General features: G+C 46.6%; 1 protein-coding gene and 2 long non-coding RNA genes across 11 annotated transcripts; 1 reads left to right on the forward strand and 2 right to left on the reverse strand.

The window, feature by feature from the left end:
- Nucleotides 1-13,708: 13,708 nt before the first annotated feature.
- On the reverse strand, nt 13,709-16,339 carry LOC306662374. Of its 3 annotated transcripts, none has more exons than XR_013764099.1 (3): nt 16,225-16,339; nt 14,368-14,477; nt 13,709-14,277 (listed from the first exon to the last, which is right to left on the reverse strand). It is a non-coding gene; the product is annotated as an uncharacterized lncRNA (long non-coding RNA). The 3 variants fall into 3 exon arrangements; XR_013764100.1 differs by lacking the exon at nt 16,225-16,339 and adding an exon at nt 14,579-14,702 and having other exon boundaries at nt 14,380-14,477; XR_013764101.1 differs by lacking the exon at nt 16,225-16,339 and adding an exon at nt 14,579-14,702.
- IQSEC3 (IQ motif and Sec7 domain ArfGEF 3) lies at nt 16,042-121,643 on the forward strand. Of its 7 annotated transcripts, none has more exons than XM_079141971.1 (15): nt 16,168-16,727; nt 48,593-48,676; nt 70,647-70,920; nt 83,318-84,441; nt 86,631-86,792; nt 100,989-101,111; nt 101,575-101,741; nt 105,874-106,013; nt 107,559-107,684; nt 109,867-109,966; nt 110,196-110,357; nt 112,557-112,649; nt 114,575-114,624; nt 114,712-114,791; nt 118,037-118,172. In XM_079141971.1, exons 1-14 carry the CDS (start codon nt 16,183-16,185, stop codon nt 114,784-114,786), a joined length of 3,225 nt encoding a protein of 1,074 aa, XP_078998097.1. In that variant the 5' UTR covers nt 16,168-16,182; the 3' UTR covers nt 114,787-114,791; nt 118,037-118,172. The 7 variants fall into 7 exon arrangements, with proteins under 7 accessions (XP_078998101.1, XP_078998097.1, XP_078998098.1 ...); XM_079141972.1 differs by having other exon boundaries at nt 118,054-118,102; XM_079141975.1 differs by lacking the exon at nt 114,712-114,791 and having other exon boundaries at nt 16,042-16,727; nt 118,037-121,643.
- LOC306662375 lies at nt 35,754-39,203 on the reverse strand. The gene is made up of 3 exons (XR_013764102.1): nt 39,014-39,203; nt 36,560-36,717; nt 35,754-36,310 (listed from the first exon to the last, which is right to left on the reverse strand). It is a non-coding gene; the product is annotated as an uncharacterized lncRNA (long non-coding RNA).
- Nucleotides 121,644-127,265: the final 5,622 nt, after the last annotated feature.

Genomic DNA, 127,265 nt, shown 5'->3' on the forward strand with positions numbered 1-127,265 from the left:
TACCTTACTTAATTGCACATACAGCATGTAACACCTGGTAGCCTGCACTCTTAAGACGTGGCCTAAGTGTGAATTAAGCTTCTCAGCTCACTGGCTTCATCCACCTCCAACCCTGCTCTGTGAGACCTGCAGCTCCACTTCATTAGCACACAGCCTCTGGGACCCATTCTGGAGAGGATGGGGGAAGAGCAGCTCAGCTAAGGCCTACCCCACAGGGTGCTCAACTCCCAGTCCACTGTTCAACACACGTAGAAAGATCTCTGAGAATCACAAAGACCAAGAGTTAGGAGACCTCAGCACAAGATCTGGCTTTACTACACACATGCCACTGTGTGACTTTAAACAAGTGTTGCCCACTCTCTGGGCTTCATTTTCTAATTTGTCAGATGGAGAAAAATTGAACTAGATAAATTGCCTAAAAGCAAGTTTCCTCAGAACCTGAATTTATGTCTCAGGAATTGCACTGATTCAGGGAGGGGAACCTGCCCAACTTCAGTCAGCAGTGATAATAATACTGATAGCAATTTAGAACACAGGTGCAGCGCACTCCTTGCTCCAGGCTGTCTTATATTCCTTGTGTACATGAACTCACCCAGTAGTCACAGCACTCCTGGAGATAAGTTTTAACTATGCCCATTTTCAGAAGAGGAAACAGGTGCTGGATGGTCACACACCTAGTAAATGACGGAGCAGGAATTTGAACTCTTGTAGTCTGATTGTAGAGTACATTTAATTTAAGTATGCTGGTCCCTTTTATTTACCTACTTACCTATCCATCTGCTACCAACCCTTCTATTCATTTATCCAGCCATTCATCCATCTGTCTGAGTTTCACGTAAGAGTTTATTTGATAAAGGGATTCTCTAGAAAGAATTATTTTTAAAAATTGAAAACTACTGAATATTGCCATTCAAACTAGAAAAGTCCTTGGGGGTGGGGTGCTGCTACTGCTTCCCACTTCCTGGGTCATTCTTAGAGCAGTTTCCATGGGTGGGGGTGAGGAAGCGTTGGTGGCAATCAGAATAAGAGAATATTTTAAAACAACTTGTCAAATATGACAACCCACAGCTTGTGTGTGTAGACAGATGCTATATGAGAAAGCTCAGGCAGTTGCGATCTTCCTTCCTTCTCCCTTTCCTCCTTCTTGCCTCCTCTTTTCAACCCAGGAAGGTAGAGCTAGAGGGGTTTTAAAAATGATTTGTATAATGAGATTTCAGAGGGCTAAACTGGGACCAGTGAGTGACAGATGAAGGAAGGCTGATTACAGCTCAATGTGAGGAAAACCTACCTGGCTATTTTGTCATCCTAAGGTTGAACAATCACCTTGTGATGCAGGTACCCGTTTTGTCCTGGGATATTTTAGACAGAGTCTGCCGAACAGGGAAGATGTGCTGGGTGGAAGGGTGTACCAAAGTGGGCGAGCTCCCTCCTCCTTCTTTCTCCTAGATCCTGTAATTCCATGCATATTCCCAGATTCCACCATAGGATTCTTAGGGCCAGAGAAGCACAGACCTTGGTTCTAATTCATGCAGTTAGGGGAGGTTAGATAGTAACCAGGGTCCTCCATCCTATAGCTCCAGCTTGAAATTTTCTCAAGTATACTCAAGTGCACCCCACAGAACCCCCTCAAAGCTAGTATCAAGGAGGGAGGAAATTTCTTTGCATGCTTTCCGTTTTTTTTTTTTTTTTTTTTTGGTACCAGGGATTGAACCTCGGGATGCTTAACCACTCAGTCACATTCCAGTTATTTTATTTGTTCTTTTTAGATATCCATGACAGTAGAGTGTGTTTTGATGTATTATACATACATGGAGTATAACTTATTCTAATTAGGACCCCATTCTTGTACATGATATGGAGTTTCACTGCTGGTGTATTCATATATGAATATAAGAAAGTTATGTCTGATTCATTGTACTATCTTATTGTATTTTATTTAGAGGCAGGGTCTCATTGAGTTGCTTAGGGCCTTGCTAAGTGGTTGAGGCTGACTTTGAACTCACAATTCTCTTGTCTTAGCCTCTTGAGCCATTGGGATTACAGGCATCCAGCTTCTTTCTATGCTTTTCTGACTGCAGGGCTTGCTGGGTTGTTCAATGTGCCTGTCATGGGGGGTTTCTAACCTTCTCCAAATTTGACACAGGACCCTTATTGGATAGGGGTGCAATGAAGGAGGGGTGTTCCCACCTACAGCTGGACCTGAATGTTCTGAGTTTATTTCCCAAATCATCAACTTACCACTTTCCTGTTCATATAGAACATTCACAGATGTGGGTTCAGAGGATACCAACACTGTTCCATTTCACAGATGAGGACCAGGAAGCTCAGAGACAGTAAGGGACCCATCCTGGTACCTTGACCAAAGGAATAAACTCTGTCTTCTGACACTAGGAAAACCTTCATCTCTGCTATGAAACACTGAATATTGCACATCTGCTCTCTGCTCCCACAGTGAAACCATGATACTATTGCAAAGGTGAAGAAACCCAGACTCAGAGAGGTTGAATAACTTCCTCAAGATCATGTTGCTAGGAAGGGAGAGTTGTCTTGAGGGTTCAAACCCATGTCTGCCTTTCCCAGAACTCATATTATTTTCAATGATTCAATTCTATTCTTAAATCCAGAGAATCCCCAAGGAAATGCCATCCTGGGAAAAGGGACATGAGGGCCAGAGAAATTGGTGTACTTCCAAACAGCTCAGAAGCTGTCAGGAATGGCTTCATCCACCAAGCAGGTGAGTGAGGCAAGCAGGCCTTCCTGAGTACAAAGTGCAGGTGCAGCATGGCCTCGGGGACTCCCTCCAAGGGCAATGCTATAAACTATGTCTCCTCAACTGACATTGGCTATATAAGATGCAGAAAACCTTGCTCCCTAGGCTGCACTTAAGAGAAGCCCTGACTGAGAAAGCCAAGGGCAGCCTGGTCTGAGTGGGATTTCTGGCTTTGCTATTTACTTGCTTCAGGTAAGTCACTTTGTTTATGTGTATCTCTGTTCCCTTCTCTGTAAGTTGTGGTTAATAAAAATATTCCACAGGGTTTTGGTGCGGATAAAGAAGGTTACATGTCTGAAAGTATTTTGTACATAGTACACCACTACCTACTCAGTAATAAAGGTAATCTCCATGGGGCAGGTGCTCTGTGTTAGACATTATTCTGAGTGCTTCACAAGATTGACATCATTTGATCACACATACAATTAATTGTAGGTTCACTGCTATTCCTCCACCCCAAGTGTTCTCTCTGTGTCAGTAGGTTTTCCATTACTGTAATAAATACCTCAGATTGTCAGATTATAAAGAGGAAAGGTATATTTTTACTTAGTTTTGGAGATTTCAAACCATAGTCGATGAGCTTTGTTGGTTTGGGCGTGATGAGGCAGCACATCATGGCAGGAGTGTGTGACAGAGGAAGCTGCTTACCTCATGGCACCTGAGACGTGAAAGAGAGAGGATGTTTTTAGTCAGCTTTTTCACTGTTGTGACTAAAAGACCAGACCAGAACAATTATAGAGAAGGAAGAGTTAATTTGAGGGTTCATAGTTTCAAAGGTCTCAGTCCATACATAGCCAGCTCTGTTCTTCAGGGCTTGATGAGGTAGAACAACATGGTGGAAGGGTGTGGCAGAGGGAAGAAGCTCACAGGATGATCAGAAAGCAGATAGAGAAAGAGATCGCCACTTGCCAGATACAAATATATACTCCAAAGCAATGCCCCCAATACTCCATGTACTCCAGCCACACCCACCTGCCTCCAGTTACCACTCAATTAATCCCATCAGTGCATAAGTCACTGATTGGATTAGACTCTCACAACCCAATCATTTCCCCCTCTGAACCCTCTCTCATTGTCTCACATGTGAGCTTCTGAGGGACACCCCACATCCAAACCATAACATTCAGACCCCAGCCCCAAAAACTCACATTCATCTGGCAATGCAAAACACATTTAGTCCATTCTCAAGTGTTCGCATAGTCTCAACGATTCCATGATTGCTCAAAGTTCAAGTCCAAAGTCTTCTCTGAGGCACAAGGAAATCTTGTATTGTGAGCTCCTGTAAAATTAAAAGCAATTTATAAGTATCCAGTATATAAAAGTACAGAGTAAACATTTTCATTCACAAAAATAGGGGCATAGGAAAAAGGTATGGGACCAAAGTAAGACCAAAATCCAGCGGGGCCAACATGTCATGTAGTTCTGTGGTCAGCATGTGAAGTACATGGCATCATGATGTTCTCTCCAGAGGGCTTGTGTAGCTCTGTCCCTGTGGTCTTATTGGTTGCAACCCTAGTGGCCTTTCTGTTGGCTTGTCTCTGCTCAATTCCTGCAGCTTTCCTAGGACAATGTCCCACATTTCTGGCATTTCTTAATCTTGGGGGTCTCCACTGAAACTTTGGCTTCCTCCTCACCTCTCCATACTTTGCCCTCTCCGGGGGTGCCCACAAGGACTCTGACCCTGCTGCACTTTGCCTGGCCTCCCAGGCTTTCATCTGAAATCTTGGTGGAAGCCCCTTAACTCTAACATTCTGCAGTCTTGCAGAACCAGCACCATGAGATTGATGGCAAGGTCTGAGGCCATCTGGAAGAGTAGCCAAGCCTCCAGGGACCCTGGTTGCAGCAGCCTCTGAGTGGTTGGGTAGCTGAGCATGTTGAAAAACTTCCTAGGTCTCCTGTGCAAGACAGGTGCCCTGCTGGTCTCTTATCAAGATAATTTTTGCTTTTACTTCCTTGAGTCTGAAATGAGTATGGTCTTGCCAGCTCCTGAGATGCCCTCAGGACTTCTTTCTTATAATCTCTGGGCAAAGTCTAGCATTTCTCTAGTGGCAGTAATGTCTTTAACTACTATAACTTCCTTAGCCTCAGTTTTACTCCTGCCTTTCAAATTCAAGTTTTTCAAAACTTTTTGCTCTGCTTTCTGCTCCTGAATATCACAATAAACTTGGCTAAAAGCCACCAGCAATATCCATGACACTTACTGAATTCTATGATGCCTAGAAATTTCTTCCTCCAGTTTAAGAAGTCCATTGCTTTTAAAATCAGCCTCACAGAAAGTCTCAGGACACAGAGAAAATGAAAACAACTTCTTAGCCAGTACATAACACAAATGGCCTCTACTCCAAATTCCAAGAATCCTCCTTTTCTAAGTACTCTTGAGCCCTGTCCTCACTGTCCAGAGTCCTATTGGTATCTGGTCTTCTGAGCTCCCAACAGATTCCATCATTAAGCTCTGCTTACAAGAATTTAAAGCATTTCCAGTTTGCTCTGCTACATATCTCAAAATTCCTCCAAACAACTCCAAAGCTCCAATACCTTCTGAAACACATGGTCAGGTTAGTCACAGCAATGACCCCACTTCTTGGTCCCAATTTCTGCTTTAGTCAGCTTTTTCATTGCTGTGGCTAAAGGACCGACCAGAACAACTGTAGAGCAGGACGTTTATTTGAGGGTTCATGGTTTCAGAGGTCTCAATCCATAGACAGCAGTCTCTATTCCTCAGGACTCAAGGTGAGGCCAAACATCATGGTGGAAGAGTGGAGGGAAGAAGCTCACGTGATGATCGGGAAGCAGACAGAGAGAATCCATTTGCCAGATACAAAATGTTGAGAAAGTCACTCACCCTTTCTGAGCTCCACCCCCAATGCCCCACCTACCTGCCTTCAGTTACCTAATTCAATTAATCTTCAGTTACCTAATTCAATTAATCACCAGTAGGTGATTAATTCACTGATTGGGTTAAGGCTTTCGTAACCCAATCATTTCTTCTCTGAAGCTTCTTGCATTGTCTTACACATGAGCTTTTGGGGGACATCTCACATCCAAACCATAACAGAGAATGAGGAGGGCCTAGGGTCTCAGTATGCCCTTCAAGGACACCTCCCCAGAGACTTAAACTTCTTCCACTAGGCCCTACCTGCCTCCCAATAGCATCACAGGCTGGGGACCAAGCCTTTAACATGCGGACCTTGCAGGCCATCTCAGATCCAAACTGTAACTCCATATTAGACGTACTGATACGGAGGGAAAAATGGGCCAGGGGTTCCAACGAAAACTTGGGTTCCAGTCTTAGTTCTACTTTTACTGACTTTATAGCTTTGAGAAAGTCACTCACCCTCTCTGAGCCTCATTTGCTACTTTTGAAAGACAGGAATGATAACAGTACATGCCTTGTTTGCTGTTCACTAAGAATCAAATAAAATGCATATGCATGATTGTACTTAACATGCATTATTTGTTTATCCTTACAATAATCTATGATGTGAATTCAGTTATTACCTCCATTCTAGTGAAAGAAACCAAGACTCAGAGATATTTAAAACCATAAAGTGAAATTCAAATGCTGGCTAGGGTTATCATCACTGTTATTATATACCAATAATGCAAAAACCCATGAAAACAGATCCAAAAGACCACAAGGAGAGATCATGTAAGCTTTATTTTCCTGTGGGTTAGTAGTCTGATTTATTTCAAGTTTGCAATAAAATGTATAAGAAATGTTTGTGATCCAGATGTTCTGGCTGTGTGATTGTGGTAGTAATGGGGTAGGGTGGGAGTTAATTTCTGTTCTTCCCGGAGGCAAAGTTCTGGAAGAAATGATCCTTGAACACCCTGTCTAGGCATGCAGGATTCATTGAATCATCTGGGGGTAGATGATGTCACTGTCTCTTCCCCAGCCCTAACTGCCCAACCAGAGCACTGTTCAACCTGAGCCAGGTGGAAATCCATGGGCCTTCTGTGCCAAAGTGAGAGCATTTCTCTTCAGGGTTATTCAACTTGTGGACAGGGCAGGTCACATAGGTAAGAAGTGGGAGAGGAAAGGTGCTGAATTAGTACCCTGGACCACAAGAGCCAAACACCTTGCTATTCCTGCAAATGGTCTTTAGGTATCAAAGCCCTCATCAATATCCTTTCTGCTCCATCAAATTTTTTAGAATTATGATTTTAAAAGCATATATATCACAGCTAAGAGGAAGCCTGAGCTTGGTCCACAATCTGAATTTTGAAACATTTTATTGTCAATTATATATACAAGTAGAGAAGGCACATTATGTAATATACATCTGCATGTATATGTAATATGGACATGTGTTTGTAAACCCACACATATATATGCATATACACATATATGCACATGCACACAATTTAACCAAATATCTTACCATGTCATTCTAAAAGTGAGACATCCCAGTTCACTGAAGTAAAGTGCCATTTTTAATGGCTGCATTCTTCCCCACAACTAATCACCATCATTTACTGTCCTCTTTCTTCTCCTTCCAACCACTACCTTATTCATTCATTATTTGAACACCTATTGTGCTGAAGGCCTTAGACTTAGTGCAGGTTTAAGTATTGAGTGGATACCCAGATTTATAAGCCACTATTTCTTTCTCTCAAGGAGTTTCAAGCCTAGAAGGAGAATAATATACAACAAAGAGAGTGGTGAATGCCAGAAAGGCATACAAAAAAGGTGCTATGAGAGTCAATGAAAAAAGGGAAAAAGGAAGCTACTCATGGCCTAAGTGCCATTGATGCAGAGCCTTGGTGGGACTGAAATTGCCCCTTAATGAGATATGCAGGGATTTGGGCTGAGAAAGAGCACTTTAGACAGTGGGAAACAATAGAAAGACAGAAAGGGGGTCAGGAGCCATGGCCATTTCTGTAATTCCAGTGACTCAGGAGGCTGAGGCAGGAAGATTGCAAATTGGAGACAAGCCTCAGCAACTTGGTGACACCCTGTCTCAAAATAAAGGGTTGGCAATGTGGTTCAATGGTAGAGTACTAGCCTAATATTATATGTGTGAGGCCCTGGGTTCAATCCCCAATATAAAAAGAAATGGGAAAAGGACAGAAAGTATGGTTGCATGTGGAAAGGGGTAAGTGATCCAATTTGGCTGGAACCTATTATTCATTAGGAGAGAAGTGAGAAATAAGCTGTAAAGGAGACTGGAACACAGTGCAGAGAATGGCAGAAACAGACAGTGCACTGAGGAGCCAGTCTCATAGGTTGGTTCAGGGAGGGGAGTTTCAAGTTCATCCCAAGGTCTGTTCTTGCAGGGTTTACCAGTTCTCACCATGATCAGGGGATGAGCCCATGTAACTGAAGGGATCTGAAGTCTGTAGTTCTACACCCACAAATCCCACCTACCAGCTCTCCTGCCTTGGGAAAGCCATGACTTCTTTAGACCTCGATTTTTTGTTCTGAGCAATGGTAGAGTACTTACCTAACATGGGTTGATCCACAGTGCCTCAAAAAAATGCCCTAAGAAAGAAATAATAATCTCCCTCTTGGCTTCCTGGAAAGTGAGGTCTGAATAATAATGAACATGAAGGTGTCTCATACACTTGAAATGCTGTACAAATATATGGAATTACTTTTATTGCCCTCCAGTCCAGGAGTTCTTCACATTTAGGATGCATCAGAATCATCAGGGGAGCTTGGTAAACATGTAAGTTTGGGCTTCTGGTTATGAAAAATTGGTCAGAAGCCAAAGATTGAGTCTGTACTTGCCTTACTACTATCAACAACTAGAAATTATTATATTCCAACATACATATATATAAGTAAAAACCAATTTTCAGACTAGCAGCACAGAACTATGATTTCAGAAAAGGCAAACAAATTAGGTTAGCCCTTCAATCACCTCGGTTTTCTGCCTTGAGAAACCTCCAAGAATGCAGTGCAGGGAGGAACCATAGCAGAGCATGGTAGCCTCTCTGAGTTGAGGACATGAGTGGAGTTTGGAGAGGCTGAGATGGCTGCAATTTAGAGAGAAGAGGGAATTATGAAATGAAAGATACCCAGCAATCTGCTGAAAGCTCTCCTTGAATCTGTTGCTGAGCATTAAGCTGCATATGTACAGGATGAAACTCTACAAGGCTGAGCAAGTAACTATTGGGGGGTGGTCATAAACTGAACAATTGTCAAGGCTCACACAAGCTGGAAAAAATTAGAGTGAAGATCAAAGTGAAGAGACCTGAATGGGATTCAATGAGATGGTGGAATGATTACACTTTAGCAGTGGAGATAAATTAGTCCTGGAGTAGTAATTACCATAGATATGACCCACAAATTCTTAAAAACAAGACTTGAAGGGATCAAGGTGACCCACAAGTGACATAACTACCCACAAGAACAAAGACCAACACTCTTAAAGGGAAAAAAGAACAAAATTTGGTGCTTGGTAGTCACAGTCAAAATGTCCAGTATAGAATAAAAAATTACTAGACATGTAAAGAAGCAGGAAAATGAATCCCCAAATTAGGAGAAACATAAACATAACAAAAAGAGAATTGCATTACATAAAAATAATAATAAATGGAGCTTTGAGTGTGAAGCTATTCCAACTGAATAAAGCACAAAGGGAAAAAAGACTGAAAAAAATTAGAGACCTGTGGAACAATATTAACCTGGTTAGATAATTTGTTTCTTTAAACTGACTTTAAAAATACCTGCCTTATGTATCTGCTATTAATCACATTCAGTAATTTTTTTCCAGATATTATATTCCTAGAGGTTAAAAAGTCTTAGGAGTTTCACTTAGCTCTTTTTGTTCTCTTTCATTTCTCCCCTCATTATCCTTAAACATATTTAGGATAGCTGTTTTAAAATCTTGCCTAATTCCACCTCTCAATCATTTCAAATTCTATTTCTATTGATTATTTTTCTCCTTGTTTTGCATCACAACAGGGATAAGAATGATCAAAGACTTCTTGCCAGAAAATGCAAACCAGAAGACATTGGAACAATATTTATAAGTGCTGAAAGAAAATAAAAGTCAACCTAGAATTAACTATCCATAGAAAAGAAACTTCAACAATGAAGGAGAAATAAAAAAAACTTTTCTTCAAAGTTATAATAATGGAGGGAATAAATGAAATGAATTGAAATAAAGTATTGTAGTTTTTTTCATTACAATAAATTTTCATTACAAAAAATTACTGAATGTGATTAATAGCAGATACATAAGGCAGATATTTTTAAAGTCAGTTTAAAGAAACAAATTATCTAACCAGGTTAATATTGTTCCACAGGTCTCTAATTTTTTTCAGTCTTTTTTCCCTCTGTGCTTTATTCAGTTTGAATAGTTTCACACTCAAAGCTCCATTTATTATTATTTTTATGTAATAAAAATGTGAAATATATGTGAAATATTATATTATTTGAAAGTAGACAGTAAGGAGTTTATAACAAATATTGTAAACCCAAGATCACCACCAAATGAATAAATGAACAGGGAGTGTCAATAAGCCAAGAGTGGAAATGAAATGGAATACCAGAAAAGTAATGTAAAAGAAATCAAGAAAAGGTGAAAAAGAACAATACCTAAATGTGACGAATAATAAAATAGCAAGAAGATAGATTTAAACCCAATCATATGGATAATTAAATTAAGTGGAAATGAGTTAAATGGTTGAATTAAAACATAGATTATTGGACTGGGTTAAAGAAAAGTCAGACTCAACTACATATAATCTACAACACTTAGGTTAAAAGTAAAAGAATGGAAAAAGATATATTGGCATATTGCTAAAAGGTATATTGCTATACTGGTTTTCTATGGTTGCCATTAACAAATTATCATAAGCCTCATAGCTTATGCAATAAAAATTTATTATCTTATAGTTCTATATGTTAGAATTCTAACGCAGGCCTCAGTAGGCTAAAATCAAGGCCCAGGAAACTCCGCATTCCTTTCCGGGACCACTAGAGGACAATCAGTTACTTTGTCTTTGCCACCCACATTCCTTGACTCATGGCCCCTTCCTCCATCTTCAAACAAACAATGGTGAGCCTAGTCTTTCTCACATTACACTGCTCTAACTAATCCTTCTTTCATAGTCACATCTTTCTGTGACCACTGTGGGAAGAGGTTCTTTGCCTCTAAGATATCATGTGATTAGATTAGCTCCCCTGCCCTGAATTATCCAGGACAATCTTGCTATCTCAAGGTCCTTCATTTTAATGACTTTACCAGAGTCCCTTTAGCCATGTAAGGCAACATATGCACAAGTTCCTGGGGTTAGGCTATAGACATTTTGGGGGGCCATTATTTTGCAAACATTAATGGGAAAACTAGGTATCAGACAATTGCCCATGGATCAGTCATCAAAATATACCATGTTTTGGACCATATAAAAGTTTCAATACATTTAAAAGATTGAAATCAATAAGCATGTTCTCTGACCACAAAGGAATTGAATTGGAAATCAATAATAGAAAGACTTGGAAGAAAACAACACACTTTTAAATAACAAGGGAAATTCCAAAAGATTTTGGGAAAAAAAAATTTAAATAAAACATGTCAGCTGTAGCAAAAGCAGTGTTTGGGGGGACTTTAGAGATTTAAGTACTTAAATAAGGAAATAAAGGTCTAAAATCAATAATCTAAGTTTCTACCTTAGGCTAGTGATAGAGGAGCAAATACAAAAACAAAAGTAGGCAGAAGAAAAGAAATAATAAAGGTAAGAATAAAAAATCAATGAAATAGAACACAGACAAACAACAGAAAAAATCAATGGTACTAAAAACTGGTATACTATGAAAAACTTTGAAAATATCATCAAATGGATAAATCTCTCGCTAGATTGATTTAAGAAAAAGAATACAAAAATTACCACAATCAGGAATGAAAAAGGAACATTACATAGGCTACAGATTTTAAAAAGCTAACAGGAAATATTATGAACAACTTCATGCCAACAAGATTGACAGCTCAGAAAATGGATATATTTCTTGAGAGACACTGAACAAGTTTCTTTTTGCTGTTGAAATAAATTACCATAAACACTTAAAACAACACAATCAACTTATTATTTTACCACTCCATGAGTTAAAGACCAAAGTGGACTTTATCTGGCTAAAATCAAGGGATTATCAGGATTCTATTCCTTCTGGAGGCTCAGGAGGAGAATCTGTTTTCCTCCCTATTCCAAATTCCACAGGCAACCTGCATTCCTTGGCTTTTGACTCCCAGGGAGCCATCACATCACTCTGATCTCTGCTTTTGTCACATCTTTTCTCTGATTCTGATGCCCCTGTATCCCTCTTATGAAGGCACTTGTGATTACATTGGGTTCACTTAGATGATCCAGGATAATCTTAACATTTCAAGATCCTTAATGACATATTTGAAGTCCCTTTGCCATGTAAAGTTACACATTACAGGTTTTGGGGGTTAAGAAATGAGCAACTTTGGGAGGTTATTCTGCCTACCAGAGATGCAAATTATCAAAATAGATACTCAAAGAAATGAAATATCTGAATAGGCTTATACTCAATAAAGAATTGATATTTGTAGGTGAAAATCTTCCCACCAAGAAACTTATAGGCTGAGACGATTTCAGACTTTAGTCTGTCTAATATTTATGAAAGAAACAAACATTGATTATTCATATCAAACAGAAAAATTACCCCAAAATTATATTACATTCCTAAACATAAAAACAAAAGCTATAAAATTTCCAAAAGAAAACATAGAAGGACATGTTTATAACTTTGACATAGGCAAGAATTTTTGATAGGACACTAAAAACATGAACAATAAAAGAAAAAATTAGAAGAAAAAGTGTTTCATTAAAATTAAAGCCTTTGCTCCTCAAAACATGTTAATAAAAAAACAAACCACTGACTGACAGAAAATTTGCAATACATATGTCTGTCAAAGACTGCTTTCCAGGATATATAAAGAATCCTTACAACTCAATAAGAAAATAAATAATACAACAGAAACAGTTGACAAAGGAGGTATATGTAAGCTGCTAAGTACACAAGAAGATGCTCAGCAGGGTTAGTTAGCAGGAAAATACTTATTAAAACTACATTGAAATTGATATAACTATGTATGCACTCAAACTGATTTAAAAAGGAGGAAAATACCTAATGTTAGCAAGGATGAGGAGAAGTTGAACTTCGTATAGTGCTGGTAAGAATAAAAAATAGTACAACCACTGTGAAAAACAACTTGGCAGTTTCTTAGTAAAGTAGAAATATACTTTCATATAATCCACCAATTGCGATTTTAGGTTTTTACTCTTCAAAAAATATGTGAAACATATGAAAACATGCATACACACAAAGACCTGTCCTTTAATGATCATAGCAGCTTTATTAAAAAAAAAAAAAAAAAACAGAAGTAGAAATTGGTAACAATCAATATTCTTATCAGCAGGTGAAGAGATAAAGAAATTGTGGTATATGTACTGTGAACGTTACTCAGAAATAAAAAGAACAAACTAGTGATATTTGTAACAGAATGGATGAGCCTCAAAAACATTATGTTGAACAAAAAGAAAGACACGCTGGCTGGGGGTGTAGCTCAGAGGTAGAGTGCTTGCCTAGCATGCAGGACGCTCTGGGTTCCATCCCCAACAAGGAAGGAAAGAAGGAAGGAAGGAAGGACGGGCAAACGAGTCAGATGTGGTGGCACGTGCCTGTAATCCCAGGGACTGGGGAGGCTGAGGCAGGAGGATTGCAAGTTCAAAGCCAGCCTCAGCAACTTAGTGAAGCTCTAAGCAGATTAGTGAAACCCTGCCTCAAAATAAAATGTAAAAATGGCTGGGAGGCAGTTCAGTGTTTACCTGCCCCTGGGTTCAAACCCGGTACCAAAAAAGAAAAAGAAAAAAAAAAAAAAAAAAAAAAAGAAAAGGAAAAAAAAAGGGAGAGAAAGAGGGAGGGAGGAAAGATATACGTACTTATTGTATAATTTCCAATAATATTAAATTTTACAACAAACTAATATGCATTGACAGGAAGCAGGTCAGTGGTTAACTGGGGCGAGAGAAATTGACTGCAAAAGAGATTATTTTTTGCAACGATGGCATTTTTATTGTAGTGATGATTACATGGGTGTATTATTTGTCAAAATTCATTGAACTGTGTGCTCAAAATGAAAGCATATTAGTGTGTATAGATTATGCCTCAATAAAGTTGATTTTTAAAAATAAAAGAAAAAATTTTAAAAAACAAAAACATTTGGGTCCCATTCCTAGTGATTCCAATACAGCAGAATTGATATGGGGCTCAGCTGTCTGCATTTTAAATAAGCCCCATCAATAATTATGCTCCACTTATAAAAATAGTACTGGTCTTTCCAAGCACCCAATTCTTGGACAACCAATCAACTAGGCAAGCAAAGAAAAATCAGAAGAAAAGTGTTTCTTGTGGCCTTGTTCCATCTCCAAACTTCATTCTTTAGTCGGAATATCCTCCTGGGTACTCTGATCTCCAACTGTTGCCTCAGCTGTGGATACACTTGAATCATTCATTCTTTACAGAACAATATTTGCTAGGAAAATAAATGGAAGAAAAGCAAAATAAAAACTCATTATAAATGCAGAGTAACCAATTTATTTGCAGAGAACAAATTCCTTCTCACAAGGTCATTCACCAGGTGCGCTTGGCTGATGCAGTTCACTGGGTACGTGATATCCATAAATATACTTATCCTGGGGGAACACCACTTGGACAGGGAGTCTGATGGGCCACCTGTGTGGAGAATGAAATAGCAGAACAACAAATACACTAAAAGCACCCATAGTCCTGCTTCCTCCTCATCCCACTTCCAGAAAAGAGGAAAGAGTAATTACCCTGCCAAATTAGATGAAACCAAGGGTCTATTTTCATTCGTTGGTGTTCTTCTGCTACCTGGCATATCTTCCTCATCTTCTGTTTCCCTGCTCTGCCAACCTGTTGAAATCCTTTCTGTCCTCATGGCCTGGTTTGAATACCACTTCCATCAGTATTTATCAGATTCCCCATAGTCAGAGGAACTCTCTCCCCTCTGAACTCCTGTAGCACTTGACTTGAAGAATTCTTGCAAAAATCTTAAACTTTACTTATCTCTGTACACTCCATACATATTGTATTAGATTGTGATATGCTTGATTGTAGAAACTATAACCTCTGACCTAGGCTAACTGTAGCCTGCAAAGATCCTAGTACATTCCTTTGCACTTAGTGGGTGTTTTACATGCAATTATTGTAGAAATGAATGAATGATTTGATCCATGCTGATTCATTTCTATGAGTTTTTGCTCATGCTGTTCTCCCTTCCTGGAAAGCCCTTCCCACCTCAACTATTACTTCCTCCAAGAAAACTTCCAGATCCCTAGATTGTTGGCTTCTACAGCACCCTGGGCATATCTCCATTTAACCACTTACCACCACCACATGTCGAAATTAATTATTACCTGTTTCACCTATTCATAAGCCAGATATTCCATCCTTATCTTACTACCACCTACCCCAGTGTTTGTTAATAGCATGCACTTCCTAAAATTTGAACAGAATGATCTATTCAGAAGTTTCTGGAAACATTAGCCCATGCCAGGGAGGGGCTACTTTATTTAGTTTGTGTTCCTATTAGACTGGTCAAAACTGCTGGAAAGTCTCACTCCCAGAGAAAATCCAGCACGACCTTCTGGCCCGTAGTTTCTACATAGCTGAATGAAACAGCAGGTCCACATGTTTTTCTGGGAACCCTTAAGTCCCATGATCCTGCGTTCGAGGGAATTCCCAGAAGAATAGATTGTGGTGTACAAAAGAGGTGAGCGTGGCCTCTCCCCGCAAGGTCTTTAAGAAGGGGCCCCAGTCTCTGGGGTGACTGGACACAGGAAAAAGAATTTCGGGACCCATTAGAGTTCCAAGCCTTCCTCTCCTTTAGTGTATTTCTTGTACCTATGCCCTTGTCCTCTCTTTTCTGCTTCCTCGTTCTCCCAGCCTCTTCCTTTTCCTATTTCCTTAACTGTTTCTTTTACCGGTCAAGCTGCACTGTCCCAGTACCGCTGCTTGTGTTTCGCTCGCTTTCTCTTCCTCGCCAGTCGTATTTACCTCATCCATCTCTAGTCCCCTTCATTTGTTCCGCTTCCTTACCCCTGCCCCGACCCCTGGGGTCACACGCACATTCTCTCACTCGCCTTTCTTCTCTCCTCTCTGCCCTGCGGGAAGCAGAGCCTCCTCACAAGCCGAGATGTGGGAGGGTGGGTGGGACCTGGCGCCGCGGTCCCGCCCCTTGGTGCGTGTGTGAATGTCTGTGTGGCGGTGACGCTGCACCGGCAGCAGGCAGGGGAGGGAGGCCGGGCCCGCCTGAGAGGGAGGCGAGCCGACCGCTGGGGCTGCTCGGCTCCTGCGCGCCCTCGCGCTCTCCGCCGCCTGCCGAGGCGCTGCCAGGGCGCAGGCGGCGGCGGGCGGCATGGAGAGCCTGCTGGAGAATCCGGTACGCGCCGTGCTGTACCTCAAGGAACTCACGGCCATCGTGCAGAACCAGCAGAGTCTCATCCACACCCAGCGCCAGCGCATCGACGAGCTGGAGAGGCGTTTGGACGAGCTAAGCGCCGAGAACCGCAGCCTGTGGGAGCACCAGCAGCTGCTGCAAGCACAGCCTCCGCCTGGGCTCGTCCCCCCATCGTCAGCCCTGCTGCCGGCTCCCTCGGCCACCGCTCCCACCGCGGCCCAAGAGCCGCTCCAGGACCACGGACAGCTCCCATCCGCCGCGCCACAGTCCGCGCCCGAGCAGCCACAGCTTCAGCACCACGGACAGCTAGTGGTGCAGCCCCAGCCGGGCCCCAGCAGTAGGGCTCACTCACCCCAATCACCCCACCAGCACCCGGTGACACTTGGGGCCGTCGCTGACAAGGAGAAGGAGCGTCCCCCGAGTTGTTGCGCTGCCGCCGGAGCCCTCCTTCAGCACAAATCCCCCGCCGCCCTCGGCAAGGGCGTCCTGAGCAGGAGACCCGAGTGAGTGGGGAAGAGATGGGGACTGTTGGGAGGAGAAGCAAGTGGGTGTGAGGAGACAAGGGAGAAATCGGATGCACGCAAGAGTCTAAAGGACTAGGGTTATGTGAAGTGAAGGAGTGAGAAGATGCCTTGGGTTAGAAGCATGTCAAGGAGATTTGGGGGAAAGAAGGGAAGGATATCAGTGTTTGAGGTTTTGTGGATATTGGAGCAAGAAGGTTATTTAGACTATCTTTGGGGGCAAAGAAGCAAAGAAATGGATTTTAAGTGACTGGAATATTGGGAACTGGCAGGGTTTAAAGGGTTCAAAATTGGGAGGATGTTGTGATGAAGATTAAACTGAAGAAAAGAGAACCATTGAAGGATTTAAGTTAGGGAAAAAACTGGGAGTTCAAGTAGAAAAATTATTTAAACTGAGTGAAATATAAAAAGACAAAAGGCTTGATCAAGAGGTTTGTTAAGAGCTTTAGAAGGGATGGGTCAGATAGTGTATCATTGGAGTACAGAGGAATTCAGGAGGTAGAGGTAAAGCTGAAAGGCAGGAGTGATGTGAAAAGACAGGGGATCTGGAGACAGGGGAAGATAAAAGGTGGGAGAAAGCATTTCCCAGAGGAGTGAGATGGCTCTTTAACTGATGCAGTGGGAGTCAAAGCCAGGAGTGGCTCATTTAGGGAAGCTTACTCTGCTCTGGTCTGAGTGGCCACCTTTCTTCTGAATCCCTGCAGAGGGAAAGAGTGCAAGGAAACAACTCATCAAGCCCATGGAGGACTCTGTTATAGCTTGAGGATTCAGTCTGGTTATAGCTTTTTCCTCTGACTCAAGGAGGATATCTGTGCAAAGTGGTTGGCAGTTGTGGAAGGGGAACAATGATGAGGGAGACAGCTGGCAAAGAGTTGTTATTTGGATGTAATGCTGCATCTTTAAATCTGTTTTGACTAGTGATTGTGAACCTTATTTCCCCTGGTTATTTGCTGATAACTGGAATCTCACATTGGTACCAAGAGAAATGTTAACCACCTCCAGCGATTCAAGGATCTCAAGCTTTTTTCACTCATGAGATCCATGAACTAGGAATGTGGGAAGAAAAGATGAAGGAGAGCTAAAATATCTTCTCCTCTGTATCAGGAAGTCTGTGATCATGTCAGCTCCCCCTCTCTGATTAAACAGGTGATGAAAGAACTGCATGAGCAGCCCTGGGGAAATCAGTACCTGGTCAGCACCTGGCTCTGATGATGATTATACTACAGGAATGGAAGGAATGGGGTGGGGGGAGGCAGAAGGAGGGCTAGGAATCTTAGCCTCATTCAGTCTCAAGTGTGCTTTATGTCTGGAGGATACTTGTGAAAATTCACTGTATTCCTTAAAAACTCATTTTTATCCCCAGCATCCCCCCATCTGCTGCAAAGTTAGAGGAGGTGGGTGAGGACATGTTAGTTCAGAAGGTATGTTTGATCAGAATCATGGGATCTAAGGGGTAAAGATCTAGAATGATTTGGCTTGGCAGATCTGAAATATTTGATTTAAGCCTCAAGAAAATAACAACTTTCTTTTTCAATCCCCTCAATGGCCCACTTGTCCTCTCAGTTTTACAGCTTTTCTTTCTTATCTGACATAAAAAGCAGAAAGTCAGTTTTTCCTCAATTCCCATGGTTCAGCAAAAGGCAAAATTTTCCCAAAATATTATATGGATTTTTTCTCAAATACAGGGAAATGAACTATTTCATTCCATTCCATCTCCTTGGAGGCACCAAGCTTCCTGATAATTGTGATTCTTCACCTGATTTCTCTCTTCATGACATTTGGGGTCTCCCTTCTCTCCCATTACACCCCCACTTTCTTTTCGTCTCTTCAGGGGACTGTGTGAGCAGGAAGCATTGATGACATATCTTTTTCTTGCATAAAGACTTTTCTGGGGCCCTCACAGTGGTTCAGAAAGCTTACACCTTATGTCCAGATGCTCCTGCTTGGAATCCATGGACTTAGAATTCACCTGGATTCTTATCCAGCCTCACATGTCAATACCATGTGATATCCTTATCTAGCCTTCTCCCTTGCCCTGCTTTTGCTTCTCTAAAGAGAGCAGAACAAAAATAAGAAAAAATTAGCCTGATGGAGGAGAGTGGAAGTTGTTGGAAATCTTTCACTTAGATAGTGCCAGACACTAAGAGGTTAATAATGCCAGTAGCTCCTTACTTTCTCCAGAGCCTCAAGCGTTCCCCCTGCTCCTGAGGCCTGGACACCCAAAGACATAGAGAGTAGGGACATACCTGCATCACCTCTTCCCTGCAACTCTCTTCCCCTAGATGGAAGCATTCACATCTTTGCTGGTGGGATGACTTTTGGACCACCTGTTTCTTTTCCCATCATTTTGCCTAACATCAACCCAAGTTTCCCATTGAACCTTGGGAAGGAATCACCATTGCTGACTATGTGTTTGGCCTCAACCTGTTCTCTACCCATGGTACCCATTCTGGATGTTTGTCCTCCACACACACCTCTCTAGAGTACAGGGCTAGATGGAGCCAGCAGGTAGGGAGATATCTCCATGGATAGGGTAAGGTAGGAAGAAGAGCAGAACCAGAAGCCTTCTGGCGGCTACTTCTCCAGAGAGCTCCCTGATGAATCAGTTCTCTACAAGCATGCTGAAGCAGGAGAAAGAGATCATAAAGAGGGCTTTGGATCATATTCTGCCATAAATATTTTCTCATTCCTCTCTGCCTCATTATATAGCAAGAATGTGTCCCCACTAAGGTGACTGAAGAGAGGATGAGGGTTTCTGTGTTAGATGTATTGTTTCACCACACAGTTTGTCTCTTATTCCCTTAACTCCTCTTCCTGAACAATTTCAGGAGAGACAGGAGCCCTGGAAAACCTGGGACTACAAAATAATGGATCATTTAATTGCCACCTGATCTGCATTACCATGTGACCTGGCTTCTCTCCCTCCTTTATCTGAGGGACATACAAAGGAGGTGGCCTTGGAGGTCAGGCTAAGGAAGAAATGATGTGGAGGTGGGTCGGCACAGAAATATTATGGAAGAAAAACCCTCAGGGGATTAAAATTCTTTCTCTGCATGCTTCTCGACTCTTGCTAAGCTCTGGCCCCCACTGCTTATGCTTCTTAATGAAAGCAGCAAACATAGCTTCCTCCTCTTTGTTTTTTCAATCAAGGCTCACAGCATCTTTGGAATTGATTATTATCCCTTTCCTGGCTGGAGCCAGGTCTTAGCCTGACCTGGCAAAGTCCCCTTGCCATGGAAGCACATGACCCTATCTGAAGTTGCTGGCTTCAGTGTGACAACAGCTTCTCTGAGCACATTTGCCCACCTACTCACTCATGCATTTAGAGTGTGGATACCAGTGCTTGCCTGTGTCTACACACCCATAGGCAGATGATTACTGGAAGTTAGGTAAGATTCTTGTATTATACTTCAAATTCATCTTTTACTCCAAGCTCCCTATGTCAATGTGGCTGCAAAGTCTGAATGGCTTAGTAGTTCCTGTCTTCTCTCTTTCTTCCTCCTTTGTCTTCCTTTTATACTCTTCATCTCCTTTCCTCTTTTCCCTCTCTTCTGTTTTTCCTCCTTATTCTTTCCCTCTTTCTTTCCTTTCCCTTGAATGCTTTCCCTCTCCTTTGCTTCTTTCTATCCGTCACTTTCACTTAAGCTACACAGAGTAGTCTCTTTCCTCTCTGCATTTATTCTTTAATCATGAAATAAATCTTTTTTTTTTTTTTTTTTTTTTTTTTTTTGATGCTGGGAATGTCACCTGGGGCCTGTGCAAGCTAGGAAAGTGCTCTATCACTGAGATACACCCCCATCCCTGCATGAAATAAATCTTGAGTCGTCTTTGGAGCTCCTTGGTCTAAGGCTGGCTGGAGGCTGGGGATGGCTAGAAGATCTCTAGCTTCTAGCTAGATATGGTTTTTAGCCTGAGTTGTCTAAGACACTTATAGCAGCTGTTTCTGCTATTATTGAGTTAGGTTTGTCTGCTTGAAGATGGCAGTTCCTGTCTGGTCCACCCTGGAAGCTATTAAAAAGTGTGAAGGTTTATCAGTCAGCCAAGTAAATGTATCAAGCATCCGGTCTATTCAAAACCCTGCACTCTGTGCTGTAGAAATATAGGAAAGAAGCAAGTGGTCCTTGCTGAACCCACATGAGACACATATCTGGAAATATTTAAACAAGTGTAAGCATATTTCAGTGATCTGAAGCTACCCTCTATCAGAATAGCACAGGGTAAAAATGATGTGTATACAACTCAGGTTCAGAGACAGAGAGGTTTTCTTGATTGGAGTTAAGGGTTCATGTTAGGAAACAGTAAAAGTCAAGGATAACTAGAAAGGAAACAGCCCAGATGATTCAATTCCCAGAGATACCTGCATTGCATGTAGATATTATTCCGTCCTCTGATGGTACAGTTCCCCTCCTCTAGTACCTTCCTGACCAGGAAAGTCTCAGCACACAGGGAATCTATCTTGTGTCTAGAAGGCCTGAGGAGCATCATACGGTCAAGCCTCACCAATCCTTTCTTGTATTCTCCTATCCCCACCAGGAAGAGGACTCCTATCAAATAAGTTGGAAAATGGGGCCAAGATGAAGGCTTATTGAGAGGAGGGATTGTCTTTCTTTTTGTTCATACCTGGAAGCTGGTGCAGAGTGGATGCTTGTAAAGATGTGCTGTCCTCTATCTTTCCAAGGGCCTGGACTGCTGTTCTTACCTTCCCTTCATCTGAAAAGAACACAATTTTAGAAAAACAGGTCATTTCTTTGCCCCTGGGAAACCCCTGTGCCTTTCTCCGCTCCATCTTTCTTCTTTGACTCCCGTGGGCCCTTCCCAGACCCCCAAGTCAACCCCACAGGGCCTTAGGAAGGCATGCTGGCACATTTTCCCCTTGGCCCAAAATCAAGAGAGAGGAATAGCAATTGGTCCTGCTGCAAACAGCTAGGCCAGGGTCTGGAAAGGGGCTCAACTCTTGAATTTAAATCCCATGTAAAGATTTTTAGACTAACTGTTCTTCTTGGGGAGCCCAAAGATTTTTTTTCCCAGTAGGGTTCAAACACACTCTTGGCAGCTCCGGACACAGGGTAGCAGCAGTTTAATAGGGGACACTCTCATTTTGCACCTGGCAGATGCCCAAGTGTGAGGCCATCTGGCAGGGTTTCCAAACTTTGGGCCTTTGCAGCAACTTCTTCCTCTGCTTCTGGAAAAGCAGGATGGGCAGGTTCTCACAGAACTGGCAAACGGTTTCTTGTTTCCATGGAGGAAAGGGATGGTCATCTTCATTTCAGGTGATGAAAGCATTAATCAAAAGAAAGGGAATCAGGAGTAAGGTGAGGGAGGAGCTGGACTTTTTGACTGAAAGGAAATTCTGGAAATCATAGAATCACAGAACTTTCAAGATCTAGGTAGCCAAGAACATTAGCTTTGGGGCAATGTTCTTACCTGGGTAAGAATTCCGTTTTATCATCTACCTGCTGTGAGACCTGCTGTTCATTATTTCCTTTCTTTGAGCCTGTTTTTTCTCATAAAATGAAAAATAATATCTACTTCACAGGATTGTTTTAAAGCTTAAATAATATCACTTTTTTGGCATTGTTCTTGTACACAAGTAAGTGCTCAATACATGGCAGTAGTTTGACATATAAAGCAGGGTCTAGTGAAGACAGGAGGCTCATCTGACAGCAGAGCAGCAATAGAGTAGAATCCACATTCAGGATTCTTTCTATTCTGCCAGGTCACCTTTTCACACGTGTCCCTTTCTCACTTATTCTTCTGTCTCTGCACAATGGGCACCCAAACTAATTCAGGGACATGAATGCTGAGATTATCTTGAAAAGCAGCCAGGAAGGACAAATCCACCACCCCTTAGTGATCCATACTGAGGTCTCACATCTTCATAGCTGGGAAAGGATTCTTTTAAGCCCAACTGAAATATTTTCTGTTGCATTTTAAGGTTATTTCTTCTTCTCTTAAGAACACCAAACATATCTGAGTTTTTACTAATGCCATATAGTGATATGAGGGACGTCTACCCTGTTTCCTAAATTGGGAAACTAGTCTCCCTTAAGAAAAGGTATACTGACCTGTCAAGGACAAAAGTGAGGAGTGAGGGGAATGGAATCTGAACCCGGAAAGCATCTCCCACTTCCACAAAAGGAAAGCTGAATCCCTTTCTCCAAATTGTTCCGTTCTAAGGGATTAAAAGTAGAGTTGCTTTTTGCAGCATTTGAGGTCAGAAAGTGGAGAGAAAAGCAGGGAGGAGCAGAGGAAAGAAGCCTGATGTGCTGTGGGTGCTTTGAATGGTAGTGAGGGGGCTGGAGGATTCTACTTTGTTTGGTCAGGCCTGAAGAGTAAGAGTGTTCTCTTAAAGACTTTTCTTAGATGAGATGCATTCTAGGGAGAAAAAGAAAAAAATGGGCTTCAAAAATCCCCCCCCCCCCATGATGGTTGTGAGTATAAGACCACTATGCAAAAACTATTAAGAATATGTGTATGTGTGCCTGCGGGTGCCTGCGGGTGCCTGCGTGTGTGTGCGCGCGCGCATTGGGCCTGGGTAAGATGGGGGATGGGCTGTTTTGCTGTTGCTCTTTGCTTGCAACATCTAATCTGGGAAGGTTATGTAACAGATGATGTGCTGAGTGGTACCTATCCTCCCCCACGGGCCGGCTGCTGTGGACAGAGGGCATGCACACAGCCTGTCCAAGTCCCTGCCCTGACAAGGTCCTAGGACATGTGCTGGCATCAGAACATTCCCTCTACGCCACAGATGCAGAGACTGAGAACTTTAGGGGCTGGATCAGAGTTCCCCGGCCCTTCTGGGGAGTCAAGCAAATGTCAGACCTAGATGGATCCTTAAGGCCACCTGATCCAAACTTCTCATTCAGCAAGTGAGAGAGATGGGGGTGGGGGGGGGGAGGCTTGCAAAGGCAGTGACTGGTGCTTCTAAACTTGTTAGTGGCAGGAATTAGGTTTAGAACTCAGATTTTAACACTTTACCTAGTTCTCTTGGCCTTACCCAAAGACAGACCAGAAGAGCTAGTCAAGGCTCTTCCATGGGTGTGCAGGACCAAACTTACAGCTAGTAATGGGACTTCGGGGGACCCCAAGGAGGTTCCTCTGCCTTCCAGAATTTTCTCACCTGTGCCAACAATTCCACAATCAGAAATTGACTTTGAGTAATTCAAGTTATCTCCTTGCATAAAATGCAAATTCTCCTAGGACAGGAGGGAAAAAAAAAACACAAAAAACATTTAGCCCTATCAGTATTTCACATTTCAGCATGAAAGCAAGTATTTGGGGCATTTCCCAGGGCAAGGCTTGGTGAGAGAGGAGGATACATGGCAGTACTGGTTGACTACAGGCCAAGCCAGGAAGCTCATAAGGAGCTGAAGGGCTCATGAGGGAGGCTATTGAGCCTCTAAATGTATCTTATTTTCACTAAATTTTGCAAAGAGTTGGAATTGCCTTGGCAAGGAAGGGGAAGTGACACAGGGGCATTGCATACTGACTGGTTGTTATTTGGGCTGTACAAGGATACTTCTCCAAAGAGCTTTGTTCATGTCTAAAGTCACAAGAAAAGGAGTAAATAAAGAGGCATCATGGTGCTCTTTTGCTTCTTTCTAGGGTCTTTACATAATGTTTGGGATAGCAAAATGTCCCATGACTCTCTGGGGTTTGCTATGGGACAGGAAGTTTTGGCAGGAAGGGCTGGGCAGGTGGGTAGGGGTTGGTGTCCACAAGCCTGAAGAGAATGGGAGATGAGAGCCAACTCAAGACCTAACTGCTTGATAAATACTAATTGAATAAATAAACTCATAATTGTGTGGGGGCCCAGGCAGGTTTGTGAATTATGGAGTGGAGGGAGAGAAGGGTATGGTATCAGGGTTGAGAAAGAGCTCTGCTATAGGAATCTTCACCAGGAAACAGGTTTGCACTTGAGCTCACAGCACAGCTCCTTTCGTGTGTGGAACTTAGAGGTTCAGCTGTTCAGGTTGGTAGGGAAATGAGGGGGATGGTGGATGGGGGGACTGCCTATCCCTGCTAATGACATACACCCCAATCCTACACGTGAGCAAGAGAGTCCTCCTTTCCCCCTGTCCCAGTCTCTGAGTAGTCCCCTGGCCTAGAAAGTGCATTAAGAACAAAGCTAATGTTTTATCTTAATAACACACACACAAACACACACACACACAGCCTGTCAGAGGTTGGACAAGCAATGGACAATGGGTCTATGAGGATGGGAGGGAAAGGAGGCCTGAATTACAGCCTTGTTTCTGGAGGAAAGAAATGGGCTGGGGTGTGGGTCACTGGTAGAGCACTTGCCTAGCATGTGCAAAGCCGTGAATCAATCCTCAGCACTGACAGAGAGACAGAGAGAGACAGAGACAGACAGAGACAGAAGACAAAGAGCAAGGTGGATTCTGGTCACGATGATTCAGCCTGGGAGACAGAAACAGCCAGCACCCAGGGTGCAGGCCTCTCTGTCACGCCAGTACCAGCCTTGTTCAGGGACATGTCAGGATCTTGAAGGGAGGCAGTGGGTATGTGTATGTATGGATGTTTGTGACTGAGAGGATGTGGTGTGCATGTTGCTGACTTGGGCTGGGGTGTTGGATGACAACACACCCCATACCACAGGCTGTGTAGGCCTACAAGCAAAGATCAGCATAGCTTTATCTTTCTGTCCTCCAATGACGCATAGTCTGGTCACACTGTCAGGACTCCAGGTGCCTTCTCTGCATGACATGTTTCATCTCTCTTAGCTAGCCAGTTCCTCCTGGGTCTCCTCCCTATAAAATGGGGTGAGTCTATTGTCCACACCTATCCTGCTACCAGTACCCCACTCTGTCTGAACCCCCAGACCAGGATCCAGAGGAATGAGCCTCTAGGCAGAAGGCTACCTAGGAGGATTGGCAGTGCAGCTGGTGTGGTTTGGATTTTCTAAGGAGGCGTAGTGTTTGGAAGCTTAGGTACACTGCAGCACGAAGCACAAAAATCTGCAAAGTGGTTTTCTATGGCCAGGGTCTACTGCCAATGATGTCTCAAGGCTTTGGACATACCAGGTCAAATCAGCATTCTACCTACCTTCAATCAGGAATTCACTCTCTTATCTCAGGCAGAGAGGCAAGGGAATTCCACAATTTTTTTTCCTTGAGGAATGATTTTCCTATCTACCACAATTTTCATTCAATGTGTCAATTTAACATAATGATTAGTTTTAAAACAACAGAAACAAAAAATCTGAAAAGCGGTGGGGAATTTCTTGGTTGGGCCTAGTTTCAGTATTTCCTATGCATAGCTTCATATTTAGAGGCCCTGGATGCTTCCAAACTGGCACTTTGTGCACCTTTGACATTCTGGATGCTTCTTACTAAAGCCCATCAGGGAAGACCAAACGGATTTCCAGAGCAAGTAGAGGCTATCTTTTCAAGCAGCTGGACTTTGACCCAGAAGCCAAGACTCTGGTTCTCATGCTTTCGCCCTCCCTGATAGACCCCCAAGTAAACCTCTCCTCTGCGCAAGGGGGACAATCATTTTCCTTTCCCTTATCCCTCTACCGCCAAGTCTGTGGTAAAGCACAGATTTTGGGGGTTGACGCAGCGGAAAAGGCCTGGTTCCCAAGTGAAAAATGCCTTCTACATGACAAAAACCATAGGAAGGAAGCCCAGGATGGGAGACTGAAGGAGACTCTGACTTCGCTCTCCCTTTCAGAAAAAAACTGTGGTAGACCCCCGTGCGCCCTTCAGCAGGATGAGGTGAATTCTGCAGAGGATTCCAGCTCTCAAGCACCCCGGAAATTTCCACTGGACTCCCTCTGGTCATTAAGCGTAAAACCCAGCAGCAGCAGGAGGAGAGCGCTCAGGATCTAACCTGTTTCCTTCCTTCCCCAACCTGTCAGGGACCTCGCTCCCGCTGGTCCCCTCCGCAGCCTCGCTTGCCCCAGTCTCTGGGCAAGCCTGGGGAAAGCCCTTCCTCCTCCGGCCGCGCTCCTGGGGGCTGCTGGCTGGGGAGGGAGCGCCGAGTCAGGATCACGGTGTGTGGGCGGCTGGCGAGTTGCTGACAAGCAGGATGGGATCTCCCGGCCCACGCGCCCCCTCCCCGCTCTGTGTTCCGCAATCCCTCGCGGGGGCGGGAACGGGGGCGGGCACCCCCGGCACGGGAAAGCCGCGCGCCTCCGCCGCCCCGCGCGCCCCCGCTGCTGAGTCACGCGCTCGGGAAGTGCCGTCCCCTACCAGGCGCAGCACCTGTGCGCTCCGGCCGCCGCCCGCTTCCCGGGCGCGGCGCCGCGCACTCTCCCGCTGCCCCAGCATCCCGCCCAACCCCCCGCGCGGCTCCAGCGTCTGGCTGTGTCTCGTCACCTTCCCCCACCCCCGCGGCCCTCTCCTGCTCAGCCCCGAGTGCACGCGCCGCCGGCCGCCCACGGCGTCTGGGAGCGTCCCCTCCCGGCGCGCCGCCTCCGCTCACCACCCCAGGCTCCTGTGGGGAGATAAGCGGGTGTCAGTGCCGCGTCACCGCCTGCCCTGGCGCTTGGGGCTGAACACTGGACACGCTTCTTGCCCGGCCTCCCTAGGCCTCAGCCCACGCTGGTGTGAGTGGTTTCCCTTTGGAGAAAAAGGGGAAATTAAGGTGGGAGAGGCCAAGGAAGTCAGGGATGAGGAAAGTATCACCGAGTTCAGCTTTTCAGCATCCACCTCTTCTGGTCTTCTTGTACCCAGCAAGCTTCTCTGCTATAGAATTGCAGCCCTTTTGTCATTGTTATGTTTTGTAGACTCGCAGTTGTAGGATTCCAAAGGATCTTTGGCCCGCCTGTGATGGACAGGAAGTGTTGCACTGGGTTGGAATCTTAACTAATTCTGTGATCTATGAGCAGGGATAGCTTCGGTTTTCTGTCTGTAAATGGGATCCAGGAATAGTACCCACCTTGTGGGATTGGTGTGAACATTCAGAAGGAACGCCAATGAAGCATCAAGCAAGTCATGTGCATAGTGAGGGTTAAAAGTAAGGTACTTGCTGTGATTTGAGAACCGTTTCAATGGCAAGGACTCGCCAGAAAGGCGATTTTTTTTTTTTTTTTTTTTAAATGGTGCTGAAGAGGTTGGAGACCCCAGAGCCTCAGGCATCTAGGCAATCACTCTCTACCGTTGAGTCACACCCCCAGCCTCAAAGTAACTTTTGAAGATAGAGTTCTTGTTCCCCACTCCATAGGGCTCAGAACAGGACTCCCTCTTAGGTTTGACAGCCCTTCAAATATCTGAATAGTCATCCTTCCCTCCCTTGCCCTCCTGCCCACCTTCCCGCCCTTGCCATCTTCACTCAGATGAGCACACCCAGTCCAGCATTCCTGCTCCGTATGGCTTGGTGGGTGGCTCTGCCTCAACTCAGTGACAGCTCTCTCAGAGCACAGTGCCACCAGCAAGTTGGTAGCCCAAGGGGAATGACCAGATCAGCCTGGACAGGGACAGGGAAGCACTGCCTCAGCCCCAGCTCCATCCTGTAGGTTCTGGGCCCTGCCTAGCTTGCCTTGCTGACTGGGAACTGCTGGCTCTCTCAGTCGGGGTCACAGGGGACCTATCCAATACCTATCCAATGTGATGTCAGTTGCCATTTGCTGGGACTTTTCACACAGCCCTGTTGTTTTGCATTTCCCCAATCTGATTGTGTTCTTTTTTCAAATTGGATTCACTCTTTTCAAATAGATAACATATGAACATAGATTTAAAAGATGCAGGACTTTACAATGAAAAGTGTCTTGTCTAATCCTGTTATCTAAGTGCTCCAGCAAGCACTATTGGCAATTTTTAATATTTCTTTCCAGGGGTTTTTGATGCACAGTCAAGCAACGTGTGTGTGTGTGTGTGTGTGTGTGTGTGTGTTTACACAAATGGTAGTATATTATCTGCTGTTCTGCACTTGAATTCCCCCCCCCATAATAATGGAATGATCCCTCCATATTCAGTATAAAAAGAGCTGCCTCATTCTTTTTAATAGCTGCAAAGTATTCCACTGCATGGTTGTGAATCTATGTTCTTCCTGCTGGGAATTTTGGAAGGCAAGCTCTGGGTATCCTTCCTCTGTGTAACCATTCAGGGTGGGCTTTTCTGAGAGTCAAGGGCTTGGGGGATAGGCAGATATTGAGGGGCTCCTTTGGAGATTGTTCCTCCAGTTGCTAAAATGCTGTAGACATGGGTAAATTGCAATAGAAATGAGATTCAGATACTGAAAAAAGTCTGACCGTGCTTTTGTTTCCTGGTGCTCCCTTTGTGGTCCGCAGGCTTCAGGTTAGGGAAGCCCTCAAGATGTTATAATCTTGTTCACAACAAGCTGAAAGCAAATCCTAAAACCCCACCTCCTTCAGGGAGTCTTCCTGAATTGATCTGAGAAATAAGATGATGTCTTGCAAAAGGTGGTTTTCCTCTCTGCATATATGTATGTGTGTGTGTGTGTGTGTGTGTGTGTGTATGTATATATATATATTTTTTATGGCGTATGCATTCTTTCATTCACTTAATAAATATTTATTGAGTTTCTACTGTGCCGGTTACATCTCCAGGCACTGGGGTACAGCAGTGAACGAAAATCTCCTGAATCCTTTCAAGAAGTTTGTGGACCAAAACATAAACAAAATAATGAGAATTTATAATGTATCTGATGGGATAAATGCTCTGGAACAGAAAAGGGGGCCTGGGAGTAGAGGAAATTGTGATTTTAAACAGGATACCCTGGAAAGGCCACACTGGGAAGATTAATACTAGAGCAAAGGTCTGGAGAAGAAGGGAGTTTTTCCATGTCTGGGGAGAAACCTCCTGGCAGAGGGAACAGCCAGCACAAAGGCCAAAGTGGGAACTAGTTTGGTCGTTCCAGTTCCCAGGAGTGCAGAGAGAGTAACCTCAGGTGAAAGCTGAGACGGGTATAGGGTGTAGGGAAGAGGAAAGGGTGCAGGAGTGGAGCAGATCTTCTAAGACATTCTCAACTAGGATTTCCAAATCCACCATGCTGTGTATGGAAATGTGGGGACATTTTAGACATCACAATGGCTGATAGACCTTGGTTGAAGGCCAGGAGTTGCTCTACTAGCATTTAGTGACGATGGGCCCATGTCAACTTTACTATAGAGGCACCGGACAGTTTCCTAATGAAGAAGTTTTCCTGCCAATTTTTGATTGCCAATGTTTCTTGTTAAGGGCCATTGGTTGTCCACTTGAAAATGTGTGACTTCTACACTTGAGGAAATTACAGGAACCATTGCGATAATTTTGAGCAGAGGATGCTTAAAAGGAACTTCGAACACTGGATTGAGAATAGACTGGAGAAAGAAAGAAAAGAGAGGGTGGGGGTTCAGGCAGAAGGTTGGCACAAAATCCAGGTAGGAAATGGTTAGTAGCTCAGACCAGGATAGTAGCAGTGGAAGTGGTGATAAGCCATCCAGACAACTGTATTTCCTGAGAGATTAATGTGTGTATGAAAGACAGAAAATGAGGATGAGTCCAAGGTTTGAGCCAAAGTCACTAGAAGAATGAGATGGGGAACTCTTGGGTGTTGATATTTAGGAGGTCAAGTTCAAGATGCCCATTAGACATTCAAGTGGAAATGTCAAATGGCATTTGGGATGGCTGGGCATATAAATCTGGGTTGGTTTTTAATCTTTAAGACTGCACAACACTACAGAGGAGTGAGAAAAAAAGACTAAAGAGAACCAGAGGCAGAGTCCTGGAGCACACCAGTGCTGGGAGATGGGGATGGTGGCGGAAAAGGGGCGACCAAAGGGCAAAGAGAAAAACTTGGAGAGCAGAGGGGTTTCCAGGAGGCAGCGGTGAACCTTAGAGTCAAACACTGCTGACGTGTGGAGTAGCAAGAGGAATTGTTCATTGTCTTCAGCAACATTCAGGCAATTGGAGACTTGAAGAGCAGAATTTTGTCAGAGCATTGGGGTGGAAGCTTGATTAGTATGGTTTAAAGAGAGAATGGGAAGGAAGATTAAGAGACAAATTAATTAAATGTAATGTGTGGACCTTGATTAGCTCCTAATTCAAATGAAGCAACCGGAAGAAGACATTTTCAAGGCAATTGGGGAAATCTGAAGAGAGACAAGACATTAACTGAGATTAGAGAATTGCTGTTAGGAAGGTATGAGAATGATACTGTTATTATATCTTCTTAAAATTCTTACTTGTTACAGATACATTCCAGGCGAAATTATATTATTTCTGGTGTTTGTTTTAAACTACTGTAGCAAAAAAAGTTGGGAGGTAGAAGATCAGCAAAGTTTCCCTAGTAATTAGTATAAAAGTTTTCTCAGATATGTGGAAGCTACTCTAAAATAAGGAGGGGGAAAAGAGAGAGAAAGAAAAAGGGAGGGAGAAAGGGAAAGCATGGGGGAAGCTCCATCAAAAATGAAGGAAGACTGGTGGGTCAGATGAAGGGGACTGAGGGAGAAGAGAAGGGATAAAGGAAGAACAGGAATGAATCGAATCTAACTTTTCTATGTGCATACATGAATATATCACAGTGAATCTTACCACCATGTATATCCACAAGACACCAACAAAAAAAGAAAAAAAAATCTAAAAGTGAATAGCAGAAATATCAATAGAGGAAAGGGAACAGGGAAAGGAAAGCAGGAAGGGGAAATACTTGAAACTGAATGATATTTATATTTCACGCTTTTTAAATTATGTCAAAACAAATCCTGTTGTATGTCTAACCAAAAAGAAACAATAAAAAAGTTTTAAAAGTATAAGAAATTGCAGTATTGAGAGGAATTGTAGAAAGTAGGTATAGAAAACTCTTTGATGAGTTTTACTATGAATGAGGGTTGTAAATGAGGTAATAACTGAAGTGGAAAGTGGTTCAAGATGAAGGATTGTTCTTTAAGATGGAAGAAAGAATAGCACATTTGCTTCTGCAGTACATCAGCCAACACCATGTATTGACTCTTCCACCACAGGAAAGACTCTATTCTGAGCCCTGCAGGGAAATCTAGAAAGACTCCCATATAAGTGAATCATTTAACTACTTTAAGTACAGAGAAAATACAACTATGTGCTTATAATGGGTTAGGCACTGTGTTAAGTGTTTCACAAAGTTTTTTCTCAATATGTCCTAAAAAAACTTTATTAGCTAAGCTCTATCCTACATTCAAAGTCACTTGTCCCATTCAAATTCAGGCTGTATGGATCTAGCAGTTGGTGCTTTTGGCCTCTCTTCTCCCTTGCCTTCCTGCAGATGACTGCAGTTGCGTGCATCCAGATTCTCCAGGGGAGTTTTTTCCAAATGCACTTATCCTGGCCTCTGCCCTGGGGACTGTCACTCAGCAGGGGGCCGGGGAAGAGGACAACCAAGTGTGCTTTAAATGAAGCTCTCAGGGGATTCAGATGCAGCTCCCTGCTTAAAAACCATAAGGATAGATCAGCCTGAACACATTCATTTATCAACACATACACAGACATTCACACCACTGCTATATGCAATTAGACTAGCTGGAGCTGAAGGGAAATTTTGAAATATGATGCACTGCTGTACAGGAGGGAGGAGAGGAGAGAGAGGGAGCTGAGTATTATTGTTATTTAGGGATGGAAATTTTTATTTAGGCTCCTCAAGGGCAGTAGTCATGACGCACATACTCATTTAGCAAGTATTATTGAGCACCTACTGCATTCCAGCACTGCTATCCACACAGGGGATTCACTGTAAGCAAATCAGACAAAGACCTTGCTATCATAGAGCTCTGATTCAAGAGAAGACAGACACTAAACAAGTAAATTTGCACATATGTAATCCATATTCACAAGGATTGAAAGAAAAGGAAGGGGATGACCCAAAGGAGAGTTTTTTTTTAATTGTTGTCATTGTTTAGGCAGTGTTAAGGATGGAACCCAGGTCCTCACTCATGCTAGGCCAGCAACACCCCAGTCCAGGAGGGTTGTTTTGATAGGCAGAACCTCACTTAGGAGATGATACTGGTGCAGAGAGATTAAATAAAACAGGCAGTGGAGAACAAAGGCTAAGAGCACTGACTGCCAGAACCACACTGCCTGGGTTTGAACTGGAATAAGCATCCTTTTCCATGAGGAAAGCATTCCATGAAAGGGCTCTGGGCTGGAAGAAAAGCACGTGTCAAAGAATCCAAGAAGGAAAGGGTGGCCAGAGGGTAGCAAGAGATGGAGACAGCAAGAGACGGGGAGAGGAGTTGGGGTTGGAAGGGGCTTTCTGGAGGAGTTTCTGGATGGGAAGCTCATGCATGATAAGTCAAGGGGGTGGAGACCCCAGCAGGGGAATGATGTCATCCACTGCTACAGAAAACCATTCAGGGGCTTAAGGGCAGAAAAAGGAGACTAGCTCAGGAGAGATAACACCAGAGAGAAATTCATAATCATTCCATATTCACTCATTTATTCAAACTTTCTTTAAATATCCATGTACTTAATTTCTATTGTGTTAGGCATTTATGTAAATTTGTTATCTCATTTATGGACACAACCCTGATGGGATGGTATCATTATTCCTGTTTCAGAGAGGTAGTAACTGAGGCTCAGAGAGGTTAAGGTGACCCACCCGAAGTCCTGTAGCTAAAGTGCTATTCTCAGGAGTCACATGAAAGCAATAACCTATTATACCCTGACATAGCTTTCCCTACTCTAGGGGGAGTCCCCCGTGGTGTGGAAAGTGCTTCCCCCAGGCAAAGTGTAGTCTGGGACACATACCAATATTCAGGGACAAAAAGGCTGGTGGCACCATGCCCATACAACAGTGGTTCATGTTGTTGCAGCTCTGAACTTGACCCTTGGCCCACTCATCTCTGTCATGCAAGGCAGGAATGGGCTAGAGGACTGGCAGAATGCCACGCACATGTAGCTGCAAGATGGATGGTTTTTAGGTCAGCATGGGGCATCAAATCCCTCCAGAGCCCACATGATTAGAAGTGTTCACATAGAGGACGAAACATCCTTGGCCTCAGCCCTGTGTGTGTGCACATATGCACACACACACACTGTTGTATATATATAAAAAAATGTGTGTGTATGTATCTGTGCATGCAAGGGTGAGTGTGTGTGAAGGCACATGTATGTACATGTATGTGGGCAGACTTGTGCATGCATAGGAGAGTTTATATTGAGTGTAAGACTGGGAGTTCATTTAGGACCTATGTTCATTTTTATGAGTATGCCGAATGTGTGCTTGACATAAAGTATGTATGTTAAAGAATGTACGTGTGGATGTGCTGGGCACAAAGGGGCATGTGTGTATGCTTGTATGTGGGAATCTTTGCACATCCAATAATGAACACGTATGCTGAGTGTTAGAATTCAGCTGATTTACTGGAAGTAAACAGGTGTTTTTGTGGGTATGTGAGTTGGGTGGATACCATAAGCACAGGTTAATGGAAGCTATGGGATGGGGTTGGCTGAATGAGGTTTGATTTCTGTCTAATTTTAAGAGCCTGAGTGTGCTATGAAAGCAAGACTCCTGCATCCACAACTCAGAGACCATCTCCTCTGCAGATGCTGAGGGAGGAGGTGTAGTGAGTGTGGGACCCAGAGGCAAGTGCAGCAGTTAAAGGGGAATGGAGGTCATCATACCTCCCTTAGCCTTAGTTTCCCATCACTCAAATGGCATTAATACGATAATAATGATAGTAACTAATAGATATGTTATTAATTATATTATTATGGATACATTATTAAACACAAGATTCTTCTTGGGGCATTCAAAAGTGGCTTGTAAACCAGAAAGTCCGCACAAATACAATCATTATTCATCAAGACTTGCTCTCACCATTCCTGGTAAAGCAGTGCCACTCATGGTCCGCTAAAGATGGGTTAGTACACAGTGTGCACATGCCGTGTGCTGCTCAGGCCTTGAGTAGTAAAGACTTGGTGCAAAGCAGCCTCTGGGGCTGGCATGGGCCTGATGGCCTTGATCTGTCCTCTCAAGCCAGCTTCACTCAACAGCCAGGCTGAAGTCTGCCAGGTAATAAAGAGGCCTCTTATGAGGGAAACTGGCAAGATGCAGTGACAGCCCAGCTCTGTAATTCATGCTGTGCTGCCCAGTCTGGCACCAGGAGCCCTCCTGGCTCCCTACAAAGAGTGCTAGGGTTCAGTCAAACTCGTTTGGAGTTGGACAACTACATGGTTCCAGGCTTGTTGGGCAAGAAGGAGAGGGGGAAGCATGGAGCTGGAGGGCTGGGAAGGAGCACTGATTGTGCCTGGAATGGGCTGCATGGTGAGTATGGAAGGAGGAGGGGGCTGGGGACCCCTGACAGTCATGTTACAGACTGGGTTTTCTCCCCAAAGACTGCCAAGCTCATGCCAAGGCTGTGTGATACTAAATAAGTATCTTGGTCTCTCTGAGTCTCCTCTTTCATAAAATGAGGATTACAATTGAGGTGATGTGTGGAAGGTGCTTGTACACTGCTCTGACCATGAGGATGAGTAGGTCAGTGTTTCTGTGGTGTGTACTCATGCTTTTGTTTGCAGGCATGTGAGTGTTTCATGTATGTGCATATCTGATTCTCCATTTCTCCCCAGCACCCTCAGGAATAGGAACTTACTTATGCATTCTGTCTACAAACAGTATCTGCTCTATGCCATATACCATGCCATGTCCTGTACTAGATGTAAAGATGAATTGGTCACAGAAGTGTTCCGGAAAACGCATTCCAGTATAGAGAGACATGACATGCATATGAACAGTCATCCAGCATAGAAAAACTTGATGTTGCAGCCTGTTAGTACGTCAAGGATGCCACCAAGGGAGCTCAGAGTTAAGTGCTCTGGCCCAGGTAGGGTCAGAGGCCAGCAGAGCTTGGAGGATAGGCCCAAGGACAAACTAGGGAAGACTTTCCAGGAGAGATGCCCAGCCCTGATCCCACAGGTAGTCAGAATTTGGATGTCTGGAGTTTGGAGGAGCCTGGAATCCCTGACTGAGGCTTCCATCACCCTTGGTCTGTTTCTTAATTGTAAAATAGGGATATGGATCCAGGTTCTGCTGTTCCCACATCATTATTGCAAGATTTTTGAGTTTGTAGCCCCAGGCCTGGGAGAAGTAATTGAGTCTGGAAGCAAAAAGTGCTAACTAATTGGGCCAGGCACAATACTAAACACTTTAGATACATTAATTCATTTACTTGTCATAAAAACACTTTGAGGTAGATGATGATGATGATGATGATGATGATGATGATGATAGTGATGATGATGAAAATAATATGCTATTAGTGTCCTATTTTACATGTAAGGACACTGTTCAGGTAGGTCAAGCTACTAAACAGAAAGTGGCAAAACAAACTTTGAACTCAGGACTGCCCGAATCCATATCAGGGCATGCCTGGGTACAGATATTTTCTTTCATGCTTGCTATGCGCTACACTTTGTGCTAAGCACCAAAAGGGTTATCTTGTTTGACTTCCACAATAGCCTGATGACATCACTTCTTTGTGGCCTTACCTTTCATAAGAAAGAAACTGAGGCTGAAGAAGCTCAGATAATCTGTCTGTGAATCCACAGTCATTGCAGTGGGAAGATGAGACCTGAATGCAGGCCTTCCTGAGTCCACAGCCTGCTGGCTTCCTGGAACCCTGCCATTTTCTGTGGTTTGAGAAGAGGCCTCAGTGAAATTCCTTCCCCAGAGACTTTGTGGTTCCTCCATGGACTCCAAATGGAGGCGCTCTAGGGCCAGAGGCACAACCACAGAGTGCTATGAAAGCTTGAACAAACCAACCCCAAACTTAGTGTCATAAAGCCACTCCCAAACTTAAAATACAGTTAAGCATCTGTTTTGCTAAGAAATCTGCAATTGGGACAGGGCTCATTAGGGGTAGTTCCTTCCTGCTCTACCTGGCATGAGCTAGAGTGTCCTGAATAAGGCTGAAAGACTTATTCTTTAGGATGGTCACCAAATGGCTGGCAGTTTGGTGTTTATTGTTGGTTGCTTTCTCCAAAATTCTCTCCATAGAGTTGTTGAGACTTCCTCCCAGCATGGCAACTGATTTCTTCTTATTTCCATAAAAAAAAAAAAAAAAAAAAAGAAGAAGGAGGGCAGATAACTTTTCTGGAAATCAAGAGAAGAGGTGTTTCAGGAAGGAGGTTTTGGCTAACAAAAACTATAGGGAAGTCAAATTAACTAGGAACTTGGGTCTAGCAGTCAGGAAGACATTGGGCACGTCCCTGGGGAAAGTTCTGTTGGAGGCCTTGGGGAAGAACCCAGGTAATGGCCAGTTGGTTGACGATAAAAGTGAAAGGAAACTCCTGCAAGTGGTAACTCTTTCTGGAAGTGACTGAGGAAGGATGGAGAGAGTCATAATCAGGGGAGAAGAGTTGTGGGGAAAGAATATTTTTTAGAATGATTTGAGCGTGTTTACATGCCTATAAGAATAACATTATTGAAGAGGGAGGAAATGGGATGAAAACAGGATGGGGCATGGAAAGACATGAACACCTCTCTCTCAAGGTCAAGGGAGAGAAGCAAGGGTAGCCCGAAGTCAGACATATTAACAATAGCCTCCACTTATTAAGCTAAGTTGTATTGTAAGTGCTTTATGTATTATAATTCATTTCATCCTCATACAATCCTTTAAAGAAGTTCAGTGGTTCAGACGTGGTTTCTTCCCATCAAAACTCATGTCAAAGCTTGGTTCCCAAATGAAATAGTATTGAAAGGAGGTGAAACCCTAAAGAGGTGGAGCCTAGCAGGCAGGATCATGCCCACCCTCCTAAAGGAATTAAAGCTGCTCTCAGAGAACTGAATTAGATCCCATAAGTTCCTGTGAGAGCTGGCTGTTATAAAAGAGTTAGTTTGGCCCCTTCCTTCTCTCTTGCCCTCTCACCATGTGAGCTGTATCTTGAATGCACTCCTGTCATGGGAATGTCATCCACCATCTTTGACTGTATTTGGGAGGCTCTCACCAGAACAGGTGCCATGCTATTTGCACTTTCTGATCACCAGAGTCATGAGTCAAATTAACTTCTTTTCTTTATACATTACCCAGCATTGGAAATTTAATTATAGTGACACAAAATGTGAAATAGACCCCTTTTGAAATTAAAATTTCCAGTCAAGGAATGGGAGTGTGGGAGGGAGGAAGTACTGGAAAGTGATATTGGCCAAATTATATTGTATTGGGTATTGTATGAGTGTAAAAATATATAACAACAAATTCCATAAATATGTAAAACAATACTGCACCAATAAAAAATGTGGTAATAAAAGAATTTCTAGGCTGGGGCTGTGGCTCAGTGGTAGAGCACTTGCCTGGCATGTGTGAGACACTGCGTTCAATTCTCAGCACCACATAGAAATAAATAAACAAAATAAAGGTCTGTTAACAACTAAAAAATATTTTTAAAAAAAGAATTTCTACTTGAAAATTCAGAAAAATATTAAAAACTCCAAGTTGTTTTAACTTCTATACTTCCTCTTACTGAGGATGGTGGCTGAGGGGCTTCCCCTTGTCCCTCACAGGTACCCAGGGGAATCTAAGACTGTGACGTGTTTCTAATCACCTGGCTTTTTTTCCCCTATAAATCAAATTGCTTCTGTGGGACTGGCAAAGAAGCAATCTAGTTGCTTCTCCACAGTTTGATCAAACTGCATAAAATTTATGTTTCCTTTTTCATCATTTGCCAATTTCTTATGCAGTTGAATTAAGTTAGCTGGGATCCAGGCAGTTTCCCTGGCTAGACTGCTGATAACAAATGGACATCCATTTCATCCTCATACAACCCTTTTGAGAAATTTAAATATGATTAGTCCTGTCAAAACGTGCATCAAAGCTCCATTCTCAATGTCCCTTTTGAAAGGTGTGGGACATTTCATTCCATTTTTCAGATGGGAAATGGAGGCAGAGAAGTTAGGAAGGATTACTCAAGAAGGTTTCCTACAAGCAGTGAGGAAAGGAGGAATAGAACACTGAACTTGGCTGGACAATTTGAATATCAACAGGCTGATAGTTTCTGTCATATGCACCCCAGCTGCTGGAACAGCTATAAACATGAACCTCATTAACTGTCAGATTGCACCACTGAGCAAAGGAAATCCAGACCTGAAGGAGGAGATGGGGGACCCAGGAGAAGGAAGTCAAGAGGGTATCCTGGTAGGGCTCTGTTTGCAAGCAAGCTATGGTTGCTGAGTTCCTCAGTGGCAGAGACTAATAATATCAACAATCGTCATTATAAGATTTTGCATCTGTTCAGGGTTTATTATGTTTCTCTCAAGGTAGTTTCACATTTGCAGTCTTACCGAATCCCCACAACTCAACAAGATAAACAAAGCAAGACAGGAACCTCATTTACCATGACCTTACCCTCCTGAGGCAGAGCAGCAGAATGGGGCCAGGTTTCATTCTTCAGCCCAGAGCTATTTCTGACACACCTCCTGGGCACTCCCGCTCAGCCCAGGCCCTGTTTCCCCAATTCAACCATCCACATCCCCAATTTTCTCATTGTCCTAGTTTCTGGCCCCCTGCACTCTGTTGGCTCAGTGATGAGCCATCTGGTCTCTGAAAATACAATCTAGCAGTTGAAAGAAGGAAAAACACAGTGTCTTTCTGCTACTTGGAAGGGGGTTAATAATTAGGTGATTCAGGGGCAAAGGGTGGAGGGAAGTTGAGAAAGAACTGATTCTAAAGCCTCTTGAAGTAGTAAGAAGTGAGAAGGGAAAGAGAAAAATTTTGGTCTTTTTGTTTTTCAATAAGTTGTGTTAAGGTACAGGACAAACAATAAAAGTCACCTATTTTCAGGGTATAGTGTGATGAGTTCTGATGGATGTCTGTAGCTACATAACCACTATCTTAATCAAGATAAAGAACATTTCCATCACCCCAAATGAATCCTTCTTCCCTTTTGCCATTAATCTCTTCCCTCCCAAGCTGCTGAAACTTACTTTATGTCACTATAATTTTGCCTTTTCTAGAACATCATATAAATGTAGTCTTTTGAGTCTAAATCTCTTCACTTAGTATAATACTTAATGAAATTCATCCATGTTGGGATAGGTAAGATGGTTCCCTTTCATTGCTGAATAGCACATATTTCATTGTTCAGATACATTACAATTTGCTCATCTGTTTACCAGATCATGGGCATTTAAGTTGTTGCATTTGTTGTCCTACTCTGAACATTTGCTGCTATAAAGAGTTTTGTGTCATTATGTTTTTACTTATCTTGAGTAAATACCCAGTAATGAAATTGCAGGGGCATATGTCAAGTGTGCACCTAACTTTATAAGAAGATGCTGGGCTATTTTTCAAATTGTCGGACCATTTTTCATTCCCACAAGAAGTATATAAGAGTTCTAGGTGCTCCACATCCTTGTCAACACTCATTATTGTCAGGCTTAAATTTCAGTTCCTCTAGTGGGCGTGCAAAGGGGTTTCATTGTGGGTTTTAATTTGCCTGATGACAAATGGGACTGAATATCTTCTCGTGTGTTTATTTTTCTTTGATGAAGTGTCTGTTCATATTTGTTGTACATTTTCCTATCATGTGGCCTTTTCTTATTAGGTTATAAGAGTTATTCATTTTTCTTATCAGTGCCTTTCAAAGACAAAATTTGGTATTTGAAAATATTCTTGATGAAGTCTAGTTCAATTTATTTATTTATTTACTTATTTATTTTGCAGTGCCAGGAACAGAACCCAAGGATTTGTACATGCTAGGCAAACACTCCACCACTGAGCTATGCCCTCAGCCCTACTTATGCCAATTTTTTTTTCTTTTGTAGCTTGTGCTATAAAGAAATCTTTGCCTGTCCTAAAGTCACAGGTTATCTCCTATGTTTTCTTTGAGAAGTGTTATCTGTTATTTTACTTTATGATCTATTTTGTGTTTTTTTCTATATTGTGCAAGGCAAGGATATAGATATCCAATTTTTTTTTTTTTGCATATAGATATCCAATTGTTTCAGCACTATTTGTTAAAAAGATTCACATTCCCTTTTGAATTATCTTGGCACTCTTACTAGATATCAATTGATGACATACATGCTAGTCTGTGTGTTGCCTTTTATTTGCTTCAATCAATCCATATGTCTATTCTCTTGCCAACATCACACTTTTTTTTTTTTTTTTTTTTTTTTGGTGGTGCTGGGGATGAAACCAGGTCCTCATGCATTGGCAAATGCTCTACCACTAAGCTATACCCCTAGCACCACACTATCTTAATTAAGGCAAGTCTATTTTAAGTCTCAAGGGCACAAAGTAGTTTTGGCTATTCAGCCACCCCATATTCCTAGGAAGAAGAAAACCTTCAGAAAATAATAAATATATACTTCTTCCTATTTATCATGTTTAGATTAGAAAAGCTTCCTGGAGGAGGTGAGAAAATTAAGAGAAAAGTGAAAAGAAAGAAATTCAGTTTCTAGGCTTTACCCACTATTGAGGGTGCTGTTAAGGTTGGGGTTGGGGATGTGACCGGAAGTGGTTTTATGGTTTCTCCCTTTCCTCGAAATTCAAGGCAGCTCCTTTAGAGAGGTTCCCTGGATGTTTCCTTTCAAAGTCTAGGGGGAAAGTCTTGCTTGGTAAAGCAAGTCTCCAGCTTGGTGAAGGGGTGGATAAGGGATCCTCCTTCAAAGTTGCCCCACTGAGATTCTTGGGTTTTCTTCTTTTATTTTCCTGTTGAGAGCTCCCCTCCCAACCTCTCTGCCCCATTCCCCCACTGCACTACTGCACACTTCCTCAGGTCTAAACCACTCTCCTTTTTTTATGGCCATGCCGTGGAATCCTGAGGCTCAAACAAAATACAGATGTGGGATGTCATAGGTTCATAGCCTCTCATAATTACAATGTTCCTTCTTCTTCTAACCAGCCAGCTGGTCCCTTAGGTTCCCCTACTTTCCCTAACAGTGCCCCTCCCTCAGCTTGCTCGTTCTTTAGAAACAGGGTCCTCTTCTCATTCAGCCTCAGCTTTCCTCCTCCTTCTGGTTCCCACTGCTTCTTTGCAGATCCTTCGCTTCTATCTTGCTGGGTGATGCCTTCAAATTCCCAGAGTCAGTCACTCTGCTGGCCCAGGAATATGGCAGCCTTCTGCTCTGCTCTTCTCTCACTCCACGCTCCTTCCCAACCCAGACTCAGCATAACCAGGGACTCACAAATACCCAGCAAATGTAACTGTGCATCATAAAGTTAAAGGCCATGCAGGTGAACCTTTTATTCATTCACTTTCCTGATACAGCTGTTCCCTTCCATCTGTTCAAATGACAGGATTTTCAGCAAAAGTGTTCCATATCAATGTCCACAGACTGCCTCACATCCAGGGATCACCACCTCTGTCCACAGTCCAGTCCACAACCCCCTCAGACTCATCAATTTGGGAGACCTGGGATGCTGAAGCCTAGGAGGACTGAATGTGCCTAAAGATATGGGCCCTGGAATTAAGGGTCGGTAGAAGAATTGCTTTTGTTCTGGACCCCACAGCCTGGCTCATTTGGAACTCCAAGAGCCAAGGACTAAGAGTATGCCATGTTCCTTCTCAGGAAAGTTCCCTTTCATTGCCAATTTCTAGTGTCCTTCAGCCCCAGAACTCCTTGGGCTGTGAACCTCTCACATTACAATGTAAGTGATGCCATGGAACTGTGTGACATGGTGGCTTGGAGAAGCCCTTCCTGGGCTCTCATTGTTAGGCAGGTTGAGGGCTGTATAATTCCAAGGCCTAACTAACATCTGATGTCCCCCTACCACTACTCAAAGTGTGATGATTGCACCCAGCCTATGGGGACTGTTCTTCTTTCTTTACTTCTCCATTAGCAATGGCTCCTTGGTACTCTGCTTAAATGTCCAGCATCTTAGGGATTTGCTTGAACTCTTACTCTGCACCAGGCCTCAGTTTTCACCACAATGAAATGGGGATGAAGAGATGTTGTGTATCACCATCTGCCCTAATGATGAATTAGGTATGTAGAACATCTTTCCAGCAGGAAGTTCTGCAAGCAGCTGGTTCTTGCTATATTGAGGGGACAGTTCTGCTTCTGGGTACTCACAAAATGCAGCAGTGTTTGACTTCGAGGATGTATGAAGCATCACTGGTGGAAGAAAGAATTCTGTCTTCCTTTCTGTCATTTGAACTGATGGAAGGGAAGAACTGGATCAGGAAAGTGAATGAATAAAAGGTTCACCTGCATGGCCTTTAACTTTATGATGCACAGTTACATTTGCTGGGTATTTGCTCCCCTTAAAAGCCCTGCAGGGTACAGATGTTGCTATTATCCTAGTTTCACTGGTGAGAAAACTGAAGCTTCGAAAGATAAGGGACTTAAACGAACACACGCAGGGGGCATGATCCATTTGTGGGGAACTGGGGCACGTGGTATCCATTCCACAAGCTTTCCTGGAATGAGGCAGTGGCAAGACCTCAGGTTGGCCCTCCTGCTGGGAAAAAGGTTTACTCTAGTTTTTATAGACAGAGAAGGTTGTACCCTTGGTCTCTGACCTCAAACATGGACAGGCCATGATGGTCCACCAGCCCTAGGCTGTTGCCACCCCAGGGACCTGTCTCCTCCCTCCTGTCCTCTGTGCTTCTTCCCAGTCTCTGATGTCCAGTGTCCATCTGTTGTGGTGGCAACTTCCAGAGAGAATGGGAAAAAGGAGAGGAAGGGCCATGTCACTGAGACTAGAGATTCAGGCAGAAGCTCAAGTGCCATGTCAGGAAAAACTTTAGACTCAAGACAGAGAAGGACAAATGAGGCCCTGATCCCTCAGTTCACACTGTCTTTGTGGCCTCTTCTACAGCTTCAATCAAACAGGGACTTTGACCTTTATCAACGCATCAGACACTAAGGCACTGAGCTGGGCACTGGGGACTCCCCGCCCAGGTTTAGAGAATGAGGATGTTAATGCCCACTGGCCACAAAGCCTTATGAAGAGGAGTAAAGGACATGATCCTTGAAAGCAGACTGCCCACTGCCAGGTTCATCTCTGCTACTAAATAGCTGTGTGATTTTGGGCAAGTCACTTACCTCCTCTGAGACTTTATTTTCTCATTTGTACAAAAGGGAATGATAACACATACCACAAGTGAGGTAATGAATGTGAACGTTCGTTTATTTTATCAGTGGTTCACAAACTCACTGTGCCTCAGTTTCCTCATTTCCAGAGTGATGAGGAAGATGCCGAATTTTTGTTGGATTTTTTGGGGGGAAGGGATACTGGGGACTGAACCCAGGGGTACACTTATCTGTATCTCCAGCCCTTTTACTTTTGAGAGGTTCTCGATAAGGTGCCAAGGCTGCCTCAAACCTGAGATCCTCCTGCCTCAGCCTCCCAAGTAGATTACAGACATACACCACTGCACCTGGCTGATGTTAGGGTTTTGTGAGAATAATAAGTTAGTATCTGTAAAGTGCTTAAAACCATATGTGCCACATTGTCAACACTATTAAGTTCTAAGACACAATCAGTATTTTCCTTCTCATTTTATCATCTATTTCTATCAACTAAACTTCAGACTTTGTAGTTCCTGTTTTTCCACTAATGTCATCTTTCTGCTCCAGGATATCCATCCATCCAGGACACCACATTGCAGTTGCCATGTCTCCTAGGTCTCTTCTGGTCTCTGTTGCTTTCAAGCTCTTAACAATTTGAGGAGTGTCAGTCAGGTGTTTTGTGGAGTGTCCCCAATATAGAACCTAAATCGTCTGCCAGTTTTCCCAGTTAGACTGGGGCTAGGGGCTTTGGAGAGGAATACCCAGAGGGTTTCTCATCACAACTCAAAATTGGTTTTTATGGGAATGAATTCTTCAGCTCCCTCTGCTTGGCTTTTCCCTCAGGGTGGAGGAAAGAGAAGTCTGCACAACTGAAGGAAAGCTTCAGCCAACTAAGCTGAAACATGCCCAGTCAGGGGACTTGGACCATGACCTTGGGCAGGGGAGGTGGTCAGAGGCGGACCAAGCAGGTCCAGAAATTCAGCATGGGCCAAACCCCAGGAGAAGGTCAGGGGATCCTAGTAGATCCCCTTGACCAGGCTGATAGGGGCTCAAGGGACAAGGTGTGGGCAGAGGAGTCACAGGGAAAGGACCAGGAGATGAAACACCCCTCTAGGCTGAACTGTTCTGAGGGGACCCACAGGCAGAAACCCCAACAAAGACTTTGTCCCCTATGTCACTGCCAGGCTGAGCCCAGGGACCTTCGGGCTTATGTTATCCACTGTATGAGCCAATGTAGCCAAAGATTAGTGGTAGTGGGGGAGGTCCCTTGGGACTTGCCCTCCATGTCTGGATAGAGAAGCAGCTCACAACCCTGGAAGGAAGCCTCTGGGAAATGCAGGCAGGATCAGAACAGAGCGCCCCCAGGCATCTCTGTGCTATCAGCGCTGTGACTGGCAAAACAGCTGTGTTTGTCTGTACTCTTGATGACTTTTGTCAGGAATTCCAGACCTGTCCTGGATACAGGGACAGCTGGTGGACTGGAACTAGGGGTACGGGTAAGGTATAGTGGGGCTTTATTCACATATCAGGGTTCATCTGCTCCTCCATTGTTTGGGCTCTGAGCTCTTCTGGTTCTTGCCCCTGTCTCCTCCTCTCTTCTTCCCCTTTTCCTCAGGTCAGAAAGCCTTGGGTGCTATCACAAGACCTTTTAGTTCCAGACAATCCTCCAAGGTTTCTGATTTGCCCTAGGAAACCAGGGCCGGAAAAGGGAGATGGGGGATGCTGGAAGACTGACCAAGGATGGACTAGTAGACACTCTAGGCATTCTAGGCATATTACTTCATCACACCAGACCTCAGTTTTCTCATCTATAAAATGAGGGATCAGAATCAGTTATTTTTAATGCCTTTTTATTATTATTTGTGTGTGTGTGTGTGTGTGTGTGTAGTGCTGGGGATGGAATTCAGGGCTTGATGCATACTGAGCACATGCTCTACCACTGAGCCACATCCCCAGCTCTTGCTCTTTTGAAATTTCATATGAATTGTATTAGTGATTAATCTATGGTCTATAGATTACATATAATCAAGAATCCAAATAATCTATTAAATTAAAAAATTCCAAGATAAAAATTGCTCATGATCCCATCCTGAAATGACATCAATATTTGTGTTGGTTTCTGATGCTTTCTAGTTCTTGTCCAAGTACATATTCAATTTTAATGTATTTCATAAATACAAATTTACATTTAACATTTTCAGTTATCATTACACAAAACACTGTTTTTCCTTTTGCTTTTCCTACCTCAACCTCCTTTTATTCCCCACTCTCCTACTGCTGCAATAAGCAAAGCTCACAGTTTAGTTTGCACTCATAAAATATAGTGTACTGATATAGTACCCATATAGCACATAGAATTCACATTTGAGGGGAGAGGGGTCATTGTTTATTTTATAAAATTGAGACCATGCTATATACATTTCTCTGCAAACTGCTTTTCTCATTTAGCCATATGTTGTAGAAATCCATTCAGGCCAAGATACAATGGTAACTGATGCTCTTTGATAGGTGTGTAATTCCATAGGATGAAGCTATTGCGATTTATTCAATCATTCTATGATTGATGGGCACTTGTGTTTTTTCTAGCTGTTTCTTTTTTCCCAAGTTAAAAAAAAATGCTGTCCTAAACATTTTGAATAATAATACATTTAGGAACAGATACTTGCATTTCTACAAGTATGAAATACCATAAGCAGAATTGCTGGATCAGAAGACATGTGTCCTGGGCTGGGGTTGTGGCTCAGTGGTAGAGGGCTCACCTAGCATGGGTAAGGCACTGGGTTCAATCCTCTGTACTACATAAAATAAAGGTATTGTGTCTACCCACAACTAAAAAGTAATTTTCTTAAAAAAAAAAAGAAGACATGTGTCTTTTTTAATTCCCCAAAACCAGTGTAAAAATTCACACCTATGCAAGTTGTGCAGGAAAGCCCCTGTCTCCCCACATCCTCACCAGCACTGATGAGCAGACTTTTTAATGTTTGCCAGCCTGCTTGATGAGCAATGGCATCTCAGTGCTGCTTTAATTTGCATTTTCCTGTTTACTAGCAACCTGGAGCATCTTTCCATATGTTTATTGGCATTCTGGATTTCCTCTTCTATCCATAGCTATTCACACCCTTTGCTCATTTTGTTTTCTCCTGGGTTTGTCTTTGCATTATGGATGTGTTGGAGCTCCATGTACGTTTAACTTGTCTTCTCTGGGATGTAATGCAAATATATTTTTCTAGTCTATTATTTTTCATTTGACTTAGTAGGGAATCTTTTTCCATACAACACGTTCTCATTCTATCTAGTCAGATATGTGTGTCTTTTTTCTTTGATGTGTGTGTGTGTGTGTGTGTGTGTGTGTGTGTGTGTGTGTGTAGTACTGGGAATGGAACCCAGGGCCTCACATATGCTAGGTCAGCATTGTACCACTGACCAATACCACCAGTCCTTTTTATTCATTTTGAGGCATGGTCTTGCAATGTTGCTGAAGCTGGCTTCAAACTTGCCATCCTCCTGCCTCAGCCTCCTGCGTAGGTGGGATTACAGGCATGTACCACTGTCCTGGGCTAGATATGTGTATCTTTCTTAATGACTTTTCAGATTCCTGTTTTGTTCTTAAAATCTCCCCAATGCATACACTGTAGTCCTAAATTTCCTTCTGAAATTTTTCTTGCTTTTTTTTTTTATTTAAACACACTGTCTCTGCAATTTACTTTGTCGAATTGAGGTATGCGCCAATGTTACTTTCTTCCAGTAGGATAGCCAAACTCAGTGTTTCCAATCTCGGAGTCTAGGGGCTAGAAGGTACCTAGGAGGCAGCTATCAAAATTGGGGTTGAGGGTAGGGTGTCAGGTTCCCTGTTCCCCAACCATGGAGCGATTCTGCATTTGTTGTTTTACAAAATAGGCTTTCAATGAAGATCTGATTTGGATAAAGTGTTCTAAAGTCTTAAGGAAGTCTGAAAACCCCTTTCAGATGATCTTTGGGAATCCTTCCGGACCTCATACTCTCTGACTCCATAACACCCAGGACAGCAACCATTTAGTAAAGAAGAAAAGGTGACAGGTCAATGGAACTTTATCCAGCAGTGATTCCAACATTAACACCCAAGTTGGCTTAACGTGCATATCAGAATCACAGCATTTCAGAAATAGAAGAGACCTTGGAAAATTATCTAATCTAGTGCCTCTCAATATTGGCTGCCTTTAGAATCATCTGGGAGTTTATAAAAAGTCCTGGTGCCCTGGACCCCTGCCAGACTACGTGATTCAGAATCCCTGAAAAACACTGGAAAATTATTTTTTAAAAATCTCCTGGTGAGTCTTATGCAGCTAGGGCTGAGAACCACTTCAGAGAGTTCAACTCTCTGAATTCAATAGTAAATATATTGAGAACCAGAAAAGGTGAATTCATATCACACAACTGGCCAGGTTTAGAGATGGTACTAAACAAGAATTTCCATCTCCTGGGTTGCCTTTCCCATCTACATCAAACAAATCCCCCATCAACACGTTGGACATTCCCACACGCAACAAAGGGCTCTGAGTGCTGCTGTGCACCTTTGCATATGAATCTGTGCATTCTGGGTGAATAGACTTAAGAACTTAGCAGGGAACAGGGTCATAAGAACTATGAGAAAAGATCAAGCAAGGCACATAGAAAATTCAGGGATAGGAGCTGACCACAGGGATGGAGGCATGGGATGAGGCTGAGTAGGTTGACCAGGGAGGTCAGGGAGACTCTGCATGGAGTTGGCATTTGAGTAGGGCCTGTGAGTGATTGAAAAAGACTTGGATGGATAGAGTCAATGCCAACATTTCCCCAGAGCAGCGTTTGGCCACCTCAGTATTACACAGGGGCTCAAAAGCCAGGAACAGGGAGCAGCAAGGGTTGCAGGCAGGAATGTCTAGGGATTCAGCCTGTCTTGGTTCTGCTCTGACCTTCTCCCTCTGCTCTGCCCACAGGAATGCGACCGTGCTGCATCAATTCTGCTGCCCAGCTGCTGATGCCGAGCAGAAGCCCTCCTGCTCTGACCTGGCCTCCCAAAGGTGGGACGTAGTGGCCCTTCTTCCCTTCCCCACCCCCATCTCCCTTCCTCTCAGAGCAGAGCACACAGCACTGTGCTATTTGGCCTCCTCTTGAGTCTTGTGTGATTTTGTTTGTTTGTTTTTATCTCTTTCCCTATCTTTCCACATCTCCTTTTATCCCCTGAACCCAGAAGAGCCATTCCCAACTTGTAGGATCATTATGTCCTGCCGTTCAAATTCCAAACCTATGCTCCTTCCTTCTAAACACGTTGTTATAAAATACAATTTTGCTAAACATCAAGGGATCGGACTTTGATTTTATATATAGATATGTACTTCACATGACAGTGAGTCTGGACGTAGTGGGTGCTCTACCCATTGACAGCACCTGCCCATCCTCTAGAGCAAAGATTTCATCTTTTTTTTTAATCTTTCTCCTTCCACAAAGGAGCCAAGGTCACTGACTTTAATTTTAGGGATTTCTCAACCCTCAGGGAGTTAGCCAACAACGGGAAGGAAAGGGGAGTGTTGGTGAGGCAGGGCTGGTGTCACTACCCGGAGCTCTGGTCTTCATTTTTTCTGGGTCATTGTTCTCCTCTGTCTCCTGCCTCCCTTCTCTGTAGCACTCTGCTAGCTCATCATGCCCTCATGCCCTGTCCTCCCTCCACGCTCCTAACTTTCCATCCTCGTGTTTCTCTATCTCCCTTTTTCTCTGCCCAAGTCAGTGTCCCTTTCCATGGCACCTTGATCTACTCTCAGTCCTTCTTGCTTTGTTTTCGTCTCTTCTTCACGAGTTTTTCTGCCTCATTTCTTTTTCCTTGACTTGTTCTTTACTTTGCTTGGATTCTGGCCTGAAATGGGCCCTGTTACCAGCTTCCTGATGCAGGAATGACTTTGGGCAAGTTATTTAACTCCCCTGGGTTTCCTCGTCTGTGTAGTGTTGCGGGGAGAGGGCTGGCTGGCCTATCAAGAAAGTAGCATTTACATAGAAACTAACTGACCTCCCAGTGGCCCAGTGAGGTCAGACAAGGCAGGTTATTGTCTCTATATTATGTGAGAGGAAGGTCAGGGTCAGAAGACTCAGGGTCTTGTCCCCAGGAACTTAGAGCCTGCCCTTGAACTTAGAGCATTTAGCTCCTGATGTTCTCACCATTTTCATGTTTAAGATTCAGTAAGTCTATGATCTCTCCCTCTTTATTCCATAGGAAATAACTAGAAAGTTATCAGAAGTGGTACTGTTGGCCCTGGGGTACAGACACTGACTCCCCTGAAATTCACTCTTCCTCCAGGATGGAAGAGACACATCCCCCTCAAGGGGAAATCAGCGAAGGTCAGAGAAAGAGACAGGACTCTGACAGGGACTATGGGAGGTGGGCCCAAAAAGAGGGGGCATACATTTAGAGTCCTTAAATCTAAGACTGAGGAAGAGATGGGACTCCCTGAGACTAACCAAGTTGGAGGATGGGAGGCCAAAGGGAAGGACCAGATGCTGTGCCAATGCTTTGGGTAGTCTCCTGGTCAAGTTTTGGGTCAAACCCAGGGACATGAAGATAAACAAGTCCCACCCACTTGGATCCTTGGGAAGCCCCCATCTAGTAAAAATGACTCACCTGGAAATTAGAGGGAAGAAGAGAAGTGGGAGAATGAAATAGTAGAAGAGAAGAGGAACAAAGACAAAGAGTGGAGCTCTGGCAGGAGGGTGGCATGGGAGGAAGAGGCAGAAGGGCCCTGGCTCCTTCCTGTGGGCTGTCACTGCTCAGACACGTGGCCTAAGTCTCCTTCCTAAAAATTTACTTCCTTGGCAGAGGAGGAGGAGTTTGCCCCCCAACCCACCCCCTGCCCCATCAGTTTAACTCAACTCAATGAACATTTTCTTGATGCTAAGGAAGCCCCAGGCTTCAGTGAGATTGAATACCTTCCACCCTCCGGAAGCTCGGCCTGGGCAGAGGCAAGCAACAGAGAGCCTCCCTTGAGTTTGTCATGGTCCTTTCTCCAGTTCACTCCTACCCTTCCAGTTCTTCCATGTGCCAGCTTCCTCTACCTGCCTGCAGCCTTGGAAAAGGTAGGCATATGGGGATAGGCAGGGGAGAAGTGCTGCCCTTTGGAGACACTCCAAAAGTTTGGGGTGGATGCTAGGAAATCTATTACCTTAGTTCCCAAAAGGTTCTTTGTTTGTCTTCCCCTTAGATGTGCAGACACTGAGGTTGGGGGCTGGAGGGGCTCTGGCAAAGGACCTGGGGAGGTGGGAGATGCTCTGGATTGTTCATGGAAGGGCCTGTAAGCCCTGCCCACTGCAGCCCTCCCCTCTATGTGGGGCAGTTATACCAGCCCTCAAGATGACCCAGGGCTTTAACTGCTGTTTCTGGTTCCCAGTTATTCCAAGTCGTCTTGTTTGTCTGTCTGGTTTGTAGTTTCCTAGAAACTGTTTTTGTCTGTCTGTCTGTCTGTCTGTCTGTCTGTCTGTCTGATGTCAGTTTCTTCCCTTCTTGGGAAGAGGACCCCTGGACGTTTTCTGAACAACCCAACAGCACGTGTGTCAGTTGGTCTGTCTATTCTTGGCTTCTCTGGGGGAATTCCATCCTAAGGAAAGTTTTCTCCCATCAGACTCCTGCTCCATCCCTGCTCCCAACCCTATCAATGACCCTTCACCACCCTTTCTCCCTTGTCCTGTACCAGGTGTCCCACCTCCAGACAGGGTGGTCCAAACTTCCCCAAGGAGTTCATCAAGACGGTGGGGTGCTAAAGCAAGTATAAGTGGGTCACAGAGCCCTCTCGGCATCCCCTAGAATCGTGAGACAAGCCAGGCTTCTCCTACCAGTCATTCTAGTTTCCTACCAGCTCAGCCAACCTCCAGCTGGGTCATAGCCTCCTCTGAGGATTTCTAGGGATAAACCAATTGATCTCTACAGTAGACCACTATAGGGAATCCCAAACCAATCAATCAGATCTCAGGGCCTTTGCTATGTGGATTCAGGCAGTCAGGGGAGCGCTTTCACTTTCTCTTCCTCTGCACGCTGGTTAAGGCTAAGGTCAGTGCAAGTTTACCCAGGTATCTGTCCCCTCCCTGCCCCCACTTTAGGCTGTGTTATCCCTTGGGAATAGCTTACCTATCTGATGAGCTGCTTTACCCTCAGCATGGAGGAAAGACACCGGAACCTAGAGAGACCCTCATGCTCCCAAAGAGGCAGAGAAGTCTCAACCTAGTGGAGGCTAGGGTGGCTAGGGAGGCTAGGGAGTATGGGACAGTCTTCCCCAGCAACCTGCTGAGCAGCAGTTGGGGGTTGATTCAGAAGAAACTCTTTATCTGCCAGGGAGAGATGTCCCTGGCATGGGAAACTGAGCAAGTCTGGAAGGGGAGGCCGAAGGTGGGCATCAGGTACAACAGAGCATTTGTGGGCTGATGACTGGCTTTGAGGCTGGACCACCAGGTAGGATTATCATGGGCTCCATTGAGCCTGGTTCCCCATACACCCCTGCAAACAACCCATGACTGCAGAGTAATTATCCCTCAGGTGGGAGCTGGGAGATGGGACCCCTTGCAGCAGGCCAGGGGGCAGAAACCGCCTGCCAGGTTCTTTCTCCCCAGGGGTTGGGGAGCTAGTGGGTCCCCTTCTGCACCTCCTCCCCTGGTGATAGCTAATGACAGGGCTTTATTCTGGGGAATTGAATAGGCTTGTAATTGCAGCCCTACTTTTGATACTGCAGGCTCCCCTCCCTTTCAGGCTCTCAGTGACATTCAGAACAATGACCAGGGAGCTGGCCAGCCGCCTCCCAGCATCCAGCAGAATTGCAGCCCATTTGTCTCCGTGGGTGGTAATGGGGCTGAGATGAGGAAGATTGGCTTCTATTAGAGTAGTGGGAGGAGGCGGCAGGAGGAGGGGGCGGGGCAGGGGAGGCGCCAGGGAGCACACAGAGCAACTAACCCCTAGTCTGGGGAGAAAGAGGAGACCCGGAGGCTGAGGGTCTAGCTCCCTTCCTTCTGGTGCTAGCTTTTTCCTTTCATTCCCCACCCTTCCTCCAGAATGGAAGAGACACTAATATGTATTGAGCATGCCAGGATCGCTGTGCTAAGCACCCTCCATATTTTATCTCCCTTCATTCTGTGAGATAGATGTGATTCTACTGTACAGATAAGAGATGTGGGATGGAGAGACGCTGGGTATCTTGACAGAGGGACCACTGCTAATCGGATCTGGAGCTGGAAGTTGAACCCAGATCTAATTTCAAAATGCAACCTCTTTCTGCAGAGCTGCTGTTGGATATTTTTTAAGAGCTCAAGAGAAATCCTTCCGGCCATTTCTTTTGGTTTCAGATAACATCTATTTCCTCTGATTATTAGTTAAACATGCTAGTTGTTGGAAATGTGGAAAACACAAAAATATAAAGAGGAAAATAAAAATTGACTCCATTCATATAGAATTAACTACAGTTAATATTTGAGGATGCAAACTTTCAGTGTTTTATTTTTCTATGCATTGGGTTTTACATTTTCCCAGCACTTAAACAAAAAAAAAAGATTTTGTGGTCTGCATTTTCCACTTAGTATACTTTATCAGTTTGGAGAACTCTGGCTTGAACAGTTCCTCTTGGGCCCCCACTGGCCCTAGTGGCACACCCAGCTCACATCCTCGCCTGCTAACCAGCCGGCAGAGTGATGTCTGCAGTGTGGCTCCAGGCTCTGCTGGCGGCTGCAGCCACTTGATACCCTTAAGGAAAGGGCATCCTTCCAAGAATGGCTGTCGGAGAGCCCGGCATTAGCATGGCCAGAGCATTCATCCCTCCTCTCCTCTCCTTGACTCACCCCGCTGGCTGCGATGGGCCTGAAGCATGATCAATGGACCAGCCAGTGTTTACTCAGCGATTACGGAGCAATTAAATTCTCAATCGATACAGTTTAGTCCTCAAACAGCTGGGCTGGGGCGCTTCTGCGTCACCTGCCTGCTCCATTAGTCACTCTGAGGCTTGGAGGCTGCTGGGAAACCCACTTCACCCTGGAGTAGAGTGGCCAAGTGGGTGGCTCCAACCTGATCCCACGTCTCTTCCCTAGAGGAGCATGGAAAAGCCCTTAGCTTCCTTCAAAGGGCCTGAGAAGCAGGCTCCCCAGCCTGCCTGGCCCTAGGGTTCTGGAGTCTTTACATCCTCACATTAGGAAGGAGTCCAGTGGCAGGGGAGGCCAGGGGAAGTGTTTGTCTCCTTTGGAGAGGCTGGGAGGTTGTGACTGAACCAGGAGGCTGTGAAGATGCCCATGGTGCCCTGTCATTGCTGGGAGATGCTTGCCAGGGATGGAGGATCCCTGCTCCAGCTCCATGCCAGACAGAGCAAAGCTGGCCTGGCAGGGGAGGCAGTACAGGGAGCCGGCCTGCTCCTTCTTCTACGGCCTTCTGAGGATCTCTCCACTGGGCTCCGGGCCTGAGGTGACCACACAAAAGGGGGCAGAACAGTTTCCTAGAGCTAATGAAATCTGTTCCCTGTCCCTGAGGAACTGTGTTACCTGTCACTCTCCCTCTGTGCCTTTTGCCCCATCTATGTCTTCCCTGCTAGACATAAAAACCAAAATAAGTGTGAAGTGCTTGGAATTTTGGAGAGGTTATTAAAACATAATAGAGAGTACAGGTTCAGTGTTCCTTATCTGAAATGTTTGGGACCAGAAATGTTTGGGATTTTGGAATTTGGGGAATTAAGGGAATAATTTTTATATACCTAATGAGATATGTTGAGAATGAGACCCAAGTCTAAACACAGAATTCATTTATATTTCATATACTTCTTATGCACACAGCCTGAGGGTAATTTTATACAATATTTTTAATAATTTTGTACATGAAACAAAGTTTCATGATGTGGAATTTTTCACACATGACATCATTTTTGTGTCCAAAAAGCTTCAGATTTCCAAGCATTTTGGATTTCAGATTTTGAGATTAGGGATGCTTATCCTGTTAGGACAGCTATGTCTTGTCATGGCTTGGCTTCCAGATCTCCTAATCTCCTGGCTCCCCTTAGCTGGATGTGAAACTTAAGTTTACAGCAAACTCTGTCCAGACCAATTTCCTTGTACAATTTTCCCTCCCAGGTCTTGAGACATCTTTTAGGTCTAGCTTGTTCATGTGACCTAGGCTGTCTACTAAGGGTATTTAGTAGACTTAACCTGTCCATGCTGGGGACCATACCATGTTAAGGAAGGGCTACTTTTACAGTGTGATTAGAGAAGACTAGATAATTCCTTCTAACTCTACATTTCTATTTGTGTATCCTACCATGAGGGGAAAGAGAATACAAGCTATTATATATTCAGTCCTTGATCTGTGCTATGCAAGTATTATTTCACTTAACCCTCAGGAGTAGCTTGTGAAATGTTATTATTCTCATTTTACAGACAAGGAAACTGAGGATGAGACAGGATGAATGCCTTCTCTGAGGGCCACATAGCTGGTAAAGAGCAGAGCTACATTTGAACCAAGTGTCTGTCCTTTGCAGGCCATAGTCAACCCAGGCAGATGAGAACAGGGAGGGGTTCAAGCATATGGGGCTTTTCCTTCTCCCTCTCTACCCTGTCCCATGAGGCTGTTCCCAGACTCATCAGAGCAGCCAAGCTGAAGAGAGAAATGACCCAGGGGAATATTTTTAGGAACAAAAAAAGAAAACCAATTCTAGGTTTTATTAATTAAAGAAAATAAACATAACTGAAGATTATACTTCCAGAACAACAAGATGAAAGCTACCACGAGTAATATCTTGCTCTCTCTGTGCTATGGTAGTGGCTAATGCACTTTTGTTCAGTTTTCTGGGAAAACCTGTTTTTGTTTTATTTACTGAAAAATCTTGTTTGAATTTCTCGATATTCTTTTCTCACTCCCAGAAAGAGAAACCTCTTTTTGCAGGAATAGAAAATTTCTAACCCTATGATTGATTTCCTGTGCTTTTGTTTTGTTTTCTCTTCTGAAAGGCCCTCTTTACCCATTCACTTATAACAAATAACCTGACCATGAAAATCATTTCTAATTATATAAGTGTATCTAATGTGTGACCAAAAATATTTTAAAAACTTAAAAATTCATTTCATCAAACCAAGAGGGGGAAAAAAGAGAATATTTGTGGCACAGGAGACTTAATCCCATCAGGTGTTCTTAAGGACTTGACTGCCTTTGAGGGGCCTTGGAATGGTTTAAGAAAGGAGGGTTCTAGAGATTTCTTTCATAATAATTAAAAAAACAAACAGGAAAGAGCTGTCTATGAAGAAAGCCCGGAGAGTGCTGCTGCCTCCAGCAGGAGGAAATAGAGAGCGGGTTCACGGACGGAAGCACCTGATGTGCCAGAGCCAGAGGACCCCTCCAGAAGGGAGCTGGCCACAGTTTTGCAGCTAGGGAACTGCAGGCCAGAAGAGAACGTGGGCTCCTGGACCAGACAAGACACCCCTTCTCGAGGCCTCAGTTTCCTCAGTATGACATGCGGGTGCACTATCTGATTCTCAAGGCGACCCAGCAGCAATTCACTTCAGAAGGCGCTCTGCCTTGGCCAGAGGTGGGCCCACGCGTTCAGAGACTAGGAGCAGTTACACAGCACAATGACAGGCCAGGAGGCCAGTGAGAAATCCAGCCCTGGAACTCTGGATGCCCTGAGCCCATGCAAGGAAAGGGCGGCATTCAGTCACGCAGTACACAGGGATTTTCTTTCTATATTTCACATATTGTTTAAACACTGCTCTTATAATACAAATGAAATTGGTTTTGTTTTGTTTTTTGTTTTTTGTTTTGGTACCAGGAGTTGAACCCGAGGGTGCTTAACCACTGAAGCACATCCCCAGCCCTTTTTTGTATTTTATGTAGATACAGGGTCTTGTTGAGTTACTTAAGGCCTCCCTAAGTTGTGGAGACTGGCTTTGAAATCACAATCCTCCTGCCTCAGCCTCCCGAGCTGCTGGGATTATAGGCCTGCACCACCACTGGCTCAAAACGAAAAAAATTTTTAAATTTGTTTTAATTAGTTATACAGGACAGTAGAATGCACTTTGATACATCATATATAATGGAGTATAATTTCTCATTCTCCTGGTTATACATGATATAGAATCCCACTTGTCGTATAGTTATATATGTACACGGGGTAATAATGTCTGATTCATTCTACTATCCTTCCCTCCCTTAAAACCCCTCTAACTAATCTAAAGTAACTCTATTCTTCCTAGCCCCACCTCCCTGTTGTGAATTAGCATCCACATATCAGAGGAAACATTCAGCTTTTGGTTTGGGGGGATTGGCTTTAAGGGAACTTAGCATGGTACTCTCCAGCTCCATCCATTTGCCAGCAAATGCCATCACTTCATTCTCCTTTAAGACTGAGTAATATTCCATTATATATATATATATATATATATATATATATATATATATACATACACCACTTTTTTTGATCCATTCATCTGCTGAAGGGCACCTTCCATAGTTTAGCTATTGTGAATTGAGATGCTATAATCATTGATGTGGCTGCATTATCAAAAGGACATATTTAAGAGGAGAGAAAATGTTATCTCACTCATTCTTTCACAGCCCACTCACTGGTAACCCCTTGTTGGTCCTCTCCCCCACACATCTGGAGCAGTGCAGCCTAGGTATTAAGATGTGCCTTCCAAGGGCCCCAGGGAGGAACTACTCCCTGCCTCCATGCTGGCAGCTCTCAGCACTTGTCCTGGACTTGGATACACATTCTTTCACTCCAAGAACAGACATCATGGGACACGAAGGAGGAGTAAGGGGAAAGTCAGCCCTGACCCTAATAAGTAGTACCTATATAGACTCTTCCTGATTACAAAATTCCTCCCACCCCTCACCTGATTCTCACCCCAAGGATCCTCACCTTCTGACCTTGTGAGAAAATTATTGTCCACTTAACAGCTAAGGAAACGCCCAGTGAAGATGGGCCACTGGCTCAAGGTCACAAAGGTAGAAGCTGGCAGAGACTGAGACCCAAGCCTATCTGAAGTGAGAGTAGCAACTGAGTGGTGACCTTTAAGCTTCTTTCTTGTTTCTGTTGGAGGGTGTCACCTCAGCCAAGTCCCAGGTGCCATGAGCCAACCAGAATGACAATCCTGGTGTGGTCACCATGTTTTGTGTCTATGCTAAAGCCTTGAAGGTTTGGAAAATGAATTAGGCTTATCCTGAGGTTCTCAGACTTCAGGGAAACCGACTTACCAGAAACAAATTCATAAGAGACTGATATATCTTATTAGTATTAATTTACTAATTCCTAATGAGAAATTATCCAAGAGAACTGGATACATGTGTTTACTGATGGCTAAAGAATTCAAAAACACAAGAGTCCCTTCCTCTCTTCTCCTGGGTTTTTGTGGATTCCCTTCCGGAAAGGAAAGGGAAAGAAAGTGAGGAAGCGGTCGGAGAGTGACTGGTGTAATTCAAACCCAAATTCAAGTTCTGGCTTGGCCACTGACAAACTCTACCCTTGGGTAAGTTATTTAGGCTTTCTGTTCCTCAGTTTTCCCATCTGTAAAGTGGGAATAACAACAGCACTTGCCACTCAGTGTTTAAGGGTAAAATTCTCATTTTGCACTAAGAGGTGTGTGCCTAACTATTTTAAAGCTGAAATTTCAGGGGCTGGAGGTATAACTCAGAGGTAGATCGTTCACTTGTATGGTGTGTGCAAGGCCCTGGGCTCTTCCCCAGCACCACAAAAAAAGAAAAAGAAAAAAAAAAAAAAGAAAGAAAAAAGTCGGATTTTTAAGAGCAGAAAGGAAGAAATCAGGGATGAGCCCAGGGTTCATTCTTAGAAAGAACCAACTATTTCAGAGAAACACCCAGTGGTGAGCAGAAAAGGACTCACTCACTACCTTATATGTTGTTCATGTTTACAGCTTTCCATGTCTGTAACAAAAAATCCTGAGATAATCAACTTAAAAAGAGGGAAGGTTTATTTCAGCTAATGGCTTCAGAGGTTTCAGCCTGTGCTTACTTGGCCCTATTGCTTTGGGCCTGTGGAGAGACTAAATAACATGGCGGGAGTGGGTGGTGGAGTAGAGCTGTTCACTTCAGGTGTCCAGGAAGCAAAGAGAGAGAGGAAGGGGCTAGGGCCCCAGTAGCCTCTCACAGGCACACCCCCCATGAGCCTCCACACCTCCCATAAGGCCCCACCTCCTGAAGGTGCCACCAGCTCCCAATAGAGTCATCAGCTGGGGTCCAAGCCTTCAATAAAAGGGCCCTCGGGAGACACTCAAGATCCAAACCGTAAAAGTCACTGAGCTGTGCCCTTCAGAGAGGGTAAGGTCCCTCCTTTGGGATGACAGGAGCAGAAGAAGCAGTCTTCAGATATGTCCATTCAAGCCCTGCCTGTGACATGGAGTATTGGCTGGAGAGAGAGCGAGAGGGAGAGGGAGAGAGAGAGAAACTGACTCAGAACTGAGGGACCAATTTGGGGCAGAGATCAAAGCAGCTAACGGCCCAGATGAATGTCAATCAAGTCAGGCCAGCAGCTCAGGAAGATTTTCTAGACATCACTCAGCACGAGGCTGTCACCAGGAGGCTGGAATGAGATTAAGAACAGGCATCTTACCGGGGAAGTCTTCTTGCTGGCAGCAGTTTGTCTGCTCACCTGAGAGGAGACAGTTGGACCCTGGCAGGAAAAGGTTTACGGCGCGGCACTGCCCTCTGCCCTCCTCCATGGTCTACTCCCCAACCTTGGATCTCTGAGGCTTCTTACCAAAACCAGTATGTCTTGCAGAGACAGTGAACAGATGTTACATTGTTCCATATGCTGCAGCAGCCTAGCACCATCCCTTCCTCCTGTACACTTTCAGATATAACCCATGTCATCTCAAGGCATGTGGGAAAGAGTGTGGCCAATTTGTTATCGTCAGCTTGCGTTTTCTACTGCAGCAAGAGAGATTGAGGCTAGACATCAGAAAGGACTTCATGCAGGAAAGCCAAAAGGACATAGGCAGAGAATCTTATTCCATAGTAACTAGATAATGTCCAGAATTCCTCAGTTTCCTTTTCTTGGGTCATAAGGCTCCTGCTTTCAGCAAGCACATATGTGACTTCTATAGGCACCTGTAGGGCCATCAGAGACCATGTGGTGAAATTGAGCTTGTGAGGCAATGTCCTTCCCTGGAAATAACTCAGGACCAAAGAAACATCCCCTGTGCGGGGGAGAGGTAGGATTGACCTGGGTTGGAACAGGAGGAGAATGGAACAAGGGACTTTATAGCCACAAGAATACAAAATACCCAGGCAAAGGCTAGTCCCCTACCCTGGGATGGCTGTGTACACCGGGCTTGTGTAGACCACCATAATCAGCTCTGTGAAGGGCCACAGCAGAGGATGCAAGGTCACCCCTCTCCAGAGAGCAATCAACTCATGAACCTGGAACTGAGGAGGCATGACAGGCCTAAGTTAGGGAAGGAAACCTACCTTTACTGAGCATCAAACAGGTGCTGGAGGCTTCTTGTACTCTCCTTGCAAAATCATGGAGTAGGTATCTCCATTTTATACCTGGGCAGACAGGCTCAGAAAGGTTAAGGGACCAGCTTAATGCCACACAGCCAGTAAGCAGTGGGATTTTAAGCAAGGATGGTCTGTCTGGCTCTAAATCTCCCACTTGTTACTCTCTGTTGTCTCCTCGCCTTTCTTGACTTCTGTTATGCTTCTCTTGGCACCATCTCTAACTCAGAGCTTCAGAAATTACACCATACAGAAAGCCCAATACTTCTCCATTGAGAAAACTCTTGCTGAAGACACCAAGAACATAAAAGATAGTTCAAGTTAGACTGTTCTTCATTCTAAAATTACAACTTTCCTACTGCTCATATTATTTTACGATGGTATAGGGAAAATAAATGATGCTTTTGCTTTTTGTTTTCTTATTTGACAGAGCGAATGTTGGAAATTCTAAAGCTGAAAAAGGGAGTTGCTCCCTACTAGCATTTTGCATTCATTATTTCCTCCATTTTCATGACAGCTCTGTCCATAGAGAGGACAGTGGGGCACAAGGTCAAATGACTTGCCCAAGGCCATACAGCAGGTACATGGTAGAGACACCTGGGCAGTGTGGTCATGTCTGCACTTGTGACCACAGTTGGCTGACACCAGCTGTGGTCTCCCGTGTTCTCTGCTCTCGGGGACTCCAAAGGCACTCATACTCTGTACCCAGTCAGGCTGATACTTTTTTTTTTTTTTTTTTTTTTAACTGAGTAGCCTTCTTCCAACAACACATTTCTATGAGCTATTCTATTCATTTTATTTTTGGTACTGGGGATCAAACCCAGGGACACTTTTCCACTGAGCTATACACCCAGTCCTTTTTATCTTTTAATATTTTTATGTTGAGACCGGTCTTGCTAAATTGCTGAGGCTGGCCTCAAACCTGCCATCCTCCTGCCTCAGCCTCTGGAGTTCCTGAAATTACAGCCATGCACCACCGTACCCAGCTCCATAAGTCATTCACCTGTGGATTTGGATGGTCGGCCACAGTTCATGTGGAGATCATTACAGATCCAGGCCATAAAGAGGCACGAGGGGGATCCACTTAAGGAACAACCCCATTTTCTTTCCTAAAACTCTTCATCCTTGCTGATATGTTGGGGTCCCACACTGGAAGGCACAATCCAGCCGCAGTCAGAGCCCTGCCGTCTTTCCAGCCCCACCAGCATGGAGTTGCAGGGGCCACTCCCCTTGAAGGTGCGTCCCTAACCCCTGCAGATCTGCAAGATTCTGATTGTTCTGGAGCCTACTCCATCCTATGCTGCCCAAACTTGGTGCTTGTGCAAAGAAGCCACCGTGGTGGTGTAAAGCCAGGAAGAAAATTACTTGTAAGGAAAAGTTAAGATATGAAAAATGCAAATCAGAACTCAGATTCTTTTGAGAAGGGATAGAATACACAGAGTATGAAAGTCTTCCAAAGTCTTGTTTCTTGTGCTGGTTACACGTGAATATTTTTCTTTATGCCTCACATATCTGCTCTACATATTTGCACATACAAAATAGTTCATAATAAGAGAAAAATTAAGTAAAAACTAGTGTTCACTAAGAATGTGAATTTTTTTTTTTTTTTTTTTTTTGGTGATGCTGGGCTGGAACCCAGGGCCTCCTGCATGCTGGGCAAACTCAACCACACTACAACCCCAACCTCAGGCTGAAAATCTTAAATGTTGCCCAAATCAGCTGTGAGATGACTTTAGGTGTGTGTTCAGGGAAAGTTCCAGAGTCTCCTTTTAAGAGGGGGAGATGAGAACCTGAGGAAATGGGAACTGCCTTCTTCCAGGGGGAGTGTTGCAAACAGATGTGAAAGGTAAGAAAATGCGAAGTGCACTCAGGTGCCCCCGGAACTTGTCTGCCAGGCCAAAGAAAAACATGCAGGTGTGAAATTGTGTGGTGCACTGGGGAGGGGTAGGAGGGCATTCTTGATTTTGCTTCCAGATCCATGCCCATTTATGAGAAAATAAAATGCTTGGAAATAGTCAGGTTCCAGAAGCAATGAGGTAGCATTAGTCAGAGGCCCAGCTTGGGAGCCTGTGAAGGAGATGATGTCCTGAGGAGACCTGAGGAAGCTTCCAGAAGAGGCCTCCCTAAGCACTTTAGGGTCTGCCATGCCAGGTGCTAGCTTTCCCTATGGGATGGGCAAAGTGTGGGGGGGTCAGTATTTACCACTTAGGACAGTCAGCAGGGGCCCCTACTGTGGGTGGTCCACCATGAGCCGGTGACCTGGATAGGGAAAGGCTTGAGCCCAGAGAAGTGACTGTGATTCCTTTGACAGAAAATCCCTAGAAACAAACCTGCCAGTACCTTTTGGAACAGCTGCGGAATCAAAGCCTGGAATCTCCAAGGAGTCAACAAGGAGAGAAAATAACCTACTCTCTCACAGCCCTGGGGGACTGGGTGGGAGAAGCGGCAGTCATAACCAGTGAAGTCAGGGCAGCCTCTGGAAGTGGCTGAGCCCGGAAAGCCACATCTGCCCTCCTCCAGGGGCTCCTATTCTGAGCCCTGACTTCTGACTTGGTGATGGTGGTCAAGGGGCCACAGGCCAGAGGAAGAACTGGCTTGGATCAAATGACATAAGGAAGGCATGGGGAGGCTTCTGCTGTGTCCTTGGCTGTTGGGGACAGGGACGCTGGAGCCAGCTGAAGGCTGTGAATAGGAGCAGGGATGGACAGTGGGGGACCCCAGCCTGTGCCAAGGGCACAGGGAGATGGAAGGAGCTGGGCTTCTCTTTCCTCCCAGATGTCAGAGCATCTTGTCAAACTTCCCACTTTAGGTTGGGAACACAGCAACCTGGAGAGGGGACATGACTTGACCAAGGTGTCACAGGAGGCAGAGGTGGGACTCCATCTGACTCCCTGGGCAGCATTTTTGAGCCTGTTCTTTGAATCAGCACTGAATAAATTTGTTTCTTGCCCTGTCACTGATGCTGGTCCTGTTTACCTCAAACCCTTTTAGCACCATCTAGGACCCCAAAAGATGCGTGGCTTCCCACACCCAGTGCCTTCATTCTGACCACCTGAAATCACTTTATTGATTCAAAGGAAGGAGCAAAATAAGTGTTTTAGTAATGCTTGAAAAATCTTAAGGGTATTTGAAGCATGTTGTTAGCTTTTGTCTGGAAAATGCTGCATTTCTTTGTCCCAGAAGAGCTGTGAGAATGGCTGGCAGAGCCTGGGATAATCAGGTGCAATTGGCTAGGCCCTCAGGAGGAGCCTCCCAGCCTGAGCATGCCTCCAACCTTCAAAACCCTTCTAGCAAGATCTTCCATCATTACACTTCCAGTCACTGCAGAGATGGGGAAACAGCCCTCAACTTGACCTCCCACAAGTGCCCACCATGATCAACACCAGAGACTCCCTCAGGGGCTGAGCCTCCAGGGCATCTTTATTTCCTTCTCCCAACTTTGTATCAAGGGCTGCCACCCAAGCCAGCCTCTGGCAGGAGAAAGGTGGGCCTAGATGGAGAAGTGGGCCCTCTCCCTCTCCCCAAGCCTCCCCCTTCCCATGCAGAGCCCCCTTGCCCCTTTTGGTTCTCACTCAGCAGCATTTGTTCCTGTCCCCTTCAGCTCCTGAAATTGGACAGCCTGGCCTGCCAGAACCTGCCTGGGAGCTCAGAGGGGACACTCACTACCCTGAGTCAGTTCCCTGGCAGGGGCTGCATGAACACGCATGTACCTCCCCATTTCTGTAGAAAGGCTACCTATGAGTCCTTGGTCTTTGTCACTTTCCTGGGAAAGAGATATTTGCTCCCTGTTTTGCAGATAAGTTGCAGATCCAGGGTCTCACTTCTTTGAATTCTTTTACCTCTGAATGAAGATTCCCTCGGCACTAAGGATAATGACCACCAGTCTCTGAAAAGCCTGGTGGTCTTTGGTACCCAAACATTTTCTCTGTGTGACCAGAGCTGCCTATAGCCTTAGTCAGGTCTCAGCAGATGGAAAGTACTCCACGATTACTGATCCATAATAGTGTTTTTAGCCTGGAGTCTATGGAGTCTGTACAGCTCCTGATGTGAAGGTAATGGTTGACATATGTCTCTAGGAGGAAAGCCCAGAACTTTTGACCAAGGTGTCTGGAGCCTAGAAAAGTTCTAAAGATCTGGGAACAGAGACCTGGGTAATTCCAGCTATCAAGAAAAAGAAAGGAGGCAGAAACCCTGCGTATCCATTGTGGGACTGAGTTCTCCAGAAAGCAGATTCTGAGCTTAGTGTGTGGACTTTTAACTAGGGATGTGCTTGGGATCAGTCTCCATAGAAGGGTGGACCTGGGACACAGCATGAGGCAAAATCCAACTGCAAATGCCCAACAGCAGCCTTAGCCAATCACACCATGAGCTCCGGATAGAGAATGACTTATCAAACTTGCCCTATGTTGAGTCAGAATGGCTGGGTTTTTATATTCCCATCTCAGTTGGTCATTGGATGTGGACAGCCCTGGAAGGATGTGACCATGAGCCAGGAAGTTCTCTGTAGCTGAAACAGTCACTGATGGGAACAATCTCTGAGGAATGATAGAGATGACAAATGAAGACAGTCCCCAACAGTACTCCTACCAGCTGGGGAAAATGTCCTACCATGAAGGGCTAGTTTGTACATTGCCAAGTCCACCTCCCACTTCGGCATCTCTGTCCTTGAGAAAGTACAAAGGTTAATACTATGTATCTATCCACTTATCCATCCATCCACCCAGACAGCCATCCATTCATCCATCTAGCGATTTATTCAATATTTATGAAAACATCTATGAAACACATCTTATCCATTGGGATAAGCACCTGTGATTAAAAGGTACACATGGCAGAGTCTGATAGAGAAGAGAGACACATTGGTGAATAATTAGAACACAAAGTGGTCATTGCTAAAAGAGAAGCAAGTGACAAGGATATCAAAGCACTTGAGAGGTGGGTCTGACTTCCTGGGGGGCAACAAGTAAGTCTTGGAAGAGTTGACAAGGCAGAGAAAGGTCTGGGTGGAAGGGCAGGGGGCATGGACAGGAGAAGGCATTTCAGATGGAAGGAATCCTCTGAGAGGCATGATGGTCTGAGAGAGCTTGGTGGACATGGGGACCATGTGGGCAAAGTGGATAGGTCACTTGGTGGCAATGAGACTGGAAAGGGATACAGAGTGTGATTGTGAGTGGACTTTATCCACCAGTACTCTGGAGGCACTAGTGGGCTTTGAGCAGAGAATTGGCATGAAAGCACTTGCGTTTTAGGAAGTCAGTTCTGGTGGGAAGATGATAGATATGATGAAGAGGCCACCAGGACCCTGGGGGAGTTGTGTATGTGCCAGGACCAGGCATGAACAACAGGTGCCTGGCATCCCTCTAAACACAAGCCAGCTTCTTCCCTAGTGACCTCCTTCTGATGTGATGTTTGGGTCTATCACACAGGTCATTCTGATATTGAGCACATATGATATTCCTCTGAGCAACTGCTTATTCCCCAATTTCTCACAGATTTTCACTTCCTGTACTTGAATCCTGTGTTCTCATGCACGGGCTGATCTCCACTGATGGCCCAGGCCCCTGTAGATGTATCAGCTTAATGTCTCAAGGACAATCAAAGTTTTCTAAGAACCCCCTCACCTGGGTACCACCCACATTCTATTTTTCCTCCTCAAATGGGTGCCCAGGTACTAACCTTGTGGAAACTTCACTTATATTGCCACCCAAGGAGTTCGTTTCAGCAGCTGGATGGGGAGCCTAGAGAGCTAAGATCTTGAGGACCCTCCCTTGCCACTGCCCTGGAACTCAGTAAAAGGGCTTGAAAGAAGTTATTCACTTTTTTTTAAAGTGCTATGCCTGAGGTTCCCAAGACCACTCCAGGTTTTTGTGACTCATTAGAAGGACTCCCGGGACTCAGCATCTGACATCCACATGGCTTGATTTATTACAAATACAGGACATAAAGCAAAAGCTCAGCAAAGGGGAAAGGCACATGGAATGAAGCCCAGAGGAAGTCCAAAGGCACAATGGGATCAGGTCCAGACACAAGCTTCTGAGAGCTTTCTCTCCAGTGGAGCCATGCAGGCCTCAGTTCTAGCATGGAACTGTGAGGAGTGTGAAGTGTCTCTCAGGGAAGCTCATTGGGAGCACAGTACCCAGGGATTTTTATTGGAAGCTGGTCCTATAGATGCCCACTGCCTAGTAGGTACCAGAGTTCTAGATTCCCAGAAGGAAAGCAGGCATTTATATAAACCATTTGTGCAACAGTTTAGGCCCAGTGGGCCACCATCATCACTGAGGGAATTATGGTAACATTCCTGAAATTCAAGTTTCCAGAGGCCAGCCAAGGACTGATCTTTTAAGAAGGGCTTCCCAAGGATATCAGTCCCAGGCCTGCTGTGAGGAATCTTCTTCACAAGTGAATACACTGTGACTGCTTGATATATCTTCAATCTCTTTTTTAAAGTGTTTTTTATTAGTGCATTATAGTTATACACAATACTGGAGTTCACTTTGACATAACCATATATGCATAGAATATAATTTGCTTCACTTCAGTCCCCAGTACTTCCTCTTTCCCTTCCCCCCTCCCTCTTCCTGTTCCTCTACTCTACTACTTTCCAAGTATACATCTTCTAAAGGAGAAAAGTATAAAGAGACTAGAACTTCATATACAAATAATGTGATATGTTCCTTTTATAATCACTGTGCAATTTAGCCTTTTAGTAGTCTCTACTGCATCTAAGTTCTAATAAACTTAGATGTCTAGCTGAAAAAAAAAGTTATTCAGGTCATAGAATGAATTAATTAATTAATCGGGATTCCTGTCCACATCAGGCTTCCTAAAATTTAACCCCCTAGGGATGGCAGCCTCTTATGTGTGGGCTCAACCCAGTAACTTCTAGAAACTGAAGAGACTATTTCTTGGTCGAAAGATGTTCTGGGTACCATGGGTTGCAGAAGATGGTCCCTAAGAAATAGATGATCCATACTTCTGTGATAGCCTAGGTGAAGATCCCAACCTCTTTCCTCAGACCATCTGTAAACATGGAGTACAGAGAAGGAATCAGGTTGGACATTCTACTGATACTCAGTCACCAACATTCTACTGATGCTCTGAGCACTCAGGACTCTTCTGCTCCTTGACAAAGTGACCAAAGCACTGATCTACATTATGGGCACTGGGAAAATGCCCACCCAGGAAGTGCCCCACATTGTGGTGGACATAGCCAAAGGGCCTGCCCTTGTAGGTGTTTAGCACACAGAGATTCCTCAGAGGCCATGGATCCCATGATCTGGTGACATCTAAGACCAAGACCTCTTCATGGTGTTACTGCTCCAGTGGGTCATCTGGAGGGCTGGAAAAGGCCATGAACTATGATGGAAAATCCTAGTGTTTCAGTTTTGTGAAGGTTGACAGGAAGGCCAAATGCTGTCCACTTAGAAATTTTCCACATTATTTTTCTGGAAATTTCTTCAAGACTACATGTTGTAAGGGTCTAGCTCAGAAAGCAAGCAGCTACCACCACTGTCACCATTTATTAAGGACTTCTGAGTGCCAGGTACTGTACTAGGGGCCGTGCATGCTTTATCTGTTCCTCATGGTAACCTTGCAAAGTGCTTATTAGGATATCCATTTTGCAGATGATGATATAAAGTCACAAGGAAGACAGGCAACTTGCCCAACATCACATAGTAAGTAGTAGAGTCACTTTCTAACCCTTTTCTGACACTGAAACTCATGTCTTTTGTCTTCCATTATATAGTTTGAGACTTTGTCATATTGGTGAGCCCAGTCCAGGGTTTCCATGGCTACCTTCTACCACACAGCCCATAAGGACATCTAGGGCAGCAAAGCGAGGACAAGATCCCCTTTCCAACACTTTCATTATATACCTGGCAGGCTCCAGCCTCTTGGGTCCCTGTCCACCTAAGCACACAAAGGTGGAGTGTGTTAACAGGCAACCTGGATCCCTGGGGCTGGTGGGCTCTGGTGGACTGGTCTCTGCACGCAGTGTATGCCTGTGCACATGCTAGAGTTGGCCATGCAGAGCCTAGCTCCAGTGCTGTGCATGAGCTCAGGGAAGAAGGCCTTGGAGCCTTTATCTATACCCAGAGGGGCAGCCCACAAACAGAGGTCCACGCCAAGGGCCTCTGTTATTTCTAAAAGTTGGTTTTTTTAAATGCAAGTAGTTTATTTGGGACAAGGTGACCCCAGGAAGTGCCTATAGGAGAGTGGAAAAGCAAGATATAGAAGAGAAGGAAGCTGATGCAGCCTTTGTAAAGGATCCAGTCACTGCTTTGGGCAGCCAGGGATTGACTCCCTAGGGACTTTGGGAAATGGTGTGAATGTGCCTTATGGTTGCCCCAGCCAAGGGACAGGATGCTAGGGTATTTATCCCTCAACTTCCATTATCATTAGCCGAGTGAAGCCATTGAGGGCCATCAACTACCTAGAATTTCTTGCCAGGCCTATTCCAGCAATCAAAGCAAGCAAAGGGTTATTATTATAGATATTTGTGGCCCTAGTTCCCTAAAGAGTCTTGGAAACCTTCTGGGGTGAAGAAGCCTTGGGTGTCCATGCCAAGGACAGGCTGGAGAAGAGACAGGTGAGGCTGAGTGCTCCCTCCAGACCCTGGCACAAGTTGTTCTAGTGGTAGAAAAGGGCTATTTCCATGTTCTCTAAGGGGAAAAGGGCACACGGTAGAGCAAGAGGAGTTCAGGTTAGATCTTAAAAAGAAATTTCTTGTGATGCCAATGGAAAAAAAAAAAAAAACTATTAAAGATACCCAGAACTACATCCAACCTTTCAGCTTGACTGGTGACCACACAAGAAATGGTGGAGCAAAGAACTATGAGGTAGCAATGAGGGTTCCCTGCTGCCAAGGTTAGCTCAAGAGCCCGCCTTCAGCTGTGAGGGTGCGGGGGAAGTAGGAGGACAGATGGAGATCAAGCAAAGAGAGGGTTCTTCACCCCACCCTTGGTTAATCTAGCACCGGGAAGAACATCTCTGTGTACCCCAATAGGAAGTCCTTCTTTTGGCATGATTTGGAGAAACTTCCATGGAGGCAAAGTTTTAGAAGAAATAAGTACTGAGGTTGCCCATCTTTCCTGTGCAAAAGCACCCCACCTCCCTGGACCCCCTAATTCTCCTCTTTAAAGAGGGGAGGTTTCCAGGCTGCACTAGATGACCCTAAGTCCCCTTCCAGTCCTGACCTCCATCACTGTCTACATAGAGGTCACTCCCAAGGCCCTTGGGTTCTCTTTAATTCACTTATCAACAAGTATTAATTGAGTACAGCATTGTCCAACACTCACTGGGGAGATGGGAATCAAATAAAATCAGGCCCTGGCCTCTACAAAGGAATAGAAAGGGGAAAAAAGAGTATATTTATTGAGCACCTACTCTGTGCTGAACGCCTTACACATATGGACTCCTACATTCCTCATGATAACCCTATAAGGTAGGCACTAGTATATCCATTACACAGACGAGGAAACCAAGGTTCAGAGGCAAAGCAATCTGCCCAGTGCCACACAGTTGCTGGACTTGGACTGAGTTCATGCTGGTAAGCGTGGAACTGCACCTCCTCCAAGACATAAGCCAGCTCCTATCTAGAGTTATTCTAGAAGGCAGAGCAGTGAAAGCCACAGTCACCTGGGAAGGCTCGTGGAGGAGGTGGCTTAACTTTGGGCCTTAAGGAAGGGGCAGAACTTGGAGATCATTGGGGAAGAGAAGCAACCTGAGTTCACAAGTTCCCAGAGCAGGCTGAGGTGTGGCTGCTCATGCCAGCAAGGTGTCTTCTTAGATAAGTAGCCATGCTCAGCCTGCTGGTGGCTCCATGAAGAGAAGAGAGACCAGAGAGAACAGATGCCTCCCTAAACCCAGCAGGGCTTATTTTTCCCTCGAAGACCCAGCTCCCAAAACTAGAGTCCACCCACTCTAGAGAGGCTTATGCCCCAGCAAGGCCTTTAAGTATCTCTCACTGCCCCGAACTTATTTGGTCTAAAGATGGAGCTGCTTCTGTGCAAATTCCCTTCTCCAGCTTCCTAAACCAATGACTCTGGAACCAAAACCACTAATAATTAGAGTAGTTAGCATATAGCAGTGACCATGAGCCAGGCAGTTTTAAAAATTTTAACCAAATTTGGCCTTCCAAAATCCCCATGAGGTAGGTACCATTATTCTGCCCATTTTATAGATGGGGAAACAGAGGTGTTATCGGAGCTCAGTAACCTGCTCAGGACCACACAGCTGAGAAGAGCCAGATTCCAGATTTGAAGACAGACAGTCATGCTAAACCTCTCTGCTTCTGCTTCTAAGAGGAGGGTCATGGGCTCTGGCCATAGTGGATCCTTCCCTCTGTCTGGGATACCCTCCCCAAGTTCAGGTTCACCCCCTTGTCTGGGGTTCTTCCCTGCCATCAGAGCCCTTCCCTAGAGGGGACTGCAGAAGACACCCCCACCAGTCCCCCTCACTGGAAAGACCCGTCATCAGAAAGATCAGGCCACATGCTCTGTCCCCCTCTCCCCCAACCGAGCACCGTTGCCTTCTGTTCACAGCGATGGCTCCTGCGCCCAGGCCGGTGGGGGCATGGAGGACTCCGTGGTGGCAGCGGCGGTGGCAGCCGGCAGACCCAGTGCCCATGCCCCGAAGGCTCAAGCCCAGGAGCTGCAGGAGGAGGAGGAGCGGCCGGGGGCGGGGGGTGCCTCCCAGAGGGCCGGCCCCCACCGCGCGGCCTCCCCCGGCCAGCAGCAGCCTGCCCTGACAGCGCTCTGCTCCCACGCCCCTGCCGCCTCGGATTACGAACTCTCCCTTGACCTAAAGAATAAACAGGTACCCAGGGCCTCCCAGGGGGGGCGGGGAGGGTGGTGAAGGGGCCTGGCCTTTGGGGGCTGTCCAGGGTACCAGGGATCTCCCCATCTGGGCCTACCTGCAGACACATCCTCTTGCCATGTTCTTCTGCATTGAGCCATCTAATCTGCCCTTCCCTGGAGTCGGTTCCTTAGGCAATAAGCCACAGGCCACTGCCCAGCTCCCATCCAGGGCATTTACATGGCAGGGTTGTCCTTAGGCAGTGTTTGCAGGGACTCTGTCCCTTTCACAATGTGCCCCACAGGTCCCTAGGTAAGGAACCAGCTGTTCACTGGAAAAGTTCCCACCTCCAGTTTACTTAGAAGAGAGAGCCCCGCTTACCTGCCCACCCAGAGTAAGCCTAATACCCAGGCACACAGGTGCAAATGAGGTATAAGACCAGTATCCTTTTCTAGGTAGACTGACGATTCCCAGTCTAGAGCTCCCTTACTGGAGAACAGATCCCATGGAGGGGTTCTTGGCTTTCATCTGCTATTCTGCAAAGCAGGAGGAAAAAGTGGTCAGTCAGACATGGGATCCCCATTGAACCTAAAACAAAAATGGTACATAGCATGTTCTAGTGGACAATTAAGAGACCTGAAAGAAGGTCTGTAAGCATGTGTGTGTGTGTGTGTGTGTGTGTGTATGTGTGTGTGTGTGTGCACATGCTTAGAGAAAGACGTGATCATGTGATGCTCTTAAGAAATAGCTTTGAACTTGGAGACATAGAAATGGGATCCAATCCTTGTTCCTCTGCTAACCTGTGACTTTGGGGATGACATTTAAGCACTCTAGGACTGGTTTCCTCTTCAGCAAAATTGGGAATTAGACCTTGAATCACCTCTAAGATCCCCACTAGATCTGGAATATGTAGGATCTAAAGAATCATTCTTTAACCCAGTGGACAAGGTGAATCTTAGCAAAGGAAGTAAGCATCAAAGTCATTAGGACTGGATCAAGCCAAACTAACCTCTTTTTTTTTCTTTTGGCATTGATGCCAGGCCATTATCTTGGATTAGGGACCAGCTGTAGACAGTCCTTCTGGCTTTCAGTAAAGTGTTTAACAAAATCTCCCATGATATCTATGTGAATAAGAAAAGAGTATATGGATTAGGCAACAATATAGTCAGATGTGTTGTTCTCAGAAAGAACCCTCTCTCTCTCTCTCTCTCTCTCTCTCTCTCTCTCTCTCTCTCTCTCACACACACACACACCTTAATTTTCTATCAGTGCCAATTTCAGAGGACCTAAGTGGATGTTGTCCTTGGTCCTGTCCAAGTCAATCATTTTGACAAAGAACTGAACAAAGGCATGAGAATTACATTTTCCAAACTTTCTGATGACATAAAACTGAAGGAGAACAGCTAGCATCTTGATTATAGAACCCAAGACTTTTTAAAGGATGTTTAAATTTAAAAAGTCAAATGAAATAGGAAGAAATCCAAAGTTTTTCTTGTAATCTGGGAAAGTCTGTAGGACTAGTATAGGTGAGCAGGCTTGGTTCTGGGAGAAAGGCTTCAGTTCACTGTGAGCTCAAGGTGTACCGGAAGTCAGTGGAACAGCTACCAACAGAGTGAGCGGAGCTTCAGCAGCCTCCACAGGAGGGCCAATAAAAGCCACAGCCTCAGGCAGCAGCAGCTGTGTGGTCAGCTGCACACTAGTTGCTAGCCAGAGACTGTCTGCACCCTGTTATTTGTTCCTCTTATTTGTTCTGAGGGCTGAATTTAAAGGAAAAATGAGAATCCTGAGTTTCCTGAAGAAGGAGAGCAGAATGAGTTGGGATCAAATGAAGAAACTGTAGAGAGGAGGCAAGTTTTAAATATGGAAGGACTGGCATGTGAAAAAATGACTAGATGTGTTTTTCATCATTCCAGGAAAAAAATGTGGTACTGTGATAGCTGCAGGAAGGGAAGGTCTTAACTTATTTAACAATTATAATATAGATATCTGGTTGTGAGTTTTTTTTATTACTGGATGATGATCTGCCAGGAACATGACAGAGTGACTTGGCCCAGATGAGAGTCCTTGCAGTTCCATATGAGTCCCTGCTCTCCTTAAGGACACAATCCAGCTTGCATTCATTTTTGCACCCTTCTTCTGGCATCTAGCAGAGCATCTTGGACATAGTAAGAGCTCATTCAGTGAGTCTCGTTTTTAATAACCATGATATACAAAGCAATAAGGGTGTGGGTCCCAGGAAGAAAAAAATGCTCCTACCTTTCCCCCTGCAAAGAGATTACAGTTCCATTTAAGGAGTATCCAGCTTATAACCCCAAAGAAAACTTGTGTGTTGGCTTGAGCAGGAGAATTCATTGAATTTTGACTGACTGTGTGGGATAGAGAGAGTTGTGAAGAATTCTGATTGGTACTATGAACTTTTTGATATAGGGATAATTCTAATTGATGGGTTTGCATGTCAGGGTGGTAGGATTAGGTCAGGAAAGGTAAGGATGGGTAGAGAACATAACACAGGGCCTCTTGCCAATTGAGTCCAGCCTTGAGGAACAGATTATGTCCTCTGGCTTGTCCATCTTTCTAGACCAAGCATAGTCTGAGGAAAGAGGACCAAAAGGGATCAAGGACTAGGGCAAGGTTATTGAAAACACAGCACACATTTACAAGAGACAGAACTCTACTTCTCTCCCTTTCTCTCTGTCTCTCTCTCTCCGTCTCTCTCTCTCTGTCTCTCTCTCTCTCTCACACGCACACACACACACACACACACACACACACACACACACACACACACACACACACCATTTACGCCAGTGAGCTGTGTGACCTGGGTCAAGCAGCTTAACTTCTCTGGGTCTTAGCAACCTCATATCTCTTTGAGGCTTTTCATGCTATTCCCTTTGCCTCCATCTCTGAAGGTCCTTCTTCCCTCCACACCCCTGTCTCCTTGCCCTTAGGTGCTTCTTCCTTCTTTCTGGCAGTTTCCCCAGCCCTCCCAAGGCTGCCCAGGGAGCCCATTGCACACAGGCATTCCCCGTCACTGCTCTTCAACCTTGTATTTTTATTTCCTGTTGACTTGACTTCTCTTTGAAGGCAGGGCATTGGGCTTATTTGCCCTTATTCCCCAGGTCCTAGCACAGTGCCTGGCATGAAGAAGATGCTCAAGGGGGAGGAAGAACCTAGTGACATCAGGAGGGATGGGGAGGGGGTGAGGCCCAGGGTTTCCCTGAGATATGAATATAGTATTCCAACCTTGTGGTGATTCCAATCCTTAGACTGGAATTATCTCTCCAGGCCCCACACCACCACCAGCCCTCCTCTGCCGGTCAGTCCAGGACCTGGTAATGTTTTCCTTAGTTCCTTTCTCTCCCCAACACCTGCTTCATCCCCAACCCCATTGAGGCTACCTCTTAGAGGTTTTTCCAGATCCCACCCTCTCTTGCCATCCACATGGCACCTGAGGCCAGGCTATCCACACCTCTCGACTACGCACCTGGGAAAACTCTCAGTGGTTCCCCTGCTTGAGCAGTGCCATTTCCAGCCTTGTCTCCACATTGCAGCTGAGTCATCTCCATGAAGTGCACATCTAATCATGCTGTGCCCTGGTGTGGAAGCCTTGGTGACTTCCCATGTGTGCAGTACAAAGGTTTCTGCAGGATCCCCTGTCACCGACCCAACCCCACATCTGGGTCCCAGTCATTCCTACGGCCTCCCTGAATCCTCTAGCCGTGCTTCGCCTCTGGGCCTTCCTCACACCTTGGCGGATGTAACTTCCTCTGCTGGGAATGTTCCTTGCTTATCCATAGACCTGCTTCCCCTGGGAGGTCTCCTCACATACTCAGTCTCAAATCAGGCATCTCTGAACCTGCACGTGCTTCTACCCAGTACCCATCGTTTTCTCTACTGTCTGGTATTTGTCACACTCATAAGGACAAGGACCATGATGCTCTCAAGGCTGTCACTGAGTGGAGCAGCTTATGCACTGAATACCTGCAGGGGTGGCATTCACTTCATAGTACACCAGAAAAGCAAGTGGTTCCCAAGTTGCACACTTGAAGCTGCACTGATATTTCCCACTGTTCTCCAGCATCCAGCACAGTGGCTGCAGCTTAGGAAATGCTCCATATGGAAAATGCATGAATGAATGGCAAACAAATGAATGAATGAGGCCCAGCCCTGAGTTTCCCTATTCCTGAATGCTCTTTCACAAAGCCCTTCCCCATAAGAGGAGTGTTTTAGTCAGCTATTTCACCACTGTAACTAAAAGACCCAAACAAAACAATTGTAGAGGAGGAAAAGTTTATTAGGGGTTCATGGTTTCAGAGGTCTTAGTCCATAGACAGCAGACTCCATTCCTTGGGGTTCAAGGTGAGGCTGAACATCATGAAGAAAGAGTGTGGCAGAGGGAAGCAGCTCACATGATGATCAGAAAGCAGAGAAAGCAGACTCCCCTATCCAAATACAAAATATATACCCCATAGCCACACCCCCAATGAACCACTTCCTCCAGCCACACCCCACCTGCCTCCAGTTACCACTCAGTTAATCCCATCAGGGATCAATTCACTGATTAGGTTAAGGCTATACCCAGTCATTATCTTCCAAATCCTCTTATTTTGTCTCACAAGTGAACTTTTGGGGGACACTATATCTACACCATAACAAGGAAGTTCTCTTACCCTGCCCCGTTGTCCTCTGCTCCTTCTGTCCAGGACCCTATTGCTCCCTCTCACAGTGATCCTTGGGGCTACAACCTAGGAGAACAGAGGACCCCTTCAGGAAAGTGGCTGTTGCAAGGACGTAGAGGGCCCAGGTGTGATTTCCAAATTCATTCAAGTCCTTGAGGGAGTTTGTATGCTGGTCTCCACCACTATTGATCCACAGTCGATCCTGGCTGTCCAAGTTGCAAAACTCTCTGTGCTGGTCAAGCACACTGGGGCTGTGGAGCTATGGTTAGTAGCATCCAGGTCTTGCTTTCCAAGTCTGAGCCCTGGACAGAAGCCATGATCTCCTGGAGAGCAGTCCCACTCCCAAGAGCTCTCATATCCCAGGCCATAGGGCCCAGTCTCACCATGAGGCACCTCTCCAAGGAGGAGTGATTGGCTGCATTTCCAAGTCACTTTCCCTCTCTGAGCCTCAGCGTCATGCACAAGCCAAGGGGTTTTTGCCAGTGTCTCTAGGCTCCTTCCCACTCCAAAGGTGAGACTTCCACCATGGAGTGCCTTGGAGCATAAGCCTGCAGAGCATAGTGGTGAAGGCAAGCCTTACCAGGGATTGTACCCACAGTTTTAGAGAATAGCATCAAAAGTGGCCCTGTGCTTGATCTGGGTTCACCGTGATGTGAAAGACATAGTCCCAGTCCTCAGGAGCTCACATTCCAGTGGTGGGTACTGGCATTTAGGCAGTACTGGCTAGTGCTAACTGAGCTAAGCATGTGCCATGAATGGTCTCCCAGGTCTGCATGATATTCCTGGTGGGTGGGCACTATTACTATCCCCATTTCAGGGATGAGAAGTGTGAGACACAGTTCTAGAAAGTAGTGCAGCCAAGACGAGGATTCCACAGCCCATGATTTTAATCCAGTACCTTCTACCACCCTGTGCTATTGCAGTGAAGGGCATGGGCCTGTGGGCACTAGAGAGTGCAGCCCAACCTGGGGTTCAAAAGAGGCTCCTGGAGCAGCTCAACCTGAGGCAGTCTCTGTGACTTTGGGATTAGCTGAACCCATGCCTACCTGGCTATGATCAGGAGAGGTTCCTAAGTGCAGCCTTCCTTGCTGAGTGCTTACCATGTTTCAGATAGTGAGCCAAGAGGAGCGCACACAGAGGAGACACAATCTTCAGCCTTCCAGGAGGCCACAGTCCTACCCAGAGCAGGTCCATCTCTCCTGTGGGCCTCCCTGAACAGCCCCAAAGTGTCTCTCCCCTCCCCAGACTCTGCTGCTCAACCTCATGCTAGGGTTTACCTTGCCAGGTTCCAGAAGCTCATAATACAAGGCTCTGATATTCTCAATTGAGAAATCTTGGATCAGAGGAAACCCTTGCTCATATCTGAAAGTCCTTCTCACCTGACCCATATTCTCCAGCTCTATACCATCCACCTCCAGCCAGTTGTCCACCCCCACCTCCATCCCTAACTTGGTCACCATCTCTCAGCAGCCATTGTCAGTCAGGCTCAGTGGCTGCTGCAACCTGAAAAGAGGGAGCACATTCTAATTAACACTGAGAGGCTCATTAGAGACAGAGCACCTGAGCCCCCCTCTACTTCTTCTTCTGGCAGAAGCTGAGAGATTGCTCTCTTGGTAGGAGGCGTGACCACAATTACCCATGACTCATGGTGCTCAGGGAGAAATGAATAGAGTTGCTCCAGTGGGCTTGGAGACCCTGGGACTGTCCTGGCTCTTGCAGTCCCCTCTCTCAGCTCTTTGACCTGACCCTGGTTAAGAACAGAATCACGGTGTTTGAGAGGCCTGGCTGGGATAGATGGAGCTGACCTGGGCCACTGCTGAGTTCTTTAGTCCTGTGAGAATGAAGAAGGGAGAACATGTATGTGGGGGAGAAAGGATGGAGCATTTGGCTCCAAACCTAGATCAAGAAGACATTCTGGGTTTTCATTTCTACTGTGGCATAGAAGAAATTTCAGTTTACTTCATGTCCACAGACATTTATTAAGCCCAACCATGGATCTGGCAAAGAACTGGGCATCAAGGATACAGAGACAGATAATAGTATCTTGCCTTTGAGGGATAGTCTGCAAGTGCTACAAGAGTTCCAGGCAGGACAGTGATCATGAGCATCGAAGGTGGACAGCAAAGGATAGGAAGGAAGTAGCAGGGGACAGGGCAAGCTGGGGGCACAGCCAGCATAATACTGGAATCAGTGGGAAATGGTTGTACTAAAGTGGTTGGAATGAATGAAGATGAACCAATAACTGATTTCAAATATTTTCAGTAAGCACCAGGCACCATGCTGTGTGCTGTAGGTGGATCTGAGGATAACTATGTCACATTTGATGCCTATGCTCTATTGGAGCCTAGGGGAAGGGAAAGGTGGACAGGGAAGGGTGGGTGGGATGGCATACCACAAAGATTCATGGACAAAACTGAGCATCCAAGAGAAGTTTGAATCAACATTCTATACTGAGGTCCAAGCCAGGGAGATTCTGTGTGGTTGGGGAAATTGAGAAGTCGGTGTGAACAAAGCATATTCAAGACAGGTCTTGAAGAAAGGGAAACATTTTTACATGAAGGAAAGGGATGATGGGCTGGGTGATGTTGAGGCTGAAGGAAAAGACTGAGCAGATGCCCTAGCAGGAGAGCCCAGTGTGGGTGGGGGACAGTAGGGAGTAGAGATGGGGTGTAATATAATCAGTGCAGTTAGAACACAGGATGCAGGTCCCTGGCAGATCATTAAGGTTGAAAAGTCAGGAGGAATTATTGCTTATTTTGAACAATAGTTCTCAAGCAAAGGAGGTCTGTGTTTACATTCACTCTTAAAGGGTATGGATCAGGTCCACATGGTGGTCAGGTGGATGGGGAAGTAGAAGAGAGTTAGAAACTGTTAGAGTGGACCAAGTGAGTAGAAAAAGAGAGCCCATATAGTAACATTATAGCAAGAAGGTAGAGGATGATTGAGAAATAATGGGGATGGAAGCTATAGGAGACAAATACAAAGGACAGGGCAAAGGAGGACCCAAGGACAGACATGAGGTTCCCACCCTGGATGGTATAAGAGACAAGGTATAGTTAGTCAAATAAGGAAGACAGAAAGCTGATTTGGATGAAGTGGGGAAAGACAATGACTTTATGTAGATGAACAGAGGGACTGTAATACTTTTGGAAATGTAGGGCTAAGATCAAGGGTAGGAATGCAAATTTGGGAGTCATGTATATAACCATCAATGTCATCATCAAATACCTACCACTTACTGAGTACCTGCTATGTGCCTGATGTTACATGAGATAATTTATTCATCATAACAAGTTACAGAATCAGCAGGATAAGCCTCATTTAACAGATAAGAAAACCAAAAGTCAGAGATGTTGATAAACTTGTCCAAGGTCAATCAGCACGGAGGAAGTAGACGTTTCTTCATCAATTCATTAAAGTAGAGCAATGTTATGACAGTTGAAGAGGTTCTCTTAAGGAAGGCAAGAGGTGAGAAGACATTAACCAACAGAACATGGTGAGAGTCATCACAAAGGCTCTACCTAAGCCACTTCCCCTCTTAATTAGTTGTTAATTACCAGTTCCCTGTCACTGCTCTAATGAATTCCAACATGGAAGTCACGGAAAATGTAAGAAACATATGAGAAAATACATGTATAGAATGGCAGGTGACACATATATGGCTTCTCACTAGCATGCAAGGATTTTTGTGGCCAGAATCTAGGATTAAAGAATCACATGGGAGCAAGAAAACCAAGAGGAAAGTTTCAAGAGGAGAATTTCAACATCAGGAGCTGCAGCAAGGAGGAAAGAAGGAGGTTGAGGATGGGCCGTGGGAGTGGGAGCCAGAATGTGAGTAGGGCACAGGGAGTTGGATCAGTACTTTGGCTTTCATTTGTGGAGGGAGATAAAAGGTAGACTTGTCTTCCAAGAGGTTCAGTGGGAAATGGAAAGATTTGACTAGTGCCCCAGAGGGAAGGGAGCCAAATGGAGCTCTGTTTTATCCTGGGGAGATCTGGGAGGGTGCACACAGTGAACAGAAAGGCAGAGGTTGGAAATGCAAGTAGGGACAAGTAATAAATGTCCAAAGGAGGCAATAGAGGTGAGAGCATCCACACTGAGCCAGATGAGGAAGGCTTTTGAGAATCACAAAAACAATCTTGGATTTTGCTCTTTACTTTATTCAATACTTAATCATTGAGTATCTATTGTGTGTTGGTCACTGTCCAAGCATTGGGAATAAAGAAATTAACATGGCAGGAAGGGTCTCTGCCTCTATGGGGCTTAAAGTCCAAGGAGGACTTGGTGGGACAAATACAAGTTTTTAAAAGCTGATTTTCTTTTCTTCTTGGTTGAAGCATAGACATTGACCAGCGGAAGGAGTCTCTAACGGTTATCTTGCCAGCCTCCTGCCTCTAAGCAGGATGACACCATACCAGAGGAATGGACTCCTTTATCATGTTGGAAACACCTCAGACAATGGGTTTCATACCTCTGTCAGTTGCCAGTAGCCTCTTATAACCAGAAAAGAATGTCGTTGGGCTAAGATTTCCCTAGGAAGTACAAATAGATCAATGGAAAAGAGATGTGAGGTCTGGGCCTCATGTCAGTTTCTCATGGCACCTAAAGAAAGGTAAAAGGGTGATAGAAATTAAAAGTGAAGGAAGCAATTTAGTGATGAGTTCCCCCTTACTCTCTATACTTTGCCTTTGGAGGACTTTCCTGTATGAGTCAAGACCAAATCTCCATTCTAGGCTTCAGGGAACATGCCAGAGCTTAGCAGGAAGAATAAGCCAAGCTACCATGTTCTTGTCCTTCTAACATGATTTCTGCTAGAACAGGAACAAAATGCCTTGGGGGCAGATACCCATATTTCCTCTGGGTTCATGCAATGCTACTCAGATAAAGACCAACTAGACAACAGTTGGTATTGTAGACAGAATTCCAAGATGACCCCAAGATTCCTACCCCTGGTGTACAGTTCCTATAGAACCCTCCCCCTCAAATTTGAGTGAGACAATTGAATATGATGGCTATCACTCCTATGATTAGCAATATGATATGTCCAATATGACTTTGAGTTAACCAAAAAGGAGATTGTCCTTGGTTGATTGACCTAATCAGGTCTGCCCTTTAAAAAAAGGTGAAACCTCAGAGAAATACTCTTTGGCGGACTTTGAAGGAGCAAACTACCATGTTGTGGGGAGGGCTACACAGCAGGGAACAATGGGCATTCTTTGTTAACTGAGGATCTATGTCCTACAACTACAGGAAATTGGCTTTAGCCAAGAACAGTGAACTTGAAAGAAGTTCCCAAGACTTAGATAGATTGAAGCCCCAGTTGACACTTTGATTTCAGCCTGGTGACGTCCTGAACAGAGAACCCAGTCATGCTGTGCCCAGACATTTGATTTACAGAACTATGAGAAAATAAATGGGCATTGTTTTAAACAGCTAAGTTTTTAATAATTTGTTAACACAGCAACACATAACCAATACATCTGCTATGGGGTTTTTTGTTTGTTTGTTTTTTGTTTTTTGTTTTTGTTTTCTGCAGTGCCAGGGATGGAGCCTAGGGCCTTGCATGCTAGGCAAGTGCTCTACCACTGAGCTATATCCCCAACCCATCATAGCATGATTTTAAAGAATACTTTGAAGACCCCTACAATACAAGGATCATGACATCATCGGTCAAGCTTTCTTCTGCAGCTTAGAGCCTTTTGTCAAATGCAGCTACTTTTAGGAAGCCTCATGGGTCATTTTCATCTATCTCTGAATAAGCTTCCAATTGCCCCTGGAGAGTAGGGCTAGGGCTGGATGTGGAAGGAGGGACAGCATAACTTCCACAGGTTTGGGGATAAGGAAGGGCACTGAATGACAAGATGAGAAGAGCTAAAGACAAGCATTGGGGACTTCCCATTTTACCTGGAATTGTCACTGGGAATTGGGTTGTATCCACAAGGTCTTCTGGGTTAAAAGGGCACCTCTGAAGGTCCAGGATGTGGGGCACCATCCTACCCTGCAGGGGGGGAACAGGGGGCATAGCAGGGGTTATGAGTGGGTGATACTGCTGCAGTCCTTGGTGGGTTGAGGAAAGCAGGTAGCAGAGTTGTACTGAGGGGTGAACTTGGCCTTTCTTTCTATACTCCTCCTACCCATGACCCCTGGGGAACGTGGGAGTGGTGAAGTTGCTCTTGCCTTGAGTGGTGAATCTCATCCTTCTTTCCCAATTCTTGGTTCAGCAACAACACAATGTTCAAGAGAAGGGTAAGGCTGTGAATAAGACATAATTTCAGGACCCCAGAACACTTCCTTGCTTCCCAAACTTCTCTGAGGACCAGAGTCTGCAGAACAACTACCTAGGCCCATCTCCTTAAACCTCCTTCCTTATTTAAATGCAAAACCTCCAGAAGGCATGGTTAAATGTGACTGGTCATTCATATCACAGTCCTTTTCTGAGAGTTTTTTTTATTGTAAACAAATTGGATACTTTTCGATTCTCTGTACATGGAGTAAAGGCATACCATTCGTGTAATCATAAATTTACACAGGGCAATGTTGTTTGATTCATTCTGCCATTTTTCCCCCTTCCCCCCCACCCCACCCACCCCTCTTCCCTCTATACAGTCCTTCCTTCTTCCATTCTTGCCCCCCTCCCTAACCCTAACCCTAAATCTAACTCTAACCCTAATGCTAACCCCTCCCACCCCACTTCTGAGAGTTTTTGATAAGGAGAAAGGGAAAACATAGCAACCTAAACACAGAGAAGATCACAGGCAGGTGACTAGAGCTGAGATAAGGTGAGCAAGCGCCCTGAACAAACTGGTCTGTGCCAAAAGTTTTCCTGGGGCCAGATCTGCCAAGGTGAGGCAACACTAGCCAGCCCCACCAAGCACTATCCTGGCTGGACAGGTCCCATTGTGAACAGAAATGTCTTGAATCGTAGAACTTCTGGTTACAGTGGCCTGGAGGAACCTACGCTCCTGATGCACATCCATCTTTTTATTCATTTCATATTTTTTGAACACCTATCATCTGCCAGACGTTGAGTTGAGTACTGGTAATGCAGTCAAACCCCAGTCCCAATCCTTATGATGTTTGCAGGGAAAGGAAAGGACCCCAGTGCAGTGACTTGAATGCTGAGGAGGCGGGGAGGGAGTAGCAGCAGCTTTTTTTTTTTTTTTCCTTTGCATTTGTTTAATTTTTAATTGTTTAACATTTTTAAGTGTGCAGCAAAGTAGAAATAATAGTACAATAAACTCCCATATGGCCATAACTGAGCTCCAGTGATTTTATTAATATTTTTATTAATATTAATATTGTGTTGTCTAACCCTTCTTTTTCTTAAGAGAATTTTAATGCAAATTCAAGACATCATGCATTTTACCTATAAGTACTTCCATATGCATCTCTGATGGGAACATTTTTGATAACCACCACAGCAACTATAGTTGGATACTATCAGCAACACCTCTCTCCCCCGCCCCTTGGGACATCACCAATCCCCGGAATGGAATCCTATATCCTGCACCACTAGACAGCTTACCAAGGGCTTGGTATCTCAGGCCATGACACGCTGGAGCTATTCAGACGTGATCCCCTAGTAGTCCCCAGCAATGCATTCCTGGGCCCCACCAAAGCTGGGTCAGGTGGTCCACTGAACTGATTGATAGCCACCACTACCACACGGGGCTGTGACATCCCTTCCTAATTCTGTTCTTCTGTTCTGATCTCTTCTTCTGTTGTCCTCCTTGCAGATTGAAATGCTAGAACACAAGTACGGGGGCCACCTGGTGTCCCGGCGAGCCGCTTGCACCATCCAAACTGCCTTCCGCCAGTACCAGCTCAGCAAGAACTTCGAGAAGATCCGCAACTCGCTTCTGGAGAGCCGCCTTCCCCGGCGGATCTCCCTGCGCAAGGTGCGGGCGCCCACAGTCGAGAGCCTGGCAGCCGAGAAGGCCCTTATGGAGGGCTACGGCCTTATGGGGCTGCCGCTGGTGCGCTCGCCCTCCCTACCGCCGACCTTCGCGGGCACGCTCACTGAGCTGGAGGACTCCTTCACCGAGCAGGTGCAGTCCCTGGCCAAGTCCATAGACGACGCCCTTAGCACCTGGAGTCTCAAGACCATGTGCTCCCTGCAGGAGAGCGGCGCTTACCAGATCCACCAGGCCCTTCACGCGGGCACCGGGCAGCCATGTCTGGAGACTGAGATGCAGGAGCCTGAGAGCACAGGCTCAGGGCCTGGGGATGAGGCCAGCGAGGCCACCACCCGCCTGCCCCAGAGCCACAGCGGCACCCTCATGATGGCTTTCCGGGACGTCACCGTGCAGATCGCCAATCAGAACATCTCGGTCTCCTCTTCCACGGCTCTGTCTGTGGCCAACTGCCTGGGCGCCCAGCCTCCCCAGGCTATAGCAGAACCCACGGCCAGCAAAGCCGAGCAGAGTGAAGCCCCCAGGCAGGAGGCCCCAGAAGCCCCCTCTGTGGGTCAGGGGGACGCCTTCTCCCAGGACACGAGCCCAGAGCTGGCAAACAGTGGGGCCCTGGGCACCCACCAGCCGGTGGCCACGGAATCCGTGGTGGAGGAGGCTGTGGCCACAGAGGCAGAGGAGGAAGAAGAGGAGGCTGGGGAGGCAGGGAAAGGAACAGAGGCCGACGGGGCCGACAACTCTGAGCAGCTGAGCAGTAGCAGCACATCCACCAAGTCCGCCAAGTCAGTCTCGGAGGTATCCGCCTCAGCCTCCAAGGAAGCCCTGCAGGCCATGATCCTGAGCCTGCCCCGCTACCACTGCGAGAACCCTGCTAGCTGCAAGTCGCCCACCCTATCCACAGACACCCTACGCAAGCGCCTCTACCGCATTGGCCTCAACCTCTTCAACATGTGAGTGAGCTCCAGCTTAGGGCACCTGGGGACCTGGAGGGAGCCTGGGAGGGAAGGAAAAAGGTGGACTTGATTTTACAGGGCATCCCCTCCCTACCTAGTCAGGTGCCAGGTGGTTTACCACATAATCCCAAGGTCTTCCCAGGTATATTTGCATCACATGTGATCATTGAGATAATATTTAGGAAGTACACATTTTATTTTTCATTATCAATTTATTTTAAGAAGCATTAGAGGGAAAAACACATCAAATACAGGTTTTTAAAACTACTACCATTTAAGTTGAAGTGAGGGTTTGAAAAGTGAGAGAATTTAAAAGAAAATACAGTGTTGAGTAAATAATAGAATGAGCTGTATGAAGATTAAGCAGGAAGCATTCAGGTAAAATAAGAAATTAGGAGAACAAGCCAGGCATAGTGGTCCATGTCTGTAATCCCAGCGACTAGGTAGGCTGAGGCAGGAGGATGCAAGTTCCTGTCTCAAAATTTTAAAAAATTAAAAATAAAAGGGACTGGAATGTAACTCAGTGGTAAAATGGTCCTGGGTTCAATCCCCAGTACCAAAGAAGAAAAAAGAAATTGAGGAAACAGCATTATTTCTTGGGATTGGCAAAATGAGGGACTCAGTGGAGGAGAGAGAGTGAAAAGAATACAGGTAGAGAAAAGGGCAAGGAAGAAATTAAAGAAGTAGAGGGAGATAGGGAAGAAAGCACGAAGCAAGCAGAGATGGACCAGAAAAAGAATAAGGGAACGGAAGGAGAGAAGTGAACAGCCATAATTCAGAGATCCCAACCTGACTATTCTTTGCAACCAGACTGTGTATAGACAGTGCCAAGCAGAAGAAGCAGACATACCCCTCTCATGAAAATTTAAAGACCATGAGATACTCATCACTATCCATTCAGCCCTTCCTTCATAGCCCTAGGCTCAGAGCACTGATGTCTCTCCTGCCCACATGTGTGATCATTTATTCATTCAACTATTATTTATTGAGTGTCAGTCACTGCAACTACAAAGAAAATAAGACCCAGCCTCTGGCCTCCAGACACTCACTACTGTTCATAGTTCAGCTGACATAAAGCATCTGCTATCTTCCCAATAATATCTAGTGGCATGTATTATGCCATTTATAGAAAAGGAAACAGATTCACCAAAAGTGAGGCAGGATGCACACTGTTCAACTCTAGTATGAGACAAACCTAGGGGAAGCCACAGTGGACTCCAATTCCATCTCTCCTTTTCCTCATCACCTGATGAGCACAGCCCCACCGCCACCCCCACCCCTTACCCCCGCCCTAACCCTACCCCAATAGCCACAGCATCAGTTCTGCCTGCACAAAAACTCTGAGATATTCCTATCCCTCAAAGGGATGAGTCTCAAACTATTCCTACTGAAAGCCCAGTTTGGTTTTTCTCACCTAATATGTTGTGGGCTGATGCTTTTGTAAAACACAATAAAAATAAAAATGAATTGCTAGGAAAACAATCACATGCTTGGTTGTCCCGAAAAATGTCAAAGTGCTATAAAAGGTTCCAAATGCTTACCGTCAATCTCTGTACTTATTTTCTCTTGAACCAGTAAGATTCAGCCCAGGGAGCAGCATGAGTTTGCACACTGCGATGAGAACGCAATTGCCTTAGGACAGGGCACACACACCCACACGGAGAGACTCACGTCTGAGAAAGGGTGACTCACACTGGAGATCTGTAGCCTTATGTCCACCATGCAAAGGGAAAGAGGGAGCGCATAGTGGAACTTCTCACGTATTTCCTCCCACTCACTCTCTGTGGACTCCAGAGTGGGGACCCGAGACTGACCTCAGGATACAGGTAAGAAGCAAAGGCCTCCTCAGTAGACCTGGGAGACCTCGGGATAAGATCCAGAGCGAGCAAGGCAGGAACAAAGAAAGGTGCTATTTCTCCACCTACTCTGGAATTATCTTGCTTGTGTTAGACTTCACATTAACCACCTTGCAGCACCGCCCCCAACCTGTGTGAGGTGGGACAGGATGCATCCGCGGGAGACACCTCTGAAGCTTAAGGAATCCTGGCATCTCCTGGGAACTTGGTTTCCAAGGACCTCCAGGCACTTTTATAGGTTTCATGGGTAAGAAGACAGGGAGGATGGAAGGCACAGGCAGCTTTGGCTCATTCTCTGCTACTACTCCCCACCTCCAACCCCTCCTCCAGAAACCCTGACAAGGGCATCCAGTTCCTGATCTCGCGAGGTTTCATCCCGGACACCCCCATCGGTGTGGCCCATTTCCTCCTCCAGCGTAAGGGCCTCAGCCGCCAGATGATCGGCGAGTTCCTGGGCAACAGCAAGAAGCAGTTCAATCGCGATGTACTAGAGTGAGTGTCCCGCGCTCCGGGCTCCCCTGTTCTCCATCCTTCCCATACCCCATCTGCCTAGGTTCTCCTGTGACCTCCATCCAGACCTCTGAAATTTCAAGAGATTTCCTGAGTGAAATCTTCGCTCCAGCCCTGGTGAAATTGGCTGAGAGGCCTAGAGTCACGTGGTCTTTAGCCACTCACTCCCCTTTGGGCCAAGCCTCTACCTCCACCTGGGAGTCTTTCAGTGCTGGGGCCAGGAGCCATTAGAGTCACTAGGGATACTTTACATCAAAGTAGCTTGAAGTCCATTCCCGCCACCCTCCAGAGCAATATAAGGAGGAAGAAGAAGGAAAAAAGTGTTTGGGGATGGACGAAATGTATCAACACCTGGTCTTCTCTGCCAGAAGAACAGCCCCCTCAGCCCACACTCTGCCACCTGCCCAACCCCTAGGACACTCACCCTCAGGTTCATCTTCTTATCAGTGGAGGCAAAACATTAATCGGTAAAAGAAAGGGGGCTGAATGGAGGGGTTTTAGAGCAAAAAAAAAAAAAAATACTGATTACATAGAGATAAATTAACCAACAGGATGGCAACACAGAAAATGAAAATAATCTCAAAGTCCAATAGAAAAATGTGGTGGGGATGATGAGGAGCTGCCTTTACTAGTGCTCAGCTTTTACATGTGGATAGGCCAGCATCTCTTCATACTGGCTTCATCTCCAGAGTGACATGGCAGGGATGGCATTCCTTAGGGCCGTGGAACAAGGCCTGGGAAAGCAGGGTGAGGCCCCATGAAGTCTGCTCTAGGCTCCTGCTGCTCCCTGTGTTCCTTCTCTCTTTCACTATGCCCCCTAAGCTCACTTCTTTATTGAAGGTCACCGTCCTTATGCAGGAACCCTTCTGCCTTTCTCTCTCATCTTTTCCTTGGGTACAGTCAGCAGAAGTGTTTTCCCAGAGGTCCTGGGAGAATCTTTCCCTTTCATACTTGCCTCTGGAGCAAAAAGGGCCTGCTGAGAGAGGGGCAGGGACTCTTTCAGCTCCAGAGTTGGGAAACTTGGGGAGTTATCCTACATGTTGGTTGTTAGTGTCCCTGGGCGGGAGCTGTGTTAAGTTCCTGTGGAATGGGGCAGGGATGTGGGTGTTGGATTTTGAAGGTTAGACCAGTTGCTTTTTGATAATGGAGCTGGGCACGGCATCCCATATGTTAATGTTATGTGGGAACAGCCATGGCTTATGATCTCAGGGAACTTACAGACCCTGAAGGCAGATCCTGAATTCAGTCTTGGGGTGTTTGAGTGCAGATAGAAAAGCAAGGGCTTAGAGCTGTTTGAGGGGCCCTGAAATCCCTGGATGGCCCTTAGTTGCGAAAAGCCAAGTTCCTGCCTCTGACTCCCAGAACTGAAATCCAGGCTCTGATGCTCCCAGTGCCTGGGAAAGGAAGGAGAATTGAGAAATGTTCAGCATTTCCCTTTGGCTCACCTTTTTTCTGCTTCCAGCTCCCCTTTCCACCCCTGCTATGTGGGGTATCCTGTGGGCGTGGATACCCCAAGGAAATAATACAGGAATGCAGCACATATCAGGACATATGAAAGACAGATCACATTTTCTTCTTTTCCCTCTTGTCCCTCCATTTGCCTCATTGTTCTGGTCTTTTCATGTGCCTTTGCCTCTTTCCGTTCCCCTCACTTTGTTCTTTCCAGCTGCCCATGCTTCCAGGTGACCCTACTGTCTCTCTCCTCTGGGAGCAAGAGTGGACCTCCTCCTCCTACAGGCTCTGACTGTTTTCTTCTGCCCTCACCTGTCCCCATGTAGCCAGTCCCTGGATTCCGTGTGCCAGGCCCACATTGATCTGAAAAGTAGGGAACGAGGAGTTTTTCACCAGCCAGGTCATGCTGTGCAGCACAATGAAGACTAATTGCCATCCTCCCCAGAGACTGAGTATGGGGGAGGCCGAGAGAGCCAGCGTGGGGACCTTGGGTCTGCAGTCTCAGACCAGCCACCACAGCCTTTGCTGGGGAGGGACCAGGCTGGGGACTGGGCCAGCAGCTGAAAGGAGTGGGTGAGACTGGATTCTGCCTTGGTGAGGTCTTCCAGTGAGAAGAGGGGTATAAGAGGAGAAATGGTTGGACCCCAGTGGGAGCACCAGGTTCAAACCCTGACCCTGTAGCTGTCGTCCTTCCCATTACCTAGTGCACTTGTCACACACTGTGGCACCATGGAGAATCTCTGCCCCAAACATTGGTGTCTTGTTTTGGCATTCTTGTCAGATATCCCAGAACAGCCCTCAGGCTCCAGGGTAGTGATGTGTGCCAGGGTTAATAGGAGAGTGAGATGACCATTTGTTATTCATTCAGCAAACATTGAGTGTCTACTGTGTGTTGAAAATAAGGCTGTGGCTAGGCATCCTGTGTGTGTATGTGGGAATAGGCACGGCTCAAGATGTCAGAGAACTTACAGACCCAGACATCCATGGGGAGAGATGAAAGAGGAACATAGAAAGAAAGCAAGTAGACCACAGGGCCTCCTCAGTTTGGGAAGGGATGTGTGCAGAGCTGAGACCCAATGTTGTCCTAGTGAATGCCTCCATGTCTCATGATTTATTCTGCAGCCAAGGGTTCCAAGGTCCTGGCATGCTCAGCCTCTGCACTAACTTGGCCCCACAGAAAGGAGTCCTCTTCCCTAAGTCCACTGACTCCTAGTTTTTGTCCAGGGAGGAGGAGGGCTGCTCCTAAAGAGTGCCAGGAGGACATGGAAAATCAAGAAAATCAGGCACCAGCAGCAGAACCAGGACACTGGGGCTTTGGCCTTCCCTTGCTGGAACCTTTCAGGATCCGCTGCTTTATCCTTCCTTCCACCCGAGAACACACACACAATAACAGAGCCTCCTGGTGCCATTTTGCTCAGACCTGGAAGGCTTCATTGGGATTCTGCACAGTTTCCCTGCCCCCGCCTGGTGACATTCAGCAAGTCGCATCCATTCTGTACAAAGCTATTTACTGAATAAAAGGGCATAAATCACCCATCCCCTTGGAGACTGAGACAGCCCAAGCCACGGCATGCCCCAGGAGCAGACCAGTGAGGATGATAGAGGTGGAATACCTCTCAAGGGAGAAGGATGGCGGGGGACAACTCTTGGAACATGATGGAAAGGAAAAGAGGAAGGACCGGAGTAGAATCTGCCCCCTCTGCTGAGTCTAAGCATCATGGAGGCCCTGACATTATCTACCAGAGTCGGGCCCTCAACGCTTTTGGAAGCTGATGTCTTGGGCTTTTTGTCTCATTTCTATGGAAGACACATTCCAAAAAGGAACATATTGCACCAGGCTTTAGCAAGTAAGAAAAGAAGTCATCCTGAGCTCAATGGGCTCAGGTTGTTTGTCAGTTTTTAAAGAAGTCAATTTCAGTTTCCATGTTTATAAAATGGCCATGATAGGACCTTCCTCCTTCAAATTAAATATTTAAAATACATAGAAAGGACTGAACTCAGTGCTTGAAGTTTAGTAAATTCTCTGTAAATGTTAGTTATTTCTGTTATTATCTTTCCCACTTGAAAGCACAGGCAGAAACTTCTACTCTGACCCCAATACAGGGAGACCTTGAACATCTCAGGTCTGGATTGAAGTTATGTCTGCCCCCCAGATAAAAACTTGATAGATTTTCTGGAATTTGCTGAGGAGGAGAGAGATGACAGGGGAGCTGGTTCTGAGGACCACCCTGCATCTGGGACACCCTCTCTGGATGCAATAGGAGTCAGACCACAGCCAGAGTTGAGATCCTTTGGGGATATGTGCTTCCCTCTCTCAGTTTTCACATGGCTGGGAAATTTAGCTCCGCTCTATTTCCTTCCCAAAATGTTCGCTTCAGTAGGTTTGAAGGCCAACGGATGGGGGAATGTTTCGCGTCAGCGGTGAGCAGTCTCTTTTCTGGCCTGGATGAGTCTTTCTAGTGTGAATCACATATACACGGAGGGCATTGGTATCCATCATTTCCATGAAAATGCACAAAGGGCAACTTTGGGGTTGAGCTGCCAGAAGAAAATTTCCTGGGTATTCCTTCCCTCCACCCCGTTTGCACTTTCCTTCTTGATGTTCGGGTCAGATTTCATTATTTCATTTTCATCCAAATGTATTGGCCAAAGTATTACAGATTGTTCTTTTCAGGGGACATTTCAGATTGAAGACAGATTGTCTGTCAAACTCAACAGACTGGAAGGCTCTGCCTTTCATCACTGGGCAGAAATTATTCAAGAATACCCTGCCCATTGTGCTGTGTGTAATCTCAGAAGACTTCTCTCTTTCCTGAGGAATTCCCAGGAGGAAAGGAAGAGCAGGTGAGGGCCCACTCTAATTAGAGGAGAGTAGAAGGATGCCTGGGGAGGGCAGGAATAGAAGAAGTGGCGTTGTTTCCACTGCTACTGCCTAGAGGAATGGAGGGAAGTGTGTCTCTGTAAAAAGTGGTGTCTTTGAGGGGCCGGAGGTGTTGCTCAGTGGTAGACCACTTGCCTAGCATATGTAAGGCCCTAGGCTTGAGCCCCAGCATCACAGCAAAAAGAAAGAAAGGAAGACAGGCAAGATAGTCTTTGGCTTATGACCTTGACCCTTTCCCTCTCCAAGCTCCCCTCCCATGCCCCCACCCTGCCACAGGTAGACAAGGACTCTCCTGGACAGTAAACTGTCATGGGAGTTGAGGACTCCTTTGCTCCTATATGTGGAGATCTTGGAGACCCCAGTTGAAGGAAATAGACAAATCCAGGATTGACAATCTTGTGTTGGTGTGGTCATTTCCACATGTAAATCAGGGATTTACACAAAAATGGACATCCCTATCACTCAGCCTCCTCCTAATTACTCAGGCTCTAGCGCTAGAGGGGTCTCTCTCAATCCCTGTGGCTCCAACTGACCACTCTTATTTTTGGCGGGGGGTAATGGGATTGAACTCAGGAGTGCTTAGCCACTGAGCCACATCCCTAGCCCTTTGTTGTAGTTGTACTTTGTTTAGAGACAGAATCTCACTGAGTTGCTTAGGGCCTCACTAAGTTGCCTAGGCTGACTTTGAACTCACAATCCTCCTGCTTCAGCCTTCAGAGCTGCTAGGATAGGCATGCGCCACCACACCCTGCCTGACCACTCTTTGAATTGGGATTTCTAGGAGGGGCTTCCAGGAAGTCACCTTTTCCTGAGGTCTTACAGCAGGACTGTTTGTGAGGGAGCAGGCCGTGAAGCATAATACTGACAGCTCACATATATCAGGCATCGACCATAAATCAGCAGGTGCTGTTCCAAGACCTCACGTTGCAAAGCTGCATTCTGTCTTTGCAGCAGTTCTGTGAGTGCTGTCTGTTTCTATTAAATGAAGGAACTAAGGAACAGAGAGTTTAGGTAGATTGCCTGTAATCACAGAGCTCATCAATGGCTGAGCTCTAAAGCCAGACCAAATAAGCCGTTAACCCTACACGACCCAAAGATGTGTGGTCTGCATGCAGTTATAGTCCTGGTCAGTTCATGTGCAAATCACAGCACCAAAAGACCCCTCTAGTTCAGACCTCTTATGTACCTAGGTAGAAATGGGGGCCAGGGAGAAGATTCCACTCTATTTCTCTAGTGGCAGAGAAATTGAGTGGAATCAGGTCCTCTTGCATCCCTTGACTCTGCTTTGTTTGCTGTGCTCTGATCCTGTCATCTGGGAAGAAAGCAGAGCTGAGAAACCAATTCATAAGTCTCAAGAGGTCTGAGCTAGATTCAGTTTCCTCTCTCTGCTATATGTATATTTTAAAGGGCCATCAGATGATTGTCTGATGATGTAATTTCAGGCACAGTTAATTGGCAGTGAAGGAAAAGGTGTTTTTCTTGTTTTGCTTTTTGTTTTTGTTCTGCTGGGGTTAAGAAAGGGTTTTTGTTGCTGTTGTTTGTTTGGTTTTTGGTACTAGGGCTTGAACCCAGGGGCACTTAACCACTAAGTCACATCCCCAGCCTTTTTTTTTGTGTGTGTGTGTGTGTGTGTGTGTGTGTGTATTTTATTTAGAGACAGGGACTCACTGAATTGCTTAGGGCCTCACTAAGTTGCTGAGGCTGGCTTTGAACTCGCCATCCTCCTACCTCAGCCTCCAAAACCACTGGGATTACAGGCACGCACCACCACACTCAGCAAGAAAGGGTATTCTTAACATCTAAGCTAGAGAGGACTTTGAACATCCACTCACTCACCTGGCATATCAACCCAGACTTGGTCTCTAGGTACATAATGAAAGCAATCATTTCTGAAGCCCTTTTGTATACCAGGAACTTTACATACATTATCATCTTAAAAGCATCACTGCCCAGTAGATGTGATCAGTAGGTCAGTAGGCATGATCTCTGTTCTCTAGGTTAGGGAAGTGAGGCACAGAGAAGCCAAGGGACTTGAATTGAGTAGCCAGAGGGGGAAATACTACTCAAACCCAAAATGTCTGACCCCAAGGCCTGGCATTGTGTCTCGCTTCTCAAAGTGTGGTCCCCAGACTAACAACATTGGCCTTATCTGGAAAGTTATTAGTGATGCAAATTCTCAGTTTCTGTTCCAGACTCACTGAATCAGAACCTTTTGGAGGTTGAGCCCAGAAATCTGGGGTAAATAAGCCCACTAGGTTATCCTGTGCACGCTTAAGTTTAAGAACCACTGACTGACGGCGATGCTGCTGAGTCCTTGAGAAAAAGCATTCAGGCATCCACCTTGACTCCTAATGTGGTCTGGGTAGTCGAAACTTAGTTCTTTGGACTCCTGAGTACTCAAACTGTGACTGGCAGTCATCCTTTCTGAGGTCCCCTAAAAGAGACTTTCTTGGTTCCCGTGTTGTCACCACAAACACCCTGAGTCAGCTTCTCTCTGCTCTGTTTTCTTAGCCCCATTGCACTTTCCCAAAAGGCCATGACCTTTCTGGAACATGTTATGAGTTCTGACTAGCAAAAATAACCCTCTGGTGGATGGGGATATTTTTAATTAAATCATATAAGCCAAGAACTGCAGATCAAACCAGGGTTTCTACATCTCATGGCAGACTCCCCCTGGAGCACAGCTACATACTTCTTCCCAAGCCTCAGCTGGGGCCTCACCTTCTAGATCCTTACCATCTCTTCCGGCCAATTAAAACACCCTACTGTTGCCATTACCTATTTTCAGCTCCCAACCAGTTCTTTTGTCTGCCAGACACTGTCTTACTCTCATTTAAAAAAAAAAAAAAAAATTGAGATGACGAAATTCATTTTGATCACAGTGGCACAGGACGCTTCATTTCCCTGCAACACAAACTGATTCCACGCACCGATCAGTGTTAACAAGCAATTTGATGCAAGATTGTACCTGTTTATACAGATGCAGGAACATCTGTGCTTCTATATCCTGGCCCTTGTGAGGTATTTGCTGCAGCCTCTGCAGAAACCCACAGGAAAGAGGAAGGCCTGAGCAAAACCTGCACCAACTCGTGATTCTCTCACCGATCAGATCAGCAGCACCTCCCAAGACAAGTCCAGACAGGCTGTCTTGGAAGCAATCCAATTTACCCAGGTTCTCATCTCTGACTCACTTGCATATGCGACTGAAGGAAGAGGGAAGCATGTGTACCCCACGCCACCTCGCTGCCCACCCTCTAGAATCCTCAGGGTCATTACCCTGCAGCTGTGTCCAGGTTTGGTATCAGCTCTGGATGATCTTGACAAAGCAGTCTAAGCAATCCTGTGCCACTAGGTGGTTCTTTCAAAGGTGCAGGCCACTGGGGGTCCTTCTCCAGCTGACCACATGCACAAGGTCCTGTTTATTCACTCATTTGATCTCTCACTCATTCATTCAACATACAAAACATGTATTGAGTTCGTACATTTACTGGGGATGCTGAAAGAGCTCAGAGTCTAGGGAGGGAAGACAGGTAAGCATGTCCTGACCTAGGGAGAAAAATGCCATGATAGACAGAAGGCAGATCCAGGGTACAATGGAAGAGGAAGAAGACTAAACAGAGACCTGCAAGGTAGGGATTGCGTGTCAGAATAAAGAATAACTTGTGCAAAGCACAGAGGCCTGAACATGAGATGACAGGAGGGGCCACCATGGAGAAGAGGCAAGAGAAGCTGGAATGCTAGTGGGCCTGGGCCTGGCCTGCTTTGCTAAGGAACTAGGCTTTCGTACTAGGGATGTGAGAAGGCCTTAAAGAAATATAAGCAGGGGAGTAAGTGACAGACCGAGTGAGTGTCCTTGAAGGATTGTTCTGGAAGATGATTGGAGGAAGGGAGGCTATTGCAGTAATAGGGCAGGAGAGGATGAGGCCCTAAGCTGCAGCAGTAGCCACCAGGAGGGGAGGAGTAAGCAGAACCCAGAGCCTGTGACAGGCGTGGGAGGAGAAGGGGGGCCATGTCACAGTGAGCAGCCTCCTGAGCTAGTGAGAATCAGGGACACTCAGTCTTTGCATATGAATATGCTTGTGCTTCAGACCACTGCTTTGGTACCAATTATACCAAATACACTGTATATGTTTTCACTTTAAGAGGGAGGGGGATGCTGGTCTGGGGGACATTTCATCTGCAGAATTTATCAAACTAGACATTGTCAAATATTTACTGAAGCAAGTCAAACTGTTAAATAGCAGGTAAAACAAAAGATGTACATGCCTGACTTGCCTGCAAGAGATGCCAGTGCATCCTGTCCTCTCATGAGCATTGCCCAGTGATGACATTCCAGCCACAGCACCCCAGATGCCCTCGGCCAGCCAGAACTTAGAAGTGCCCATCATGTGCCAGTCAGATGCATAGATTCAATGGTTACACAAGGTCTCCAGATGAGGTGGCACTGGTACGGGTGTTTTATAAACAGGGATCAGCCAAGAGGCAAAGTAACTAGTTAGCAACCAGTAAGGTAGTAAGGGTGAACTCTGCAAGAGACAGGGAAGAGTTGTCTGCTGTAGGTGGCATTAGAGCCACTGGAATAGGTGAGGCCATCTAGAGAGAGGTTGTTAAGAGGGAAAAAGGGCCTGGTGACTGTCGCAAGCCCAGGCTTTGAGATTCATTGTCTCCTCCTTTTCTACCCTTGCCACATTCCCCCATCACCTAGTCCCATCTGTCCTTTCTCTAAGAGGTTGCTCAGGTCATGCATTCAGTTTGTCTTCGCTGCTTCTATGTTGATGGAGGCCTCATCGCCTCTAGCTTGGATTGCTGTGGCAGCTTCCTGACTTGGGGTCAGCTCTCAATTGTTCTTTGCTTCATCCCTTTCATTCACTCTCCCCCCAACAGAGCAATCTTAAAACACACTGGATCACATCACTCCCCTGATCATACCCTGCCTTTTTATCCTACCACATTCAAGATAAACTCTAAGATTTTTCTCATGACCCACAGACCTCTGGCGGAGGAGACCCTGCCCACCTTCAGAACCTTGCTGTCCTCCATTCTCCCTGTTAACTCTGCACTGCAGCCTCACTGACCCTTTCTAGGCCATTGAAAGTTTTTTCCTACCCCAGGGCCTTTGCATATGCTCCCCCTTCCTCCCCTTCCCTTGGCCAAACCTACTAATCTTTGAGATCTCAGCTGAAATGTCATGTCCCCAAAGAGGCCTTTATGGACACAGCAAATAAAATATGTCTCCTTTGTCCTTTCATGGAAACCTGTCCTTTCTCTGCATAGAAATCATCACACTTATAAAGAATTATTTTCAATTGTGCATTTAATGTCTGTCTCTCCCCCAGAACAGAGACTGTGTTTGTATTGTTTACCCAGCCTTGTACTCAGGAGCCACTCAATGCATGTTTGTTGAAAGAGGGCCAGCCCGCCAGCTACTACCAGGGTCAGAAAAAGCTCTAGAAGCGGGGAAGCAGGAAGGCAGAGCCCCTGCTGTGGACTGTGTGCCCAAGCCAGCTCTGAACTGCAGGACCACACAGCCTTCCTGCTGACTACCAATGGAGAAGTGGCTCCTCACACACCAATGATCAGTGCCTCTATACTGTGTCCGAATGTCTCTCCTGGGTTCCTCCTAGGCCCCCACCAGGTCTCTGAGGAAGATAGCAAGGCCCCAGGGAGAGACTCATTAGCACCAGCCACCGAGCCGCAGAGAGCAGTGGGAAGTGGGAGATGGCAGCCCTGCTTAGACCAGGAGATGCCCACAAGGAATGTGATGTGTGCAGCCCCCTGCAGGGCTGACTCTCCTGTGAGCATCGGTTTCCTGATAATGGCTACTGCTGCACGGGCTTGAGAAGATTAAGTCATTGCGTGCTTAGTGAAGCACTAAGAACAGCACTCATTAAGCAACAGTCCGGAGGGAGCCTCCCCACCGGCGTCTGGACACCATGCTGCCCCAGTGGACACACGGGGGTGCACTGGAGAGGGCCCAGTTGGATCTGAAAGCCTACTTTCTAGTTGTAGGAGCAGGGGACAAGTCCCTATGTAGTCTCAGTTTTCCTTTCTGTAAAATAGGGAGATAATCCAGTCAGGGAAGACCACCTGGAACATATGATGTTATTTGCCTTAAAGCTGATCAAGGAGAGGTGGTGTTACCTGTCCTGGGTCAAAGAAGCAGGCAGGATTTGATAAACTGTCACCAGTCTGCTCCCCACAGGGATTCCAGGGTAGGAAAGAAAGGTGGAAGGGGGGAATTTTAAGTGCTAGATGCTGCAAAAGGGAAACCATGGAAAGAGGAGAAGCAAAGAGGAGCGAGGAGGAAGTCAGGTGCTGCTGAGACTTACATGAGGGGGTCAAAAGAACCATGCTGTGGAGGACAAGGATTGAAGGTGCTTCCAGGGCGCACAGACCCTGAGATGAAGGTCCACGGGAGCAGGCATGCTGGGGGTGGGTGGGCACACAGTCCCCTCCAGCCACCTTCCCCAGGAGGACACGGAGTGCACCAGTGCATTTTGGGAGTATATAGCACCCTTCAAGACTGACTGTGGGCTCGCTCTTCTCTGGGCTCTGGTTCAGGAATGTTAGAGTTGGGGAGGGGATTCTGGGAGGTCACCTGGCCCAAACTCTAACTGTATAAAGAGGAAGCATCTTGCCTTGGGGAAGAGTATAGAGACTCCTCAGCCTTCCCCTCCTCTATCAGGCAACTTGAGGCTTTTCCCCCAGGGTCTGAGAAATTCAGGACCACATGATGCCCCATGGTGGTGTGACAGGGAGGAATGCAGGAATGGGGGGTCAGCCATCCGTGTTTCCTTTCATCCCTCCCGCATGACCTCTCACCTCCCTGCGCTGGTAGATGCTGAATTAGAGGCTGCTCCAGCTCCAAGGCCCAGATGTCTTCCCCTGAGGCCCTGCTCCCCACCCGGCAGGCCCAGGATGGATGTATCTAGCACTCCCTGTTCTGTGGTTGGTGTTTCCACCTGGCTGATCTCCCAGCCCAGCACTTGGTCTCCAGCTCTTGGCTCATTACTGGAGCTTTTAACCACAGCCCCAAGCGAGTGAGCATGCAAACCGGCTGCAAGTCACCTGAGTGGAGGACGGGGAAACTAGGCCATCATGCTTGACTGAGCAGATCCCACCCTCCCCAGCTGCCGCCTCCTCCCACCACCTTCCTCAATGGTGCCCTGGCCTCCAGCACTCACCTCCGTTTTTTTTTTTTTTTTTTTTTTTTTGCAAGGGGAGGACTGGTCCAGAGCTCTAGGGCAGAAGGAACTCCATGTTGGGAGTGGGGGGCTATGAAGGAAGGAAGAGATACCAGGACCTCAGTTCAGAAGCCCACAGGGAAAGGGCAGGGGGAGGCTGGGAGGGTAGATGGAAAAATGGCAGGCAGTCCTGGGGAACAGCTGGGTGCCAGACCTCAGGGGCCAAGGGCCATCCTGGGAATCCTCCAAGGAGCCAGGCTTCTTGGTCTGCATTGGCCAGGTTGGGCCCACTGTCTCTTGCTTGACCTCACAGGTATGGGGTCTTCTAACCCCTGGGGTTAGAAGACACAATAGGGCTGCCTTCTGCTCCATGCCCTGACCCACCCACCTCCGTCTTCCCCATCTACATTATCTGTCTTTTTCTGTCTCTTCCTTCCCCCACTCCTCTGGCTCTGTCCCACTCCCTCTCCCTGCTCTCTCCTCCTTTCTGTTGGTCTGTCTTTCTCTCCCTCCTTTTCCTCCTTGCCTCTCTTTCACTTTCCCTGTCTCTTTATCTTCTTGTTCTCTCCGTCCGCATCTCCTCCCTGTGCCCTCTTCTCCTTGATTCTGTGTCTCCATCACTGGATCTCTTCTAGAACAGCATTCCTGTGTGGCTCAGTGGTGCTCAATGCCCATCCCTTGCTGGGCTAGCCTGGGCTGTGGGGACCCACCCCCGTGGTGATGTCCTCAGAGCTGCATTACAGCTGGGGAGGGTACAGGGTGAGGTAATGAGAGCCACCAGAAAAACGGAGTGTCCTCTCGCCTGGCTGGACCCTCAGGCTCTGCTACCCAGTCGTCCCTCTCAGTGTCCACACACTGACATTTTCAGTTCTCATGCTCAGGCAAGGTTCTGGCCTCCAGCTTCCACCCAGGCAAACAAGCCTGAGAAGAGCAAGGCTCCCCTACATGAGGATGAATGGATGATGGCCTTGACCTTGCCTTTGGTCAGGAAGGAAGAGGAGCCTCTACCTACCTCTCAGCCCTTCCCTCCCTCTCTAGGACTCACTGGTGACACTCCTTCTTACCACCCCTGCCTCTGAAAGAGGTGGAGCAGGCAGACGTCTCGGCCCACTGAGATGCCGTGTGGCAACTCCCCTTACTTTCTCCTGACAGTTGACAACAGAGTTGGGGTCTGTTGGTCTTCTAGGATCATGGAGGAAGGGGGTCCTGCATTTACTTCTTAGAGGTCCCAGCCTCCCCTTGCGTGACCACCCTGCAGATATCTTCTGAGCTGGTGGTGGGTGTGCTGTGCACTGAACCACGTGCTGGGCTTATAGCCATGGGCACACTTGGAGGGCCAGGGGACTATGATGGGTGATTAATGCCTGGGGTTGAGCACCTGCCTTGGAATTTCCCAAGGGTGCGGGGCCGGGCAGGGGGGGTGGTCAGCCCAGCCACAATGGTAGCACTGGGCAGTGGGGGTCAAAGCTGTAAGAAACCAGCAGGGAGGAGACTGGAGTGGAGCTTGAGGCAGAAAGGGGGAAAGCAACTCTGAGTCTTTCCGCAGCTATGAGCCACCTTGCGCTCTGTGATCAGCTTGTGGGGAACAGCTTGTGGGGAAGAACAACGCAAACATGCTCAGGGGAGGTCTGCAGCTTTGCTGGGCGTAGATTCATGCCTCCCTGAGCAAGGCCCTGTGGAGCACCCCAAAGGAGGGCGAGGCAGGATTTGGGGGCTGAGAAGGACTCTGGGAGTGGTCCAGGCCAGAGGAATGAGACCACTTAGTGGGGGGATTGGCTTCTGTCCCCAACTCCTCCTCCATATCCTCCTCCCACCATGCACTGCAAGGGGACATTCAGAGGAACCCTCAGGGTTGAAAGTGACATTTCAGGTAGAAAGGCTCTTGAGGAGCAGGGGCTCTGACCTTCCCTTTTCAGAAGAACACACTGAGGCTTAAAACGGAGAGTTTATCAACTCAAGTCACAAAAAGCTCAGTCAAGGGCTAGGACCAGAACCTGGTCCTGTTGGGTCACAATGCCCCTTCCCACATTAAATTGAATATGCCATTTACTCCTTAGAGGTCCCAGCCTTGCCATCAAGCCTTCCTTAAGAACTGGGGCTCCCAACAGGCCTTTGAGATCAGAAAAGTACCTCATCTTTATTTATTTACTTACTTCTTATGTCACCCAGGCTGGTCTCAAACCACTGAACTCAAGGAATCCTCCTGCCTTAGCCTCCTGGGTAATTGGGACTACAGGCCCCAGCCATTACTCCTTTGTTACACTTACTTTCACTCTGTGCTCCTCTGGTGCTTATGGGAAGGAACTTGGGATTTGGAGTTGGAGGATCTGAACTCAGCCTCCCCCTACCTCTGTGGCCTTGAGCACCAGTGAACTGCTCTGGGCCTCAGGTTTCTGGCTTGTGAAATGGAGATTACAGTCTGTGGCCTGCCTGACACAGAGAAAAGACATGAGAACACCGTGCTCTGGGGTTCATTCAGGGAAGACTCCTGAGGGGAAGTGAGCTTGGGAGGCCCGGTGTCCATCCCTTCTGCCTAGTGAAGGGGTCAAGTACCCCCCACCCTGCCCCCTTCAGAGAGCCCTGGTTGTACCTCCCCCAGCTCAAATAGCGTGTGGGGGGTCCCCACCTCTCCTCACCACCGCTCCTCCCACCTGCTCTCAGCTGCGTGGTGGATGAGATGGACTTCTCCAGCATGGAACTGGATGAGGCCCTGCGGAAGTTCCAGGCTCATATCCGTGTGCAGGGGGAGGCCCAGAAGGTGGAGCGGCTCATAGAGGCCTTCAGGTAGGACCCCCTTCCCCAGTCAAGTATGCCTAGAGCATGGGAGTCAGGGCAAGGAAGCAGAGCTGTTGTGATTCCAGGGATCAGATGTGCCGGGGGTGGGGGGCTCACCCTTCTGAGGCAGGCATAGGGTGGGCTGGAGGGAAAGAAGAAAAGGAAGCAAAAGGGGCAGAATCCCACCAGCCCTCTAAGCTGGAAGCAACATGGGGCCCTTCAGGTCAATCACCCATCACTCATCCCCACCAACCAGCACTTTTGTAGTGAACATCTGTGTGAGCATCTGGTCCTGGGGGGCACTTGGGGAGAGTGATGCCAGCCCATCTCCTCAGCGGGGAAGAGGACTGGCATATGGGGCAGACAGTACTGTCCCTGGGCCCGAAACTCTCAGGGAGCTGGGACACCCCCTCGACAGTCCCCACTGCTAGATTTGGGAAGCTCATGGTCCCACCCTGCGTCTCCCTGACAGCCAGCGCTACTGCATGTGCAACCCCGAGGTGGTGCAGCAGTTCCACAATCCCGACACCATCTTCATCCTGGCCTTCGCCATCATCCTCCTCAACACTGACATGTACAGCCCCAACATTAAGCCCGACCGGAAGATGATGCTGGAGGACTTCATCCGGAACCTGAGAGGTGAGGAGGTGGGGGTCAAGGCCATTGCTCAGTTCAGTGTTATTCTGTGAGTCTGAGACCTAACTATTGATTGTCACCTGTTCTCAAGGTCTGGTCACCCAGGGCAGTCTGGGAAGGTTGCTTGCTTACCAGGCATCTTCAAAACAGCAGGGGTCCTTGGGCAATGTGAATACCCTACATTGGGTGGCCTGCAGATCCCAGGCACCAGAGTGGGCACCTGGGTGGCATCAGCCATTCCCTACTCCACAACTTAGAAGGGAAGAGCCAGGAACAGGGCCTTCAGGTTCTGGGTCCATTTTATTCAACCTTGTAAGCAACTTTATAGCATCTGCCAACCAAGTCCTTTGATGTTTTTGGCATTTTTTAAAAAAATCAAATTTATACATGCATATAATTTAATTCTATAGGGCTCTCTACAGAAAAAAAAATTAGTCTTTGCTCATCTCATCTTTCTTCTTTTCCAGGGGCAATCACTTTCAACATTTTTAGCTGTTTGTTTATTTTGTGCTGCTGGGGATGGAACCCAGGACCTCATATATGCTAAGCAAGTGCCTATTAGCTGTTTATTTTGTGTTCACTCTATATCAATAAATAACCTTGTCCTGCTTTTTTTTCTATTCCTTTTTTAATTGATATAAAGTACATACTATACAAGGTGTGTAAATCCAAGTGCTTCTATGAAGTGTACCTCTTCCTAGACACCTGTGTGATCACATCTGTATCCGCATACTGATTTTTACATCATCCCAGAACATTCTTACGTTGCATCCCATTAGGTTCACTTACCTAAGCTTAAGCTGAACACTATTCTGCCTTCCAGCACCATTATTTTGCTAATCCTTGAACTTTATATAAATGGAGGTTATACAATACATATGTATATATATGCATATATACACACATATACATATTGGTATCTGGTTTCTCTTATACACTATTGCTTATTAATTTTTTTAGCTTTTAAGCCTTATCTTTTAATTTCCCATTATAGAACTTAAGAATTTAGCTCTTGTCTATCTGCCTTCCCCAAACCATCCCCATTAAAATCAGTATTCATCTTATGGAAGCTGGATACACACAGTGCAAACCTGAGTTACAGTTCCTTTCCATTTTTAGTCTTCTTGGAGTTAGTACTTGTATTATTTTTCCATTTTCTTAGCTCTCGATGTACCTGCCACCAGTCTATCCCCATCTTTCACCCCTGAGTGTCAAATTCATGTCAATTCACAAAGGCCTGGAGGTACCGCAGGATTTCCATCCTCTTGCCACTGTCTCTTCCAGGGTCTCTGCTTCTGCTCTAATCTGGATGGTTTGGGGGCCAGGCCAGCCACATGGCCATCATCCTGGAGGTGCTGAATTCTTGGTTCCTGGACACCATAACTTCCTCATTTTTAGATGACTTTCAAAGAAAAGGCACCTCGGAGAAGAACATTTTTGAAAACTTGCATTTCTGAATATACCTGTTCTATTTTCACCTTCAGTTGGGAGTTTGTTGGGAATAGAATTCCAGAAGGAAACATGTAAATGGGAATGTTAAGATGACCATTGTGCTTCAGCTGACAGTGCTGCTCTGCTATTTGAATACCTGGCCTTTTTTTACACTATTTTTTTTCTCTTTCTGAAAACTTGTAGATTCTTCTGTTGGCCTTTTGTGTTCTCAATTCTCATAACGATGCGCCCTGCTAGGGTTCTGTTTCCACCCACCGTGCTCAGTACTGAGTTGGTCCTTACAGCCTAAAACCACGTGTCCTACAAATGAATAAGGTTTAAATATATTTGTCCCTTAGTGATCCACAGGGAATTGCTTCCCAGGATACCCCTCAGATGCTCAAGTCCCTTTTATATATAAAATGGTGTAGTATTTGTATAAAACGTAGGCACATCCTCTCATACACTTTAAGTCATCTCTACATTACTTACACTGTCAAATGCAATGTAAATGCTAGGTAAATAGTTGTTGTGCTGTTTACATAGAATTGTTTTGGGAATAATGACAAGAAAAAGTCTGTACACATTCAGGGCAGATGCATGTTTTTAGAAATATTTCTGTTTGTGGGTGGAACCCATAGATGCAGAACGCGTCAACACTAGGCACACTGTACTGTGTTTGACCATTTAGTTTCTCAGTGTTCTCTGTACTTTCTTCACTTCCTGTTATTTAGATGTTGGGTCTCCTACTTGATCTTCTAATCTTCATAGTTTTCTATATGCTGTTGCTGTTTTCTTGGTTGACTTTCTGGAGATGTCCTTCAGCTTTATCTTTAAAGCCCCCTACCAAGTTTTTCATTCCCACCATCACTGTTTTCAATTCCAGTAACTTTTTGTTGTTGTTCTCTGAATGTTCTCGTGTAGCATTTATTGTTGTTGAGTAGATGCAATATCTTCTCATAGCTTTTGGAAAATATTCATATGTTCTTCTTTGTTCATTTTACTAGCTAAATGCTTGCCTGTTTCTTCTGGGTTTCTTTTTCTGGTTATCCCTTTATTTCTTTCTCTTTTATGTTATAGACCTTCCAAACATAGTTGATAAAATTTGGTTGTCTGCAGTCAAGAGGGAGCCACTAAAAAGCTGATCTAAAGCTGTTTGGGTGCAGGTGAGGCCTGCTGACTCATGGCCTTTCTTGGGTAATTTAGTTGAGCTGCTCCTTGGTCACCCGCTACTGCAGTATCTGTATTTTCTCTTCTACTGGTTGATTTTTACCAGAAGATAAATGTCCAGCCTCTTGCCCAAAGGGTATAGTTATGACGGCCAGCGTTCTGAGATCTTTGTGGGAAATGGGGTCGATGTCTCTCAATACACAGATATCAACTCCTGCTCCAGGCTGGGGTGCCCCAGCCCTGAATTCCTGATTTGACCCTTCTTAAGGATGTGGTACCAATCTTCTGCTGAAAAAAGGACGAAATAGGACAGCTTTCTAGCTCATTTTCCACCTGTGCCACCAGTTCCTTTTACCACCTAGGGTGTTGGATGACTTCTAACCTCTCTGCTAGTTTAGGTTTAGCTAATCCATCCCATCATTCATCCACTTGCCAAACCCCAGGGTGCTCTGTCCCTTTCCCTCTTATCTGTCTTCGTGGATCTAGGCCTTTTGGGGGAAAAATTCCTCTTCACCAGGCATTCAGAAACTGTAGAGGTAGTCTTAAACTGGGAACCCGTATGTTCCTGCTCTTTCTTACCCACAACCTGATTTCTTTAAGCCCCTGTGATTCTGCAGGGCTTGTTTGCCTGACTTTAAAAACCAATATCAGATGTGGGAGAAGCAAGGACAAGACAGGGAGTTACTTATAGAAGCCATGACATCCTCTCGTAGTTGGGAAAACTCCTGTGAGGGCATTTACCAAAGTCATTCTATTTTTAATTTTTCCCTCTTACAAAGAAGCATGTAGTCATTAAAGAAAGGGTTGGGAAAAGTAGAAAGAACTATTTCTTACTGCCTGTTTCTACCTCCAAAAGAAAATTGTTTTCATGTGGGTATATTTCCACCTAGGATGTTTTGTTATCCAAGTGTTAACCTCTTGAAAACATAGGAGCCAGGGTGGAGGGTCTCATTACCTGTGTCACCACAGGTGACTTACCTGCTTCTCTTTGCTGCCTATCCGCCCCCCTCCAAGGCTCCCAGTGAGAGAAGAATCTTGTCACCCATTCCACAAAGATCACTCAACACCACACTCCCTTTTGGAGGAGATGGGAGGGCCTAAGGGGAAAGATCCTAAAGAGAATAAGACAGAGCATCCCAAAGATGCTCCTGGGGTGGGGCTGGGGGAGGTCAAGACAGATACACAGAAGGCAGTGAGGCCACAGAAACAGACACTTAGCAGTAACATGGAGTTTGTATTTGGCCATCAGGAAAGAATCCTGCCAGGTGGGAGTGGAGATTCTGTCTGGGACACATCAGCAGATGATACTGGAAGTGTGGGGGAGGCCACACCCCAATAGCTGTGGTGCCTCCTGAGGAGTGTGTCCTTAAAAAGGAAGGGGCCAGCTGTTGAAGACTTTGGAACAGAGAAATGACAAAATCAGGGCCACCCACCCCGAGCTTGTCTAGTAAGGAGGTTTTGTCCCTGAGGTCTGGGGCTCTGACCCCTTTTTCCCCCCTCTTCTCCTCTTCCTGCTCCCCCTCCATGTTGGCAGGTGTGGATGATGGCGCTGACATCCCCAGGGAGCTGGTAGTAGGCATCTATGAGAGGATACAGCAGAAGGAGCTCAAGTCCAATGAGGATCATGTCACGTATGTCACCAAGGTGGAGAAGTCCATTGTGGGCATGAAGACAGTAAGTGTCCACCATGGAACAGCACTCTCCCGGTGGGAGTTAGTTTCCTCTCCCATGACTGCCAGGCCACCCCTATCTCCCATCTCCTTTCCTTTCCTTCTTCATTATATCTCCTCCCACTCTCCTCCTTACCTTTTAAAAAACACTTTTCTGTTATTCATTCACTATGTGTCAGGTGCTGCATCTTATTCTTTCCCTTGCATAATGTCCACATTGCCTCTTGTCACCAGCTGCCACAGCAGGAGAAACTAAGATGAGATGTCAAGAAGGACTGCCCAGTGCTATAAGGTTGAAGTACCTGAATGGCCAGATGGAGAAGTTTAGAATCCCTTTCCACGATGGAATGGATACCAGGCATTCCTGTAAATGGGCTCGAATTGGCTATAGACTGGTGTCTCAAACCATGGAGGTGCCCCTTCATTGTGACCTGTGTCACAGGCAATGTGTTCCAAGTGTGCAATGATTTTTTAAATTCACTGTGGTATATTTATACATGCACATAGCATAATTTTGTCAAAATTCATTCCACATTTCCTCCTCTTTCCCATTCCTCCCCTCCCCCCTCAATCTCCTTCTACTTCACTGGTCTTCCCTCCATCCTTCTGGTAGCTGACTCTACCCCCTTTTTTTTCCCTTATTTTGCTCTAGGTTCCACATAGAACATTCAACCCTTGATTTTCTGAGTTTGGTTTATTTCACTTCTTAGCATGATGTCCTCCAGTTCCATCCATATACTGGCAAATGCCATAATTTCATTCTTCTTTATGACTGAGTAAAACTCCATTGTGTATACATGCTACATTTTCTAAATTCATTCATTTATTGACAGGCACCTGGGCTGGTTCCATAACTTGGTTAATGTGAGTTTGTGCAACAGTTTTGCAAGTGAGCATCCTATGTAGATTATGGCACTACTCATGTGTGTAGAGGTGCTTTATACCACAAATATAAAGCAGGTTCCAGTCCCTCCTGACTGGCTTGGGGTACAGGCTGGAGAACTTGGGGACCTCCTCCACGGCTCTGTTAGACTCCCGCCTCCCAGGCTGCTTTACAGCCTTGGCTGAGGTCTTAGGCTCGGTCTGGTTTGTAAATGGTTTGCTTTTCTTACCCACTGGAGGAGATTTCTGTGTCCTTGTAATCCCCTCGCTCTTGAACACTTGTATTTGGGTGTGCAGTACAGAAAGGGGTAGAGGTGTCATACATACAGGCTGCCCTTGAAGTCACAGAGGGGAAAAGGTTGACAGTCCATAGATTCGAACAATTGATGGCTCTTTTCAACTTTCTTTTCCCGCTCCTTAATCTCCTCATTTCCTCCAGCATAATGAACCTCTTCTCCTCTGGCTCTGCTCCCCAAGAAGCCCAGGGAAGGGAAAAGGACCCAGATGAGGAGAGAAGAGGTTTAAGGGTCAAGTGCAGGCCCTGCTATAGAAGCAGACGGGCATGCTCTGTCCTTGAGCCCGCTTCTCTTCTGGAAAATGGGAGGGGCTGCGGGGTAGGAAGGAGGGAGTTGAGATCTTCTGGGCTTAGGCGGCGCCTGGATTCCAGGTGCTGTCGGTGCCGCACCGCCGCCTCGTCTGCTGCAGCCGGCTGTTCGAGGTGACCGACGTGAACAAGCTGCAGAAGCAGGCGGCGCATCAGAGAGAGGTGTTCCTCTTCAACGACCTTCTTGTGGTGAGCACAGCCGCCCGGGCTGGGCAGGGCGGGGCCAGGGCTGAGGCTGTCCCGAGGCCCCGCCCACGCCGGCTCCGTCTGGAGCTGGACCCTGAGGTGGAGGGGCGGGGCGCACAGAGCTCTCAGAATGCTCTGCTCACAGTGAGTCACCGTTTTCGTGACGTTTGCTGTCATGGGTGAGGTAGCTCAGGAAAATGTGTCCGTTCCTACTCTTAAGTCATGAAGCCGAAGCAGAGACGTTAAATGAGCTGTTCGTGGTTACACGTCAAGGTGGCAATGAACTCCAAACCATCTGCCTGTCCATGTTACAAAAAATCTGGGACAGGGGAGCACAGCGATGCGCTTCACGTCTCAAGACCCGTGAAGGACGGGGCGCCGTCTGGGGCATGTGCTGCCCCTGGGCCTGGGGAGAGGCTGCAGCGTGTGCGTGCACACGTCCACTCACATACACATACACACACGTCTGTGGGGTTCTTTGCTTTTTGAAAACACGTATGCATTCATCAAATCTTTAATCAGTGTCAACTATGTGCCAGCCATGTTCTAAGTGCCAGGAAAGAGGAGTGAGCAAGCTTACAACAAAATTTGTCTTCCCCTGGTACCGCCCCCATCCTCTCTATCCAGAGCAGCGTGGGCAACCCCTCTCACTCCTCCACTGCTGCATTCCCACCAGCCCCTCACCTAGTGTACAGTCACTGTACACCGGCACCCCCACCACTAAGGACCTCCTTCCACAGAGCTTTGAAGCCATCTTTCTAGAGTGCACATCAGGTCCTGCACAATAAGAAGGAAGTCCAGACTGCCCCCACATGGCCAGGGAAGGGCCCAGATCTTTGGACTGCATCTCCCTGCACACTCCTGAGGCTGCTCTAGTGCTCTGGTCCCAGGCGCTCTTCCCACCCACCAGGCCTTTCTTCTGACTACTCCTTCACTTAAAAATCTCCTCTGGACTGTGGCATGGTGGTCTCCCCTTCTTTATGCAATCTCAGTTAAAGTACCTCTTCCCCAGGTAGACCCTCCTGCCCACCAAGCAAGGTAGCCTATCAGGTTACTTTTTGTTCCTTACCCTGTTTCATTTTCTTCAAAACACCAGTTTCTTGACATTACTTTATTTACCGTTTTCTTCTCTTTGTTTTTTGCTGTTATGTTTGATTAATATTGATTGATTGATTTACATCTTGACTGTCTTCCTCCAGCATCACATCTTGAGGGCAGGGGCTCTTTGTTTTAGTCAGCTTTTTGGCTGCTGCGAATAAAAGTCCTGACCAGAACAATTTTACGGGGATGAAAAGTTTGAGAGCTCACGATTTCAGAGGTCTCAGTCCATAGATAGCTGACTCCATTCCCCAGGGTTCCAGGTGAAACAGAACATCATGGAGGAAAAGTGTGGTGGAGGGAAGCAGCTCACATGATGATCAGAAAGCAGAGAGAGAAACTCCACTCACTGAATACAAAATATATACCCAAAGCCACACACCCCGCCCCATTGCCCGCCTCCTCCAGCCACATGTGATCAACCTTCAGTTACCACTCAGTTAAATCCCCACCAGGGGTTAACTCCCACAACTAAATCTTCTTGCATTGTCTCACTCATGAGCTTTTGGGGGACATGTCATATAACACCTGTATTCCCAGAGCCCAGTTCACAGGAGGTTCTAATAAAATACTTATATATTGAGCTGGCTGAACTTTCATTTTAGTAGGAGAGGGAGATAGAAAATAACTAAGCAAATAAATGAACAAGAATATCAGACAGAGGTAAAATACTACAAAGACAACAAAATAGGGTGACAGGTCAGAGTGACTGAGGTTAAGGGAGAGGCTTTTAGTTTGCTTTTGGTTTGTGTTTTAGATAGGATAATACAGGAAGGTGTTTCTAAAGAAGTAGCATTTGAGTTAAGACCTAAGTAATGAGGGGAATCCAGCCACACAGAAAGCTGCAGGAAGAGTTGTGGAGAGAGAACAGCATGTTCAAAGGCCCTGAACTGGCCATTTTCAAGCTACTGAAAGGAGAACTGTGTGGCTCAAGCATAAGACCTGTGTAAGACAGCAGCCAGATCCAGTAAGGTTTACCGATGAGGGCAGGAAATGGGGACTGGCTTCTAAGTTCAGAGGCAACAGCATATGCACACTGTCAGGAATCCACCTTGGTTAGTAAATGCTCCTGTTCCTCTCTTGCCAGATTCTCAAACTGTGCCCCAAAAAGAAAAGCTCCTCCACCTACACCTTCTGCAAGTCAGTTGGCCTGCTAGGCATGCAGTTCCACCTCTTTGAGAATGAGTGTAAGTCTTGAAGATGAATGAATGGCCCTGAGACAGGTGAGGGTGGGGATAGGGGAAGTAGAGGGAGAAGGGCTTGGCAGAGGGAAGCGGGGGGAGAGGGAGGGATGGTGGGATGTGGAGGAGCAAATACCAAAAGACCCCGTCCCTTCACCACACCTGGCTGGCTCCAGCCCTTGCTGTGGCTGCTGCTGCCACTCACGACCCTTGGGGGCTTGGGGCTGGTTTCCAGATTACTCTCATGGCATCACACTGGTGACCCCCATCTCGGGCTCTGAGAAGAAGCAGATGCTGCACTTCTGTGCCCTGGGCTCTGATGAGATGCAGAAGTTCGTGGAGGACCTGAAGGAGTCCATTGCTGAGGTGACGGAGCTGGAGCAGATCCGGATAGAGTGTAAGGATGCTGTGGCCTGGGGCTCCCCGAGGTGGCCGGCAAGGCCAGCTTGTAGACAGACATGCCTCTGGCTCCTGGGAGCAGCCCCATTCTGCCCCTGCCCTACTTTGGACCTACCTGCACTCCCCACCTCTGCCTCTCCCAGCAGCACCACAGGCTGCTGGCAAATGAGGCCAATGTGGGTGCTTCATCACAGTTAAAGTGAGGCCCACTGGAGCATGCACACACGTGGAATCCAGGCCTTCAAACATAAGGCAGCCACTCTACCACTGACCCACACCATGGTGGGGGTTTTTGAGCAGGGGGTCATTATGACCAGGGCATCACTTTTGGAGCACCTGCTAGGTGGGATTATATTCGGCTATTCCTTGCAGTGACCTTCAAGATAGATAGATTTGTCCCCACTTTACACATGAGGCTCAGAGAAGGAAGTAGTATGTCCAGGTCATGTTTATGAGAAGTGGAGCAACTGGTATTTGCATTTTAAGTCTGATTCAAAGATTCTTGTTCTTTCTACTCTGAGACTGAGAGAAGACGTTCTGTCTATAGTTTCCTAAGAAAATAACTGAAATCAGGGTAAAACAAAAACCACCAGATACAACTCAGATCACTGCATGGTGGGGCTGAGTATACCCACATTTCTTTCTGCAGCATTTACTTGTTTGAGTTCAGTGCTGTCACAGACTCTTTTCAGGGGCTGGAGTGGATGGCCAGGGGGCAATCTTAGCTGTTGTTCTAGAACATTCTCAAGGATGCTTCACTTCTCTCATGGTCAAAACATCTCAGATGGCTCCTTGCTGCCCTTGGGAGCCATTGCACACTCCCAGCACTAGCATTTGCTGGAAGAGGTACCTTTCTTCCCACCAGCAGCCTGTAAATCCCTTCCCAAAGCAACTGAGGAGCAGGTATTTTCATTATCTGCTATGTCCAGAGGAGAACATCCCCCCCTGCTGGCCAGGGCAAGGGAGCAGGGAAAAAGGCTTAGGTTTATCTCTCAATCTTCAGGTGAAGAGAAAGGGAGGAGACAGCTAAGGAGAGATGAGAAACTGGCCATGGGGCAGGCAGGAGAGGAAGTCAGAAAGCAAAAGAGAAAATGGAAACCAGTAGCAGCTACCATTTATTGAGTATCACTACATGCCAGGCACTGGGCTGTGGGCAGAACCTATCATTTAATTCTCACGACCTCTTTTCATAGGTGTGTATTAACCTCATTTTTAAAATAATGAAACTGAGGCTGATAGAGCTTAAGGAAGGTGTCCAAGTTCTCAAGGTAAATGACAGCAAGTGCAGCACTCAGTTTCTGCAGACTTCTTGTATGTAATTATGATGCTAACTTCTCCAAAGCCCAGAGGGCCCCTCTGGAGCTCTCTGACAATTCTCAGTTCAGTAACAAATATGGAGTATTGATGGATGATGTGATTCAGGAAATCGGGACAGATTGTTCTGGTTTGGGGGTTTCCAGTTCAGTGTCCCTGAATTCTAGACAACCAAAGAGACAGAAAATGGAACCCAGGAGAGCAGCTTTAATAGAAGGAACTTGAGTTATGTCTCCTGGATCAGAGAAGCTGGAGAAATGATTTAATAATCACTGTCGAATCTCCAAACATGGTGACTGGCAGTTCTCTAACACCACTGGGAGAACAAGATGGAACAGGTTCCCAGTCCAGGGAGAGGCACAAAATGGAATGCCAAGAGAGATGTCCTGGCCACACTGGCTGTGCAAGCCTGACAGATCCCCAAGTAGGCAGAATCTCCTTCTTGGGATAGAGCTTTGAACACCCTGAAAAGCCCGGCAGCTGGGGTGGGCTCAGTTCTTCAATGTGCATGTGGATGGACTAGATGTCACCAACTTTTTCCCCCTGCAGAGAGGCACAGAGAGCTAAGGTAACTTGCTGAAAGCCACACAGTTAAGAAGTGTCAGAGCCAGGATTCTAACCCAGGAGTTCACCTTCCTCAGGCTAACCTCTTCCACTGCCCCTCTAGCAGATCTTGCCCCATGTACAGATGAAACTGTGGCTCCCAGAGAAAAGTTAAAACTGGTCACTGAGCGCTGTGCCAGACCCTGAGGTCCCTCCCTGTAACATGTAGTAGGGCGTTTCCTCTCCTAGTTCTGTTCCTGCACTCCCCACGTTTCCTCGCTCACCTCTGTGGGGTAGAATTTTAGGGTTCCTGCCTGTTCATGGCCTCTCCCTTCCTTAGGGGAGCTGGAAAAGCAGCAGGGAACAAAGACGCTCTCCTTCAAGCCTGGGGGAGCCCAGGTGGACCCACAGTCGAAGCAAGGATCGCCTACAGGTGAGCCTCAGCTCTGCCCCCAGGTCCTGGGCCCATGTGGACACTTGAAGCTCTTGCACCTGGCTCCTGGGTGATTTGGGTGGGAGACATGCCCCTTCCTCTGGCCATTTCTTTCCATTGTGGAGCTCCAGGTTGCTGTCTTTAATCTCAGGGCTTCAGTAGGGGAATGAGAAAGAAGGAAGGTAAGAAAGAAACACATCCATTTTGCAAACTGCACCAGAGTTCTGGAGCTCATGAGAAATGTCATAATCCACCCTGGAGGAATCAAACCAGGTGCTGATGCCCTGGCCCCAGACGGGAGGAGCAGGGTAAGAAGGAAGAACAGCCAGGAGGGTCTGGGTCTGATCCTGAATTTTGCTGTGCCTGGTACAAAGCCCTGTTCTTTCCATAATGAGCCCCAAGCCCAGGTCAGCCAATCCCAAAATCTACATGAGCCTCAAACACAACTTCTTCAGATTGAATTGTCCCCTCCAGCCAAGCTAAATGAGCTTTAGACTCGTCCTTTTTGCCATGCTCTCTAGACCTGCCTCTCCCGCCTCTTGCCATGCCCCCTCCTTCTACCTGCTTCCCTGACTTTACCCACCACTTTCAGGGAGCACAGAAGGAGTTGTCCCCACCTCCTTCCAACGGCACCAAAAAAAAAAAAAAAAAAAGGAATGGGGAGAAATGGCATGGAACTTAAATCCCATCCCAACAGAACCCCAGCAAATCATCCAGAACTGTTCATTAACTCAGTCATTCAGTCTCACATTCAACAAATGGGTACTGAGTATCCATTGCTCTATGCTGAGCACCAGAAAGCCAGGGTCACAGCAAGATGAGCTGAGAAAGTCCAGTGGGTTCCACGTGGTTCCAAACCCTCCATAGCTGTCCCCAGACACAGGGACTGGTCACACCAGCTGGGACTTGGGGTTCACTTTCTAAATGAGACACGGGGCTCTTTTTGCTACATGGAGATTCTCACTGTAACTGTCATCTTTGCAGGTGGTTGGACCTGCCATGGTGCATCCATAATGCTCCACCCGGCCTGTTAGGCGGCCCTTTATTTCTATAAGGTCACAGGATGTGGGTCACTGTTGTTTGCACAGCAGTCTAAACCCCAGAGCCAGCCCTCAGCTGTGATTTACTCCCTCTCACCCACAGTCTGCATCCCCACCGGCCTTTCTTTTGGGAGCTGCAAGTGCTGATCAGGCCAGGATGCGCATTCCCAGGGACTTGGCCATTGGTGGCCTCAGCAGTGTGGCGTTTCTCTTTCCCAAAGAATGGCGCTGCTCCCTCTTGCACTTTGGAAAACAGAGGGCTGGCAAGAAACACTGGCACCCCCCAGGGGTTGTGAAATCACAAGGGCTCCTGCTGGGGGTGGGTGGAAACCAGCAGTGACTTCGCCAGAAAAGTCATCAAGCTGCCCCTGGGGGTTTGCAGGGTCCCCGCTGCTCTGCCGGGCTAGGCAGAATGCCTTAGTAGTAATTACAGGCCATTATCAGCTCTGATGTGTGCGGGGCACCATAGTTCGAACTGTGCAGGCCTCAGCACTCAGCTAAGTCACGGGGACAGGAACAAAGTCAGGCTCCTCCCTCAAGGGGCCTGTGGGCAGATTACCATGATACCCACAAACCCGGACTCACCTCGTAAGCCATCTTTCCTAGTTCATCTTGGAAAGGCTTTGACTATGGGAAATTAGACTCTACAATGCCAACATTAGAAGGAGTGTCAGAGATCTGCTAGTGTGTAGAGACCCAGAGAGGTACAGCATCTTGCCCAAGATAACACAGTCACTAAGTTGTAGACCTGAGCTCCTGACTGCATCCCTATAGTCTTGCTGCCCTCATCAGCTAACAACAGAGATGCTGGAGGGGAGGAGTAGGGTGGGCCAGGGTTCCCTCCAGGACTGGTAGAGAATGAGCCTATGCTGTTTGCATTCAAAGCCAAAAGGGAAGCCGCGCTGGGGGAGAAGCCGGTGGAGAGCTCAGGGGAGGTAAGTGGAGGCCTGGTTGTGTCCAGGTGAGTGAGTCTGTGCCCCTCTTGTCCTTCTTCTCACCGTCTCTGTTGTTTCTCTTCTCAGGTATTAATCAATGCCTCCCCAGCCCGACTCACCATTTTACCAATTTCAAGAGATACAATTAAAAGTTACTGCTAGCATGGGTAATGCCACTCTTCCAGCCCCCAGTTAAGCTGCAAGCACTTTCTGCTCGCTCCCCAGCCCAGTGCTCCCTGCCCATTGCCCTCCAAGGCTGAGCTCCCAGACTAGTCCCATGGAAACAAAACCCATGACACCCCCATGTCCCTCCGCCCATGCTGTCCCCACATCTACTTCCCCAGCAAACTCTTCACTGCTCTCCGTTATTTGCCGTATCAGAGAATCCAATATTCCCTCCCCAAGTCCTTCATCCCCCATAGAAGGGAGCCCTGGCTCCCTCTAGAAAGTCACCCATTAAGTCTCCAAGTGATCCTTTCTGGGGCAGACCAGCCATTTTGGATACCTCCTAAGAAAGATGAAGAATTGAGAGTGGGAGCAGGGGGAATGGGGGCGCTTCTCCTTGGAACAGCTGGTCCCTTGGAAAGCTGGCTATGGGGGGACAGGGATGTGCTTGAAAGAAACCGAAGCCGGGTTGGGCTGGGACATCTTGGAGGTCTTCCTGGGGAAAGAGCTGATTAATATGAAGACCGGATGTGTTGGAGGGAGAGGGTGCCCATCCCCAGGCCACCCAGGAAGGGACTGGGGAAGTAGCAGAGGCCAGCCCCAAAGTGTCTCCCCTGTGGGGAACCATGCAGTTGACCCAGCAAGTCTTGCTGGGTCCCAGCCCTCCACACTGGATCCCCTAACACCCCAGTGAGACCCGTCCTTACTCTTGCTGCGAGGCCCCTAGGGACCACTAGCTGCTTATACAGATGATCCTTTCCCAACCCCCACTTCAAAGTGGAGACTCCCACCCAGCTGTGTAAGGGAGGAGCCTTACCAGGAGTCTGCCTAAGCCCTGGGAAGACACAGGATGCCCTGGGAAGCTCAGTTTCTTCTCTGTCCCCTTGGCCCCCACCCCCCACACACGTGTGTCTGGAGGAGGCACCTTTACTCGGAGGAGCTTCCTGCCCCAGCAGCTGACCAGCCCCCAGGGTGGGTATTCCATCCCCTGCCCCTCCTCTCCCCATCTTCCTGCAGCTGCCCATTTTCAGCCTTGCAGATAAACACACCCAGTTACCAGCCCACCGGCTTGTTCTGCCAGCTCCACCCATGCCTTAGCCCGGGCTGCCCAGGGAAGACCCCAGTCAAGCACCCTGTCTCCCCTATCTGCCCTAAGAGGCCATGTGGCTATCTGCAAGGCTGCCACTCCTCAGCTAGCTCCAGGGCCCTGCCAGCCTCTGCTCCCCTGCATAGAGGGCAACTTCTCTGCCCCATGGCCTCTCAGCTGGACCCCAAGCTCTCTCGTCCTCTGCCCTCTCCTCCATCATTGCCTGGCCGAGCCCCTCTGGCAGGCGCTTCTCCATCTTCTCTGAGCTGTTCTGAGCTGCTACTCATGTTCCATTCTCTCTCTTCTCTTTCTTTCATGAGCAGGGGGTAAAAATGAGAGAGAATTTTGCTGTCACTTCTTGCTTTTCACTTACTGACCATTAAAAATAAAGAACCCAGACTGGGGTGGAGGCTGGGGTGCATCTGAGGGGGAACTAGACCAGGAGGCAGAGGGGGTGTGGGCCAAAGCCAAAAACTGCAGGCCTCCTGGGAGCAGCCAAGGAGGAGGAGGACAAAGAAGGGTCACTGGGTCTGGACTGGGCAGCCAGGCGTTTGCCCTGAGAGGGACCACTGTGAAGGTGGGGACAGGGAGGCAGATGGAGCCTGAGCCTGGCCTGGCTGTCTCAGGCCACTTGTCTCCTAGGGACTAGTTCAAAATACAAGCAGGTGGGGAAACGTGTCCATGACCTCTGGCAGTGACTTTTGCCCAAAGGAGGACCACAGAGGCTCTCTGAGAGGACCAGTGGCCCCTAGCTGTGCACTCTCCTACCATGTGTCTTGGCAGGACAGTGAGGGGCTCAGTGGCACCTTCATTTGTTTAGGGGAAATCTCGGACCTGGACAGTGTGGCCCAGTTGGAGGTTGAGGGTGAAGGATAAAGCCTGTAAGGCACTGAGGAGGGCAGTGGGGCTTGTGAATACTGAGGGGCAGACACAGCTGGGGAGCCTCGAGAGGGAAGTAGCCCACTGGGGAGTACATGTTTCCAGAAAAGAGGTCCCTGAAATTGTACCTTTACCAATAAACAAAACTAGGGATTGCTGGACTAGTGCTCAGAGGCAGTTTTGAACCGGACCATTCTGTTCTAGGCCTGGTATAAGGTCCCCTCCCCTACACCTCAATGTCCTCCTTTGCACCCTGAGCAACTGGCCCAAGGTTGTGGTGCCCAGGGACAGCTGACAGCCCAATAGAAAGAGAGGGGAAGGGGTCCAGCCACCCCACTCAAAAGGCCCAGCATTTGGAGGGGATTTTGATGTGTCATATCTACAGGTTGGGGGATTGGGGTGTGGCATGGAACAGAGTAAGGAATTAAATCCTCCTCCTTCCAGAATCCTCTCGTTCCCTTGCCACCCATTTTCTCCACCTTGTCCTGCTAGCATGAGAAGGCCAGAGGAGTTCATACTGACCTTCATGGTTTTACAAGTGCCATCCAGACTACCTCCTCCTACCCAAGGGATAAAGATTAGAGCCCCCCACCTCCCAGCAGGGCAAATCTAAAGGGCCCACCTTGAGATGGAAAGGAGGGTGGGGACCTGACTCTGCCCTTGGCTACCTGAGCTGTTCTTGAACTCAGGATCATGGGTTTGAGGAGCCTAGGAGGACGGTTAGGTCCAGAACACCCCTTTCAGGTCCCCAGCATTCTGAAGTTGGGGCACCTTTATGTCAACAGTGATGATGAGGCTTCCTCTTCAACGAAGCTGGAGGGAGGAAATGGGATTGAAGAATCCAAAACCCTCTGCCCCTGTGTCCAGTCCTGGACAGTGTCTGCACAGTGTCCGGGAGGCCCTGAGCGGACAAAAGGTCATTAGCCCTGCTCTTCAAGCTTGGTCAGTAGAGATGGAGGTGGGAAGGAGATGGCCTTTGGCCCAGAGCCTCCCAACAGGTCCATGAAATCAGACTGCAGATCTATGCAGAACCTATCTCACAGATGAGGAGACAGGCTGGAGTGCTACAGCTGCCCATGGGCAGTCTCTTGCCTTCACTGTCCCTGCTGCACAAGAACCAGAATCAGAACAAGTTTTCCTCTGGGTAAAGAGATGGGTCGAGGGTGAGAGAAAGGGCTGAGAGTGAGGGAGGGAGGCAAAGGGAGGCTCAGGGTAGCCAGTCCCAGCAGCTGGGAATTAGTCTTGTAACATTTCATGCTTCTCTGGCTGTTTCTAAACTAGGTGTCAATTCACAACAGGCTTCAAACGTCCCAGCACAACCCCGGGCTGGGGGCCGAGAGGGGACCACCGCAGCTGCCAGACCTGCAGCCTAGCCCCTTGAGAGAGCAGCTCCCAACGCTGCCACCGTCACCCACGCCCCCAGGCACCCTGGTGCAGTGCCAGCAAATTGTCAAGGTCATTGTCCTGGACAAGCCCTGCTTGGCCCGCATGGAGCCCCTGCTGAGCCAGGCTCTCTCCTGCTACGCCTCGTCCTCCTCTGATTCCTGTGGCTCCACACCTCTGGGCGGCCCAGGCTCCCCCGTCAAGGTCATCCACCAGCCTCCACTGCCCCCACCCCCACCTCCCTACAACCATCCTCACCAGTTCTGCCCACCAGGCTCCCTGCTGCACCGGCGCCGCTATTCCAGTGGCTCAAGGAGCCTGGTGTAGACTCTGTCCCCCTGCACCCTGATGTCCCAGGAGAGCTGTCCGCTGGGGGGACCTGGGCTGCCCTTCGCTGCTCCCCACACCCTGGCACGATGTGTTCCTGGTCACTGATCACTGTCATTTTGGAAAGAACCCCAAGCCAACCATCCTTCCCTCACTTAGTTGAGCACCCCTTCCCCCAAACTCAGACGACACCACCTCACTCTCCTGGGCCCACACAAGCAGATGAGGTGACGCCTCCTCTTCCTCTGGACACCACTCTCCACAGTTGGATCACGAATTGAAGAAAACCAGAGCTGAGGGACTAACTGGTGGCAGGTTCTGAGTCTGTTAGTGCCCAGTGGCCAGCAGCAGCTGGATGGAAGGCAGCTGCTTCACAGCCCCAGGACCAGATGCATCTGTGACTGAGTAGAGGAAGAGTAGGCCCTGGTCCCTGGAGGTGCCAATGGGTGGGAGCTATGTGAAGGGAGTCTTTCTCTGCTACCCCTGTCCCCCAAGACTGGCAGTCTCAGGGGGCTGCTCTGTGGTTCCCCCAAAGACATTGGCTATTCTGACCATGTCTTTCCCCTCCTCCCACAGACTTTCCTGAGCTTCCCAAACTCCAGGAGGGCTTTAAGAAAAGGAAGAGGGAGGGGGAAGCACTCAGCTCTGACTGGGTCAATTCAACAGGGCCATAGAAGTACAAGATCATGTATCTGCCAAATGTACTTTTAAAAAGTATTTCTTAGTTTCCTGGCCCCAAATAGTACCCAGTCAATGCCAAGAGTGCACAGGCCCTTGCACATAAACACACATGATGAGAAGCAGAGGGGATGAGGTAATGATTTGCCTGGCAGAGGTACCACTTGGCCCCAGTCAGGCTCCCTTTTGCATGACGATGGTCTCCAGGAGAGGCTTGGGTGCGGAGGCAGGCAGGAGAAGTGGAGCTCCAGAGGCACTTGCATCTCCCCTGCTACCCCCAGCCTTTAAATAGTCCCCCTTCTGGAAGGTATAGACCCACCTCCAGCAGGGATGGTTAAGAGTCCTGGACTCTCAAAATTGCAAAGGACTATAATCCTAGTGACCCAGAAGGCCAAGACAGGAGGATCGCAAGTTCAAGGCCAGCCTGGGCAACTTAGTGAGACCCTGTCTCAAAATTTTAAAAATGGAAATATAACTCAGTGGTAGAGCATGGTTCAATCTCTAGTACCAAAAAAAAAAAAAAAAGGAAAAAGAAGAAGAACAAATTGCAAAGGAGCTGAGCAGGACTCCCTGACTTCCCAGGGCAGAGCAGAATCAGAGCCAACCTCAGGTGGCCACACAGAGCCCAGGGAAGTGTCCTCTCCCCAGCCAGATGAGAGGCGGCCCACCCTCAAATACCACGAGACAGTGCCATGGCCTCCCCAGTCATGATCCTTCCAGGAATTGTCTGTTTCAAGCCGGGCCACTCTCCAGTCCTGTGCTAGCCATTGTTTCTGTCCTTCATTTAGATCCTCCCACCCCTGTCCCCAGCTCAGAACCTGTTTTTAAAGCACCCAGAGAGGTGCAGTGAATATTGCTCGTTTAAATTGAATTGGCTTCCCCCAGCCCCTACCACATGCCCCAAGCTGCAGTACCCTGGGCCAGGTAGGAGGCATAGATCATTCCTGGCTCTTGGAGAGACCAGATGACCTAGTTTCTTATGTACATGTGTGGTCACCCAGACGTCATTATGATGTCACCCAGTGAGTTTATTTCTGTCTTTGTCGGCCCGGTTTCCTGTAACTCGCAGCCAATTTGCTGGCTCCCCTGTGGCTCCATCTGCTCCTCCCCATCCTGACTGCCTTGGCTCCCTGCTGGGTCTTTTCTGTAACAGGGATGTTCCAGTCAAAGTCTTTGGAATGGAGCAGCTGACAGATGGACAGATGGGGTGCATGGGTCAGACACCTCATTGTCCTTGGCTTGGAGGTGTCAGGGCCTTGAGAGGAAGTAGAATTGCAGTATGGAAGTGGATAAATCTTGAATGAGGATGAAAATTATGAATAGGAGGCAGAGTATGACCTGTGAAAGATGAGTTATGATCACAGCTAAATATATTTGTGGTGTGGGAACCTTGGATGCCAGGGGTGGCAGAGAAAGGGGCACAGTCCCCATTATCTGGACCCCTTGTCTCCTGCTCACATCATGCTTCAAGCTGACAGAGTGCCCTCCCTCCCTGTTGACTGGCACAGTAACACTGCCCTCCCACAAGCTGAAGGCCCACGGCAGGGGTCTTAGGGCTGGCACATGTGTGTACTCTCAGGACCTGTATAGGAAGCAGATCAGTGTGGGGCCATGAGCACAGAGCAATCCTCAGCTGGGAGGGGCTCTGACTCCCTCATCACCTGGGGCAGGAAACAGCTGGGCCTCCATACTGTCAGGAGGAAGCCAGAATTCCCAGCATCTGTAACTTCCCTACATGATTAGCCAGCAGGCTAAGGCTGGGACCTGTCTCTATTCGTTTCCTCAGAGACCTAGGGTAAGCCTCCTGTCCCTTCCCATGATGGTGGCCATGTCAGGATCTTCAGACCTCCCAGAGGGCCTGGCATAGATGCCCTTGGACCCTCCTGCTCTCCCAAGATGAAGAGGGCAGTGGAGTACTGACCAAGCCCCCAGATCCAATAGCCCCCAAGATGGCCCCACTTCATCAACTCTCTAGGCCTTACTTTAGGGGACTTGGTCCCCTCTCTCAATTTATCTACTTGGGCCCAACTCCAAAATTGAGACTGGGAGATGAAACTAGCTTTTCAACCAGCTTTTGGCCAAGTCCCACCTCCAGGCCTGAAACAGACCAGGGCCCCAGCAGCTTGTACCAGAAGCCTGCCTGTCTGTCTGTCTGTCCACAAAAGTGTCTTGCTCCCACACACACTTCAGCCCTGGACCATTGATCCCTTGCCTACTTGTCCCTGAGAGCCTGCCAGGATGTCTCTTGTGCCTAGTAGGCTTCCCTGACAACCATCCATCCATCTACCCCTGTGTTCAGCTGTACGTCCCTTCTCGCTGCGCCCCTCCTCCCTGCGTAGACCCTTCACCCGGCTGGAGAGACACCTCTCTAGGAAAAGGCAGGGTGGCTGCACCCAGCAATTAATCCAAATGGCAAATATTTTGTAACAAAACAGCCCAGAGGTATTTTATCTGTTCAATTCATAGAGTTTTAGAGATTATATTGAAATATGTCACTTGAGCCAACTGTGTCTGTTGTTTCATTTGTTTTCACAGAGGGAGGACCCACCTTAAATTAGAGCATCTGCCCAGTTAGGGTCAGGGCAGAAGGATGTACTAGTGCTCTTGATGTTCCCCTAATCTTTCACCAAAACTTCTTGCCCCTCCTTTTGAGGAGGAGAGCTAGCCAGACCAGACCCTGCCATCAGGTTTCAGCCTGTAGAAGTTGGTTTCAGCTGTAATATCACCTGAGGTTAATGATCACATCTGATCAGTGGGATTGGCTCCCTCAACCCCAATGGACCCTTGACCTCCACTGCGTCTCTGCGGCACCTGGAGGTGCCAGGGTGCTCTCCTCCACCGTGGCAGCCATTCCAGTGTAATGTACTTATATGACATGGTTGGGAAGCCCTGGATGGGAAGAGTAAGGACTGGTCATCTGATGGGGGCATGCTAGGGCATAGTTGGGGTGCAAGGCCAGAAGATTGCCTGTGGGTCCAGGTCTGCCTCTGCCACCACCACCAACACACACACACACACACACACACACACACACAAACACAGAGCCAGTTGAGAGACCAGGTTACAATGGAGACTGGAGGTAGCTGCAGAGGGAAGAAGTACTACAACAATGTGCACCTAGGCAGTGAGGGGATGGAGGCTAGGACCCCCCAGCCTGCTTGGTTTTCTGCAGTGAAGAGCAAGGGTCCATTGGTGGGTCGAGAGAGTCCATTCCACTGACCAGATTTGATCATTAACCTCAGGCGATTTTCACCTGGTATCAGTTACCCAAATGTAAAACCTAATAACAGGGTCTGGTTTGACAAGCCACTGGGGTATACTGCTCCTGAAATGGAGGAGCAACAGGTTCCAGTGAAAATATTGGGGGAACCTTGTTGGGGAAAGTTGGAGCCTCAGAGAGCAATTTGGCAAACATTTCCTGATCCCGACCACGTGGGGGATCTCCTGCTGGGAGCTGCAAGAGATGCCAAGATTCTGAGGATAAGACAATAGCCAAGTGGCTGTAAAACAGGGTGAAGGGAGGCTCAAATATGGGCTTGTGACAGACACAAGAGCTTGGGTGAGTCATAGCCACATGCAATGCTCAGCCCAGCTCAGCCCTTCACTCTATGGTTAGGGCCTTGAGATAAAGTGTTTTCTCCTGACTGGGGACAGAAGAAAGAACCTTCCAGCCATGCTGAGTCATCAGAGGACCTCACTGAAAAAAGAGAGCAACTAGTCAAGATGGTACCTACAAAGAAGGCCCCTCAGCTCTCCTGGTGACCAGAACTCGAATGCCCAGAAATCTATAGACAGTTCTAGTGCCCTCCCAGGCTGGGTCCCATTGTCCCCTGTAAAAGTAAAAGGGGACATGACCTCACACTTTTCCCAGGAAATGGGAAATTCCAGAAGAAGCAGAAGCCAGCTAGGACCTGTCCTATCCTGGGAATTCTATGACCCAGAAAGCTGAGGACTGGCCCCTTGAGAATACCCCTGAGAGGACCCAGTTCAGCCCAGGCCTGGGAAAGGGCCTAGGGCCAAAAGAACCCCACTGTCCAGATGCAGTCAGTTACATTGGTTCAACTTTCTGGTCTCTGAAGTCATCCAGGAGAAATTCCCACCCCTTCGGTGAGGCCTTCTTACTGTCATCAAGTTCTGACAGAACCCTCCACACCCTTCTAGATCCATCTGCCATTGCAATGGAGAGCTCTGGTTAGTCTCTAGAAAGACCCTTTTGTGATAGTGGAAATGCACACTCATCAGTCATTGACTTTGAATTTTTCTAGAAAGGGGTTGCAGGATTTACTGGTTTCTGGCTGAGAGCAACAGGCCAGAACAAGGTGCCAGTGCTAGAAACTGGGGTGAATTCAATAACAAGCTTGTGCATACCTGCCAACCAGCAGACACGCTCCACGTTCCAAGTGCCTGGATATACACAATGAGTGGGATAAGCAAAACTCCTGCTTACAAGTTCAAAATAGGGATGCCATCCAAAAGAAACAAGAAATGGATCAGTTATTTCAACGTGAGGTTGGTGACATGGTAGGGATCATGGGGATCCCTATATTAGAATGAAACTTCACAGGCCTCTCCAAGGAGGGAATTTACCAGGTCAGGGACAGTTTTGAGGACCAGTGAGGATGTCCAAGACCACCTCTACTGAGTAGAATGAACATATCTCTATGAGATAGACCAAGACAATCTGCCAAAGGACCATAACCTGATATACAAATTTACTTGCATGAAAGAAAAAAAAAATCTTACTCAAGAGTACAAATGGAAAGCACCTTCACTGAGGAAATCATAAAATTGGTCTTTTAAATAGTCTACCCAAGTCAGATAGTTACTAGAAGAACAGAGTAGGGAAAGAAGTGATCTGAGGGCAGGTAGTCAGGTGGCTCCTGGAGGCAGGGGAAGGGGCTCCACTAAGGCTGGTGCCCAGGCAACTGTGCTAGAGGACCCAGGCCACCACAGTAGATCAGGAAGCAGACACCAGCAACAGTAAGGCCCAGTCATCCCAACATGGGACACCTGTTGTTCCCAATAGGTACATTTATGTGATTCTTCTAGCTGATGATAAAAGAACCCTTTCCAGGACTTGGTCAGTCAGCAGACAGTTAAGTTAGTCAGCTTTTCATCATTTTGAGCAAAATGCCTTGACAAGAACAACTTAGAAAAGTTTATTGGGGGCTCATGGTTTTAGAAGTTTCAGTTCATGGTTGGCCAACTTCATTTTTCTGGGCCTGAGGTGAGGCAGAACATCAGAGTAAAAGGCTTGGTAGAGGAAAGCTTCTCAGTTCGTGGGATCCAGCAAGGAGAAGGAGGGAGGGGGAGAGTGCACAAGCAAGGAGCCAGGGGCAAAATACAGTCCCCAGGACACACCAGCAATGACCTATTTCCTCCAGCCACACCCCACCTGCCTACAGTTATCACCCAGTAATCCTTTCAAGTTATTAACCTATCAAATGGATTAACCCACTAATTAGGGTAAGGTTCTCATAATCCAATCATTTCACCTCTGAACATTCCTGCATTGTCTATCACATGAGGTTTTTCGGGGGGGGCACCTCATATTTAGATCGTAATGACATGTTGGCCTCCTCCCCTGTGACCCCAATCCATTAGGACTTGGGTCTTAAGTTATAATGGGATGGATTCTGTGACCTATTACCCATTCAGTCCTGGGATTGACAGCCTCTCACCCCTCAGCATGAACCCCACAAAACTGAAGCAAGATTGACTGTTCCTAGAGCAGTCCCGGCACGACATGGCTGTCTGTGTGCCTTAGCATATCTGCCCTCCTCTCCCAGTCCTGACAGATATGGCTAACTGATCACTAATTTCTGGGAACCATAATCAATCACCAGGATGTCGTTGACACCAGGATGTAATAAACTTGCCAGGCGGCCTAGGATATCCTCATGGAGCCACCTTGAAGGAAGGAAGCCACAGGGTCTCTTCCATGTCACTGCTCTCAGATCCCTCATGGAAAATAGCTCTGCCTTTGCCCTACCAATGGAACAAAAGCCACTTAGATGCATAGGGTTACTCCCTTTAAAACTCCATGTAACTCTGACAACCAGTCAACTACCTTGTCCACTGGGTCCCTCACTTACTCCACTCACCTCCCATGAAGTCTTTTCCTCTACCTACAGGGCCAGCCATAGGGCTGCCAGGGTTACAGATGTACACCAGCAGAAATGAGGAGAAAGGCATCCTGAGGGCAATCCACCCCAGGATGCAGTTGGTTGCTTTAGGAGTGAGCTCCATTCTGCCCTCCCTCTGAGGAGACCCTTCAGAGGACAGGGAGGTGCTTCCTCCAGGAGAAGGTGAGGCTCAGTCAGAGCCCAGTGGCCAAAAGCCACAGGCTGAGTTCTTTTCTGCTCCTCTTCTATTCCCAGGGACCCAGAGATAGGCTCCAAGCCCAAGCTTGGAGGCAGGAAGATTAAAAGAAGAAACAGGAAAAGAGAGGCGGGCAGGTCCAGAACTGGTCCCAGCAGGAAAATTCCATTCTGGTTAAGGCTGGAAGAAGCAAGGACTGAAGCTCAGAGGATAAAGAGGAGGATGGGAACTCTTTCCTCTTTCCCATTCCCCCTGCAGGTCTGGGTGGCTTTGTTCCCTAAGGAATAGGCAGTCTAACCCCACTAGCCAACCCCTAGCACCTCAGGGCTTCCTACTCCCATGACCCTAAGGACCGAAAGACCTCAAGCCTGGCTCTGGGAAAACTAGAAACTAGTCACAGGAAAGTCAGGAGATCACCCAGAAGATCCTATCTTCATTTCCAACTTCCTAATCAACTTGGCTTGGCCTCCTTCTTCAAAAGCCCCCAATCCCTTGTCATCCAAGACAGCTGTCCTCCCACTATCCACCTTTGGGGAGTAGAGGGCAGCGCGGGGAGAGACTGCCCACCTTCACAGGGAGTTGAAGAATTCCCAGAAGAACTGTGAGCAGACTCAGGTTAGTTAGTCCAAATAACTAGGTTAGTTATCTTCTTACAGATATGACTATTTAGCTTAAGAAGTTCTAAAAACAATAAAACACAGAATGAGCCCAAAGTAAGTAGAAATAAGGAAATAATAAAGACAAAAGCAGCCAGGAACAGCCAGGCACTTCCTGAGCTGCTGGTGCATCCCTGAGAGCTCAGGAAGATGAGGCAGGAGATCATAAGTTCAAGGCCAGCCTCAGCAACCTAGCAAGGCACTAAGCAACTTAGCAATATCCTGTTTCAAAAGGAAAAAATAAAAGCACCCCTGGGTTCCATCCCCACTACAAAAAAAAAAAAAAAAAAAAAAAAAAAAAAGACAAAAGCAGAAATCAGAAATGGAAAATACATATACAATAGAAAGGATTGACAAGCCAAAAGTTAGTTCTATGCAATGATGAATGAAGGTGGCAAACCTCTGAGAAGACTGTGAAAAAGAGTCAGCACAAACAAATAACTTGAAGACCTTCAAGGAGGACACGACTGCAAATACTGCTGCGACTTTATTGTAAGGAGAACACCAAAATAAACTGCAAATACACCATAAGCCTTATGGCGATAAGTTTGAAAACTTTCCCAAGATAAACACTATCCTAGAAATATGACATATCTAGAAATATCTTACCAACACTCCCTCAAGAAAATTTGAGATGTATAACCATTAGAGAAATTTGAATATGTAGATAAAAGTCCGTCCACCACCCTCCAAAAAAATACCCCTCACACATCACTGACCCCATGATTTTACTACATTCTACCATACATTCAAAGAACAGACAGTTCCAATCTCATACTCAATTCAGAAAAGAAAAAAGAAGAAGAAAACACTCCCAGGCTCCATTTTATGAGTAGAATGAGATTTTTTTACCAAGGATTGAATGCAGGGGTGCTTAACCACTGAGCAACATCCCCAGTCCTTTTTTTATACTTTATTTAGAGATGGGGTCTCTCTAAGTTGCTGAGGCTGGCTTTGAACTCATGATCCTCCTGCTTCAGCCTCCTAAGCCACTGGGAATACAGGTGTGTGCCACCCCACCTGGTCATAATGTGATCTTACAGACAAAGATGAATACAGACAAGTACAAAATGGGAAAGGAAGATGAGAATCCAATCTGGATTATGAGCCTATATACAAAAATTCTACACAAAGTATTGTAGAAC

The sequence above is a fragment of the Sciurus vulgaris genome (assembly GCF_902686455.1).
Source record: "Sciurus vulgaris genome assembly, chromosome: 5".
Taxonomy (NCBI): domain Eukaryota; kingdom Metazoa; phylum Chordata; class Mammalia; order Rodentia; family Sciuridae; genus Sciurus; species Sciurus vulgaris.

Coding starts and splice junctions, on each gene's coding strand:
- IQSEC3 (XM_079141975.1), top strand. CDS start 16,183: ATGGAGAGCCTGCTGGAGAATCCGGTACGCGCCGTGCTGTACCTCAAG. Junction 101,742..105,873: donor CTTCATCCGGAACCTGAGAG/GTGAGGAGGTGG, acceptor CCATGTTGGCAG/GTGTGGATGATGGCGCTGAC. Junction 112,650..114,574: donor GAAGCAAGGATCGCCTACAG/GTGAGCCTCAGC, acceptor TTGCATTCAAAG/CCAAAAGGGAAGCCGCGCTG.